Genomic DNA, 144,179 nt, shown 5'->3' with positions numbered 1-144,179 from the left:
GAACAATCTTGGTAGACACTCACTAGAAGATGTTTCATGCCAAATATCTAAGCTCTAGCTCTTTGGGTTTTTTTAGAAGAAGATGTTTAAAGTTTTTTCTTTTGGTTGCCATGGCAACCAGAGTTCTGCATGGATGAAATTCTTTGAACAACTTTGTTAAGGCTTCACACAAGGAACATCTCTGTGAAGTTTCATTATGATCTGCCTTATGGTTTCAGAGGAGATGTCGTTTGAAAAGTGTGAACGGACAACGGACGACGTACGACGGACGACAGACGACGGATGAAGAGTGATCCTAATATCTCACCCTGAGCATTGACCTTTTCGAAAACCTAGCTAAACACCGTTTTCCGGTACGTTACCGTTTTAGCTCTGGGGAATTAAATCAAATGAAGTACATAACACAGTTACGTGATATTTCGATTTTTCTATCATTATTTAACCGTTTAAGGTGAAAAAATTGATGTTTTTGAAAATTATCAATATTCCTTTAATATCTATTCCAAATTATTCAAAAAAAATAAATTGTTTATAATGAAAATCAATAAAATTCAAACAGACGAGTGGAATCTTCCATAATAAATAAGGTTATTTTGTGCGTTAACTTGTGTATTTACTTTATTTTTTGTATGGAATTATTCATACAATGATATCTAATTATTTTCTTATAAAGAAATAATTACTTTATTTCAATTTGATTTTAAAAAAGGCCGAAAACATCGAGTTCGCTATTACACTCCATTGGGTGAATTCCCCAGAGCTATGTACAGAAAGTACCGGAAAACGGCGTTTAGCTAGGTTTTCGAATTCGTGAATATGCGCAGGTGAGCTAAAAAGGCAAGAGATGATAAAAAGGAAGCATATATTAAGTATAATAAACTCATAATTGATGGGAAAATATATACGGATAGAAAAATATGGTAGTGTTGCGTAGCATATTGAGGGGGATGATTTATCATTGTGTGTTGAACTGCAATGGATTAACTAAGTATATAAAATGAACGATAAAGAGTTCTGTAACCTGATTGAAAATTACGATGTCATTTTCTTGCTAGAGACGTGGACTAACCAGGATGGTTACAAAGCTCACAATTTTTATCGCAAATTCCAGCATAAAAAGGCACGTAGATGTAGTGGTGGTATAGTGTTGTACTGTCGAGAATCAATTGCAAAAGGCATAACAGTAGTTCGTAATCACTTTGGCACACTTATTTGTATTAAACTAGACAAAGACTTTTTAGGATAGAAAGTGATATTTTTATTTGTGCAACATACATATGGGGACAAGATTCACCGGCGTATAATTTTGTCAATAGCAACCTATTTGAAATTATTGAAAGTGATACACATCATTATCAGACTTTAGGAACTGTACTGATTGCGGGAGATATGAATAGTAGAGTTGGTAAAAAAGCAGACTATATTTTATACGATAGAATAAATTCAGACATGGATAGACAGGATTATGTTCCGGACATTCCAATTGAACGGTCGGCAATGAAAACATTATTAGTTAATACGAAAGAGTTCGAGTTTTCCCCCAAAACTATGTGTAGTTTATTCGATTCATTTGTAACCTCGATTTTAAATTATTCAGCTGAGGTGTGGGGTTTTACCAAATGTTAAGAGATGGAGCGTATACACTTGAAGTTCTGCAAACGAGTATTAAATGTTAAGATATCCACAAGTAATGCTGGTGTATATGGTGAATTAGGACGATTCCCGCTGTATATCAATCGCTACATTAAAGTGCTTAAATTTTGGAACTAATGATTGTGTTTTAAAAACAGTGTATTCAATTATGCTGGAAAACGTTCAAAAGAATAAAACTAATTGGTTGTCAAATGTAAAATCAATGTTATATACGTTTGGTTATGGGTATGTTTGGGAAAACCCTTTAAATTGTAATGAAGTCACATTCATTATACAATTTAAACAGCGTTTATTAGATTGTTTCACTCAAGAATGGAAAAGTAGCTTAGAGAACAACAGAGTGGTAACTGTATATAAGCATATTAAACATGACTTCAAATATGAGAGTTACCTGAGTTCTGTTAAAAACAAATCCTCTAGACAACTTATTACAAAATTTAGATTATCCGCTCACAAATTACGCACCGAAACAGGAAGGTATGGACAAAATAGAATTGACGTTGTGAAATATGTAATTCTTTTGATATTGAAGATGATTTCCATTTTGTTATTATGTGTCACAAGTATAAATGGATTAGGAAACGTTACATAGACAGTTATTATTATGAACGACCTAGCATGTTTAAATTTATTGAATTAATGTCTTGTGCTTTAAATATCAGATCCAACGAACTACTATAATTTGAAGTTTTGTATAACCTTCACTAGAGACATTTGTTAAAATAAAACAACAACATTAAATACGTTATATTCAGAAATTGCCAGAGTTACTGTGGCGATTTGGACTCATGAATTGCATTAGTTTCTGTTACACATAAAATGTTATTCACAAAGTTTATTTATCTCGTTCTGTATTCATGCTATAATTAATTTGACTTTTGTAATATATGTATTGTATTTATATAGATGAGGAGCGTAGAGCTCAAGTCTACAATTTGTTCTGTTGTTGTTCTGTAAATTTCAGTTATAAAATCGGTGTATTTGTTAATTTCCGATGATAATAAAAAACACTTCCATATCTAAGTTAAACATATTTATTACATACAAACTTCATACAAACAAATTCATGTTGATACAAAAATAAATGTATTTAAAATTAAAAAAAAAAATTTGTGACAAAGTACGGTCAAATTACCCCACCCACGTTATGTTAAAATGTTACCATGTAAGCAGCCATATAAAAGAATACAAAATGACATATTTATGCATGAAGAAATACTTTGTAAATGATGTCAATTATATTCATATGAATCAAAATGGACATACATGCGTATTGTAAATTATGTTTCAGATAAATGTTGAATAATTCAGGTACATTTTTCGTTAGCTAACATTCTAAACATCCAACGCATTTTGAATAGCTTATATGTTTAAAGTAAAAAAAAAAACAACAACAAAAAAAATTAAATATAATTACAATAATTACAAGCGAGTGCCAATTACCAAACTACAAATGAAAGTACTCTTGAGAGATTTTAGCTGGGACATACGTTATCCCAGATTTTAGTATATATAAGTAGTCAAGGGCCGAAGGATAGATCACATTTTTTGAGTAAAATATCGGAACCATTCAAGCGCGGCGTGATTTATCCGCCATTTATGCACTGCTGCGCAAGTTTATTTTTGTATTTAGGTTATGACAGAGTACAGCAGACGACCCATTTTTATCCGCCGATAGTCCGTTAAACTGAATATTATAAATGCGCTGTCGGGCGCAACATCTTTTACCCGTTTATGATATTTAACCCTTTCTCCAATAATTTAATTTCACTTGTGTTGTAGCCACCGATAGATACACATCGAGGCAATAAACCTTATACTGACAGATAAAGAGCAAAACCCATTCATACGGACAAAGGTAAAACTTTATAACATTTTTTCACAATATTACAAAAAGTGACTATCCATTAGCCAATCAAATCACAATACAGTGTATTGGATGTATTTTTCGCCAACTTAACCTCTACCTGCTGGAGAGTCAAAATCGGTTTAACAATTTTTACAACGCTACAGTAGTTTAATGTTATTTATGAGCGTTTAACAGAGCAGACGACAAGTTGTTATAACTGCAAATCGGCTCTTACTCGGCAGTAATTAGTGTAGCCGCTATTTCATGAAGAAACCAGTGCTGATATTGAAAATTGTGATTGGCATATTTTAATTAGCCAGGTCAGGTGTTTCTAAAAAGGCTGATAACACTGTAGCAATGTGAGGATACATTCAAATTTATTACATAGATAATGCACGTGGAGCTCAGCTCGCAGAGACAAATGTGAACACAGAAACATTTTGATATCCTTTAAACTCTATGAAAAATGTCAATTTTTAATTGCTGACTGTTTTATATTTTCTAGAAAAAGTAAGCAAAACATTATTTTGTTTCATATGACAGGAATGAATTGCATTAACAGTCCTAGATATTGTTGAAAACTCATTGTTTTACATGCCAGATTAAGTAATTGGACCCCATCCTTGTTTGTACGTGACTGCTGGGGAAAAATAATGTTATGCTTAATTAAAGAGGTGACACTTTCTATATTTTTATCTGATATCGAGTTGTAAGAGCCGATTTGCAGTTATATGGGTAAGAGTTCGATAAGACTCCCTACGGTCGTCTTAATACGAACTCTTACCCATACATATCAGTGATAAAGGTTTAAGCAAAACAAGCCGGTGTTTACATATTTACATTTATTTACAAACGTTTTTTTCTTTTTTTCATGGTACAATTTATAACATGTAAATACAATTAATAGAGTAATCATTTTTTAGATAGTAAATATTTTACACATAAACTCACAAACACACAAAGTAATGTTAATTTAAGTCCGAAGCTTTCATCCAATAGTAATTATTTTGCACATAAACTGAAAAACGTTAATTTAAGTCCGAAGCTTTTATCCAACTGTTAAATTTAAGCGGGAAACTTTTACATTTGACAAAGAGTTGTTTATTTCGTCCTTTTCCTCGGCTTTTTAATATTTTTTCTATTTTCCATGTTTGATTAGGATCAATGTCCACTTTCTGTAACTCGCTTTCATAAAATGTGCCTTTGATTTCTTCTTGTTGCATGTCTTGAAGACGATAGATAGGCAATGTACCTCTGTAATAACGTTTATACACCTTAAACAATTCGCCCGAAAACGTTTGATGGTACGCCCTAGTAAATATAGTTTTTAGATGACTGATACGCACATAATCTCCTAATTTAAATTTGAAGCGTTTGAGATTTATATTCGATTTGTTGTTTTTAGGGTTTTGAGCCATGTAGGTTGATATTCGTACTTCTTCTTGATTACTGTCTTTGACATCTGCGGGTCTCATTCCAATAGTTCTATGATAGGTATGGTTATAGCTGTCGGCGATGTCCTGTAATATGGATAAAAATGTACTGGTTTCTTTGTACGACAAGTAGCGCATGAGTCTGGTTTTTATACTCAAAATCGCCCTTTCGGATGTACTCGTTTTTGTCTCATTTTGTGTGGGTGAATATATTACGTCATGTTTCTTCATTAGTTCTTGCACCGTCTTGGCTCTAAACTCCTCACCTGAAAACAAACAAAATGTTTAAAATATATTAATACTGTTGTCATTTTTAAAGTACAAATAATATAAATAATAAAAAGTAATAGTTTATAAAGACCTTTGTCATTTATTAATCGTCGAGCTCTCCGGCCAGATTCAACCATGATGTCTTTGAAAGCTTCAGTAACATCTTGTCCAGTTTTCTGTTTGAGTGGTCTCAACCAAACATACTTGGAGAATGTGTCTATCACTAACAAAATGTATTTGAAACCGTTGTTCCATTTAGCAAATTTCACCATATCGATTAAGTCAGCCATCCATAAATCGTCTTTACCCGCACTAACAACATGATTTCGTGTGAATCGTCTCCTAACCGGTTTGTGTAAACTATATGATTCCTGATTATGCAAGAATTTGCGTATTTTGTGCATTCCGATATTAAATTTCCCTTCATTTTTTACAACTTTGTACAGTTTTTGTGGCCCAGCAAATGCGGCTGGGTGTTTTGGGTCAAAATATATTGACTTTAAATACTTCTCCCATGGAGCCATGTTTACTGTTATGTGTCCTGGGTATAAATGAAATGAATATAGCTATATGTACCTATAAATTAGTTTTCAGATTCCTCCTCATCGATGTCACTTTCTTCCTCGTCACTTTCTTCATCATCAGTAATTTCTGTCTCAAATAAATTTTCAAACTCAGTCTTATGTTTTCTCAAGACCTTTGTCACGGCTGAAGTTTTGTTATAACCTTTTGAAATCAATTTATTTATCTGAGCCATAATGTTGCTGTGCAGTTCATTGTTACTAAGTGGTAATATAAAATTGTCAATTAACATTGTATAATTATTGAAAAACGCCTTTTCGTTGTAAGGCTGTATACGTTCTTCTGCCATTTCTTGTGCTTCGTCACTTTCTTCTCCGTCACCAACCAATTTGGTATATATTCTGTCGAATTTTTCATCATTTGATTTCCTGGCTCGCTTCCATAAGTTTACGTAAGCCTCATTATCTTCTAAGGAGTTCTCTTCATGCTCACTATCGCTTATTTCTTCATGCATTCGTTTCTTCTGATCCCTGCTTTCGGGACACCACCCGCTTTTGACATGTCTTTGCACGTCATGAATAGTGTCAAATAATTGACCACAATCGTCACAAGCTTGTCCTTTATTTTCCATGATTATCTCCAAATTATTTTCTAATTTATTATTCTGTATTTTTTCTGACTTATCCTCTATTTTGTCTGGTTCTGAGTATTCCACGATGTTATCCGTATGAATTTCAGCAGCAGAATGATTGACTTCTGGGATATTGTCTTCTTTTATAGGTTCTTGGGGGGTCACGTGACTTATGGATTCTGAATTTTGATTATTTTTTCTGATACATTTTAACCTCTGATCCTCTGGTGTAAATGGTTTTAAATCCACCAATAAATGACCATATGGATACTTGATAGCTTTGGCAAATTGTTTTAAAAGTATATCACTTTGACCAGGATACATTTGTCTAGCCAGTGTCATGACCGATTGTTTGTCTACTGGGTTATTAAACAACACTAAATAATGACAGTTTCTTCTCTGTGTAGGATCTTTAGTACCAAACAAATTCTGATTGATAGAAATCACGGAGAGAGATCTGTGGTGGGAACCCTCCGTAAACAAATCTGTAATGCGTTTATCTTTGCCTGATTCAGAAAACAAATCATCCAAAATCAGTAAATTGTTCATTCTTGGATCAAAGAACTCATCGTCTTCTAGGTCAGCGGGAATCCCTTGAATAAATTCTACTCGAGGTATCACGGTTCTTTCAATGACAGTATATAACGGTTGCCATCGTTTGTATAACCACACGATCCTTTGTATACCAGGTTGAATTTTAGAGCTGTGATACTGTAATAACTCTTTCACCATTGTTGTCTTCCCACAGGCTAAAAAAAAGATGAAATTATTTTAGTACTTTAGTTTAAAATTAACAAAAAAAGCACTATTTTTCATAACAAAAAACCTCAGCATTTTCACCAAGCTTTGCAGAAAAAACATGAACTATATCTATTTTGCACTCCAGTTGTAGTAAAATCTATTAAATAAACACAAAATTTTCAGAGAAAGACTGTATTTAAGTCATAAAAATATTTCAGAGAAAAAAAAATGTTGAAAATAGTTGTAGTTATGTATCCAAACTTGTAATAAACTATGTGTAAGAAAAATGTAAAAAATACCAGAAATATGTATATAATTACCCGTGGGACCTGAAATCATCATAGTAAATGGATGGTGAAACACCATGTTTTCTTTTTGCGGTGATGGTGGTGGTGATGGCGCAGGTATAGTTGCTGTAACATGCGCTCCAGCATGCACACATTTCGCTCCATGCCCTCCTAAATGCCCGCCCAAATGAGCTCCCTGTGTTCATAATTGAGCTCCGTGAGGAGGAGGAGGCACTCCCTGTACCCCCAAATGCGATTCCTGAGGAGGTAGAGGAGGCGCTCCCAAATGCACCCTCTGAGGAGGAGGAGGAGGAGGAGGAGGATACGCTTGACTGGCTCTTTCATGCATTTGTCTCTGGTGTCGTAACATATTGTCTCTTCTCGAAAAATCTTGATGACACTCTGGACACTGTATTTTTTCCATCCTCTCAGTTCAAAAGTCGAACAAGTAATGAGGCAAATAACTATTTTGTCTTAGTTTTCTAATTATATTTCTTTTTGACCAATTGTACATCATCGTTTGCAAAGACCTCAACCAATCACATGGCTTGATTCTTTCAGTTCGTCTATATCATAATAATCAGATTCATTAGTGCTTCATTCTTCTTTGTGTCAGCTAACGGAGAGGTTTTTTAAGACATTTAGTATAGTGTTAACAGTCTAAACACCAAATAAATTGGATTATATTCGTGTTTAAGTAAGTGATTTTCTTGGTCTCGCCCGGCTCATTCTTAGTCTAGCCTTGCTTTTTCTTAGTATCGCCTGACTTTTCTTAGTCTCGCCTGGTTTTTTCTGTGTGTTCTTAATTAAAATTGAAATATTTATAAAATACCTTAATAATCCTATTTTACTTTTTGTAATAAAATTAAGAGAAAAATAATATGTGTGTATATCTTTTTTCAAAGTTTATTATTTAACTCGAGACTAATACTGCATTTTTCATTATCATTTCAGTCGTACAACAATCAACATGGATTATACCTGCGAACAGTGCGAAGCTAGTTTCACTAAGCTAAGTCAGCTGCTCCAGCATAGAAGAACAGAAAATCATTGGCAAAAATTTACATGCCCTAGCTGCAAGAAGACTTTCAATAGAAAACAGAACTTAGATCGTCATATGAAGAAACATGCCGACGAAAATTCTCACCACTGTCCAGAATGTCTTAAAGTGTTTACAAGGAAAGATGCGCTTGATGAACATTTTTCACAACATGAAAATCAAAGTGGTGGTGGAATGAAAAGACCTCATTGTGAAAATGATCATTATAGCTCAGGAAAACGACAAAAATTAGCACAAAAGGATAATGCCACGAAATACTTTAACATTGAGAAAATAAACGAAAGACGAATTGAAAAGTTCAACACCACGGCGTCTTACTATAACATTAAAATCAAGGACTTGGAAGTGAGAGATTTACCAAATATTTTAAAAACACTTAAAGTAATATTTCAGTCTATACTGACAAGAATTACAGAACATATTCCAGCTCATGATTTAGTGAGGGTGTCCATGGATAACCCAGAACTGGACTATCCAATTGTGTTGAGATTTATGCCAAGATCAGCTTTAACTGTTGATAGACTTCTCTCAGAGTTTTACAGTCTTAGGAGCAGTTTGTTGTTGACAAGATATTTGGTATAGAACTAGTTCATATTGCAAACGTTAAAGGCTCAGAATACAGAATGAAACCAACAGTAGCCATTACTCAGATGTTACAGAACAAAAAAGTGTAATACAAATAAAGAATAAGGATGATCTTTGTTGTGGCAGAGCACTAGCTACAGCTATAGCTCGTGTTGAAAAACATCCACAATGGGACAGCATACGAAAAGGCCGTCACATTCAACGATACTTGGCCATAGAACTCCACAAAAAAGCGGACGTGCCAATTGGTAAATGCGGAATAGAAGAGGTGAAGAAATTCCAGGCGTCCATGCTAAACTATTAGATCCACGTAGTATCTAAAGCACACTTCAACGCCATCATTTATCAAGGACTAGAGGGAGGTGCACCTATATACATTTTCAATCATGATGATCATTATGGCGTTATAACGTCAATGACAGGATTTTTAAACAGAAACTTTTTTTGCCAAAAGTGTAAAAAAGGATACGATCACAAAGAACGTCATAAGTGTAATAACCCGTGTCATTACTGCCGTAAGCTTCATGAAGATGTGTCTGAAGATTGGCAATTCTGTGAAACCTGCAACTGTAAATTTGTAAATCAAGCTTGTTTCGATCTACATAGTAAGAAGACGGAGAAGGGAAAATCAACTTGCGAATTGTACTACAGATGTAAACATTGCAGCCAACTTATTAATCGTTCAAAACATAAACATGACCATATCTGTGGTGAAAAGTATTGCGACACATGCAAAGACTTTGTTAGTGAAAATCACTTATGCTACATGCAACCGGTTGAAGATGATGACACTTTAGCAGAAAATGACACAAAGGGAGAAAAACAAACAAAATACATTTTCTTTGATCTCGAATGCACACAAGATAAACGTCTTGAATGTGCTGCTGGTTACCTTCCTGGTGTAAACAATACATGTGTTAATTGTAAAAAGTCCTGGTGCGGATCTATGGAACATAGGGCAAATTTATGTGTAGCACGCAGGGTTTGTAGTACTTGCATGCATCTTAAAGTTACTTCATCTTCAAAGTGTTCGAAATGTGGTCCCAATGAATGGGTGTTTTCAGGTTTAAATACCACGGAGACATTCTGTAAGTGGTTATTCACGGTTGAAAATAAAGGTGCCACAGTTCTTTGCCATAATTTCAAAGGGTATGATAGTTATCCGGTCATGAAATTCTTGTATGACAACGCCATTCTGCCCAAGGTGATCACAACAGGATCAAAATATATGTCCATTATAGTATCTATCTTTCAAATAAGATTTATTGACTCTCTGAATTTTATTCCAATGGCCCTTGCAGACATGCCTAAAGCTTTTGGAGAAACTGAACTGGCAAAAGGGTACTTTCCTCATTTATTCAATGCGACAGAAAATAAATCAGTAGAACTCAATCATCTACCTGACATTAAGTATTATAACCCCGACAGTTTGAAACCAGAATCACGTCAAAGGTTTTTAGAATGGTACGAAAGCAATCGGCACAAACACTTTTCACTGCAGACAGAATTATTACGTTACTGTCAGTCTGATGTTGATATTCTTAGAAAATGCTGTCTAAAATTTAGAACACTGTTCAAAGAACTCACTCAAACGTCGGACAATGATGGAATAGATCCATTTGAGAAATGCATTACAATAGCATCAGCTTGTAATCTTGTTTTTAGGAGCCTTTTCCTGGATCACGAAACTATTGGTATCATTCCATCTCATGGTTACCGACCAGAGGCTAAACAGTCAGTCATGGCTTATCAATGGTTATCCTACCTTGCATTTGAAAGACAAATATATATCCAACATGGCCGAAATAAGGGGGAGAAACAGATAGGACCATATAAAGTTGATGGGTACTATGAGACAGCAGAAGGTCAAAAAGTTGTTCTAGAGTTCCATGGGGATTTCTGGCATGGCTGTCCGAAATGTTTTTCTAAAAACACAATTAATCGGGTCAATGGATTATCCATGTCTGAATTATACACAAACACCCTTGATAAGCAAAAGTATCTTGAATCTGAAGGGTATATTTATGAATGTATATGGGAATGTGATTTCAAACAGAAATTAGAATCGAATCCTATCATGAAAAAGTACATCGAATCTTTGGAAATTGTGTCGCCCTTAGAACCTAGAGATGCATTCCATGGTGGACGTACTGAAGCATTTAAAATGTATGCAGAGTCCACGGCTAATACTCAGATTAAGTACTTCGATGTTACATCTCTTTATCCCTACATCAATAAAACAGGGAAAATACCCTTAGGCCATCCAAATATAATCACTGAACATTTTGAGAACGTAAATAAATATGAAGGGTTAATTAAATGCAAACTTCTACCTCCAAGAAAACTCTACATTCCTGTTCTTCCAACTAAATGCAACGGTAAGCTTATGTTCACTCTATGTCGCACCTGCAGTGAAACATATGAAAATGGAGAATGTCACCATGGCAACGATGAAAGGGCTATTACAGGCACTTGGGTCACTGATGAAGTTAAGATGGCTTTATCACAAGGTTATAGGTTACTTAAAATTTACGAAGTATGGCATTTTAATGAAATAGCTCAATACGACCCTCGTACCAAAACGGGTGGGCTTTTTACAGAATATGTAAATACTTTTTTGAAAGTTAAACAGGAAGCCAGTGGTTGGCCAGACTGGTGTGAAAATGAAAAAGACAAACAATTGTATATTAAGCAGTATTTTGAAAAAGAAGGTATTTTACTGGATTATGATAAGATTGAAGAAAATCCTGGTCTGAGACTTTTAGCTAAAATTATTCTTAACTCTTTCTGGGGGAAATTTGGACAACGTTCCAATCTAACGCAAACAACCTTTATTGACGATCCAGCTCAATTCGTTGATATGATGACATCTGACCAACAAGAAATCAAGAACGTACGTTTTATAAATGATGAAGCAGTCCAATTAGACTGGGCATATAATACTGATTTCATAGAAACTTCAGGTAGAACCAATGTTGTTGTGGCTGCATACACAACGGCTCAAGCCCGTTTAAAATTGTACAGTTATTTACAACCATTAGGTGAAAGAGTTTTGTATTGTGATACGGATTCTGTTGTGTTCACCTCTGCACAAGGTGAATGGGATCTCCCATTGGGTGACTTCCTGGGAGATTTAACGGATGAAGTTCCAAACAATCAAATAACTAGATTCATCACTGGGGGGCCTAAGAACTACGCATATTGTTTAGAAAAACCAAACAAAAAGGTCAATCTTCAATTTGTAAAGTCAGGGGAATAACGTTGAATTTTAAGAACTCAATGGACATTAATTTTGATACACTGAAAGATATGGTAACAGGACAAATGCAAAACCAATGCATTAAAGTTGTGGACAGAAATAAAATCGTTATAAATAGGAAAACTTGCTGCATCATAACAAAGACTGAAATAAAAGACTATAAAATTGTGTTTGACAAGAGAGTGATCTCTGAAAACTACAATTCGTTTCCTTACGGTTATAAGTCATGACTGTATTGAAAATCACATTGTTTAGTTTATTGTAGCCTATTTATTTAAAAGTATACGCATTGTATTTATGTATTTTATATTTGTTTCAATTATCTAAGACTTGCGTAATCTACGTTGTAATAATTGTAAATAAAATGTGTCTAAAGTCACAAAATCTTGTACTGCTTTTATGTTCGTTGTATTTACCACACGGACTGTAGGTTAAAGCATGAAAACATCCCTGCGTGAATTAGTAGCGTTAAACAAACAGACCGTTGTATGAAAATGTACGCTTAGTTTCAGCGTAGTTGCATTTCAAAAGGCCGAGTTAAATTATTTTTCGTCTGATATGAAATTCTGACTTTATTTTAAAGAACCAATCAACATAGCCGCTCATTATATCTTTAATTGGAAAAAGAGCGTCTGCTACAAAAGTTTAAAATACTAGCTTAAATCAAATATTTGTAAAAAGATCAAATTTTGGCAGACAATTTAAAAATATCGTCTGCTAGATATACCAATATGGCGGCGCGCTGTCGTTACGCTTGAATGGTTCCGATTTTTTACTCAAAAAATGTGATCTATCCTTCGGCCCTTGACTGCAAAACCAATGCATTAAAGTTGTGGACAGAAATAAAATCGTTAGAAATAGGAAAACTGGCTGCATCATAACAAAGACTGAAATAAAAGACTATAAAATTGTGTTTGACAAGAGAGTGATCTCTGAAAACTACAATTCGTTTCCTTACGGTTATAAGTCATGACTGTATTGAAAATCACATTGTTTAGTTTATTGTAGCCTATTTATTTAAAAGTATACGCATTGTATTTATGTATTTTATATTTGTTTCAATTATCTAAGACTTGCGTAATCTACGTTGTAATAATTGTAAATAAAATATGTCTAAAGTCACAAAATCTTGTACTGCTTTTATGTTCGTTGTATTTACCACACGGACTGTAGGTTAAAGCATGAAAACATACCTGCGTGAATTAGTAGCGTTAAACAAACAGGCCGTTGTATGAAAATGTACGCTTAGTTTCAGCGTAGTTGCATTTCAAAAGGCCGAGTTAAATTATTTTCGTCTGATATGAAATTCTGACTTTACTTTAAAGAACCAATCAACATAGCCGCTCATTATATCTTTAATTGGAAAAAGAGCGTCTGCTACAAAAGTTTAAAATACTAGCTTAAATCAAATATTTGTGAAAAGATCAAATTTTGGCAGACAATTTAAAAATATCGTCTGCTAGATATACCAATATGGCGGCGCGCTGTCGTTACGCTTGAATGGTTCCGATTTTTTACTCAAAAAATGTGATCTATCCTTCGTCCCTTGACTACTTATATATTTGAGTGTCATTTGTTGAAATTTCACATTACAAACGGAATAAAACTATATGAAGAGCCACCTTTTTTTGGCAAGAACCAATGTATTAATGTAAGGATCGTGTATCTACAGGCTTTTTCATTCATAAGAACTTCATGTTTGTCACATCGATGTGTACAAACAGTTTATTATTACTGGCGACGTCGGTGAGCAGTGTCGTCTCATGGAATGCTTTTTTGGCCAATATGGTAGCAGTTAGTTAATGTCATGCTGTGTTAATTAGTTTTATTCTGATTCGTGAAAATCAATTAAAAATATGTTGTTATATTTGTATTTAATAACTTTTTGTAATAAAGCATGTGCTTTATGATTTTATTTTCAAAAAAATTGCAGGTTAGGTTCTTAGCTTTATTGGCAATACTAAAAGCCGAATTCTGAATATCGTTGTGGTCTACATTTATGCCAATTGTATTCTTTTTCATTTTTTTTGTTATTTATTATAAATATGTCGACATCGGGACCGAGGTTTTCAAGCATTCATTTTGTATTACTTCTTCTTTCTTACATCAAATATATTGCACACGTTTTGCCTACTAAGTTGGCATCAGTGCATTTTATTACCAAATTTCACAGGAAAATTTGAGGAAAATTATTTTCGGGAATCGCTATGAATGATATTTTATCGAAATATCTATTTTTCTTTTTACTAGACTTACATAGTAAGCAGACAAGCTTTTGTTAGACAAAGCCCCTGTGACCTTGACCTTTGACCTCAAAATATATATGGGTCATCAAGTAATTATGGATAACCTCCTTGCCAAATATGGAGACTGTTGGTCACAGGATTCTTAAGTTACTGGGATTTTCTTAGTGATGCCCCCTCTGACCTTTATCATGGTGACCTCAAAATCAATAGGGGTTATCTAATAATCATGGCCAGTTTAAATACCAATTTAAAAACTGTGGGTCAAAGGAATCTTATGTTATTGGGCTGACAAGCTTTATTTAGTCAAGGCCCTGTGACCTTGACCTTTGACCCAGTGACCTCAAAAAAATCAATAGGGGTTATCTAATAATCACGACTAACCTCCATACCAAATATAAAGACAGTGGATCAAAGGATTCTAAAGTTATTTGGCAGACAAGCTTTTTTAATTCAAGGCCCCTGTGACCTCAAAATCAATACAGGTCATCTACTTATCATGACCAATCTATAGACCAAATTTGATGACTGTGGGTCAAAGGGATCTAAAGTTATTGGGCGGACAAGGAAAAACCGACGGCCTCCCCGTCTGGATAGACAAGCTGATTCCAGTATATCCCACTTACAACTTTGGTGTGCGGGGTATAATGATGCAAAGGTATTTTTATTATTGTTCGTAGGTGATGTGCACTGTTATCATATACCTAAACAGTTTACAAGTATAGGTTGTAAGTTCATATATTAGAATTATATATAAATTAAGTGCAAGTGAACAATAACCGGCTTACAGTTCTGCACATCATCACATTATGACGAACGTTTCTGCCAAGTAGTTTCAATTTCCTTTCACCGGTTAAAACAAGAGCTGTCGGTAGGACAGCAACGCTCGACTATTCTTAGTGCTTGAAAGTAAAAAAAAGCCTTGATTAAAAGGTAAAATTTTCTAAGTAAAGAAAAAGGCAAAATTTTTCTTTAAATCCATATTACAGTTATAGGCCTTGGAGAGAGTCCTATTATGCTCTCAAAGAAGAGTATAAAATTTCAACATGTTTCGAAGCCTTTATAATGTCAATGAACTTTGAAAATATTTGAGGTATTACAAAAACTTTTACGTAAATTCTAAGTCGAAAAAGGGACATAATTCTGTCAAAATGCTTGATAGAGTTACCTCCTCCTGTCTACAAGTTGGGGTCATGATGGTGAACAAGTGTGCAAAGTTTCAAAGCCATATGTCAATGGACTTTGAAAATATTTGAACAATTACAAAAACTTTAACGTAAATTCTAAGTCGAAAAAGGGGCATAATTCTGTCAAAATGCTTGATAGAGTTACCTCCTCCTCTGCACAGGTTGGGGTCATGATGGTGAACAAGTGTGCAAAGTTTCAAAGCCATATGTCAATGGACTTTGAAAATATTTGAACTATTACAAAAACTTTTACGTAAATTCTAAGTCGAAAAAAGGGGCATAATTCTGTCAAAATGCTTGATAGAGTTACCTCCTCCTGTCTACAGGTTGGGGTCATGATGGTGAACAAGTGTGCAAAGTTTCAAAGCCATATGTCAATGGACTTTGAAAATATTTGAACTATTACAAAAACTTTAACATAAGTGGTTACGCCGACGCCGAAGCAGTCACGCCGACGCTCGGGTGACTACAAGAGCTCTACTTATTCTTATCGAATAGTCGAGCTAAAAATACAGACCGGACACTAAAACTTCTATATAAGTCTATATAAATCAATATTTATCCCCAGGAAGGGGCCAATTTTTATCTTAGCACCTTCAAACATGTTTTCTGCACACCATCTCAATAGATGAGTAAATTATTTCTGTCAAAATGTTTTAACTTCCTTCTATCAGTTCAAAAGATACAGAGCTGAAACAAAATTTTGATATTGATACAAAATGACTTAGTGTGACCTTGACCTCAGAAAGGTCAAACCTGTGCTTTGTACAAAACCTGATTATGGTTTACATTTTTGCAAAGTAGTTTCAATTTCCTTCCACTGGTTTTAAAGATACAGACCAGACAAGAAAGCCTGCTAACAAGCAGAAGGACAAACAACCAGGTGCATAACAATATACGCCGAAATTCTTTCAGGTGTATAAAAAGTTAAATCAATTGAAACAATTACCCGATTTAATGTTTTATTTTTGATTACATATAATACATACAAATGAATGATTTTAGCAAGTAAGACCACAATTAATCAAGAAGCAGGCAAGCTAAATACATAATAATGAAGCATGATAAATATACATAATAAAGAAACATAATAAACGTAGAATACTTATACCCCCGAAGTCAAAGTGGAATATGTACAAACTTATGCATATTTCAAAGTCAAGTGTTATATTTATACATAGAATATATAATAATATAACAACAGTATTATTGAATAGCTTTTACAAACCTGTAACTGATGAAACACTAGGTCTTGGTTGGACAAGCTTTTAGATGTATTTAAGGCCACAGTGACTTTAACCTTTGACCTTATGACCTCAAAAACAATAGGGTCATCTACTCGTAATGAACAACCTCCTCAACAAATTTAAAAGCTTAAGCCCAAAGGGTTTACCTATATTTTGTAATATAAGCTTTTAAACACCAAAGCTACAGTGACCTTTTATGGTCATGACTTACGTACACACCAAATCTTAGGACTCACAGAAACCTTAAGCATGCTCTGGTAATTTGTCAGACAAGCTTTTAAAGACCAAGGCCTTGACATTTGACCTATAATCAATTGTAGACACTCACTATAAGATGTTTCATGCTAAATATCTAAACTCTAGCTATTTGTTTTTTTTTCAAAAAAGACTTTTTAAGTTTTTGCTATACACATATAAGGAGAATCAATGACCCCTGGGGCGGGCAAATTTTGACCCCAGGGCTCTTATTTGAACAAACTTGGTAGACATCTATTAGAAGATGTTTTATGCTAAATATCTTAGCTCTAGCTCTTTAGGTTCTTTAAAAGAAGATTTTTAAGTTTTTACTATATGCATATAGGGAAAATCAATGACCCCCTGGGGCGGGCAAATTTTGACCCCAGTTCTTTTATTTGAACAAACTTGGTAGACATCCATTAGAACCTGTTTCATGCTAAATATTGTAGCTCTAGCTATTTGGGTTCTTTAAAAGAAGATTTTTAAGTTTTTACTATATTCATATAGGGAAAATCAATGACCCCCTGGGGCAGGGCCAATTTTGACCCCAGGGCTCTTATTTGAACAAACTTGGTAGACATCCATTAGAACATGTTTCATACTAAATATCTTATCTCTAGCTCTTTGGGTTCTTTAAAAGAAGATTTTTAAGTTTTTACTAAATGCATATAGGAAAATTCAATGACCACCTGGGGCGGGCCAATTTTGACCCCAGTGCTTTTATTTGAACAAACTTTGTAGACACTATCTAGAAGATGTTTCATGCCAAATATCTAAGCTCTAGCTCTTTGGGTTTTTTAGAAGAAGATATTTAAAGTTTTTTCCTTTGGTTGCCATGGCAATCAGAGTTCTGCATGGAATTAAATTCTTTGAACAATTTTCAAAGGTGACCACCAGAGGAACATTCCTGTAAAGTTTGGATGAAATTGGCTTAGTGGTTTATGAGGAGATGTCATTTAATGTAAATGTTTACGGACGACGGACGGACGACGGACGCCGGACTAATAGTGATCACAAAAGCTCACCCTGTCACAAAGTGACAGGTGAGCTAAAACTTATTGTATACTTATGGTTTGGCTTTGTATGGCTAAGTCAAGAAATTAGGGATATCAATCTATTTATTTGTCAATTTAAACAAAATATTATTGATTGTAAAACACAAAATTGGATGGAAGAAATTCAGAATTCACCCCGATGTGACACATATTTTTTTCATGAGAAGTTTTTATCTATTGATATGCCATTTTATATAAAAAGATCATTATCGAGATTTAGATGTTCTAGTCATAAATTATATATAGAAACTGGACGACGTTTGGGTATACCAAGATATGAGCGAATTTGCCAACACTGTTTGCAAAATTATAACAATTCTTTTATCAAAGACAAATTTCCAGTATTTTTTATTTGTAACAGATTTTCCCAACAAAGACAATTATAAGGTTAAATATATATCCATGGTACAGTCATGATTATACATGTGCATTCCACAATGTTTGTAATTTGATAAAAACTCAAAATGAAGATAAAATAAGGTTGTCAGTTACAAAATAAAATGTAACTTGTTGTTGTTGTTGTATTTTATCGAAAAATATCATTTTATTATTCTTATTACTAGACTTGCGTTACAAGTAAGCAGACAAAAATTCAGTACATGTACTAATAGATGATCAATTGATACTTTTTACTCCTCCAATATTGAAGAGCAAATGATCAATATTGTTTTCAAAAGTCAAAATCACGATTGTGTATTTGTTCTTCATGCCGTTTTATCAAAACATTATTAATAATGTACTGGCATTTTTATTTTCGTTCGCAGGTGATTGTGCACTGTTTTCATATACCTAAACAGTTTACAAGTATATAACCGACTTTATAGTTCTGCACATCATCTCATTATGGTTATTAAACATTTCTGCCAAGTAGTTTCAATTTCCTGCCACAGAAGATACAGACCTGACGCGAAATATAAGTCTGTATCCCAGGTCGGGGCAGGTTCGAACTTGTTTGCTGCACACAGTCTCAATGTATGTAATATTTCTGCCAAAATGTTTCTGTTCAAAATGTTCAAAAGATACAGAGCGGATACAAAATTTTGATATTGATACAAAATGACTAAGTGTGACCTTGACCTGAGAAAGGTCAAACCTGCGCTCTGCACATGGTCTCATTATGGTTAACACTTCTGCCAAGTACAATTATATAGTTTCGATTTCCTTCCACCTGTTCAAAAGATACAGACCAGACAAGAATGCCTGCTAACATACAGACTGACAAACAACCAGGTGCATAACAATATACGCCGAAATTCTTTCTGGTGTACAAAAAGTTAAATCAATTGAAACAATTACCCGATTTAATGTTTTATTTCAGATTACATATAATACATTTTGTACATACAAATGAATGATTTTAGCAAGTAAGACCACAATTAATCAAGAAGCAGGCAAGCTAAATACATAATAATGAAGCGTGATTAATATACATAAAAAACATAATAAACGTAGAACACTTATACCCCGCTTTATGCAGTCAAAGTGGAATATGTACAAACTTATGCATATTTCAAAGTCAAATGTTATATTAATACATAGAATATATAATAATATAACAACAGTAGTATTGAATAGCTTTTACAAACCTGTAACTGATGAAACACTAGGTCTTGGTTGGACAAGCTTTTAGATGTATTTAAGGCCACAGTGACTTTAACCTTTGACCTTATGACCTCAAAAACAATAGGGTCATCTACTCGTAATGAACAACCTCCTCAACAAATTTAAAAGCTTAAGCCCAAAGGGTTTACCTATATTTTGTAATATAAGCTTTTAAACACCAAAGCTACAGTGACCTTTTATGGTCATGACTTACGTACACACCAAATCTTAGGACTCACAGAAGCCTTAAGCATTCTCTGGTAATTTGTCAGACAAGCTTTTAAAGACCAAGGCCTTGACATTTGACCTATAATCAATTGACATCAGACAAACCTTAATTTGACTTATGTTCATGTCTACTACAATGGTTTCTTACATGTAGTTCTGATTGCCATCGTCCAGGTTTGTTTCGTCTTCATTGTGATTCTGATTTCCAAAGAAAGCTATTTTGGCCATGCAATCAAACCGTTTTTTTTTTCAGATAAGCATAAGATGAAGTATAAAAATCTTGCTGTCTGTGAAAGTAAAACAAATTGTTGATTTATATTAGAAAAAATGTTTAAAGTAATTTGAATTAATCTGGTTTGTTTTGCATGTTTACCTACAGGACAACACCAAGTTTATTCTCTAAATGGTGAAAATTACTTGTGTGTGTTTGGTTTGTTTACCCTCGCCACCGGAATGTACCATATGGGCGAGCACATACTTCATTTAAAACTTTATTTATATAATTACCTACTCAGTATCGGTTTTTCAGCGGTTAAAATGAGAAACCGTATCGCTTTCAAAATTGTAAAAGCTCACATATGATTGGCTGTGTGAAAGATCACGAGAATGTGACAACGTATTGGTGGTTTTCAGATCCTAAAAAAAGGCATAGCTTTAATAAGGAAATGTTTTTGATCAGATTAGACGAACCTTCACATCAATTATTCTTAGAACTGTAGGTTTTAGCGTTCTTTACTTAATATTCCGACATGCTTTTAGTCTATAGATGAAAATTTTGAGCAATTTAGATGTAATTAAAGGATATTTGGCTTTAAAGTATCTTATTTTTTTTTTCGTTCTTCTAAAACGGAGGAATCTGATTCTCAAGCTAAACAAGAGCTACTGCCAGGCGGGGACAATGCTTGACTTTTTAACTTTTTCTACAAGCAAACAAAATAACTGTTTAAACAAACTTTTAATAGAAAATTAAGCAAAACAAGACCTACTGCAGGCGGCGCAATGCTAATTTTTTTACTTTTCCTAAAAGCAAACAAACATACGGTTTAACTGTTTTTAGTCTTAATAGCATGCAGCCAAAGTTTTAAATGTTGTAATAATTTTTAGTTCCAAATTTGTTTGCACAAACCATTCTAAGTTCAAGACCCTTAAATGTTAACACAAACCATTTTTATACAAAGTTCAAGAAGTATTACTGTGTCAAAAATCATCGGAACAAACCAAATTCGAATTTGACTTAAATTTTCTGCTTATTGGGAGATAATGAACAGAAACTGAAAATTTCGTATTTTTATAAAGATAAAGTGGCATAACTCTGCTAAAAATTATCAACCTAAGACCAAATTCAAACTTGAACTGCATAATCCTTTGAAGTATCCATATGTCAAATTTAAGTTGAATGAACTGTTGAAAATTTTCTTTTTCTTTTCAAAGTTAAAGGGGCATATCTGTGTCAAAATTTTTTAACCAATACCAAATTTGTACTTAACCTGCATAATCCTCTGATGTATCAGTATATTAAATTTGGGGAGATAATGAAAGGAAACTGAACATTTCTTTAAGGGGGATAAATCATCAAACCATGACCAAACTCGAACTTGACCTGCATTTTCCTATGAAATATACAGATGTTTATCTTGAGTTGAATGTGTACAACTATTCTGGAGATAATGAACAGAAACTGAAAATTTCTTTTTATTTTCAAAGTTAAAGGGACATAACTCTGCCAAGTATTCATTTAACCATGACCAAATTCAACTAAAATTTGACATGGATGTGTACAACTGTTGGGGAGATCATGAATAGAAACTGATCTTTTTTATCTTTATCAAAGTAAAAGGGGCATTGCTCAGCCAAAATCATCGGACAATGACAAAATACGCACTTTACCTGGGTATCCTTTGACTTATTCATATGTCAAATTTGAGCTGAATGTGTACTTCTGTTGGGGAGATAATGAAAGGCAACTGAAAATTTCTTCAAGGGGCAAACCATAACCAAATTTGACCTTGACATGCATTTTCCTATAGTATATCCAAATTTATATATGAGCCGCGTCACGACAAAACCAACATAATGGGTTTGCGACCAGCATGGATCCAGACCAGGCAGCTCATCCGCGCAGTCTGATCAGGATCCATGCTGTTCCCTATCAGTTTCTCTACTTGTTATAGGGTTTGTAAGCAACCAGCATGGATCCTGATCAGACTGCGCAAATCTGCAGGCTGGTCTGAATCAATGCTGGTCGCAAACCCATTATGTTGGTTTAGTCATGACGCGGCTCATATATGACTTATTTTAGATGAATGTTTGCCACTGTTGCCAAGATAATGAACAGAAACTGATGATGACGGAAGAGGGAAACACTATATGCCCCAGCCATTTTATGGCGGGTGCATAAAAAGATAGAAATAATTTTAAATTTGACTGAAGTTCAGTTGAATTCTATATTTTAAGAATTCAAAAAATTCAGGAATTTAAAAGCTTATGAAAATTTATAAAAAATAAATGAAATAACTAAAACTTTTAGACCAGATATAAGACAATAGCAACAACATTAAACATGATAAAAAATGCTGCTTATTTTCTATATTTAAATCAAGTAAGCCGAGTTGTAACATGTTAACATAGCTACATGCACAATAAAAACATTGTAAACCTTTACATTATAACAAAGCATGAAATTATATGGATAACCTGATATTATATATTCAACAAATATCAACATTTATAAACATAAGTAATTAAAGATGCTGTAACACAATTTTTTTAATGGTTTTATATCATAAAAATGATGCCCAAATTAAGATTTATAAATATTGTAAGTTCCAAAAAGCATTATTTATCAGGATTTTACCAATTTAACATTTCATTTAAATAAAGGGAGGCAATTAGAAATTTATTTTCTATATAGTCTAAGTCAAATTTTTCAATAAGAAATGAATGCATACATGTATATTTAAATGATAACATTTAATGTGTACAAATATTTGCAGTACATATTTAACAATTATTCTTCGATGTTTGAAAATTGTTTTAGAAGCATAATTATATACATATACATGCAAAAATTTCACTTAAGTGTGGTATACAACCTAAATTACAACATACAGGATCTTTAACAGCAAAAGAGCTGTTATTATTCTTACACACTTTCTAACAAACCAAGAAACAAAAAATAAATCATTACTATTATTATTATTACTGTTGAGTTAAAGTGAAGCTTGTAATTAGAAAATGAAAATACTGTACAAACAAGATATGTTTGTAAAACATGTATGCCCCCTATCAGCAGCCAATTAGTCATGTGATAAGGTTATTATGCATGACTTCTGACCCAGTGATCAAACAATTAATAAGGGTTATAAAGTATCTACTGGTCATGACCTTGACCTTTGACCTCTTGACCCAAAACTCAATAGGGGTCATCTGCTGGTCACGACCAATCATCATACAAAGTTTGAAGTTCCTAGGCCTAGGCATTTTTAGTAAATTGATCAGAAACCGTTTTTACCTACAAGGTCAATGTGACCTTGACCTTTGACCCCTTGACCCCAAAATCAATAGGGGTCATCTGCTGGTCATGACCAATCACCATGCCTAGGTTGAAGTTCCTAGGCCTAAGGGTTCTCTTATTATTGATCGGAAACCATTTTAACATACAAGGTCAATGTGACCTTGACCTTTGACCCCAAAATCAATAGGGGTCATCTACTGGTCATGACCAATCACCATGCCAAGTTTGAAGTTCCTAGGCCGAAGCGTTCTTTAGTTATTGATCAGAAACCGTTTTTACTTACAAGGTCATTGTTACCTTGACCTTTGACCCCTTAATCCCAAAATCAATAGGAGTAATCTGCTGGTCATGACAAATCACCATACCAAGTTTGAAGTTCCTAAGCCTAAGTGTTCTTGAGTTATTGATCAGAAACCGTTTTTACTTAAAAGGTCAATGTGACCTTGACCTTTGACCCCTTCACCTAAAACTCAATAGGGGTCATCTGCTGGTCATGACCAATCATCACACAAAGGTTGAAGTTCCTAGGCCTAAATGTTTTTAGTTTATTGATCGGAAACCGTTTTTACCTACAAGGTCAATGTGACCTTGACCTTTGACCCCTTGACCCCAAAATCAATAGGTCATCTGCTGGTCATGACCAATCCCCATACCAAGTTTGAAGTTCCTAGGCCTAAGGGTTCTTTAGTTATTGATCGGAAACCGTTTTTACCTAAGAGGTCAATGTGACCTTGACCTTTGACCCCTTGACCCCAAAATCAATAGGGGTCATCTACTGATCATGACCAATCACCATCTCAAGTTTGAAGTCCCTAGGCCTAAGGGTTCTTTCATTATTGATCGGAAACCGTTTTTACCTACAAGGTCAATGTGACCTTGACCTTTGACCCCTTAACCCCAAAATCAATAGGGGTCATCTGATTGGTCATAACCAATCACCATACCAAGTTTGAAGTTCCTAGGCCTTAAGGTTCTTTAGTTATTGATTGGAAACCGTTTTTACCTACAAGGTCAATGTGACCTTGACCTTTGACCCCTTGACCCCAAAATCAATAGGGGTCATCTACTGATCATGACCAATCACCATACCAAGTTTGAAGTTCCTAGGCCTTAAGGTTCTTTAGTTATTGATCGGAAACCGTTTTTGCTTACAAGGTCAATGTGACCTTGACCTTTGACCCCTTGACCCCACAAATCAATAGGGGTCATCTACTGATCATGACCAATCACCATACCAAGTTTGAAGTTCCTAGGCCTTAAGGTTCTTTAGTTATTGATCGGAAACCGTTTTTGCTTACAAGGTCAATGTGACCTTGACCTTTGACCCCTTGACCCCAAAATCAATAGGGGTCATCTACTGGTCATGACCAATCACCATACCAAGTTTGAAGTTCCTAGGCCTTAAGGTTCTTTAGTTATTGATCGGAAACCGTTTTTGCTTTCAAGGTCAATGTGACCTTGACCTTTGACCCCTTGACCCCAAAATCAATAGGGGTCATCTACTGGTCATGACCAATCACCATACCAAGTTTGAAGTTCCTAGGCCTAAGGGTTCTTTAGTTATCACTCGGAAACCATTTGGTCTACGGACCGACGGACCGACAGACCGACGGACCGACGGACCGACAAGTGCAAAGCAATATACCCCCTTTTCTTCGAAATGGGGGCATAATTATCAGTCTATCAATTATAACTGTACAATAAAAGAAAAACATGTATGTATATATTAGTTAAATAATAAAACCTGGTATCCTACATAATTGAATAATTATCTTTTATATTTGAAAAAATAGTCTTAGTTTGCAAAATAGAGAAAAACGAAATCCTTATAGAATTCCCAAAACAACAATATTGAAAATGTTGCAGTTTTGATTGAGGCCTTGGAGGGTATGCATTGTCAATTACCATCCAGGACCCAAAGCACTGGCTTAAGCAAAATTCTACAAAAGTCAATCAAAAATTAAAATGGTGATATTTTGAATTTAGAAAAATCAGCAGATGTTTTCATATGGGCGGTCATCATGGAACCTGCAATGTTTTTACCTCTGTAGTTTTGAACTACATTGTATTACTTTGTAACTATTACTCTGTAGTTTGTAAATATTACTCTATAGTTATAACTAAAACTACCTTTTTATAACTTTTTCTATGTAATTTTATAACTGTCAGTTGGTAAATGTTACCCTGTAGTTTATCACCATTACCTTTAAGCTTGTTATAAAACTCTTTCTAACTTATAATAACCGTGCAGTTTATAACTTACTACTTTGTAGTTTGTACTATATATTTCTGTAGGTTGTAAAATTTTACTCTGTAGTTTATTACTATTATTACTAAGCTCTGTAGTTTGTAACTATTTGTCTCTAGTTTTTTCTATTATATTTCTCTGTAGGTTGTAAATTTTACTTTGTAGTTAATTACATGTATGTATCAATATGCAGCTTGATACTATTACTCTGTAGTTTATAACTATGAATTTGTACTTTGTAACAGGCTCTTCTATTTTAAAGACCTTGTTTATAACTATGAATTTGTAGTTTATAACAGGCTCTTCTATTTATAAGACCTTGCTTATAACTATGACTTTGTAGTTTATAGCTATAAATTTCTTTTTTACATTATTTCTCCCTGTAGTTTCATTTTATACATACATATTGCTTAACAGACCTATCTCAAATAATTATTTCTTATGAAGAACTCTAGGTTTGAACAAAGCATAAACACCTTTTTTTTCTAATTAACATAACATTTTGTGTAATGTGTAGCAAATTATTTAAAATGCTGTCCTAGGTCCATATTCAATATACATCTTAAGATAATCTTATCACTTAATTGATATAATGATATTGACTTATGACTTACAACCTTTGTTTTTCTCAAACATGTTAATTTAAATGTTAAGCAGTAATAGTATTCAATCAGCAACATCAAATAAAGAGCCATATAATAATACAGCAAAAAAATATTTAACAAAGTAAAATATTTGATGAAATTTGTCAATTAACTTTTTTTCTAATTCAAATAACAACATATACAATAATTTATAAATTTACCAATCTGTCAGAAGAATGACTGCCTTGATGTTATTTAATCTAAGGAAAGTTTTTAGTAATAACAAGAGCGCCATGATGGCCCTGAAGTCGCTCACCTGTACATAGGCCCCCGGATCGGGGCCAGTTTAAACCCCAGGGCTTTTATTTGAACAATCTTGGTAGACACCCATTAGAAGATGTTTCATGCTAAATATCCAAGCTCTAGGTCTTTGAGATTTTTAAAAGAAGATTTTAAATTTTTACTACACACATATAATGAAAAACAATGACACCCAATTTTGACCCCAGGGCTTTTATTTGAACAAACTTTGTAGACACTCACTAGAAGATGTTTTATGCTTAAAATCTAAACTCTAGCTATTTGGGTTTATTCAAAGAAGATTTTAAGTTTTTGCTATACACAAATATGGAATATAAATGTCCCCGGGGAAGGGCAAATTTTGACCCCCAGGGTTTTTATTTGAACAAACTTTGTAGACACTCACTAGAAGATGTTTCATGCTTAATATCTAAACTTTAGCTATTTGGGATTTTTCAAAGAAGATTTTTTAAGTTTTTGCTATACACATATAGGGAAAATCAATGACCCCCGGGGTGGGGCCAAGTTTGATCCCAGGGCTTTTATTTAAACAACCTTGGTAGACACTCACTAGAAAATGTTTCATGCCAAATATCTAAGCTCTAGCTCTTTGGGTTTTTAAAAGAAGATATTTAAAGTGTTTTTTTTTCGGTTGCCATGGCAACCAGAGTTCTGCATGGAATTAAATTCTTTGAACAATTTTTGAAGGTGACCACCAAAGTAACATTCCTGTGAAGTTTGGATGAAATTGGCTGAGTGGTTTATGAGGAGATGTAATTAAAAGTAAAATTTAGGGACAGATGGATGGATAACGGACGGACGCCGGACAAAAAGCAATCACAATAGCTCACCCTGTCACTTTGTGACAGGTGAGCTAAAAACTAGAATAAATTTCCAAGATATGGAGGCTTTGCAGCACCGCCTGACTTAAAAATGAAATATTCTCAGTTGGAAAACAAGCATGTAATTGTTTAGTTAACACTGTTTTTTTTGGTATTTTTTTTATATTTTTTTCTATCTCAAATCCATATATACATTAATACAACAAAATCTGATCATTATGTACACCCAAAACAAAGAATTCTGATCATTATTTACACCCAAAACAAACACACATCATTTATCAAACGCATAAATGAAATATCTTTTCATGTATACGTCTTTTATACGAAACAATACAAGACACCTGGCGAGCCCAAGCTCTAAACAACTTATGATCAAACAAAACAATAAAATCATCACAAAATAAAGAACACAATATGAACTATTTTACAACTTGAAGATACTGTACAAACCACATACATTCAATCAACAATATTAACTTCACAAAATCTAATCAGCATCAGAAAACAACTAAAAATTAAACACCCAATACAAATATCTTCGAAAACAAAGCATCAACTATGATATTCTTGACAAGACAAAACCACTCAATACAAGTCAACCGATATCAACAGAACACAACGCAACAACTAAGAAAACTAATTACAACTAATAAACCCTGACCAATTAAAATCACCACAATTAAATTTAACCAACTTAAACAAATCAACAAAACTCCCTTCAAAACTATAAATTCTTTTCTCAAAAGAATATTAACGCTACACATTACAAGTGTGCCTTCACTTAACTACCAAAACTAGCATATTTGCTAGCTTAACAATTTGACATTTACACAAAGTGCGCACAACAACAGTTTTATAAATAACTGTTCACTGAAACATGACATTTGTACTTCACCACAAACAATGTATCGCGGTAGAGAAAAATTAACCTCTTGTAACAAATATATATACAGATAAACTGTATGATTTTTCTGACACAATCCAGTGTAATTTAGATACATTCTTTTATTTTCAATCTGATATTATACAGCTCATACACTGGCTGTTTGTACAGACCAGAATATCTAGCTCGAGAGTAACTTGCTCTCTTTTCCGCTAAACAGTTACCCAAGAGCTAGATATTCCCCTCTTAAATGACAGCCAATGTTTGATTCTTTTTCTTGCAAATAACATTAATCTTATTTCATAAAGAAATGACGCAAAACTAATATTTTCAAGTAGCACTTGTTTCTTATAGTTGCGTATTATTTACAACTTCATTCATAACAGAAAAATGGCATCAACCTACAAATTTGTTCATTAAAGGCAGCAAGGAATGACATCATTAAAAACACGCAACTTGTCTTACATGGGGGTGAAAGACAGATTTTTCTAGCACTGATGTAAACAGTAGATAATCCTCTCTGATATGCAAAAATTGTTCATCCCTTTCTTTTTATTTTGCAATTCGGATATAATCAGAATAAAAATAACATGTATGACAATGATAAAAAAAAAAAAATTATCTTTTATTCTTTACCTACATTAAGTTTTATTTTGACCTAAAATCATGCTTGATATATTTTAAAATTTAATGATGAATGCCCTTAAATTTGTACATGTAATCTTGTGTTCAACACACTTACCTTAAATAACCTTAACTTGACCTTGACATTTTTATATGAGGGCAAATTTCCAATGGGGTGCAAAAATTGATTCCTGCAAAATGTCCAAAGACATATAAAAATCATTATAATCATCTGAATTAATTAAAGATATTGTTCAGATTTTATTTAAAGAAATATTTTAACCAAAATGTAATGTTTTATCAGAAAATATACCATAAATTTTTAACACCTATCTAAACTTATTTACATCTTGATAATAAAATGAATCTATTCAAAATTAAATTTTCCCTTCATTAAATAAATTTAAATGTTTACAACTACAACATTAAACAAGAGCCATGTCAACATGGCCATCCCCCGCCGAATGTGTTTGCTCATTGGAAGAATGTATATGTAGTAGAGCAGAATAATTCCATTTTAAGAGGTCTTTTGGTAATGAAAACTGATGGCTATAGTGATTACAGATTTGAAACCTATGTGAATACTGATGGCTGAAAATAACAAAGGGCTATAACTGAAAAATAATGCAGGGTAGGTTATCATTCTTGTGTGCTGCATCCCTCCTCAGTAAAATCTATCCACCTATGAAGTTTCAAGTTGATACCTCAAATACTTTTTGAGAAAAAAATTGAATTGAAAAATTAAGTATGAAAATAACAAAGGGCAATAACTCAAAAATTAAAAGGTTAAGTTATCATTCTTGTGCACTGCATACCTCCTGAGTGAGATCTATGCACCTATGAAGTTTCATAATGATATCTCAAAGGCCTTTTGAGTTATGCTCCGGACAAAAATTAATTTTGAAAAATAAAAAAAGGGCAATAACTAAACAATTATGCAGGGTAGAGTTATCGTTCTTGTGCACTGCACTTTTCCTCAATGAGATTCATCCACCTATGGTTTCAAGTTGATACCTCAAATACTTTTGAGATAAGCTTCGGACAAAATAGTATGAAAAAGAACAAAGGGCAATAACTCAAAAATTGTACAGGGCAGAGTTATCATTCTTGTGCACAGCATTCCTCCTCAATAAAATCTATCCACCTATGACATTTCATGTTGACATCTCAAACACTTTTGAGTTATGCTCCACTCGGGTGAAAAATTAGGTATGAAAAATAACAAAGGGCAATAACTCAACAAGAGGGCCATGATGGCCCTGAGGTCGCTCACCTGTATATAGCCCATCCCCCCCCACCCCCCCGGCCAATTTTTACCCAAGGGCTTTTATTTGAACAGACTTGGTAGACACCCATAAGAAGATGTTTCATGCTAAACATCTAAGTTCTAGCTCATTGTGTTTTTTAAAAGAAGATTTTTTAAGTTTTTACTATACACATAGATAAAAACAATGACACCCCTGGGGCAGGGCCAGTTTTGACCCCCGGGCTTTTATTTGAACAAACTTTGTAGATATTTACTTAAAGATGTTTCATGTATAATATCTAAACTCAAGCTATTTGGGTTTTTTCAAAGAAAATTTTAAAGTTTTTGCTATACACATATAAGGAAAATCAATGACCCCCGGGGCGGGCCAGTTTTGACCCCAGGGCTTTTATTTGAACATACTTGGTAGACACCCATTAGAACATGTTTCATGCTAAATATCTTAGCTCTAGCTCTTTGAGTTCTTTAAAAGAAGATTTTTTAAGTTTTTACTATATGCATATAGGGAAAATCAATGACCCCCTGGGGCGGGGCCAATTTTGACCCCAGGGCTTTTATTTGAACAATCTTGGTAGACACTCATTAGAAGATGTTTCATGCAAAATATCTTAGCTCTAGCTCTTTGGGTTCTTTAAAAGAAGATTTTTTAAGTTTTTACTATATGCATATAGGGAATATCTATGACCCCCTGGGACAGGGCCAATTTTGACCCCAGGGCTTTTATTTGAACAAACTTGGTAGACATTCACTAGAAGATGTTTCATGCCAAATATCTAAGCTCTAGCTCTTACGGTTCTTTAAAAGAAGATTTTTTAAGTTTTTACTATATGCATATAGGGAAAATCAATGACCCCCCGGGGCGGGGCCAATTTTGACCCCAGGGCTTTTATTTGAACAAACTTGGTAGACACTCACTAGAAGATATTTCATGTCAAATATCTTAGCTCTAGCTCTTTGGGTTCTTTAAAAGAAGATTTTTTAAGTTTTTACTATATGCATATAGGGAAAATCTATGACCCCCTGGCACTGCACTCCTCCTCAATGAGATCCAACCACCTATGAAGTTTCAAGTTGATACCTCAAATACTTTTTGAGATAAGCTCTGGACAAAATAGCATGAAAAAGAACAAAGGGCAATAACTCAAAAATTGTATAGGGAAGAGTTATCATTCTTGTGCACAACATTCCTCCTCAATAAGATCTATCCAACTATGACAATTCATGTTGATATCTCAAAAACTTTTTAAGTTTTGCTCCACTCAGGTGAAAAATTAAGTATGAAAAATAACAAAGGGCAATAACTCAAAAATTATAAAACGTAGAGTTATCATTATTGTGCACTGCACACCTCCTGAGTGAGATATATGCACCTACGAAGTTTCATGTTGATATCTCATAGGCTTTTGGAGTTATGCTCTGGACAAAATCAATTTTGAAAAATAACAAAGGGCAATAACTAAAAAATTATGCAGGGTAGAGTTATCATTCTTGTGCACTGCACTCCTCCTCAATGAGGTCTATCCACCTATGAAGTTTCAAGTTGATAACTCAAATACTTTTAGAGATATGCTACGGACAAAAATGTCGGACGGAAGGATGGACGGACGGAAGGTTGGACAGACGGAGACTATTTCTATATCCTCCGCCGCCTTTTCGGCGGGGGATAAAAAAGAAACAAAGATAACATCGTATATGAAAAAGAAAAATAACAAAATAGGTTTTGCAGATTCTCCTAACAAGAAAACAAACTGTAACATACATGTACATATAATATGTTGGTGAGAAACTTAACTAAAACTATTTACACTAAATTCAAGGGTTGTCCCAGTACATAATGAAGTTATGAATTTATATCAGAATGTTAATATTAGCTGTGATTATCAATTTTTCATGCCTACTAATAATAATTTCAGTCATTTATACATGCAAAAACAAGAGGGCAATAATTGGCCTAGATTGCTCACCTGAGATTCACTAGCAAGTTGCAGAAATAAAGCATTGTGTCACACTGGAATGGGTTATTTTTGACACCAAGGGACATAATTTATATAACTTTTGCAAACACAATGCAACATAATAAATATTTTTATTCAAGGCCATGTAGTTTCAGTAAAAAAAAAAACACTGCATTTTCCTATATAAGCCTGCATAAACCTAAGTGACCATAACTGCAAGGCTAAATTCACTTGAAGTTGATAATGTCATTTTTAGCCACCAGGAGCCAATTTAAATCATGTGGGTATGCTTTATGTAACTTTTGTAGTCTATATAAAAGTGATGTCACAAAAATGAAAACTCTGGCCATTGCAATGTCGGAGACTAAATTCTCAAAGATCTATTTATTATACAAGTCTATATAAACTTAAAAATATATTAGTCAATGTAACAAAATTACATTTTTTACCCAAATGGCATGATTTTGTTTTAACCTTTGTAGAGGTCCATTTGTTCACCGAAGGATTATTCCTCTATAATTTGGTGAAAATATACAATGTTGTTGAGGAAATGCTGTTTTTAAATGAATGACAAATGAAGGACAGCAGACTAAATGCCATCACAAAAGCTCACCTAAGAGCATTTTGTGCTCAGGTGAGCTAAAATGTAAACCTTAATTCAAATTTAAGTTTTAAATGTGTAAGAACTCTTGTTAATAACTCTTATTAAGTCAATCCTTACAGCTAAAATAACTAAACACTTACATACATTTACTCAATAAAAACAATTTGTGCCGCGTCATGACAAATCCAATATAATACGTTTGCGACCAGCATGGATCCAGCCTAGCCTGTGCATCCACGCAGTCTGATCAGGATCCATGCTGTTCGCTTACAAACCGTATAACAAGAGTAGAGAAACTGATATTGAACAGCATGGATCCTGATCAGACTGTGGGGAGGCGCAGGCTGGTCTGGATCCATGCTGGTCGCAAACCTATTATGTTGGTTTTGTCATTGCGCGGCTCATTTTATAATTCATGAAATATCAAACATTATACATTGTAGTGACAAACACTAATCACTTTTAATCATAATTATTATTGATAGTAACATACATCAAAATAATAATATTAAGCACTAAATTTATACATAAACAGGCAATAAAAGATTGTGTAAAGTGCTTAAAAAAGCAAGCACTTTTAAACTACTATTAAACATAACAGTATATATTATATTACATTATATACATCCAATTTAATTTAGAAATATTGCTTGGACATTTTTTATTTCATTAGATATTATGACTTTAAAGTGACATTATGCTCATTTCAGTTGTCATGCTGAGTTGCCTACATATTTCCAAAAGATTGACTGTTATAATGGTGATTGCCCAGCATTTGACAATGGAAAATGTTAAGGATAAAATATAAATCTGCCGAAATATATAAAAAGACTGCCCCTCTCTTTTTATAAATTGAATGTTATAGGATAAATTTGATGGTTATTGACAGAACTTTCCTTTGGTCACGTGCACCATATGTTGTTCATGCTAAGTAAATCATAAAACTGAAAGTAATTATGGCAAAATGCTAATTCATTTTTTTTTACTTTCCCCTGTTCATATACTATAAATTGTAGGATGGGCATCATGTTAAATGTCTTATCAGAATAAACTTCCACAAATTATCATAAATAAACACCTTTCTCAACTAATTTGAATCTTAATTATAAAATTGCTCAGAATTGAACTTAAACTTTATATCATTATTTTATACTTTTATAAATGGTTATATTAAAAGAACAAAACTTTACAGCAGATAGAAAAACTTACAAATGAACCTGTATACAAAAATAGTTAAAAAATCAACAGTAAACCACATCAAAAAAGTTCTTGACAAAATAATATTGTACTCATGGGCATATTGAATGTTGTACATACTACTGGTTCACATGGTAACATTACAGTACACATTACCTTTCTTAGGTTAACATTATCATGTACAATCACCCTCAAAGGGATTTCATATTTAATATTAATTGATTACAAAAGGTTGCAAGCAAGCATGTCAGAGATTCATGCATTTAATACATCAAAATTTCCTAACAACGTCTTTTTTTCCTAAACATATATATACTGGGACAATCCTCAAAGGGTTATACACATAAACACATTATTCACAATCATATTATAATTAAGGTATTGGTGTACACTATAAAACATTTTACTGGTTCTTTATTTCTATAGTAATCAATTGAAAGGCACAAAAATAAACAAATTGAAATGGAAGAAATAGCACAAATCGAGGATTGACTGCAAAATTGCAGTAACTTCTATGAAATAAAGAAGAAGTTACAACATTTTAGTGATCAACACCCGGGACAGGCAAAAAACCTAAAACCATGACCCTAAAACCATGATTTATATAACTTTTGTAGAGAACCACAAGATGATGCTACATGACAAATATTTAAACTCTGAAAATTGTAGTTTTTGAAATTTGTTCCCTTTACAAATTTTGGTCCACTGTTTATTACGAGGTAAATATACTGCAATGTAGGGCTAAAGTCTTAGGCCATTATTTATTAAGCAGGCCTAGTTTTATTTCCAGCCTATATTTGACATGTATTAATGTCTGTCATACAGTTGTTGATAAATGTAGTAGGATTTTCATTTTTCAAAAATTTAATATTTCTGTCATTAAAACTCCTGTTTCTAGAAGGCCCCTCTCATGTGTGGACACAGAGGTACTTCCTTTTAATGCAAAATAAACTTGCATGAATAAAACTGTTATGTTTTCTTATGCATTTCAGTAAAACTTTGTGTTTTTTAATGTTACTCACAAGTCAGCTCCGTTTTCACTTTTAGATGATAACTAGAACTCCGCGAGTCGGATGTGTCGCCTTGTGAACAATATAGTTTAGGAGAAATGGCCAGGACAAAAATGAAATACGAAAACTAACAAAGGGCAATAACTCAAAAAATAATAAGTGCAGAGCAGCAGTTTCTATGCACTGCACTTCTTATCAATAAGATCTATCATTCTATGAAGTTTCAAGTCCATATCTTTTATAATTTATGAGAAATGGCCTGGACAAAAATAAAGTATGAAAATATACAAAAAGGGTGAAAACTCAAAAATAAGAAATGCAGAGTACCAGTCCTTGTACACTGCAATTATTTTTAATGAGATCTATCATCCTATGAAGTTTCATGTGTATAGCTTTCATACTTGAGGAGAAATGACCTGGACAAAAATAAAGTATGAAAATTAACAAAGGGCAATAACTCAAAAAATAAGAAATGCAGATTATCGGTTCCTGGGCACTGCACTTCTTCTTAACGAGATCTATCATCCTATGAAGTTTCAAGTCCATAGCTTTTATACTTTCGGAGAAATGGTCCGGACAAAAATAAAGCTTGAAAATTAACAAAGGGTAATAACTAAAAAAATAAGAAATGCAGAGTACTTGTTCTTGTGCACTGCACTTCTTCTTAATGAGATCTATCATCCTATGAAGTTTCAAGTCCTTAGCTTTTATACATTAGTAGAAATGGCCCGGACAAAAATAAAGTATGAAAATTAACAAAGGGAAATAACTCAAAAATTAGGAAGTGCAGAGTACCGATTCTTGTGCACTGCACTTCTTCTTAATGAGATCTATCACTGTATGAAGTTTGAAGTCCATAGCTCTTATAGTTGAAGAGAAATGGCCCGGACAAAATTAAAGTATGAAAATTTACAAAGGGCAATAACTCAAAAATTAAGAAGTGCAGAGTACCGGTCTTTGTGCACTACACTTCATGTTATTGAAAGAAGCATGCATACCAAGTTTGAAGTCAATCCAACTTAAAGTGACTGAGTTATGCTCCGGACAAGCTTTAGGGGATGCCAACGCCGACAACGACGCCGCCTACAAAAGTAAACCCTATATGTCACCTTTGCAAGGCGACACAAAAAATATGATGTAACATTTCACTGTTTTTTGCACATGCCACAAATTGGTTGTGTGATGTACTCATAATTAGTTGAAGTCATGGTTAAATTTGCTAAAGTGTATCATATTACTTTTCAATGGGACCTTAAAGCTGCCTTCAGACTTTATTTTTAGTTGGAAAAACCAAATTCTGCATAGTTTCAAACTAATAATTTCAGTAATTTTATCTTGAAAAGTACATCCTATCACTGTTAAGTCTTCTTCAACAAAGCATTCCTAGAGCTTTTTATAACTTGTGAGTGACTTTCATTTCTAAAAATATAAGATCAAGAAACAAATCGTCGGCCTTACTAATTTACATATAGAGAGCGGACTGGTAAATTAGAAGTATCTAGTGGTTTCCATACTGTTTATGTATTCTATTGATGGCAAATTTCATTTTTCACCTAAATTCTTTTGATTTGACAATGATTTTTCTAAAAATAACATAGACCTTTAGTAAAGCTGAAGGCCACTTTAAGGTGATGACATATGCTAAGTATCTACGTTCTGAGCAATAATGTTTCTGAGGAAAAGATTTCTAAGCCAATTCATTTTTTGCTCCTGTGACCTACTTGTACATCAGAATGGAATCACCTATATAAATTTACTTACTAGTACAATACTAATACTAATACATTCTGGAACTTGTTATATAATTTTTTTTAGGTCCACCTAAGGATCATTCATTCTATGAAGTTTGGTCAAAATCTACAATATGGTTTGGAAGATATTGTGTAAAAAGTTGCCAATTATAAATAGTCCATCATGGACTATGCAAGAATGAAATCATGCTATCACAAATAAGTTAAAACTCAATAATTTAAAATTTACTTCTATACATCCATGACCTAATGTTGAGTGAAATGTATGTATTATAGTGTACACCAATACCTTTTACATGCTATATTATTATAATATACAACAAATGAAATCACTATGTATACATTAATCAATATTATACATGAATCATTTTTACTACATGTAAATTGTTTATTTTCCTTTTATTACCTTTTGTCTTACAGTCATATCTTTGGGGTAAACCCCAAATATTGTAACTTATACCTTAGGGCATTCACTGTAATTATACTGTCCTCTGAAATTTAAAATTAAATGTGAGCATTAAATTACTGACTGCATTGTACAAACCTGCAAAGATGAAAAACCTATCAATTGCTTATTTCACATGATGTTAAAAACTTGACCATAATTATGCATGGAACAACAGACCAATTCATATATGCAATGAAAATAAAGATATAATTTTGTGTTTGTTTAAAACATTGCTGGTTTTTATAGGATTTAAGTCACACTGAAAACTTTAAAGGTCTTACAGTAATTTTCCAGCTTTACTGGTGGAGGAAGACATCAGGTGCACCTTCCTGTATTATTTTAGGCACAAGCTGGCACCTGAGTTGAACAATTGATCTAACTGATAGCTTTTCACATTAATGTTGATATGAAAATTAAAGTTTTCTCATATAAAATACAACAGAAAAACAAACCATTCAATAAGCTTTCCACTGCAATGTCCACTTCTCTCTGAGAATAACCCTCAGAAAGAACCATTATCACTTCCTGTGAACCACGGTAGTCTGAAAATAAAATGATTTCAACATGTATTTATGTTCAATATATAATTTATAAGATAAGAAGCTAAAAAAGATTACATCCAGAAAGCATGCTTTACAACATTTTAAAGCTTCATGAGAACTTATGAGGATAAACTTTTAGGCATAATAGGTATATAAAGTATATAAATACCATATTTGGGAATATAGCATTACTTAGAACATAGATCCCAATTTTTAGTGAGTTGTCAAAGTATATATGAGCCGTGTCACAACAAAACCAACATAATGGGTTTGCGACCAGCATGGATCCAGACCAGCCTGCGCATCCGCGCAGTCTGATCAGGATCCATGCTGTTCGCTTACAAACACTATTACAAGTAGAGAAACTGATAGCGAACAGCATGGATCCTAATCAGACTGCGCAGATGCGCAGGCTGGTCTGAATCCATGCTGGTCGCAAACCCACTATGTTGGTTTTGTCGTGACGCGGCTCATATAGTGCACTGTTCCAAGTTCATATATATATATCATCTCAGACTGGTTGTCATATAAGGTGAATACATTCCTTTCCTCATTCAGTGCATTTATTGTGTAGTCACAGTATGCATTTAATCCAACAGGATATAACATTGAGCTTGTTAGAATCATTTATTTGTAAAATTTTGACAGTAAAGAAAGTGTAACATCGCAATGAGCTAGGTATATACATGCTCCCTTACTTGAGTGCATGTAAGTGATAATTATTTGGTCATATTCATCATCTGGAATGGTTCATTGTGATATGTAAATATAAAATGTACTGACGAAATGTTTCATTTACCACCTGTAGAATTTAAATGACTTAATTTTGATGATGGTCTGAAACTTACAGTCTCAAGAATTTTTACAACAACTCCCTTACATTCTGCAAGTTCATTACTTGAAAAAAGTCTACAAAGAATTTTCTACATTTCATATTCATACATGTGAACTTTTTTGATGAACAAGTGGGAGATTTTTCCTTAAAAAGAGGGAAATTTTAGAATTTGCAATAAACAAAGAAGGGAGTTCTGATATTAAAAAGAGGGAGATTTCTTTAATTTGTGAAAATACCCCTTATTTTAAGAAAAATCTTTGAAAATATGGCTGCAGGAAGTGGGAGTCTCCTGCTTAAAGTGGAAGATTTCACATGTATGCATATATAACAGAGCAAAAGATAGATTGCTTGTATTCTTTAGCTAACCTATTGCATCAAAAGTTTGACCAGTCCCAATCAGTTCATTTACATCGGCAGAATCCAAATTAGGGGAATCTTGCAGGGTTCTGGAATTTTCTGTCACTGCAAACATTGTTAAACCAGTGTAAGTTCCACTCTCTTGTATGCCAGTATGCTCAGATTCGCAAGATTGTGCTTGCAGCAACTCACTGTAAATGTTACCTGAAGTGAAAAAATAACATTATTTACAGTTCAGTACCTAGATATTGGATGCAAAATAATTTCAAATAGCTGACAAGCTTAGCCATAATGTATTGTCAGCAATAAGGCAATACAGTTAAAACTGATCTGACAAGGGAGGTAAATGTGTAGCAATTTAACAGTCAATATTTTGGAGTTACTTTTTTGGACTTGTTTTACTTCAGGTATGTAGAGACATATCCAGCTATGGCCAATCATTTGTTTGTTTTTGGTAGCATACATCAATATCATGGCGAGTATGTTCAACATGATCAAATCTCTTAGAAAAAGTAACAACAAGAAGCGCCCCAATGTGACAAAAAACCAGGTTTTCAACGACCAAGTTTTGATGTGAAAATTCTATTGTAAGCAAATGACCTTGACCTTGCTCCCACATATCTAAGTGGCAATCCAAAGCTGCCACAAAGCAAGTTTGGTGTCAAAAGGTCAAAGCAAACTCTTCTTATTACATGAAAACTGAATACATTAACCTTGATCACAGACACCTGGGTAGCAATCCAAAGCTGCCTCTTGATATAAGCTACCCATTTATCAAGTTTGGTGTCAATAGGCCAAAGCAAACTCAAATTATTGAGCAGAAACTGAATTTCTCTTTTAGTAACAGTGACCTTGACCTTGATGACAGACGCCTGGGTAGCAATCCTAAGCTGCTTCCTGATATAAGCTATCCCTACACCAAGTTTGGTGTCAATAGGTCAAAGCAAACTCAAGGTATTGGGCTGAAACTGAATTTCTATTTTTAGTAACAGTGACCTTGACCTTGATCACAGACACCTGGGTATTAATCCCTTGCTGCCTCTTGATATAAGCTACCTACACACCAAATTAGGTGTCAATAGGCCAAAGCAAACTCAAGTTATTGAGCGAAAACTGAATTTCTATTTTTAGTAACAGTGACCTTGACCTTAATCACAGACATCTGGGTAGCAATCCTAAGCTGCCTCTTGATATAAGCTACCTACATACCAAGTTTGGTGTTGATAGGCCAAAGCAAACTCAAATTATTGAGCAGAAACTGGATTTCTCTTTTAGTAACAGTGACCTTGACCTTGATCAAAGACACCTGGATAGCAATCCCAAGCTGCCTCTTGATATAAGCTATCCGTACATCAAGTTTGGTGTCAATAGGCCAAAGCAAACTCAAGTTTTTGAGAGGAAACTGAATTTCTATTTTTAGTAACAGTGACCTTGACCTTGATCACAGACACCTGGGTAGCAATCCCAAGCTGCCTCTTGATATATTTAGCTACCTACACACCAAGTTTGGTGTCAATAGGCCAAAGCAAGTGGAAACTGAATTTCTATTTTAAGTAACAGTGACCTTGACCTTGATCACAGACACCTAGGTAGCAATCCCAAGCTGCCTCTTTATATAAGCTACCTACACACCAAGTTTGGTGTCAATAGGTCAAAGCAAACTCAAGTTATTGACTGCCTGCCCGCCCGCCAACTTGGCATTACAATAACCCCGTTTTCGTTGAAAACCTGGTAAATAATGTCCAAACAGTCCAAGCTCTATTTGTTCTTCAGTAAAGACATGACAATAGAGAATAATGCTGGTGATAGCACAGCCAACTCATATGCAGTCCTGCAACATAGAAACAAGGAAGTTTAACTCTAACAAAATAAATATCTATTCTTACAGTGTTTAAAAAATGACGTTTGAATGCTTTGATATTTTGATGTCAACCAAATCAGCAAGAAATATGTTTTAAAGAATAGATTGCGTTAAAGTAAGTGGAGACAGGTTAAGCTGTTAGCTAATTTTGGAAATCCATATTTTTATGATGGGGTCCCTATTTTCTACAAGTGTGAGTCCAAGGTACTCCCAAATTTTTGACAAAGTGTAAACCCTCGCCAGTGTTAGTCTGAATGAACAGTGTTTAGCCTGAAGTCAGATACCACCATTGTTTTATAGCCAGTGTTAGCCTACATGGCTATGCAAACTTGCACATAATCTGTGCAGTCAGGCCTGGATCTCTACTGTCAGCTTATTTATTTCAGAATTCCAACATATATACTCTTATAGGCCCATTTAGTCAAAAAAATGTTATTCTTAGTTTTAAAAACTTTTTTGTATAAATGTCCTTTTATAGTTTCTTTGGCCATTGGCATGCCTTATTAGTGATTCATCTTATGAGTAACACAGTTATACACAACATTAAGCAAAAGATGTCAGAGAAGCAGTGCTCTCCACTTTTTTCAGTGCTGGATAGTAAACTGCACATTTTCTAATTAAAGGAAAGGTCACATTGACCATGTGTCACCTTTTGACCTAAAATGGATGGTAGCATTCATCAAAGTCAACAACATACAAAGTTTGAAATTTCAAACACTCTGCACTTAAATATAAAGGCCAGTTTCATGTTTTGTTTTTCAAAGGTCCTAGTGACTTGACCTTTGAACTTTTGATTTAACTAGAACTGTGTCCAAAGGACACGGATGCCCCCATGACAACATATATATGGTATATAGTGAAAAAATCAACAAAGGGCCATAATTCTGTTAAATTTGGTCGCAGCAAAAATTCCTTCCTTTACTTCTATCTACACATTAAGGTTGTTCATCCCTGGAAGTTTAAGCAAAATCTGCCATCCAGTTTAAGAGGAGTTGTGTTCACAAAATTTCTATATGGTATATAGTGAAAAAATCAACAAAGGGCCATAATTCTGTTAAATTTGGTCGCAGCAAAAATTCCTTCCTTAACTACCATCTACACATTAAGGTTGTTCATTCCTGGAAGTTTAAGCAAAATCTGCCATCCGGTTTAAGAGGAGTTGCGTTCACAAGATTTCGGGACGTACGGACGGACGAACATTCTTACCAGAGCTACATTATGGGGTTTTCTTTTATTTCTTTTGTTCTTTTTAACCCCACAATGCAGAAAATAACCCAACAAGAGAAACGGAATGAATGACATCAAAGACATCTATTGTTATGAGAACAATAGACCAAACCCCATAATGTAGCTCTGGTTTGTACGGACAGACATACGGACGGACGGACAAGTGGGAGCATAAAAATGTGTTCGGCAGGTGAAACTCATTAAGGTGCATCAAAATTTAAAGTTTCTAGGTTATTGCAATTGGATTTAATAGCCAGTTTTATATTTTCTCATAACATATCCCAGTAGCCTTCACCTTAAGATGGATGTGACAGGTAGAACTCATTTAATGCAAGTTTAATGTTTTAAAATCAATACACTTTAATTGTATGGCCAGGTGTGTTTTTTATTACTACAAGTCCAAGTGACCTTGACCTTTTGACCTAAAAATGAAAGTGGGAGCTACAATTTATCAAGTTGTATTCACATTCAAAGTTTACTGTTGGTACCGTTAAAGTGATTGAATAGCTGACTACTTTCTAGTTTTTACTATATGACAAAATAAATAAATGGCACACCACTCATAGCTTGAATTCTTCCTCACAGAAAAGCTTAAACTTAAGATTCTAAAAACAGCAAAGAGCCTGATCAGACTGCTCTGAAATGCAAGCCTGCATGGCTCAAAACTGGTGGCAAATGTCAATAACTTTAAGTTCTAACAGATTGAGGATAAAGCATATTTTTCAACTTACTATCATCATCGTCACCATGTTCACCATGTGGGAACAAGAATTCAGGATCTTCTCTTTCCTGTCTTTCCTGCAATAAAAGATATAGTGGTAAAAAATAAACCATGAGTTATTATACTCACAATTAACTAATTGTATCATTAAAGTCATATGATCAAGTTTGATATAGGAAGTTTTAAAGATAAAACAAACTGACGTACTAGTGATTAGAAATCACATATTTTCTTCAGATTGTCTGTTTCAGAAAATCACATAACTGATTGTCATTATTTAAGATTGAATTGATGAAAAAAACATAATTCACAGTCAAGAATATACCAAATTAAGATTACAAAATATAGTTAATTACCATGAATATTTTTCACAGAAATATCAATTTTAGCAACAAACACTAATTTCAGAATCTTTTGAATCAGCTAGATAAGTTACATGAAAATAAATAGGCAGATCAATATATTTGCACAATTATTATACAAATTTTAATGAAAGAAATTATTTAAAAATAAAAACAATATAGGATAAACACTCAAGTATAGCATATATGTATTTTACAAATTATATGTTGCTTCTTTTTACACTAAAAGAGTCAGATTGTAAGATCTACATATTAAGTAGCAAGTACAAATTCCTAAATACGATACTGCTCTATAATCTTTTTTATACGTTATATTCACATAAAATGTTATAATTGAGCCACGTCATGACAACACCAACATAGTGCGTTTGCGACCAGCATGGATCCAGACCAGCCTGCGCATCCACGTAGTCTGATCTAGATCCATGCTGTTCGCTTATACCAACTCTATTACAAGTAGAGAAACTGATCATAAGCGAACAGCATGGATCCTGATCAGACTGCGCGGATGCGCAGGCTGGTCTGGATCCATGCTGGTCGCAAACGCACTATGTTGGTTTTGTCGTGGCGCGGCTCATATGCAAAATCTGTATAAGCAAACATCTATATAAACCTATAAGTATTACTTTTCTTCTTTGAACATTCATTGTTAAGACTATAATACTAAATCTATTCCTTATCTACTCAAAGGACTTAAATTGCATCATTACTATATTCTTTTCCAACATTTTATATACTTTGAAGCTAAACACCTCAAAAAAACTGTCATTATAATATAAAGTAGATTAGAATGAGTTTTTGTAAGACAGTACACTTGACTATTTGATAGTTTCCACAAAGCTGTAACTGGATAGGGTAAAAAAAGGTGTTTAAAAACTTTTGTATGCTTTTCAGTAAACTGTGAACTTATATCTTGATAATACGCAGTGAAATTATTAAATGTAATTTTCTCACTTAGCCAGACTTAATACATATAATATTAGAAAGTGGGTGAAAAAGAATATATCATTAAAGGGACTCCACTGAGGTCCAGAAGCCTAAAACCATAAAATTTGAATTTCTTACCTAGATCAGCTGAAGCACTTAAAACAGAAAGATAAGAAAAAGATAATTAAGAAATACACTCAAAAATAAAGTGAAAATTGTATTTTTTGTGTGTTTATTAACCCAATTAGATTGAAAAAGCGTGCAATTCTCTTCAAATTTGGGTAAATTTTCACAATTAGAATTTTGGAAAAAGAAAGTAAGCAAATTGTCAGAAATTTTGCAAACACTTAGTTAATCTCGAAAAAATATTCCCAGTCCCTTCATGTCAAAAAACCTCTGTGGAGTCCCTTTAGTATTTAGAAATATCTTAAGAAATACAGAGATCAACGGTACTTCATGATTTGGAAATGCCTTGAATGAGAGGCATGTCATGCAATAAGCAGCAAATATAATTGTAAAAAAATACTGAAATCAACTTAATTAAATAAATGTTTGTTTTGTATGTGAATTATATATCATTTTGCTTAAGCGGCTTGTGAAAATATTACATCTGGTGTTCACTGTCTGAAATATATTTTAATCTCAATTGCAAAACAAACAAATATTATCTATACATGTATGTATAGACAGACCATTATATCACAGATTAGTGACTAAATATACCTCCAACATCTCTATGACTTAGGCCCATTTATCATTATTTTTTAATGCAAAGTTTGAAGAAGTCAATTAAGATGTAATAAGATGTTATAGTGTGGACAAATATTGTCTGACATTTGACCTTCAAGTATGACCTTGACCTTGAGCTGGTGCAGTGTTGGCATGGGTTCTTAACCTTAACTTGTTCAAGGCTGACATTAAATTTCAGACCTCTAATGAAAATTTGAGCCAAGTATTAAGAAAATCCTTCAAAGGTATAGGATTTATAGATCAGTCACAATCTTGCCTGATGTTTGACATTTATGTGTGACTGTGACCTTGACCCGAAACATCTGCAGCTTCGGTTTTGGACATCATCCTGTTGAGGTAAATATGTATGCACAGTTTGTAGAAAATCCATCATTTAATGGAATAGGAGTTATGGAATAGACACAAAAATGCCTGACATTTGACCATTGACAGTGGCCTTGACCTTATGACAGTACATCAGCCACATTGCTTCTTAGTATCAACTTGTTAAGGTGAACATTTGAGCCAAGTCTGAAAAGGCATAGAGTTATAAAGCGAACAAAATGGAGACAGATGAACATACTTATGTGACAAAGTGATTCTAATGTGTAATTACTAGCCCCTTCCACATCTTATGGAGTATATAATAAGTGATAAGGTAAACAATTAATTTTGTTGAATAAAAGAGCATAATTACGATATATAACAAGAACTGTCGGTAGGACAGCACACTCGACTATTCTAAGTGCTTGATAGTAAAAGAGCCTTGATAATGTTAAATTTTTTAAGTTCATAATTTTTTTTTATAAATTCATGTTATATGCCTTATAGAGTCTAATTATACAGTATTGGCTTGACTATTCGGAAGGAAATGTCACAAGGGTGTTTTATTGAGTATAATAATATTAATTACCTATGAATACATAAATTTGACAGAAAAGGTACAAAGGCTTGTTATTAAGATGTTTTATCAAGTAAATCACTGCTTTATTATCAGGAATGCATAAAACTGTCCCAAAAAAGGCACAAACCCTTCAGTAGTTGTTGATATAACAGCTTACAAGCAAAACTTTACCATGAATTTCTAAGTTGAAAAAAGGGGAGAAAAATCCGCCTAAATGCAAGATAGAATTATGGATCTTTGTCAGTGACCTACAATTATGACCCTAAATCATATGTGAAGTTTTAAATAAATATCTTTAATAGTTATTGAGATATGTAAAACTTGCATGTAAACATTATCCAAGAGATTAAGTAGAAAAGGGGATATGAATCAGCCTTAATGCAAGATAGAGTTATGGAACTTGGTCAGTGACATACAATTATGACCTTCCAATTATGACCCTAAGTGCAGTGTAAAGTTTCAAGTAAATATCTTTGAAAACCTTTAACCTTTAACCAAATTTCTAAGTTTCAAAGGGGCAAATAATTCCGCAAATATTGAAGGCAGAGTTATGTAATTTTGCAAACTGATGTACATTGTTACTATAAAAAAGTTTTTAAATTTCAATTGAATATCTCAAGCAATAATTGAGATATTTGACTTTACAAAAAAACTTTAACCAAAATTCTAAATTCCAAAAGGGGCATAATTTTGTCAATATTGTAGGCAGAGTTATCCAACTTGTCAATCTGATGTACCTTGTTACTATAAATAAGTATTGTAAGTTTCAATTGAATATCTCAAGCAATAATTGAGATATTTGACTTTACAAAAAACTTTAACCAAAATTTCTAAGTTAAAAAGGGGCATAATTCTGTCAATATTGTAGGCAGAGTTATCCAACTTGTCAATCTGATGTACGTTGTTACTATAAATAAGTATTGTAAGTTTCAATTAAATATCTCAAGCAATAATTGAGATATTTGACTTTACAAAAAACTTTAACCAAAATTTCTAAGTTAAAAAGGGGCATAATTCTGTTAATATTGTAGGTAGAGTTATCCAACTTGTCAATCTGATGTACCTTGTTACTATAAATAAGTATTGTAAGTTTCAATTGAATATCTCAAGTAATAATTGAGATATTTGACTTTACAAAAAACTTTAACCAACGCAGACGCCGACGCAGACGCTGACGCCGACGCAAGGGCGACTACAATAGCTCTCATATTCTTCGAATAGTCGAGCTAATACCATATTTACAATGGTGATTTGAAGCATATGCTGCACATAATTTATCCACTTGACAATACAATGTAGTTCAAGGACATTGTGATAAACAATTAGCATTATTTGGAGGCTTAGTTGCTGCTTTAATTAATATTTAACTGCATATTTACATAATTTAACCCTTCATCTGCTAGAATTGTAAATCATTAGCCATAGAGGCACACAAGCTGGCACATCCATGCAGTCTGACCAAGCTCTACACTGTTGGTAAAACAATTTCTGTATTTTGATACTGATATCCTCTTCAACTTTAAATGAACTGTTCTAATATCTAAGCAGGGCAAATCATTATATAATTCAGCATGTTAAGGGTTAATATAGCTTTAAGTCACACAGAAACTGTAAAGGTAACTTATATGGTGACCTTTCCCCTCTGTGCTTTAGTTCAGTCACAAGCCAGCCCTGCGTGGTTACAATTTAAACTAGGTTATCTATCAAAGTTAGTTTGCTATTATTCTGTTATAAATAATAATGTGAGCATTCCTCTAAGGGGATTTTAATGTATAATATAAGTATATTTCTACAGACATTATTTGTAATGCAGACTATATGATCTATATAACATTGTTAGAAGGTGCTCCTTTAACAAATAAAACATGGCCTTTAGGGTAATATGCAAGTTTAAGGACTTGTTGGTCAGACTGAGGAAGGTATATGGCGCGAATCGCAGCTGAGGGACATATACCTTCCGAGGTCTGACCAACCAGTCCATTAACTTTCAATTTGCCGAAAGGCCATGTTTTATTTGTTATTTTATACCAAATCTAAATCATTTCATCCCTTTTGTTGCAAAAACATCCCTTTTGTTGTTAAAAAATAGTCATTTTTACTATAATTTGCTTTCAAATAATAATTCTATTTGCTCAGTGTGTGAAATATCCCAAACCTTAGTCAGATTTTTAAAATTATTTTCAAACAATGCAGCAAAAAATCATGCTCTTCTTTTAATACTCCATACTTGCTGATCAAATTAAATATTCAAGGAATATTTAAGGAAAAATACCCGTACTTTAAAAATTTCACAAAGTGTATAAATAAAATTTTTAATTAAATTAAAGACCAATCATGACTTTTGATCAACATGTAATAAATTTATGTGAAACATAACAATAAATTGAGTAAAAAGAATCATTTAACAACAAAATAAAATAGTACACCAGTCATTTGCATACACCTGTCTATATTTAATATGACGTCATCCAGTCAATATACAAATTTTGGACTGGGTACCGGTCTGTATGCGATTTATGGACTGGATGATGCCATATTTAAATATAGAAGGGTGTATGTAAATGAGGTATAATATTTCTGTATAATCATAATGAAAATTGATAAAAATCATTACAAGGGTGTTCAGTTGTGCAAAACCATATAAAGCAAGATGAAATCATGGTGAGGTTTTACTTTTGTTGGTGGATATATCAAGATTGTTAACATCTATAGTCTTGGATCTTCAATTTAATGTTTTAATGTTATACCTGCTATATATAATCTGTTATCCATGTTCTCTAGGGGGTTACACTCAACCGGAGAGGACTTTTATAGTAGAAATTTAACCAGGTTGCAGGATATTTATATTATGTATATATTATTTATATACATGAAGTAGAGGCAAAAGAGGATAAATAAATGGTAAAATAAATAGGCATCGAGATTAAGGCTTTAGGATTGGCAAAGGCGAGATTTTTTAAGAGTAAGTTTAATATTTATTGAATTAAAGTTGATGCATTTGCATTCCAATCATTTCAAAATTATTGGTCTTTAAATCATTTAGTAAGGAAACCTTGAGGAAAATTATTAATGTATCATATGGAATATTTGTAAGCTCAGTACATGTTACATAATATTATGCAAGAGATGTACCAATTAAAAATGTGCTGTAAAAAAAAAAGAATATTTGAAAATTAAACCCTGTGTTTAAACTTAATTTAAAGCCACTAAATATTTTACCTACTTTAAAGTGCCATTGCATTTTAGTGTAGCCAAAGCATGTACTAACATGCATGTTCTCCATGCCAAAATCAATCTAAACATAGGTTAAGTGTGTGTGACTTTGACTACATGCAAATTATTTTTTAACATACTTAAATTCTAAAATTTAGTAGAAAACAACTATAAAAGCTCTGAAATTTACCATGTATATTTCTTTAAGTACAATGCAAGACAAATAGATGACATATAATCACATGGAAAAGCACTTTAGGCCAACATATATTATATACTTACTTTATAGAAACATTCTTTCAAAAAAAATGAAAACTGTGTCAGGAAAAAGAGTAACTGAATGGTAACAAATCAAAATTTACTTATCAGTATAGTTCAATAGTTCTTATATTGATAGGTCAACATGTAGAGGAGAAGTTATCCATGAAACAAAAAGTTACTTTAGTTTTATTGCTTTACTAGGTGATGATGAGTCTGACAAATGAACTTTAAATGGATTCCACTCTCACAGAATGGGAATAGAAATGTAAGTCTTATGATAGTCAGGACCAAATTTCCCGTCTGTAGATTTTCCACAGTCTTTCTGGAAAAACTCTGGAAAATAACTGATTTTCCATGAATTTCCATGAATTTTCATGGAAACAAGCTTTTTTCCACAGTATTTACAGAGTACTCTGGAACAATTTTCATGGAGAACTCTGGAACATGACTTTTTCATCAAAGAAATAACCATGAAACAGTTCTGGAAACTCTGGAAAGTTAACACTTAGACAATTTTCAAGGAGTTTTACTCTGGAAAACACTTAGTCATTTTTGAGAATGTTTTGGACTTAGGAAATTTTCATTTTATTTTTGCATTTACATATACTTCACTTAATACATTTAACTTTAATATTTTTTTCCTAAGTAGGCATAAATATTTTTTTTAATATAAGACAGTTTTGGTTTTAAGACATAATGAAAATAAAGACAATTTAAAATATGGCATTGACACAATTGTAAATTGTTGAACGAAACAGCAAGAACAAATGAATTTAATTACTTAGCAATGAGATTGGTCATACATGTGTACTCATTGTAATTAAAAGTAGCAGTTAGCAAAATAAACATTTATTGTTAAACAAAATGAAACCTTAATAAGCCCATCAAGAGCTCAACTGTTTCTTTTTTTATTGCAAAAAAAAAGCTAAAAAAAAAAACACATGCAACTCCATTGCCATTCTTTGGCATTGAAAATGCATCAAGGTATTTTTTCATTTAACTCTCATTATTTTCAAGGTATCTCATATCAAGCCTCAGATCTGAGTGGTTCATTATTATATATTACCCTCAGTTAGAAAAAATAAATACACAATTAAAGAGAAACAAGTTAAATTTAAGAACAAATGTAATTGTTATGCACTTATGTTTCTTTATTAATTGATGATAAATTTATTATGTATCTCTATTGAAGTATATATTTTATCTATATATTCATCCTGTGTAGAAGTAACTTATGTATAGTGATTAATTTCTGGAACATTCAAATCAGCATCAGCCACAATGTAAATATTTATGACCCCTCAAGTGGAACCCACTGTTTTCATAAACACCAAAGTTAAACTCACCTATCTGATATAAGAGAATAGAAAGAGGTAAAGCAGGTTTACAACATACTATATTACACTGTAGTTCCCAAGTAACTTAATACCCTTGCAGAACAAATCACAGGTCAGAACACTCCTTCCAGGCGGGTCATTTGAACAGAAAGCATTGAAAGATAATGTTTATTAGTGCCTAACTGCTTAAAAGTTATAACTTGAAAAATTATGTTTGAGCATTGGATATTAGATCAAATGAGTTTAAACTGGACAAATTTACAAAAGTTTTCTGGAAATATGAACTTTTAAACATGTGTATTTCATGATTCAGTTAAAATGGAGGGAACTACATGTATATCATTGTATATATAAACATTTCTAACAGTAAGTACAAATGTATTTTTATTTTTTAACACTTATTATTTTAGTTTTTTCAAATTTTCTTTGCAAGTATACACTGTTTTGGTGATTGTATTTCTACATACATGTAACTTTTCAATATTAATAGTTAAGAAAATCTTTTTCATTTTTGCGACGGACGCGCCCTCAGGCGCGTTCAGAGCTAAGTCATCTACACATGGGATTTTGTTGGCTACACTCGCGCAATGTGTCCTAAACCGATTAACAGCCCAAGAAATAGTACATGAATTTGATCCTTCAAAACTCCCATACTTTGTCTGGATATCTTAATGTCTTCCATATTTAGCCTTTTCAATTTCAAATTAAGTTATCAAAGTTAAAATATGAACGTATATTATTGATAAAAACTTTATAGTCCCGTAGTATTATTGCGCATTATGCAAATTACTGCTGAAACGATTTACCGCTGTCGGAAAAGTAGGACAGCAAATTATACTACAATAAAGGTGTAACCTCTGAGTTCCAAGACATTATTAGTAGGAAATAAATATTTCTACATTATACAAAACATTATTATAAACAAATCAAAAGTTTTTCGTGACTCTAGGATAACTCGCGCATTAATAAAAGAAGAACTATTTTCGTGACTCATACCGCGGGTTTAGCTGAATATTCAGCAGTTATTAATATATTAGATTCAGTACAATAGTTAGTATAAATATCTATTTTTGAAAATGCATGTAAGAAGAGAGTTATTCAACACTTTACCGCCATGTAGTCTTTCATGGTAAGGAAGTTATAATATCAGTTCTACTTCCGATTCTTGTGGTTTGTTTACATATTTTTCTAGGTCATGATATGAATTAACCTTCGCTATTCTAAAAATAGATTCTGCTTTACCTGTTCTGATTTTTGGACAGGCGATAAGGGAGTACACATTATACATGTAATTAATAAACCAGCGGATTACATGCAATACTTTTAGAAATTCTATACAATTGTAAGAAGCAAACAAGTTGAAAATGGAATTTAGTGTGAAATTGAAAAGGACAACTAAACACTGTAGTGCTTAAGTGACATTTAAATTAAAATAAAAACGATGTGCTCTGGCCTCTACATCTTTACCTTGTAAATAAAAAATTCTAAAAAATACACTATTAATTGCTGATGATTTTAACCAAATTTTTTTAATGAGACATATTATCCAAGAGAAATAAAAATACAAATGACTTATATTTTATTGTCTATATGCCCACTATGATATAACACGAAGCAATTCTAAATAGCATTCTCAAATTTATAATGTATTATGTTTGAAGTTTATTTGCCTGGATTTATTTAAGAAATATTTCGTTGACAGTTTTTTTTCTATTTACATATCATTTTTTAGAATAAATCGATAAGGACACTGATTTACAAGTTTGACCAGAGTTTTTAGGCATGAATTTCATTCTGAATTTCATTCTGTTTCTACTTTCTGTAGTGCTTGAAAGTAGAAAATCTGAATTATATCAGTTTGGGACACAAAATATATTGCTCTACAAATCTCGAACTTGTATGGAACAAATTTTCTCTGTTATATATTTTGTGTTTTGTTTTTGTTTAAAAGAAGCCTTAATGTCTCTCCGGTTGCGTGTCCGTCGCATTCAGTGCTGCAGCACTTTGATTAAATAATGGCGGGAAATTTTAAATCAGAGATTATAATTTTCCATTCAAAATATTTGTGATTGAAACAGATTCCATATCAAGCAATGAATTTCCAAATTCACTTTTAATGAAATTCATATGCCTTAATTGTAATTTCTTGTTACTCATGTACATATGTTTATTTTTTCAACATATTAGGTTGCAAACTTTCAAGTCTTGGAGTCACATGAGATGTTTCCTCTCAAAGGATGTCAGATGAGGGAAAAGTGATAAATGTACTGGTGAATACAGAATGCTTACAGAACTATCCTGGTAATAATTTAGTTTGTTTTGTTGAAAAAAGTCTAAGTAACATGTTTTCATATAAATGCATGCTATTTTCCAAACTCTGAACAAAATGTTGTTCTTCATGTTTTATGCATATATTATTGTTATACTGACTCCACTGAACACATCTCTATTCTGACTCCACTGAACACATCTCAAACTTTCATTGGTAATTAAGTACTTGTGAAGATCATTGTGTAATTTAAACTGCCATTACATAAAGTTTTCATTACATAGCTATAGGAAAAGCAGGGAAATAATTGACACAAGTTTATCATAATGTTGATTTTGACCAAAAAAAAATTATTCTCATCAAAGCATGGTATTTACTTTATAACTCTGTGCTGATATTCTGCAAAAATCATTGAATTGAAAGTTTTCCATCTTAACTTTTTTCACCCTTTTGTGTTTTTTATCAATCCTGTTTAAACAATACTAATTATATTGACATTGTGCATATAACACAAGTACATGTATTTATATACAATTAATTCATATTTTTCAGTATCCATCAGAGAGGTCACACCACAAGTCAAGAAGATGTTGCATCATGTGAAGTGAAGGATATATACATGTGTACTAGATGGATGTTAAATTACATTTGTTTGAATAAAACACTCTGACTTAGAAATAATTGTGAAATGTGCAAATTACTATATGTGTTTGAATTCTTGATGACTAGAGTGCTTTTTTGGATTTGCTAATAAAAACATATTAAATGCAAATTAAAAGGTCATTTGATTTTATTATGCAACCATCATTTCAGTAATCCCAAAATGTTCCAGAGTGAATTCCATAGAATTTCCAAAATTATTTCAAGGCTAATGGCATCTTACCCCATATCCTATTTTTAACTGCGGAACTTTTTCCACAGCGGCTCCGGAACATTTTCCAGAGTAATTCCGGAACATTTTCCAGAGTAACTCCGGAACATTTTCCAGAGTAACTCCGGAACATTTTCCAGAGTAACTCTGGAACATTTTTCCGGAGTAGAATGTCATTTTAGCAGAACAATTTCCAGAGTTGCTTTGAAACTCTGGAACATTTTCATGGAAAACTCTGGAAAAGTTTCATGAAAAAAGCTCTGGAAATTCGCGATTTTTTTTTTCAGTTTTCTTTGAACAACTCCGGAAAATTAGTCCAAATTATCCAGAGTTGGCAATTTCCATGAAAATTGCGGAAGTTTTCATGGAAATTCATGGAAAATGTACGGACGGGAAATTAACTTGTGTGCAGAATCCTCTTTTTCTCCCTTTTTTTAAAACTGAATCAGACCGAGAATAGCACAAAAATGATTTTAAATATAATATCGAGGACATAACTCAAAAATGAAAATAAGATATAAAGAGTTTAGCCACATTACAGATGTGAAAGTTCCACAGAAAATGTTCCCATGCTTCTAAAGATTAAGCTATCAATAGAACTTAAATATGACCAGATAGGCACAACAATGAGAACTACCATCAGTTTTTGCTATCATAAACAGCTGGTAAGAGGCAATGACAGATCAATAAAATTTGAATTTGACAGCATGTAGTATCAGTCTGGGTTGACATAAGTGTGAATTTAAAGTAACATTTAAGATAAATATCATAGCTATTTCATACCTCATGTCTTTCTCCTGACATACATGTTATAAGTAAGTAAGTAAGTAAGTAAATGTTTTATTATAGTGACATGTGTATGACAGTTTACAAATAACGAAATTAAATAATTTAACATAACACCCGGCCCAATGGACCAATAAGTCACCTGAAACATATATACATTATAAATAGTTCACATGAAATTATTATACTGTACACATCATCAATATTACAGGATAAATATTTCAACGATTAAATAAGGATTTCTTTCTTTTACAATAAGCATTAACAAGGTATTTAGCTACTTTTCGTGGAAAACTTACAACAAGATATTTCATTTTCATATCATCGTTCATGCTCATAAAATCTTCATTCATAAATTGTTCACTAAAAATGTCTACTCTGATGTTGTTGTAAAAGGGACACTGGACTTATGTTATATGATGAATGTGAGCAATTATATGCAAATATTTAATATATACGATATATGACACAATCATATAATTCATGTCTAGCTTAATTCACTTTTTCTTTGATACATGAAACACAGCATTTTAAACACTTTGAAATTAGTCTAAACAAGATATGTTTGTAAAACATGTATGCCCCCTATCAGCAGCCAATTATTAATGTGATAAGGTTATTATGCATGACTTCTGACCCAGTGATCAAACAATTAATAAGGGTTATCAAGTATCCACTGGTCATGACCTTGACCTTTGACCCCTTGACCCAAAACTCAATAGGGGTTATCTGCTGGTCAAGACCAATCATCATACAAAGTTTGAAGTTCCTAGGCCTAAGCGTTTTTAGTTAATTGATCAGAAACCGTTTTTACCTACAAGGTCAATGTGACCTTGACCTTTGACACCTTGACCCCAAAATCAATAGGGGTCATTTGCTGGTCATGACTAATCACCATGCCAAGTTTGAAGTTCCTAGGCCTAAGGGTTCTTTTATTATTGATCCGAAACCGTTTTAACATACAAGGTCAATGTGACCTTGACCTTTGACCCCAAAATCAATAGGGGTCATCTGCTGGTCATGACCAATCACCATGCCAAGTTTGAAGTTCCTAGGCCGAAGCGTTCTTTAGTTATTGATCAGAAACCGTTTTTACTTACAAGGTCAATGTGACCTTGACCTTTGACCCCTTGATCCCAAAATCAATAGGGGTAATCTGCTGGTCATGAAAAATCACCATACCAAGTTTGAAGTTCCTAGGCCTAAGCGTTCTTAAGTTATTGATCAGAAACCATTTTACTTACAAGGTCAATGTGACCTTGACCTTTGACCCCTTGACCCAAAACTCAATAGGGGTCATCTGCTGGTCACCACCAATCATCATACAAAGTTTGAAGTTCCTAGGCCTAAGCGTTTTTAGTTAATTGATCGGAAACAGTTTTTACCTACAAGGTCAATGTTACCTTGACCTTTGACCCCTTGACCCCAAAATCAATAGGTCATCTGCTGGTCATGACCAAACACCATACCAAGTTTGAAGTTCCTAGGCCTAAGGGTTCTTAAGTTATTGATCGGAAAGCATTTTTACCTAAGAGGTCAATGTGACCTTGACCTTTGACCCCTTAACCCCAAAATCAATAGGGGTCATCTGCTGGTCATGACCAATCACCATACCAAGTTTGAAGTTCCTAGGCCTAAGGGTTCTTTAGTTATTGATCGGAAACTGTTTTTACCTAAGAGGTCAATGTGACCTTGACCTTTGACCCCTTGACCCCAAAATCAATAGGGGTCATCTACTGATCATGACCAATCACCATACCAAGTTTTAAGTCCCTAGGCCTAAGGGTTCTTTCGTTATTGATCGGAAACCGTTTTTACCTACAAGGTCAATGTGACCTTGACCTTTGACCCCTTAACCCCAAAATCAATAGGGGTCATCTGCTGGTCATAACCAATCACCATACCAAGTTTGAAGTTCCTAGGCCTAAGGGTTCTTTTGTTATTGATCGGAAACCGTTTTTACCCAAGAGGTCAATGTGACCTTGACCTTTGACCCCTTGACCCCAAAATCAATAGGGGTCATCTACTGATCATGACCAATCACCATACCAAGTTTGAAGTTCCTAGGCCTTAAGGTTCTTTACTTATTGATCGGAAACCGTTTTTGCTTACAAGGTCAATGTGACCTTGACCTTTGACCCCTTGACCCCAAAATCAATAGGGGTCATCTACTGATCATGACCAATCACCATACCAAGTTTGAAGTTCCTAGGCCTTAAGGTTCTTTAGTTATTGATCGGAAACCGTTTTTGCTTACAAGGTCAATGTGACCTTGACCTTTGACCCCTTGACCCCAAAATCAATAGGGGTCATCTACTTGTCATGACCAATCACCATACCAAGTTTGAAGTTCCTAGGCCTAAGGGTTCTTTAGTTATCACTCGGAAACCATTTGGTCTACGGACCGACGGACCGACGGACCGACGGACCGACAAGTGCAAAGCAATATACCCCCTTTTCTTCGAAATGGGGGCATAATAATTATGATTGTAAATTATCAAAATATTAAAAGATTATGATGAAGCAAAATAACGTCAGGTTTATAAAGAAAAGTCATACATATATCTAAAAAGATAAATTATCTATTATAAATTCTCACTAGAGGGTTAATGCGCTTTTTGTGTATTAACAACTGCAGAGGAACTTGAATACAGGCACTTCCACAAATGTTTATTCACCAGGAAAGGTCCATTAGCTTAATTCTTGAATGAATATATACACCTGATTTGGCTGTTTCTTAATCTCTTTATCACATAACCTTGCCTCCACTCAAGTGGGTGGGGGTTGAAGGTAACTGACAAGTCGGTGAGGGAAGAAGGGGTCCAACACTAGTTCTTTATACTACATAGTTTCAGAGATGTAAATATATTTTCCCCCTGAGTGCAGGGCATGTTTTTACCCAAGGGATGATTACCTGGTAATGATTAATATCAAACAATTGCTACATATTAAATAAGCTTTGGACATTATAGTATATATTACAAGAGGAATTAAATGACAAATGAGCCGCATCACGACAAAACCAACAAAGTGCGTTTGCGACCAGCATGGATCCAGACCAGCCTGCGCATCTGCGCAGGCTGATCAGGATCCATGCTGTTCACTATCAGTTTCTCTACTTGTAATAGGATTGGTAAGCGAACAGCATGGATCCTGATCAGAATGTGGGGATGCGCAGGCTGGTCTGGATCCATGCTGGTAGCAAATATATTATGTTGGTTTTGTCATGGCGCGGCTCAAATGACAAACATCAGCTCTTATAGTCCACTCCTATGTGCTTCAGATTGAAACAATTGATATACTGGTAGTTCTTTCTAGTAAGCCTTTTAGCTTATTCCTGTAAAATGTAATCAAAATCTACATAAGAAATAATGTCAAACAACTGACAAGAAACAACAAATGATGGACATCATTCCATCAGAAAATGTCATATATGAGCCAGAATCTACTGCTACATTAGGGTATATAATATGGGAATTACATGTTTTATAGATAATATAGTTTAGCACTTGTGGCTTACCATTTGTCTGTAGATAGTCCTTCTATGTCCTAAGCCTTGTATGTCATTCTGCTGACCTTAAAATAGAAAAAAGAAAAACCTCTTCTAAAATATGATTAAAATATGTGCTGAAGTTATTCAAGCCAATGTCAGGACAAACAAGTAAATTACAAAAGGTTATAACTAACAAAACAAAAAGAGCTATAGGTTTTAAAAAAAAAAAATTTTACCATTGCACTCGTCCTAAAAAGATCTGACCATTTATATACAGTTAAATGTTAATACCTCATGTACCTCAATTATTCTACTTAGTTACATTCAGAATAAGAAATTATGAGCAACTTTATAATTTTCCTGTTCATTATCCTCAGATATCAATGTGATTTATCCAATTATAAAGTATCATGTTGAGAACTCCTGAAGTTAATGCTATGGCAATATGAAATCTCACAAAGGGCAGTAACTCTAAAATAATGCAAAAGCTGACACTGCACTTAACCTTAATGAGATCTATAATCCGAGAAGTTTCATGCTCATATTTTCTATAATTTGTGAGTTATATACTCCAGACAAAGGTACCTGATGATTATATGGACACACATTCAACTATAATATGTTCTTTGAGGCCATTCCTTTCATTATTTTCTTTTCTTGGTCATGTTAAAATTATGAGTCTATTGTTTGATTGTGGTGGCTTTAACCTAATATAAATTAGTCTTCTAGCTTTCTAGACAGAGACACTAAGACAAGCTGTGTCAAGTATACTCTTCTAAAAAATTGTATTCTGAGGGGTTTAACAAAATATAAGTTAAATAATATACTTCCATTGTACATAAATTACAACAAAATCTCCCTTTGTATTTATACCCCCACTTGCTGCATCTCCTGTGCCAGGCAGGTTACTGTTTCCTGTCCTACCAACTTGACCACTTGCTCCAAACAACTGAAAAAAGAAATTTTTCAAACAATTCACATTTATCCTTGATGCTCTGCTTGGGTTGCTATAGTAACAAGTTTAGGAAGTAAACAAATATCTGAACAAGAACTGTTTGAGGACAGTAATGCTCGACTATTCGAAAAAGTTGTCACAAGGGTGTTCATTGAGTATAATAATGCTTACCTACATGAATACATAAAATTGTCCGAAAAGGTACAAAGGCTTGCTATTAAGATGTTTAACAAGTTAATCACTGTTTTAAGAAAAGGGGCATAATTATGCAAAAAAGCAAGCAGAGTTATGGGATTTGTGCCAATCATGTAAGATTATCACAGATAACAAGTGTGTGAAGTTTCAATCCATTCCCTTCAGTAGTTATGGAAATACCAGTTTACAAGCAAAAACTTAACCAAGAATTTTTAAGTTGAAAAAGGGGCATAATAATGCAAACAAGCAAATTCGTTGAATTTATATCCCCCGCCGAGTACTGGTTATTATTAACACAACAACTGAAGACATAAGGCTTTATTTATATATTAATCATGGCATAAACGGTAATATTCTTTGAACTTGATAAATATTCAGGGCAATAACAGAGCCATAACTTTGTGTTAAATAGTAATATCTGGAAATGCCAATGAGATGTATGCATACTACATAACTAATCAAAAGCCATAAATCTGAGTTATAAGTACAGTCTAACTTGCCCATGCGACCACGTGTATTAAGCGACTTTTGTCTTAAACGACCACTTTAAATTCCCCCCGATCATTTTCTCTCTATATCTTTAATGTATTAAGCGACTTTTGCTCAACGCGACCAGCGACCGCTATTTTGTCACCTAATTGACATCAATCTTTTCATTAAACGACCACTTTTACCTGTCAAGTAATTGTGTTTTTCGAGAACGCCACCTCGTTATGTCACAAGTGTCAATAATAAAAACACAATAAACGTGTGAAAAACTCTATTTCCCATACCGTTTTAGCGTATGCAAATGAAGTAAAGTATACGCGTGACGTGTATTATCCAATAATATCGGATAAACAATGCAACGCTCCGCCCATACTGAGATGGTGTATACCAGAGATCTGCCAAGAATTTGAAAGTACTGGGCCCTGGGCCCACTTGATCTGAAAATGATTTTTACCAAAGTATGGGCCTTGGGAAAATAAGTAAACATTGACCAAAATAACTGTTAAAAAGTTTGTAGATACATGTAATTGAATTTCCCCGGTAATAAAACTTAAATCATATTTTATGACAAGTGGTTCACTTATAATTCAGTACTTTACCAATAATTAAAAATTATGCCTACATGGTAACTTTCTAACTAATATTAATTGCAGGCAAAAATGAAAATATTTTTTTAATGGCTGCTCAAAAATTTGATATGCAAATTTATTCACATAATTGCTGGTTCTTACTTGTAATGTCTTATATTGTGCATTATCCATTTAATTGTTCCTACTTTGCACAAAATGTCCCTTACCAATGTATATTGACGAATTTTATTGCCCCTTGTATGCCTCTGTGTAGACAGCATACATCAAAGACATTTGCCGACAGACCTTTTGATCATGAAAAAAGTCATGCACAATGTTTCTCTGATTGGTTAATCACCCTGTCAAACATTCTGATGACGAAATATACATCTTTTTTTACACTTCATCAGCCAAAACTTGCGTGAACTTGAGCTTAGGGTTGATCAAGTTGAACACCTGTCAGATTATACTGTAACTTACAGCATTTCTTAAAATAGCAACACTTTTTTTTCAGTTACCGATAATCATTTTAAATATTAAGTAGTTGTATAATTTGTTTGTTTGTTTTATTGGATTAAATTTACGGTAGTAGAAATGAGTATCTGTGTGGGAAAGGGATTATGAGAAGAAATGCGGTAAGTAGATAACATGGACAAAAGCTATAGGTGAATGGATAAACTAAAGAATATGCGTAATTACAGAAGCATGTATAACATGTTGCTGTTGGTACCAGTTTTGACTGGATGACTAAATAACCCAGCAGACAGTTTTGTTTTCTTATAAGTCTGGCACAGATTTTAGATGCGCCCATGGCCCTTTGCTGCCGATTTTCCTGCGCCATTCTCATTTTTTTAGCGCCAATGGCGCAAAATCGCGTCCTCGGCAGATCTCTGTGTATACGCTTCGCTTGTTGACATTTAGACTGCATTGAATTGACCTTGAACTTGATCAGCCATTAAATTAATCGTAACAAATAGATGTAGTTTGTTTATTTCAAATGAAAAAATGCACAACAGAAAACATCTTCACTAATAGGGTTTTCGTGTTGGAGACAAGGAAAAACAACGGAGAAGTTAAAAAATTCTGGAAAAAATGTCAAACATGTACGTAATGGATCAAACCTGTTTTGTCAATAAATATCAGAAAGTTATTTTTTACATTTGCATCCATTTAGATTATCGGAGCGTACTTATTATTCAACATTTATATAAAAATGAAGTTGAAAAACAATCCCACCGAATAAAAAAGATGTCATTTATAAATTTTGACTTTTATATCATGCTGACTGTCTTAAGAGACCGTTTCATTAAGCGACCGTTTTGGGTGTTTCCCTTGCCCGGTCGCTTAATACACGTTTGACTGTATCTGACCGGAACAAGACGACTATATGCACATCTCCTCTTAGTATCCCATAAAGTTTCATTGAATTCCAGCCAGTAGTTACAGAGAAGTAGCACGGAAACTATAATTGCTCTTGTTGTATACTGCCTAAGTTATCAAGGGTCATTACTCTAAGTTAAAATGTCTGACCCGAAAAAAGGCGACAATATGCGCATCTCCTCACGGTATTGAAAGTTCCAATAAAGTTTTATTGAATTCCAGCCAGAAGTTGCAGAGAAGTAGCGAGGAAACGAATATTTTTCTATATGGATACTGCGTAACTAATCAAGGGCCATAACTCTGAGTTAAAGTGTCTGACCCCAACAAGGCAATGATATGCGCATCTTCTCTTGGTATTGAAGGTTCCCATAAAGTTTAGTTGAATTCCAGCCATAAGTTGCAGAGAAGTAGCACGGAAACAATTTTTTCTCTATATGCATACTGCATAACTAATCAAGGGCCATAACTCTGAGTTAAAGTGTCTGACAGGAACAAGGCAAAGATATGCGCATCTCCTCTTGGTATTGAAGATTCCCATAAAGTTTCGTTGAATTCCAGCCAGTAGTTGCAGAGAAGTAGCGCGGAAACAATTTTTACTCCATATGCATACTGCATAACTAATCAAGGGCCATAACTCTGAGTTTAAGTGTCTGACTGTAACAAGCGACGATATACGCATCTCCCCTTGGTATTGAAGGTTCCCATAAAGTTTCTTTGAATTCCAGCCAGTAGTTGCAGAGAAGTAGTGCGGAAACAATTTTTACTCTATATGCATACTACATAACTAATCAAGGGCCATAACTCTGAGTAAAAGGGTCTGACCGGAACAAGCTGACGATATGCGCATCTCCTCTTGATATTGATGATTCCCATAAAGTTTCGTTGAATTCCAGCCAGTAGTTGCAGAGAACTACTCCTGAAACGAAATTCGGACGGACGGATGGACGGACGGAAGGACGGATGGACAACGCCAAAACTATATCCCCCTCCCGATTCCATCAGCAGGGGATAAAAAGCTATCAGAGTTATAGGACTTGTGCCAATCATCTTAGATAATCACAGAGAACAAGTATGTGAAGTTTAAATCCATTTCTTTCAGTAGTTATGTAGATACCAGCTTTCACACAAAAACTTAACCAAGAATTTCTAAGCTGAAAAAGGGGCATGATTATGAAATAAAGCAAATCAGAGTTATGGGACTTGTGCCAGGGGGGTGGGGGAGGGAGGCAACGCTTGACTTTTTACTTTTTCTAAAAGCAAACAAAGAAATGTTTGAACAAATCTTAACATCTTAACGTTTCAGGGATGCCGACACTGACAAATGGGTGACTGCATTAGCTCAATTATTCTGCGAATAGTTGAGCTAAAAATGGAAAACAAACCATCACTTGCTTTCACAAGAGTAGTAAAACTCATATACATGTATACCCACTGATCTAATGTAAATAATATAGCCCCTTGATAAATGTAAATGAGATCATATACAGGACACTGTTTATTGATGTATTGATGTCAATGTGACCTTGACCTTTGACCCCTAAAACAACAAGAGGGCAATGATGGCCCTAGATTGCTCACCTGACCCATTGAACTCATTCGAACAATTACCTAGACAAGCATTCTGATCAAGTTTCATGACAGGTGAGTCAAAAATGTGACCACTAGAGTGTTAACAAGGATAATCCATATTTCAGGAGTGTGACATAGTTTTTTACCCAGGTGACCCATATTCGAACTTGACCTAGAATCTCATCAAAACAAACTTTCAGACCAATTTCCAGGATACTTGGATCAAAACAGTAGCCACTAGAGTGTTAACAAGATTTTTCTATTTTTAGCTCTGGTGACCTAGTTTTTCATGTGAGATGACCCATGTTCGAACTCATCCGAGCAATTACCTAGACAAGCATCCTGACCAAGTTTGAGGATAATTGAGTCAAAAATGTGACCACTAGAGTGTTAACAAGGTTTTTCCATATTTTGGCGGTGTGACCTGGTTTTTTATCCGAGATGACCTATGTTCGAACTTGACCTAGATATCATCAAAACAAACTTTCAGACCAATTTACAGGACATTTGGGTCCAAACAGTAGCCACCAAAGTGTTAATAAGATATTTTTATTGTTAGCTCCGGTGACCTAGTTTTTCATCCAAGTTGACCCATGTTCTAACTCATTCTATCTATTACCTAGACAACCATCCTGACCAAGTTTGATGATGATTGAGTAAAAAATGTGACCGCTAGAGTGTTAATAAGGTTTTTCTATTTTTAGCTCCTGTGACCTAGTTTTTCATCTGAGATGCCCCATGTTTAAAATCATCCGAGCTATCACCTAGACAAGCATCCTGACCAAGTTTGATGATGATTGAGGCAAAAATGTGACCACTAGAGTGTTAACAAGGTTTTTCTATTTTTAGCTCCGGTGACCTAGTTTTTCATCCGAGATGACCCATGTTCAAACTCATCCGAGCTATCACCTAGACAAGCATCCTGACCAAGTTTGATGATGATTGAGGCAAAAATGTGACCGCTAGAGTGTTAACAAGGTTTTTCTATTTTTAGCTCCAGTGACCTAGTTTTTCATCTGAGATGACCCATGTTCGAACTCATCCGAGCTATCACCTAGACAAGCATCCTGACCAAGTTTGATGATGATTGAGGCAAAAATGTGACCGCTAGAGTGTTAACAAGGTTTTTCTATTTTTAGCTCCTGTGACCTAGTTTTTCATCCGAGATGACCCATGTTCGAACTCATCCGAGCTATCAACTAGATAAGCATCCTGACAAAGTTTGATGATGATTGAGGCAAAAATGTGACCGCTAGAGTGTTAACAAACAAGTGTGGACGGACGACGGACATTCAACGATCCTAAAAGCTCACCCTGAGCTGGCTCAGGTGAGCTAATAAAGGTCATCTTCCGGGTACTGGCCAAGGCCAATGCACCTATGATGTTTATCCCAATTTAGGGTTCAGTCCATTCATCTATCTGTCACTATGACAAATCACTATCTTGCTAGGCCCAGGCGTTCTAATGTTATTGATTGGAAAGGTTTTGGTCTATGACCAACCAACTGATAAGTGCAAAGCAATAATTACCCCCACTTCTTCAAAGGGGGGCATATTAATAGACTTCTCAACTTTAATATTGGATGAATTACCATGTTCACTTGTTATGTGGAACAGTTTCTTTATTTGTAAACACACAAGGAAAAGTTTAATAAAAATTTTCACACCTCTACTTAAACGTGGCTCTTTCACATTTTGATGATCTGCTTAAATAAGAGCCTTCTACACTTCTGTTGTCCAGCACACAACCAAAACAAAGCTGGAAACGGTAAACAAAGTTTCTAAACATACATTTTTAAAGAATCCGCTTGTTTCTTACATTCTAACATTTTTTTTCATCATTTTGGATGCAATTTCTATAAGTTGCTACAATGTGGAGTGCCATCTTTTATGATTTCACTACCAGAAAGTTAATATCTGCCCATATTTAAACAAACTCTGTGAATCATTCTTTGTGTTGAGCCATAGAAGAGGTTAAGACAATGTTACATGCACCATTAAGTCAACAAAAACTTTATGGTAGAGAAACCACTCAAGATATGTCTTAAGTTGTGAAAAAAAAAAAAGTTAGTATTTGTTAAAATAGTAGCAACATCATTTGGGGGAAGTTTCATTTTGAAAATGCATTAAAAATTAATGCGAAAAAATGTTCTACATGCTAAAGCATTTTTTCGGTTTTCAAAAAACAAGCAAGTTCTTTAAAAAATGGATATTTTTAGAAACTGTGTTTATCTTTTTCAGCTTTATTTTGGTCAAGGGCTCTGCAACATAAGTGTTTAAGGTTCTCATTAAAACAGATCACCAAATTGTTAGAGAGCCAGTATTATAGTAGGGGTGTAACACCTCTTGTTACTAAATGTAAATCTACATTGATTTGAAATTCAGTATTTACCTGTGGATCATTCTGGCAAAGGCTTTGGATGTATCGGCACTCTGGGGACAATCGCCTATGTTCTGTGAAAGGGCTATCGTCTGTAAATAAACTTTTCCTGATTACTTATTTTGACAAGATGAATCAGAGTATTTAAACAATTTTGATGGATGTATACGTACATACAGAGATAAAAAGGTAGATACATAATGCTAAATTCAATAATATGACCCTCTATGGCAAGAATAAATTAAACACATCCACAAATAACAAAACTATGGCAAAAAGTAGAAAAAAAATCAAAGCATTGTTATGTCTAAGTATGACAATAATACATCTATTTATAACAAAGAAAAAGCCAATTATAGCTAATTTCAGCAAAATTAAAGGATTTCAAATATTGACAGTCAAGGTCATTTATTGGTCAAAGTCAAATTTCTTCTTAAATGAATTTAATGCTTAATGAGTCCAAATCAAGTTCAAAACATGAGCCGTGTCATGACAAAACCAACATAATGGGTTTGCGACCAGCATGGATCCAGACCAGCCTGCGCATCCATGCAGTCTGATCAGGATCCATGCTGTTCGCTATCAGTTTCTCTACTTGTAATAGAGTTGGTAAGCGAACAGCATGGATCCTGATCAGACTGCGCAGATGCGCAGGCTGGTCTGGATCCATGCTGGTCGCAAACCCATTATGTTGGTTTTGTCGTGACCTGGCTCACATTATGATTCACGACAAAATACACGCTATTCTCTTTAAAATAAGCTTCGCATGCGTCAGACATCATGTTATTGGTATTCAAGTTTGAGATCTATTTGAATATTTTATCTTACTTTATTGAACTTTTATAGAAATGTTCAGGTTAGATTGTTTCACCCATTTTTTTATTGTATTTATTCATCATATTTGCATTTTTTACAGCTGTGTTATTATTGACGCCATACATTATAAACAAAATCAAAGCACAGAAGGCGCTGAATTTGTTTGGGTCTCAGAATGTCAGAAAGGTGAAGGTTGTGAGATTATAAACCAATTTGTTTTTGTATAGTGCCACCAATGCTTTTCAGCGTTTTAATTGTAGTAAATTGGCTATAAGACTAATTGCAACACTAATATTTAATCCAATGTTTATTTGACTTAAACAATTTGAAAAAAAAAATAATAGGGACCTAACTCTGCCAAAAATCATCAAACCATTGTCCAAATTCAAACTTGACCTGTGCATTCCTTTGACATATCCATATGTCAAATTTGAGTTGAATATGTAGCGCTTACTGTTGGGGAGATAATGAATAGAAACTGAAAATTTCATAATATTTTCAAAGTGAAAGGGGCATTACTCTGCCAAAAATCATTGAACCATGACCAAATTTGATCTTGACCTGTGCATTCCTTTGAAGTATCCATATGTCAAATTTGAGTTGAATGTGTAATACCGTTGGGGAGATAATGAACAGACACTGAAAATTTCATATAAAAAGGGGTATAACTCTGCCAAGAATCATCAAACCATGACCAGATTTAAACTAGACCTGTATTTTCTCATGACATATCCATATGTCAAATTTGGGTTGAATGTGTAATACCGTTATGGAGATAATGAACGGAAACTGAAAATTTCATATTATTTTCAAAGTAAAAAGGGCATAACTCTGCCAAAAATCATCGAACCATGACCAAGTTCAAACTTGACCTGTGCATTCCTTCGACATATCCATATGTCAAATTTGAGTTGAATATGTAACACTTACTGTTGGGGAGATAATGAACAGAAACTGAAAATTTCATATTATTTTCAAAGTGAAAGGGGCATAACTCTGCCAAAAATCATCTAACCATGACCAAAGTTTAATTCAAACTTAATTTCTCAAGACATATCCATATGTCAAATTTGAGTTGAATGTGTAATACCGTTATGGAGATAATGAATGGAAACTGAAAATTTCATATTATTTTCAAAGTAAAAGGGGGCATAACTCTGCCAAAAATCATTGAACCATGACCAAAGTTTAATTCAAACTTGACCTGTATTTTCTCATGACATATCTATATATCAAGTTTGAGTTGAATGTGTAATACGTTTGGAGAGATAATGAACAGAAACTGAAAATTTCATATTATTTTCAAATTAAAAGGGGCATAACTCTGCCAAAAATCATTGAACCATGACCAAATTCAAACTTGACCTGTATTTTCTCATGGCATATCCGTATGCCAAATTTGAGTTGAATGTGTGCAACCATTACTAAGATAATGAACGGAAACTGATGATGATAGAATGACGGAAGGACGCAATGACGGAACAGGGTAACACTATATGCCCAAGCCATTATATGGTGGGGGCATAAAAGTTCAATCTAAATTACTTCTGCACCATTATCTTAGACATTAGTAGCTTGTCTCAGGAAAATGGTGGACTTTGCAGGCATCTTAGCTTGAAACTGATAACAATTGCTGATTGGCTTATCACTGTGACCACTGCCAGCTTGATTGACAGTAGCGTAATGTCAATTGTCAGACATTTGAACTCTAAGTGCAAAATTGACCTTCAGCAAGCATAGCTGTGGCATAGGTTCTGTTCTGCACACTGCTTTGGTGAGATGAACATGTTATCCAAGTTGGAAAAAACCCTTCATGGGGTACAAGATTTATAAAGCAGAAATACAACTGTCTGATCTTTGACCTTCAGGTAACCTTGACCTTGAGACTACACAGTGGCATCTGTGAGTTCTACACATAGCCTTGAAGTGGTATAGGATTTTTAGAACTTAGGACACAATGCTAGATATCTTAACATATTTTTAGAACTTGGACACAATGCTAGATATCTTAGCTCTTGGCACTGCAAGACTGAAACGTGTCTTCTCATACAAGATTATATAAACTTGAGGCGGGGCCAACATTTTCCAAAGGGGCATAATTTAAATATCAGTTTTGTAGAAGCCAACAAGGCAATGCTGTTGTAACATGTCATATATCTTAACTCTATGCATTGTAATTTCACAAAATAAGACTTAAATGTGTTTTCCTTCACCAAAATATATTATCTTAGTGACCACTGGAGCGGGACCAATATTGACCTATGGGGCATGATTAATACCAGTTATTTTGTGGTCCACAAAATGATGTTACAAGCCAAATATCTAAGCTCTGGGCATTGTAATCTCACACAATAAGTCTCCTATAAATGTCTTTATTAATCAAATAACCCCTTGTTAACATTATCAAAACCAAAATATACATTCACCTTATAATGTATGATATTATTTTTTATTTGAAAATAAAATGACGTAGAAGGTTTAAACTCAGAGTTAGTGTTATATTTAATTTTAAAGTAGATAAAACATTTATGTTATACCCTGGGGCGGGGCCAATATTGAACAGAGGGGCATGATTCATATCATTTTTATAAAGGTCATTAAGATAATTCTACATATTAAATATCTAAGCGCTTGGCATTGTAGTTTCACACAGTAAGATTTGGATAAGTGTACCTATAAAAGTTTATATAAATCAAGTGACCCCTAGGGCGGGCGGGCAATATTGAACCAAGGGGAATGATTCGTATCAGTTTTGTAAATGTTAACAAGGCAATGCTGCAATTGCTTAATAACTAAGCTCTTGAAATTGTAGTTACATACATTGAAACTTAAATGTGTTTTCCTAAACAAGTCTATATAAATCAATTTATCCTCTAAATTGAGTGATGCAAAATAATTAAGTGTGACCTTGACCTGAGAAAGGTCAAACCTGCACTCTGCACAGCATCTCATTATTGTTAACATTTCTGCAAAGTAGTTTTTTTTCTTTAACTGGTTCAAAAGATACAGACTGGAAACGAAAACTGCTAATGGACAGACAGAAGAAAAGGTGCATAAAATTACATGCCAAAATTTGTTTGGGCGTATAAAAAATGGAAGCCATAGTTATGTTACTTGCCAAGGTCATGTACTTTGCATTATTAAGTCCGTAAATTATGAAGCCATTGGTAAATGTAGAACTTTAGACATGTTACATCCAACTTGCCTCCTAAACCTCAACCTCGTATGAACAAAAAGACAGATGGCTGAATTACTATATGCCCGGGGCATAAAAAAATCATTTTTGTAACAATTATCTGTCTAAGTAAATGAGGAAGGCATTGTCTGGCAAGGTACTTGTGTTGTGACTGAAATATTTTTCCTTCAATACAAGCACCTCACACAATTACATTGGTATCCCTGCTCAAAAGATTTAGAAATCAGGAATTTCCATACTTCATCTCAAAACTACCTCATGTTAATTGTTAAATTCTTATCTAAACTTGTACAATAAACATGCTATTATAATAATCTAACAACCTATAGATTTAACCTGCTGAATTGGTGTAACTGATATGCCCTGCTTTGAATTTATAACACAAGGGATAAAAAATACAAACATTTGAGCTACCAACAGTATAGAGCCCAGTGCCAGACTCCATATATGTGCTATATATACTGGTGGTATTTAAAGGATAATAAATTCTGCAGGTTAAAGAGTACAAGATAACAAGAGGGCCATGATGGCCCTGAGTCGCTCACCAGAAACAACTGCTAGTGTTGGAAATTATCCATTGTCAATATTTTCTAATATATTAAATTTGAGCACAGAATATCTTTAAACAATAATTTGAAGAAATGCTATGACCTGGGGCATTTAAGCTTTAGCTTAAACAGAGCCAATCAAATTAATATGAGCAAACTTGATTAAAGACTACCTTAGAATGCTACAAAGTTTGGGTGATCATCCATCAATTATTTCAGTAGGAGAGGTTGTTCAAAGGTTTTTTTTGTTTTTTTTTAGCTTTAGCGGCCCCTAAAAGGGACCAATCAAATTAATATGAGCAAACTTGATAAAAGACTACTAAGAATGCTACAAACAAAATTTGGTAATCATCTGTCCATTAGTTCTGTAGGAGACGTTTAAAGGTATTTCTATTTTTAGCTTTAGCGGCCCTTAAAAGGGGCCAATCAAATTAACATGAGCAAACTTGATAAAACACTACCTAAGAATGCTACAGACAAAGTTTTGTGATCATCCATCAATAAATTCTGTAGAAGCAGACATTTAAAGGTTTTTCTATTTTTAACTTTGAGCAGCCCTTAAAAGGGGTCAAACAAATTAATATGAGGAAACTTGTTATAAGACTACCCAAAAATGCTACAGACAAAATTTGGTGATCATCCATCAATTAGTTCTGTAGAAATAGACATTTAAAGGTATTTCTATTTTTAGCTTTAGCAGCCCCTAAAAGGGGCCAATCAAATTAATATGAGCACACTTGATAAAAGACTACCCAAGAATGCTACAGACAAAGTTTGGTGATATGATCCATCAATTAGTTCTGTGAGAAGAAGATGTTTAAAGGCTTTCTATTTTTAGCCCTACAGAGACCCCTAAAAGGGGCTAATCAAATTACCCGGTAATATGGGCAAACATGATAAAAGATTGCCTAAGAATGCTACAGACAAAGTTTGGTCATCATCCATCCATTAGTTCTCTAATAGAAGATGTTTAAAGGTTTTTCTATTTTTTAAGCGCTGTTGACCCCTTAAAGGGGCCAATTGGAATGACATGAGCAAATTTAAGTGTGACTGTCACAAGGATGCTACAGACCTAATTTGATGTAAATCTGCCAAGCAATTTCAGAGAAGAAGATGATTGTTGACGCATGACGACGGATGCCGGAGCATCCCCCTTTGATACTAATAGCTCACCCTGAACCTTCGGTTCTGGTGAGCTAAAAAGCAGAAGCTTGGGACAAATGTTAGACTATAAATCATAAATACATGCAGCAACTAAAACACTGTAATACATGCTGTGCTGAGATGAAAATAGTTAGTAATTGAAACATGAAATGTTAAATGTTAAAAATGTTTCTAATGATCGATACAGCTTTTAAAGTACTACAGGAGATCTTCACAGTTTTATAAAACATATATCTAATACAGTCTGCATGATAAATACTGACAAGCAGGGTTTGAATTAATTAAATGAATTCAAGCGCAAAAGCATGTACATTTTGTAATTATTAATAAAATGATTTTTTTTAAATGAAATTATAATGAGATAACATGTTTATTGATAATACATAATATATAACAGAGGTAAGAGAAATACATAAATCATTTATGCTAAAAGTTGTATATTTTGAAAAAGCAAAGCTTTGCAAATGCAAGAAAAAGTCAAATTCTAGGCCTGGACAATTTTTAAACAAACTTTAATTATTAGATAATTATGATTTACCCACTATTATATCAGTGCAATAACATGCAGTTTACACTCAGATACATGCAGTGAGGTATTTGCATTACTGATTGATTGATTGATTGATTGATTAATTGATTGATTGATGTAGAAAATTAGCATAATTTGTGATTCTAGACCAAATACTTTTCATGTTACAACAAATCTGTCAGGACCTTATGGATTTAAAATGCGAGTTAATATTAAATTGTCGAATTATTTATTTTAAATATCAAACTTTATCACTTAGACATTTTTCTGTATAAGAACAAAAAATCATCACAATGATCACATATGCCCTAAAGTTATGTTAAGGTAGACCATGGGTAATGCATTACCTCCATTTTGAAGAGTATTCAAATAGGCTAAAATCGCTTGCAAACTACATTGAAATTGAGGGGCGTTGGTTCAAACCCCAGAAGGGGTAACTTTTTTTTCTTCCTTTTTTCATTTTAACATTATTCATGTATCACTCTGGTCCCTTATGGAAGAAAAAAGGGTTTGATTTAAATTATATAATTATTGTAGATATTTATTTGCTAAATAATGCCAAAATTTATAGCAAATATGATACCAGATATTTTCAAAGTTTAATAAAATAAAAACTACACGGTAAAAGTATTTTATATTTCGCATGATCATCCAATATACCTTTAAGAAAATTTAGGCAAACTTTGAAAACAGCCCCTCATTATGGTGAATTTTAGGAATATTTTGAATAAGACATTTTAGATAGGGAAATGGTAAAATTAGTGTTTAAAGTGGGTGGGGTAGGGTAACATTTTTATATATATTTAGAACATTTTGTTTAGAAACAAACATTTTGTTTGTGTTATGTGTTACCTGAATGTTATTATTTGTTTCTTAACAATGAGCAATAGAAAAACATTTTTATAATGATGATATTACAGATTACTAATAGAGTTTCCTCATTTCTGAAAATAAGCCCTTCTAATGGCAATTAAAGTCTTAGTTCAGAAATATATCCATAACTCATAAACCACACGGTTAATTGATTTAAATTTTGCATACAGGTGACCTTGAAGACATATAACTATGTTGTCAATTTTACAGTTCCTTATGGTTCCCATTACCCATGGTCTACCTTAAGGACAAGAACATATTTTCTATTCAATTTAAGTGTGACATTGATATTATGAGCTACAAACCTTGTTTTTACACCAGACACAATATGTGCTCAATGTGCCCAACATAACTCAATGTGCCCAACATTAATGTATACATGTAATTATTTCAAAATCCATTCATCAAGGACAATGGCATGGACTGGAAATGACTATATTACGATTTTGAATTTGAATTTGAGCTTGAGATTCTTGCATAAAAACATTGCCATCTAATGTTCAATAAGACTTATTAGTTATTTTAAAATCCATCCAGAAATGACGAATTTTTTTACCTGACAATCCAAATTTATTAAAAATTGATGTTAAGACTTTGACCTTGACCTTTAGGCTGGGACCTGATTCTTGTGCTGATGTGTAACCAATATAAGCCAAGTAATTATAAAATACATCTAGGAATGACAGAATTTTTGTTAGGACATAAATATCAATGCACTTTTATTTTATCATTTATTATTTTCAAGTTAAGCCTGACTTGACCTTTGACCGACATTCAAGGACATGCAACACATTTTCTCAATTAGTCAATATTAAAACCATAACAAGGAACATCGCAATGCGATGCAACCAGGTTTTCAGCAAAATATTTCACAGAAGCTTTGTCATGAAGGGGCATTTGTTTTTAATTGAACTTTTAGGAGGAATTATGGCTTTTTTAATATTCCTCAAACAAAAATGATTGAGAAATTTTATGTTGTCTATTCGCCTTTTTTTCCCAAATATTTTAGAAAGGTAAACAGTACTTTATTTTTGCATTTTTGCGTCTCTTGTCATTTTCTTTTGTCAACAATATTGGCGTGTGGTGTTTTGTGCGATATCAAGAAAAGTATGTTCACAATTTTAAAAAAATACTTGAATGATGTCTTGGAAGAAACATGGGAATTTAGTGAGCGCCAGGGCACGTGATGACAAAGCTTCTGTGAAAGTTTGGTCAAAATCCATTGAGAAATGTAGGAGAATTTGCGCACTGTAGAAATTGTTCACTATATATTCTGTATAAGGAAAAAATATACAAAGGGCCATAATTCGGTCAAATATTATCCAATCACAAAACCTCGACAATATGTGCCAGGCACTTGATAACAAAGCTTCTAAGAAAGTTTGGTCAAAATCCGTTGAGAAATGTAGGAGGAGTTGAGCACAGAAGAAATTGTTCTCTAAATATTCTGTATAAGGAAAAAATATACAAAGGGCCATAATTCGGTCAAATATTATCCAATCACAAAACCCCGACAATATGTGCCAGGCACTTGATAACAAAGCTTCTAAGAAAGTTTGGTCAAAATCCGTTGAGAAATGTAGGAGGAGTTGCGCACAGAAGAAATTGTTCACTATATATTCTATATAAGGAAAAAAAAACAAAGGGCCATAACTAGGTCAAATATATATACCAATTGCAAAACCCTGGCAATATGTGACAGGGCACTTGATGACAAAGCTTCTGAGAAAGTTTGGTCAAAATCCGTTGAGAAATGTAGGAGGAGTTGCGCACAGAAGAAATTGTTCACTATATATTTTATATGAGGAAAAAAACAAAGGGCCATAATTAGGTCAAATATTATCTAATCGCAAAACCCCGACAATATGCGCCAGGGCACTTGATGACAAAGCTTCTGTGAAAGTTTGGTCAAAATCTGTTAAGAAATGTAGGAGGAGTTGCGCACAGAAGAAATTGTTTACGCCCGCCCGCCCGCCCGCCCGCCGACATACCTCAATCTAATAACCAGTTTTTTTCCTTCGGAAAACCTGGTTAAAAAATCTGGAAAAGGGGAAATTCCAAAGAAGCAATGAAATCAACGAATTACATGAAAATTGCAGACTTGGTTTGTTTGAGTATGTTCATGAGGGATAACTGAAAAATGCAACATCCCTTACACCCCCTAGTACCAGCTGAAGTGGGATTCAATTATAAATACGTTATGTGCCAAAATCAATGATCCCATAAGACCAGAAAACTAGAACAACACATGAAGTACAGGGCAACTTTTTACACACAGCACTCAACACCATAAAAATTTAGAAAAAGGGGAGATCACACAGAAACTATACAATTATCAAAATATAAACCACACTTTTGGGACATAAAAACCAGTCATCAAAAACTTACCTCCCTTTATTTTTCAATTGATTCTGTTTGTCTATTACATACTGATTTAAAGTATTATTATCATTTTTTTCTGGGTTGTGTGCGATCTGTAAGGAAATTAATTTTGCAAACTGAACGAGAGTGAATAGTTATGAAAGAAAAGTGGGAAAAAAGGGTCTGAATAATTACATAGGAGTATTCTTCTTTATGGCATGAACTTACCCTTCCTGGATGTCTTATATGACTTATGACCATACTTAGGTGAGAATTCGGATCATTCCTATATCACAATATAAATTTCAAATATCATGTCAAAAATATTTATTTGTTAAAAAAACATATGTATATGTTTATATACTACAAATAAGCTCACAACAATTATATGGTTTTACAAACACATTTTAATGTCAAACCTTGGTATCATCTGTTTATTAAAGATTAGTAAGAGAAACCTCTGGCATATCTATAGAAGACATTTTAAAGACTCTCTACTGATATATTTATATACCCATTTTATTAAGTTCCACCATTGTTTTCTTGTTTAGGTTTCACACATTTTTGTACATGGGCACTTTAAGCTGCTTTACATTGAATGGCACAAATGTGACATACTGAAAACTAATCACAGCTGTTCAAACACATCCACATATTTATTCCACAAAGCTTAGCTGGTGCTAGAGGGCATGGACTGTATCTTGCACTTAACACTACCATCCATAAATAGGCTCAATCAAACATAGAGCCTCCCACATTTTCAATTTTGCTGTTTTGGGCATTTAACTTTTAGTATTCTTGCATATCTACCGTTTACACCTGTGCTAGAAAACCCTGTCTTACCCCATGTAAGACAAGTCGCGTTCTTTAAATGACATGATTGCCTCAAGTATTTTATGAATGAATTGCGTTCTAAGGATGACGTCACTTAACCGTTATGAATGAAGTTGTAAGTTCATACGCTACTATAAGAAAAAGGTGCATAATGAGAATATCGGCAGAGCCTCGTTAACGCTGTAAACAGTCACCCTCGAGCTAAATATTCCGTTCTGTACCAGCAGCCGGTGTAAGATTCATATAATCAGTGTTTTCACTATTTTGTATATTGATAAATTTTATACTTTTACATTTATTACAAATCAATTCAAATATGATACCTATGTATGTCAAAGTATAACTGTGTAATTAAATATGAGAGAGAAAAAACAATTTCATTAATACTCCTACAGCATATTAAGTTTATTTTACTCTTAATTTGAAAAATAATTTGAGACTTTTTGGATAGAAACTGAATCTAGTTTATGTTAAAATTAAGTTTTTCTCCATCTTTTTAACCCTGCCACAAACCTAACATATTACACATGTTGATTTTTTTCTTAATGATGCTTACTATTGACCAATGAAACTTTTTTTTAATCTATAAGAAAAGACTTAAAGATAAAGAGAAATTTGGGATAACTGCTGAAAGCTTGACAAATTAGTAGATTATAGTCAGGCCATCCTCATATAGCAGAAACATTACAATAAAATACACAATCATACATTTAACATACACAGATGTACATTTCAGAATGAAGCTTACACATTACATTGATGGTTAATTTATATCACCTTTGTGCTGAATGACATCTTTTCACTAAAAAACATAAGAACTTAGATATGAAATATATGAAATATAAAGTTAAATGAAATATATGAAATATAAAGTTAAATGAAATATATGAAATATAAAGTTAAATGAAATATATGAAATATAAAGTTGAATGAAATATGAAGTTAAAAGAAATATAAAGTTAAATGAAATATGAAGTTAAATGAAATATGAAGATAAATGAAATATAAAGTTAAATGAAATATGATTCAGAAGTTAAACATGCTGATATTGAGAATATACGGTTTAAGACTTACTTTTATGTAAAAGAAGAAAAAAGATTTCAAATCTCAGTAACTTTAAAGTGGATTAGTCTACTGTGAGTGGGCACATATTAGTAAGTATTTCAAATATTGATAACAAGAGGGCCATGATGGCCCTGAAGTCGCTCACCTGTATATAGGCCCCCCAGAGCGGGGCCAGTTTAAACCCCAGGGCTTTAATTTGAACAAACTTGGTAGACACCCATTATTTCATGCTAAACATCTAAGGTCTAGCTCGTTGAGTTTTTTTGTTTTTTTTTAATTTAAGTTTAAACTATACACATATAGCTAAAAGCAATGACACCCCTAGGGCGGGGCAAGTTTTGACCCCAGGGCTTTTATTTGATCAAACTTTGAAGACACTCACTAGAAGATGTTTCATGCTTAATATCCAAACTCTAGCTATTTGTTTTTTTTTTTAAATAAGATTTTTAAGTTTTTGCTATACACATATAAGGAAAATCAATGTCCCCCTGGGGAGGGCCAATTTTGACCCTAGGGCTTTTATTTGAACAACCTTTGAAGACACTAACTGGAAGATGTTTCGTGTTTAATATCTTAACTCTAGCTATTTGGGTTTTTTCAAAGAAGATTTTTTTAAAGAAGAAAAAAGATTTCAAATCTCAGTAACTTTAATGTGGATTAGTCTACTGTGAGTTGGCACATATTAGTAAGTATTTCAAATATTGATAACAAGAGGGCCATGATGGCCCTGAAGTAGCTCACCTGTATATAGGCCCCCCAGAGCGGGGCCAGTTTAAACCCCAGGGCTTTTATTTGAACAAACTTGGTAGACACCCATTAAAAGATATTTCATGCTAAACATCTAAGGTCTAGCTCGTTGAGTTTTTTAAAAAAAAATTTTTTAAGTTTTAACTATACACATATAGCTAAAAGCAATGACACCCCTAGGGCGGGGCAAGTTTTGACCCCAGGGCTTTTATTTGATCAAACTTTGAAGACACTCACTAGAAGATGTTTCATGCTTAATATCCAAACTCTAGCTATTTATTTATTTTTTTTTAAATGAGATTTTTAAGTTTTTGCTATACACATATAAGGAAAATCAATGTCCCCCTGGGGAGGGCCAATTTTGACCCTAGGGCTTTTATTTGAACAACCTTTGAAGACACTAACTGGAAGATGTTTCATGCTAAATATCTTAACTCTAGCTATTTGGGTTTTTTCAAAGAAGATTTTTTTAAGCTTTTGCTATACACATAAATAAAATCAATGACCCCTGGGGCAGGGCCAATTTTGACCTAAGGGCTTTTATATGAACAAACTTTGTAGACACTCACTAGAAGATGTTTCATGCTTAGTATCTAAACTCTAGCTATTTGTTTGTTTTCAAAGAAGGTTTTTTTTAAAGATTTTGCTTTACACATATAAGGAAAATCAATGACCCCCGGGGCAGGGCAAATTTTGACCCCAGGCCTCTTATTTGAACAAATTTGGTAGACACCCATTAGAACATCTTTAATGCTAAATATCTTAGCTCTAGCTCTTTGGGTTCTTTAAAAGAAGATTTTATAAGTTTTTACTATATGCATATAGGGAAAATCAATGAACCCTGGGGCCGGGCTAATTTTGACCCTAGGGCTTTTATTTGAACAAACTTGATAGACACTCATAAGAAATGTTTCATGCTAAATATCTTAGATCTAGCTCTTTAATGGGTTCTTTTAAAGAAGATTTTATAAGTTTTTACTATATGCATATAGGGAAAATCAATGACCCCCTGGGGCCCGGCCAATTTTGACCCCAGGGCTTTTATTTGAACAAACTTGGTAGACACCCATTAGAAGATGTTTCATGCTAAATATCTTAGCTCTAGCTCTTTGGGTTCTTTCAAAGAAGATTTTTTAAGTTTTTACTATATGCATATAGGGAAAATCAATGACCCCTGAGGCGGGGCCAATTTTGACCCCAGGGCTTTTATTTGAACAAATAACACTCACTAGAAGATGTTTCATGCCAAATATCTAAGCTCTACCTCTTTGGGTTTTTTAAAAGAAGATATTTTAAGTTTTTCTATCGGTTGCCATGGCAACCAGAGTTCTACATTGAATTAAATTCTTTGAACAATTTTTAAAGGTGACCACCAAAGGAACATTCCTGTGAAGTTTGGATGAAATTGGCTCAGCAGTTTATGAGGAGATGTCATTTAAAGTAAAAGTTTACGGACGGCGGACGCTGGCGGACAGACAGAGGACGCCAGACGGACGGACGCCGGACGAAAAGTGATCACGAAAGCTCACCCTGTCACTTTGTGCCAGGTGAGCTAAAAATACAGAAATAATCTAACTGAAGTAATATGTAGACTTACACATAGTTACATGTGTATGATAAATAATAGTAGAATTTTAGCAAACCCTTAATGAAAATTACTTTGAAAATCAAACATCTATGATATTAGTCAATAAATAAAGGAGATAGATAAGACACAATAGTAAGTTTGGATGAAGCGTGAATGAGCAGTCTAAAAATAATTGTGAGCTCATAAATACATTAACTAGAAATGTGTCCATAGGACACGGATGCCCCCACACGCCACTGTTCTGTCAATCTTATGACTCTAGGTCAAATATTTTTTGGACTACATGTGCCACAAGTTGAAAACTAAAAATCAACAAAGGGCCATAATTCTGTTAAATTTGGTCACAGCAATAATTCCTTACTTTAAAACCATCTACACATTAAGGTTGTTCATCCCTGTAAGTTTAAGCAAAATCTGCCATTTGGTTTAAGAGGAGTTGCATTCACAAAATTTCTACATAGTATATAGTGAAAAAATCAACAAAGGGCCATAATTCTGTAAAATTTGGTCGCAGCGAAAATTCCTTCCTTTACTACCATCTACACCTTAAGATTGTTCATCCCTGTAAGTTAAAGCAAAATCTGCCACCCGGTTTAAGAGGAGTTGCGTTCACAAAATTTCTACATAGTATATAGTGAAAAATCAACAAAGGGCCATAATTCTGTAAAATTTGGTCGCATCAAAAATTCCTTCCTTTACTACCATCTACACCTTAAGGTTATTCATCCCTGTAAGTTTAAGCAAAATCTGCCATCCGGTTTAAGAGGAGTTGCGGTCACAAAATTTCTACATAGTATATAGTGAAAAAATCAACAAAGGGCCATAATTCTGTTAAATTTGGTCGCAGCAAAAATTCCTTCCTTTACTACCATCTACACATTAAGGTTGTTCATCCCTGTAAGTTAAAGCAAAATCTGTCATCCGGTTTAAGAGGAGTTGCGTTCACAAAATTTCTATATCGTATCTAGTAAAAAAATCAACAAAGGGCCATAATTCTCTTAAATTTGGTCACAGCAAAAATTCCTTCCTTTACTACCATCTACATATTAAGGTTGTTCATCCCTGTAAGTTTAAGCAAAATCTGCCATCCGGTTTAAGAGGAGTTGCGTTCACAAGATTTCGGGACATACGGACGGACGGACTGACGGACGGACAGACGGACAAGTGCAACGCTATATGCACCCACATTGTGGGGGCATAAAAATTTGCATTCCTCGATATGATAATTGCAAAGCAGAGAGTAACTGCCACAATGCTGATTATGTTTAATACAAAACAACAAAAATATATAATGGTGATAATTTGTGCAAAGTTTTTTTTAAAAAAAATTCAAACATGAAATGCAGACTAAAATTGTTACATTTGACCTTAAATAGTGAATTTGACCTTGTGGGGTAGAGCCTAGTTTTTGCACACCTTCACTTTGGCAGTAGCAACTTTTTTATTTGGCTCTGCACATCTCATAATGGTGACTATTTGTGCTAAGTTATTTTCAAACTTGTTATTAGTTTAAAAGTTATAAAGGACACAAAATGCTGACTTACTATATTTTTTAAAATGGACCTTTAAACAAACTAAAACATAAGTCAACATCAACCAGTGGGTCATGACAAAAGCTCAACTTTATTTTATTTTTTTTCTCCAAAAAAGCAGAGCTAAAAATAGCATCATGGTTACTGTGCAGTTAGAAATTTGCTAAGATAAAAAAACTAAGCATAAGCATGAGGCAAAAGTGCAAATACATTATCAATATATATATAAACCTAAGAATGCTTGAACAAAATTTAAGAAGCCAAACCTGGGAGTGCACATATGTGAAATCAGACCAGGTTTTATACTGTTGGCTGATCATCTCTATTTATATTATTCCCCTCATCAAACAGATTGGACAGTCAAGTATAACATAGCACAATATAATATGCATATGCTCACACTTTATGATATAAGATATGATGTCAATAAGCCAAATGACCCGAGAATATTACTTCTCCACACAATGTAGTCTTAACATACATTATTTTTATTATTTATCTTTTTTAATAAGTATGTTAGAATGAAAAAAAAAATATTGCCTTGTAGCATAATATCATGCACAGTTTATCAATGAAATGCTTTGCAATTAATAATTCAGGCCTATCAGCCTTCATGATTATATTCCTGAGCATTTGAACTCAAACAGTGCATTATTCAAGAAAAAGTTGATTTTCATTCAAAAAAAGATAATGAACAGTGCTAAAAGTATAACCTATAAGATAAGTGCATTCAGAGTAATAAGCATATTTTGTGGGCAAAATCGCCAAATAAATTCTGGAAAGAAGCTCTTAACAAATAAATATCTCAGCTGCTTTCAGCAAAAAATTACAAAAAATAGCTCAACAGACATACATTATAGGCACTCAGTAAAAAGCTTTATGAGGTAACAAAACCACCGTCCACCTTTCAAAAACAGAAAGATTATAGTAATAGTAAAGAGTTGCATTACTTAACTGTGACAATTTTGCCATCCATTTTAGTATTTGGTCACAAACAAATTTCCTTTGAGTGGCTTTGTCATTTTTTTTATTCCTCAAGTAACTTTTGGTTAAGGGCTTTATTAAAATTCTGCTCAGGTAACCTGACATCTTCATTTACTTGACAAAAAATCATGGAAAGTAAAATGAAGACAGTGACAGAGTCTTCATTTAATCCTTTCAATATATGAAAATATATGCAAAAATATTACCTGTCTCCCATTTGCCCAAACCAATGTCACAATCAAAACATCTGGTCATGTCTTCTTCTCCTATTAAAAACAAAACATAAAAAGACTTCTTAAAATGATTACAATATTCACATTTCTAATCCCATAAGCTCTAGACTGTTCAATTCTCGTTTGGCAGGCAAAACTGTGAGTTTTACAATGTAAAATATGAATTCTAAATTTTCTAATATCTAAAAAGTTTTCTTGGTCTTCTGACATTTGCTAGAAACTATTTTACATTCTGAATATCAAAATTCTTTATTCTGAAATGCATTTGTAAGTGTTAGTAAAATTTGGGGTAATTTTAATCTCACTTAGCTACTGCCAATACTGACAAATGATCACACGTCCTGCAAGCTAACCAAGAATTTGTAACAGAGTTTCCAACGCCCCAGCCTCTGAGAAGTTTTATATGAAGCATAAAAATGTGGTATTTCAAAAGATTGAGGTATGGAGCTAAGGACTTTCTGTTCAAAATTATGATCAATGTTAGATCTGCAAATGCAACAATAAATTTATTAAAGAAATAAAATAAAACATTGAATTTAAAAATCTATCATGTAAAGCTTTAACCTCTAAGTGTGACCTTGGAGGTAGTGGTGCAGGTGCTGTGCATGACATATCGTCTTATTATTGTAACTATTTGTACCAAGTATTTTCAAAATCCCTTTAACTATGAAGAAGTTATAGATGGGACACAAAATATACCCTCTAACAGAATATGTTAATCTTTGACCTCTTAGTGTGACCTTGGAGGTAGGGACCCATGTTTTGCGCCTGACATATCGTCTTATTATTGTGATTATTTGTGCAAAGTATTTTTAAAATCCCTTGATCTATGAAAAAGTTATAAACTGGACACAAAATATACCCTATAACAGATTATGTAAACCTTTGACCTCTACATGTGACCTTGACCTTGGAGGTAGGGACAATGGTGTTACGCATGACATATCATCTTATCATTGTGACTATTTGTGGGAAGTATTTTCAAAATCCCTTGATCTATGAAGAAATTATCGACGGAACACAAAATATATCATATAACAGACCCTGTTAACTTTTGACCTCTAAGTGTGACCTTGACCTTGGAGGTAGGGGTGCAGTGTTGTACTTGACAAATCGTCTTATTATTCTGACTATGTGTGCCAAGTTATTTTAAAATCCCTTGAACTATGAAGAAGTTCTAGATCGGACACAATATATACCCTTTAACAGACTATGTTTATCTTTGACCTCCAAATGTGACCTTGACCTTGGAGGAAGGGATGCAGGTGTTGCGCATGACACATCATCTTATTATAGTAACTATTTGTGCCAAGTATTATCAAAACCCTTATATATATGAAAAAGTTAATCTTTGACCTCCAAGTGTGACCTTTACCTTGGAGGTAGGTGACCGATTGTTGCACATGACACATCGTCTCCTTATTGTGAACAATTGTGGCAAGTATTTACAAAATCCCTTCAAAGATAAGAAAGTTATAGACCGGACACAACATATACCCTCAAATAGACAATGTTGACCTTGAATGAGCAATTGCGACCTTGACCCTGGAGGTAGGGGTCTGGTTATTGAAATATACCCTGTAACACTGACTATGTTAATCTTTGATCTCCAAGTGTGACCTTGACCTTGAAAGTAGGTGACCGGTTGCAAGCTCATGATAAATCTTCTCATTATTGTGAGCAATTGTGGCAAGTATTTACAAAATCCCTTCAAAGATAAAAATGTTATGGACCGGACACTACAATTCCGGGGTGTAGATTTTCCGAGGTTTATGAAAAAAACCATGGAAACTGCTTCAAATACCTTGGAAATAAACCAGTTTCACAAGGGTTTTTTTTAATTCCGAGGATTTTTTTAAAACCTTGGAAACTTTATCCAAGGTTTTTGTATAAAAATCCTTGGAAATAAAGAAAACCTTGGAAACTACCTCGGAATTAAACACTCTGCCAAAAATCAGCTCGGAAAAAGCTTGGAAATAAGAACTTTGTCATTTTTTTGCTTGGAAAAGAACTTAGAAAATTTACGTAAAATTTGTTGGAAACACTTTGCCAATATTTAGCTTGGAAATGACCTCGGATAATTGAACTTAACTAAATTTCATCTCGGAAAATGTTAAGACATAATCATGATTTAACTTATAATGGGCATCAAAAGCAATAATCAACAGTTAAAGCAAACTAAGATAACAACCCGACTGTAGATTGCCAATGGATATTTTTTAATCCATGGTCAGAGCAAACAATTGTCCAACAGCATGGAAAGGAGAGATTTGGTCCAGGGAATCAATTTTTAGTATGGACATTGTCAATGGCCAACTTCCTTTTCAATAAATTTGTACTTTAATCTTCTGAAGCCATTTTTTGGGGAGGAATCAATTAAAAAAATTTAAGTGTGAAAACATGGAAAAGTTAAATACAATGTAAATTCCTTGTTGCCATAAAATACCTTTTATTAATGGCTATAAAGGTATTGTAACTTATCAAAATAAGATAAAGATTATTCAAATAACTGATGATCAGAAAGACTTGAAAATTTTATTTTTTTTATTTTCATATTTTTTTTTATTATTTATAATTATTGTTACTAGATATCTTCTCCATTTTTAAGAATAGATAAAAGAGCAAAACTTATAATTATAGAAAAAGAAACAATCAGTGTTTATGTCTATTAGTTTCCAAATGCATCAGTATTTTTCCTGCAGTTTCTTTCTATATATAGACTTAACTTAGGGTTTCTTGACAGCCTGTAAGCAACACTGAAATAAGAATGCTATTAATCTTTAATATATGTTTTATGCCATATAAAATAGTATATTCTACTAAGCAAGTCTGTGACATACATTCAGATTACAATTTACTCTGCCATTAATTATGTGTACAATAAACATAAATAGTCATTAATTGTCCTTTAAATATAATTATGTACAATTGAATGTCTGAAATATAATAACCAGTATGCTTGTTAATTTCTTATAATTAGGATAAATAAATACTGCATCCACTAAGATTTCACACACAGAATAATTAACACACTGATCAGATAAAACTAATGGCACCCCAGGTGGTTCCCTTTATCTATGCATGATCAATCTTCTCATTGAGCATTCTGGGATAGACCAGATTGTTCCATGTGATTGTTCAGGGGGAGTCTGGGTTTTTATACAATCCAAAACAGTCTAAAATGACACTGCAACTGTGATTCTCTTTCAAGAACTTATTATAATTTTCAAGTTTTACTTTTATTTATCATTTGATATATTTGTACCTTTAATAAATGTCAAAAAAAAATGATGATGGCTTTGATATTTTGGGATCACCCCTGTTTCACATTATGATTGCCCCTTCAGTTATACTGTTGAAAAATTTGAATCTCAGACATTAATGGGTCAAGTGGTTATAGTTGGAAATTGTGCAAACCTGGATTTATTTAAAGCAATTATGGAGATATCTTGTTTTATTAATGTTAGGGAGCATATTTTGGAATTTTCAAAGAAAACATTTATCTAAGTGTGACAAGATTCAGGAAATGTTTGGTTGTTGTATATTGAACCTAAAGATCAATGACCTGGGACAGGAAGATAAACAAAAGAAACAAGATAGTTAAAATGTTCAGGTAAATAATTTTAGATACATTTATGCATAAAATCTGTTGTTTTTTTTTTCAAATAAGTATTAAATACAAACTATTTTAGATCTATATTTTTAACCTAAATGTAAGCTAGTTTAAATACAATGGTTTAGAGGATATTTTATGAGTATAAATGCTATGTTTGTATATGATTGTTTTGAACAAGATGAGTGCATTAAACTATGATGACATTATTTATAAACTTTCATCTTTCATCTATTATTTGAATCTACAAATTTTTAATTGCAGAGTCAGCTTGTAAGCAAGTTTGCAGGACTGTTCCAAACTATCCAGCTTTGCTGTGTTTTATCATAGTATAAAGCAGAGGAATATACTGGAATGTCATTGGCATTGGCACCTTCAAAGTCAAGTGATTAAGGAAGCCAACTGAAGACCTGAGGAAAGGCTTCAAGGAATATACTACAGTATGTTTTTGTTTTAAAACTAGGTTTTGAAAGTTTCAATTTGAAATTTGAATGAATGAAGGTTTCTGGAACTGATATTTAACCAGGTTTTCCGAAGGAAAAAAACTGGTTATTAGATTGAGGTATGTCGGCGGGCGGGGCGGGCGGTATGGCGGACGGGCGGGCGTAAACAATTTCTTCTGTGCGCAACTCCTCCTACATTTCTCAACGGATTTTGACCAAACTTTCACAGAAGCTTTGTCATCAAGTGCCCTGGCGCATATTGTCGGGGTTTTGTGATTAGATAATATTTGACCTAATTATGGCCCTTTGTTTTTTTTCCTTATATAAAATATATAGTGAACAATTTCTTCTGTGCGCAACTCCTCCTACATTTCTCAACGGATTTTGACCAAACTTTTCTCAGAAGCTTTGTCATCAAGTGCCCTGACACATATTGCCAGGGTTTTGCAATTGGTATATATTTGACCTAATTATGCCCTTTGTTATTTTTCCTTATATAGAATATATAGTGAACAATTTCTTCTGTGCGCAACTCCTCCTACATTTCTCAACGGATTTTGACCAAACTTTCTTAGAAGCTTTGTTATCAAGTGCCTGGCACATATTGTCGGGGTTTTATGATTGGATAATATTTGACCGCATTATGGCCCTTTGTATATTTTTCCTTATACAGAATATATAGAGAACAATTTCTTCTGTGCTCAACTCCTCCTACATTTCTCAACGGATTTTGACCAAACTTTCTTAGAAGCTTTGTTATCAAGTGCTTGGCACATATTGTCCGGGTTTTGTGATTGGATAATATTTGACCGAATTATGGCCCTTTGTATATTTTTTCCTTATACAGAATATATAGTGAACAATTTCTACATTGCGCAACTTCTCCTACATTTCTCAATGGATTTTGACCAAACTTTCACAGAAGCTTTGTCATCAAGTGCCCTGGCGCTCACTAAATTCCCATGTTTCTTCCAAGACATCATTCAAGTATTTTTTTAAAATTGTGAACATACTTTTCTTGATATCGCACAAAACACCACACGCCAATATTGTTGACAAAAGAAAATGACAAGAGACGCAAAAATGCAAAAATTAAGCAAAAATAAAAGTACTGTTTACCTTTCTAAAACATTTGGGGAAAAAAAGGCGAATAGACAACATAAAATTTCTCAATTATTTTTGTTTGAGGAATATTAAAAAAGCCATAATTCCTCCTAAAAGTTCAATTAAAAACAAATGCCCCTTCATGACAAAGCTTCTGTGAAATATTTTGCTGAAAACCTGGTTGCATCGCATTGCGATGTTCCTTGTTTTATTGATACTTTGTTGGAAATGCTATTAATGTATCATGATGACTCTCCAGCTTTATTGATGCAGATGTCACTTTGAGCAGACAGATACAATTAGTTTAGGCAATCGGAATCACCTTATGAAAAGCGTTATTTTTTGCAATATTTTTGGAGTGCTTTAGGTTGTAACATCCAGTATGACATAATCTAAAATAATAGTAACAGACATCGTTTCTTTTCTTAACATCGCAGAATTGTCACACTGCTTACCAAAGTTTTCTTGAAATCCTAACACTTAAAGTACTGATGAAGAAAAAATAGAAATCAACATGAAAAAAATTAAATTCACTATTTCAAAACAGTAGACAAACATTTAAAAGTAACTACAGAAAAGGTCATTTGAAAATATTAAAGCCTTCATTTTAAGCAAAGGTCTTAAACAACTTGTCATTCAAGTAGTTTTGGATCACTCAAAAGATGTATTTCTTTTCACAAAAGTGCTGATTTTTTAAAACAATATATATCAACAGTGAACTGATATTTTTGTCTATGGAAACGATTAAGGAACGTATCATTTTTTTTATTGATTAATAAAAAAGAAATTAAATGATGTAATTCTGATTGCCTACACATACTGAACTGTCCTGAGTATAACCACAGGTGTTCCTTAATCCTGGGCTGGATAGCTCCCTCAGAGGGAAGAAGCCCATCCTGGCTTCAGGAGTCAAAAATACAATGTTGTAAGGCAAGTAGTTTGAAGTCTTTGATCCTGACCACATGGAGAGGGAAGCGCCCAGTGGTGATTTTATATAATTGTTTTTCTAACTTCTTTCAATGGCTGTACTTTATTAAATATTTACTTTATTTATTTCAGAAATTGTATCCTGGAGCATTTTCCACATGTGACCCCTGTGATGGTGAGGGAAAAACTAAGGGACACTTTAAAATCATGGAGAGTGAACAGGAATTCAAAAGATAGATATTTGAATACATTAAAATATAGCCGGATACCAAAAAATTATAACTGAACATTGATTGTAATATTTACCATTAAAGACTATAACTAACTTAACTTTTCATTTGTAGTGCATTACTATTTACTTCACACTGACATTAAATGTTTCAGTGAGTTATGTGATCATTTTTTGCTCTGTATTATTATAAAGAATTTTCTTAATTCCTTAAAAGGACAATATAATAATTATTGCTCTTTTCAGAATATTTCATTGGATGTTATATTTTCTTATTTTCCATGGATATTCTAGAAATTTCCAAGGTTTTTGCTCAAATAAACCTTGGAAAATTCTCTGATGCCCTTAAGTAAGAATCCTCGAAAATATAACAGTATTCCCAGTTGTGAGAAACTTTCCGAGGTTTTCATTTAAAAACCTTGGAAAAAAAACCACGGAAACACTTTAAAAATCCTTGGAAATCGTTCCAATACTCCGAGGTCACTCATTTTCCAAGGTTTTCTAAAAAAAATTATTTTACGAGGTTTTTATTCTGAAATCCTTGGAAATCGTTCCAATACTCCGAGGTCATACTTTTTACGAGGTTTTTTTTAATAAAAACTCGGAAATTTTTTACAAGGTTTTTCACCCTCTCCCTATTTTTCCAAGGTTTTTTTAATAGCAAAGTTTTGCATTTTCTTGTTCCAATACTCCGAGGTTTTTTTCCAAGGTTTTTGAGCCAAAAACCTTGGAAAATCTACACCCGGGATATACCCTCAAATAGAAAAATGTTGACCTTGAATGAGCAAGTGCGACCTTGACCCTGGAGGAAGGGGTCTGGTTATTGCACATGACACATTGTCTTATTATAACAAACATTTGTGCCAAGTTATTTCAGATTCCTTTAATAAATGACAAAGTTATGGACCGGACATGAAAGTGGTTATTGAACATGACACATCGTCTTATTATAACAAACATTTGTGCCAAGTTATTTCAGATTCCTTTAATAAATGACAAAGTTATGGACCGGACATGAAAGTGTGACGGACAGACAGATGTTCTCACAGGACAGTAATTATGTGGCTACTCTATTGTTCTCTCTATTGTTCTTTTTAGCCACACAAAAGAAAATAGCCACATAAAAGCATTACGGAATGAATGACATCAAAGGGAAAGAACAGTTACCTATTGTCCCTCTAGCCACATAATTACTGTCCTGTGAGTGCGGACGGACAGACGGACAGAGCCTTTTTCTATATCCCCCTTTTTTCTTCGAAAAGGCGGGGGACAACAAAAGTGCCCTTCCTGTTAGAACCCCACAAGAAGTATGTCATCAACATTTTTAAGGACCATGGCCTTTTAATTCTGTTATTTTGGAAGGTATGAATGACCTTGACAGTCTATGTCATTTAAAGGTCAAGGTCATTTTCTTATTTTTCAAATTCTGTCAAAATGTTTCATTTCTTCAAAAAATGTATCATATTTGTCAATAGAAACAAAGTTATGACATCTTTTGCTAAATTTAATAACATTTGACTTTTATGGTTGAGGTTATATAAAGGTCAAGGTCATTGTTAACAAAATGCGTTGTAGTTTCCAGAATGACCTTTACTGACCAACAGTCATATATTTATGTAAGCAACAAAAACAATGTAAAGTCGGAAGTGACGTTAACATAAGCGCAGAAAGTCACGCTATGTAAGGCACTATAAAATTAATGATGTTATCAATTCTCGAAAGTTTGTTTGTTTGGTTGTTTCATTTTACGCCTTTTCCCAAGAGTATTTCAGTTGAATAATTAATTGTCACATGAGCTATGTTGTCCAAGTATAAATAAAATATGTGAATATAAAACAAAGTTATTATTATTTAGGCATATTTCAACATGTTGACTTTAACTATCAAGGTCAATTAAGGGTCAAGGTCATAAAAGAATAATTTAACATGTCAGTTTTGTCATTTGTGTTCCTTTGTCAAAGTATAAATCATATCTGTAAATAAATAATCAAGCTTTAACAAATTTAGCAAATGTAAATAATTTGACCAATTTTAGCAAAATCAAGCAAAATTCAACTAGAACTGCCTCTGTTATGATGGCTTGAATACCAGCATACCACTTTGTCCGAATCAAAAGTGGTCATTCAGAGCTCAAGGACAACCTCCCAGCCAAATCTGAGGGTAGAAAGCAAGATAATGCATTGATAAGTTATGTATTCTATATGATTTTAGCGGCAAAGATCAAAGTGACCTTTACCTTTGACCTACTGACCTCAAAACTGGAACTGCCGCTGCATGACTTGAATACACCCTCCCACCCCATTCACGTGGCTTTGCCTGTGGGTGTTTTATGATTAATATATGGGAACATAATTATATGCTTTAAATGTGAAAATGTCAAAATCAATACACTGTGAACAGGCATTCTTAAGCATTTGAGCAGACAAGCTTATTGTAGGCTTCCTTCTCGGTTTCCTTTGACGCAACCTGCGCATCAGCAATGAACAGGTCAAGAGCACAGCCTACATGTCACTCATGCTACCAGGCCTTCAATATTGCTCCACCGTCTGGAACCCTTATACCAAGGACAATACACGCAAGCTCGAGATGGTCCAGAGGAAAGCTGCGATATATGTGACGAACCGTTACCGCAATACCAGCAGCTTATACTCCATGATCCAACACTTGGGGTGGGAGACATTAGAATCATGACGGACCAAAGCCCAGCTGACCATGATGTTCAAGATCACCAACGACCTTGTGGACATACCAGTCAGCGATTATCTCACCCCTGCCCCGAGAAGCACTAGAAGTGACCACTCCAAGAAGTTCCATCTACCATCCACATCTACATCGTACTACAAGAACTCCTTCTTCCTGCGTACAGCCACAACCTGGAACAGCCTACCTGCCTCGGTTGCAGAGGCCCCTGACTTGGTATCCTCCAAGCAGGGGCTATCATCCCTCACATTCTAATCTGCCATTAGAGGCCCAGCTACAAGTACCCACTAGTGATATCCAAGGCTGTGCTGGCCGCGTCAACCGTAACTGGAGAGGTTTGGGTTGAAGAGGCGAAATGTAGCTACTGAGACTTTTTGTCTATATCTCTTTTTTTGACCTATCCAACCTCTTCTAACTTCCTATCATTTCTTTTACATTTCTTTTTCTTGACCTAGCACCACCCGTCGCGTTATAATCAAGTGTAATTGCATCGACGTACGATGTAGATGTAGTAAAAGCCCATGTGACCTTGACCTTTGACACAGTCACGTAAAAATAAATAGGGGTCATCTACTAATCATGACTAACCTCCATGCCAAATATGAAGACTGTGGGTCAAAGGATTCTTAAGTTATTGGGCGGACAAGCTTTTTTTAGCCAAGGCCCATGTGACTTTAAACTTTGACCTGGTGACCTCAAAATCAAAAGGGGTCATCTACCAATCATGACAAACCTACATGCCAAATATGACTGTGAGTCAAAGAATTCTTAAGTTATTGTATGGACAAGCTTTTCTTAGTCAAGGCCCCTGTGACATTGACCTTTGACCTGCAGACCTCAAAATCAATAGGGGTCATCTACTAATCATGACTAACCTCCATGCCAAATATGAAGACTGCGGGTCAAAGGAATCTTAAGTTATTGGACATACAAGTGTTGTAAAGTTGGATTCAAACTACAACAGGTTTTGTAATCATTACATAATATTGTAGGAGTAAATCATGTATGATCTTCATACATATTTTTCAAGAAATATTAAGGGTTTAAACTTTAACTTACATTTAAGTTTATTTTAAAGTTTAATCATATTGATACTGTACACTCTTTTACAGTTACTTAGCATGGCCTAAGACTCTTACATACAATATATAGAGAATGGTTCTACTTTTATTTACACTGGCTTTAAACTCATAGAGATACATATTGTTAATTTAGCATTTATATATGTTTGTAAATATGCTTAGTTGATATTAGTTACTAGTTTTATTGTTACAAATATTTTGCAAAACTTTATTATTTTTATAATCATGGTCAATTGATACTGTTGCAAAATTTTCCATGAATCATAAGCTATTTTTAGAATAGTTATGTAAAGCCTTAATGAGCTATGATTGGCTAAAATGCATTGAGCAATCAGAGCAGTTCTGCATTTTACTGGTTCCACACAAAGTTCTGGTTCCCAGTAGTGTGCATAAATACAGGCACTTTACCCAATTTTGTCATTCTGCTGCTAATTTTTGGAAAAGTAACATCTCTAAAAGCGCTCTAAGGTTAATTAAATAATTAAATAAATTATTAAGGCACTTTGGCATATAAATAACCTTAGAGATTATCTAAAATCACTGAAATATTTTTGATACATTTGTAAGTAATTTTTGTAAGATCTTTTTACAGAATTAATTAAGATTAATTAATATTTTTTCTTTGTTTTAAGTGGCAGCCATCTTGAATTATTAGGTATTTATTTTTTGTTCATATAGATTAAAACAGGGCTTGCTACTATTTAGGTTTATTAGTTTAACAGCACAGAATCATTAAGGTTATTTTTCATACTTTCAGATATTACATTTTTTTTTATATTTTTTTTTAACTTTCAACTGGTTTAAATCTTTTAAACTTGAAACTTGAAAACTTGATTTAACGCCTATTTCTACATATAGAATACATATTCAATGGCGTTGTACAGCTATATACCTTATATGTGCTACTCCCAGTGCTACCATACACATACTCCAGCAGTGCGACCGGTCACAGGTGATTGGGTCAATCCCCACCAAGTACATGTAACAAATCTTACCCACCCCTGCACCCCTGAAACATGATAACACATGGCTAGACTTTACTTATATTATTACATTGAAAATGAATAAAACACTTTAGAATAGGACAAACATGCACAAAACAATTAGGACAGACAATGCCTTTCAGCGTCACTTAAAAAGTGCAAAAAAGTCCTGGAAGTAAAATGATTTCAGTTGTCTTTGTGAAAATTTCAACAGATTCACATTTTCTCATATTAATAGGTAGTTCATTCCACCAATTTTGTCCTATCGTGCTAAAAAAGCTCTGTCAGAAAAAGTCCTCTTCTGTTATTAAAAGGAACAACATAACACCAACTGAGATTCAGATGATTCTTAAGGGTTTCGTTTGACACTTGATGAGACAAAAGCTCTATTAAATGATGAGGGTGCGTTCCTACCGACCATTATACATGTATGTCAGTATCTTGAAACTGATTCGTGCTAATGCGGAAGCCAGTGCAGATCGATAATGCCTGTTTAGAACTATTCATACTGGAACGACCTTAACACCAGTTTGGCACACATATTTTGAATACGTTGAAGTTTGCTAATCATTTGGAGATTCATGCCGTTTTATAGAATGATGTTGCAATAATTCTAAATGGATATTACTAAAGATATTTAAAACAATGTTCAGCGGCTTCCTTTGCAGATACTTCGAATGCTCTATCTTTGAGAATAGAATTTAACATAAGCAGTTCTACACTTTTCTTTTAATGTGATCTTTGAAATTTAGAGGGACTCATCCAAAAAGCACAAGATTACCGTATACAAATGTTGGATTCATATAACATTACCACAATATTGATTTCTTTGGTGTTACACTATTCACTGTGGACGACTTCCGAAAAAAGAATAAACTCTGTCTTTGAATTGGTCATTTTTAACTTTGTGCTGTTTTCATTCCACTCATTTATATGCACTGCACAGTCCTGGAGTCCGAATTGCGCTTGCTTCTGCGGTAGTAGGGATGTTTTTAAAACGTTTATTCGCAACGTGAGGTCGTCGGCAAATCCGTGCACGGAAAGGGACGAGGTACAATGTCAAAGATAGTTCCTGCTACGGTCAAGTAGAGCCAAGGCCCAAACAGTCTTCCTGGGACACTACAGTCAAGTTTCCCGTTCTGTGACACATTCGAGTTAACACTCACTCGACAGCTACGCGGCCCAAATATGAATCCATCCATTCCAGCGCAGATCCAAAGACGCCATATGACTTTCAAAAAACATTTACAGTATGTTATGGTCAACAGTATCAAAAGCATCACTTAAATCTAGAGCTGATCAGTGCTCAGTGACCTCTTTGATGCTCCATTGCATCAAGAATGTCGTTTACGAGTCTAAGAAGGGCGGACTTCACAGGAGTGAAACTGACGATAGGCCGACTGATTCGTCTGAAGGAGATCGTTTCCATTTACATGTTTGTTTAGTCGATGAGAGGCGGCTTTTTCAATCAATTTGGACAAGAATGACAAGTTGCTGACGGGTCGATAGTTGGCAAATGTGAGTCTCAAGACAGATTTTTTCAAACAGAGGCCTGACTATTGCCTTTTTCCATTTAGCTTGGGAGAAAAACACCTTGCGTCAGAGAAAGATTCACAAGCTGCGTAACCATCATAGGCAAAAGTTCATTGAGAAATGATTTCAATACTTTGGTTGGCAGAATGTTCGAGCTCACAAGATTGAGTTTGTAACTGACTATGAGCATTTTAATCTCATCCTCTGAAAGACTTCGAAAGATCCAAACGGTGGGTACGTCTTTGACCAAATGGTTTATAGTTTTCAAAAATCTTTCAGAGACTCGCGTATCTTCTTGATCTTGTCCATAAAATGGTCTGCGAATTTATCCGCAAGGGTGTTTTCATCTTCCACGGGTGGCATTGGTTTTCTGACTTGCTTCCGGTAAGATCTTTCACAAACTGATAAAGCTTTTTAGAGTTACCTTTTGATTCAATTACCTTCTGACTAAGTTGTTAATTGTTTCACATTTTCTAAGTTAATAGTGATATTTGTGAAGTTGCGGACTTATAAATTTCATAGTCCTTGGGTTGCCTGATGTTTTTGCGCCAAAAGTCTCTCTGATCGACGATCACTCGTTTCAGGGACATAATACTTTCACTGAACCAGGGCTTCGGTGCTCTACATATTTGAATTTTCTCTTTCATTAGGTGCATGTGTATTAAGGAGTTTCTCGATCTCAGTCTCAAACTGGTCAACCAAAATTTTCCACAGAATCAGTACATATTGTCATTTGATTAAAGGTCGTTACGCGAAACCCTCGTTTGTCCATATCTTTAAAGTGCCGGAAAGAACATAGATTTGCTCACAATGTTCTCCTTTTTACCCTCGTGACTACTTTAAACAGCACAGTGGTCTGACAAAAAACGGACCTGGTTCACATGAAGAGTAAATCAAACGCCCATTTGCGAGTTCGTGATCACTAGATCAAGACTATGGCCGTGCACATGTGTTGGAAAGTCAACATTTTTGTAGCAAACCGAGAGCAAAATAGGGAATTATTGAACTCTGAAACAGCGCTACTGTCATCATGAATGTGTAAGTTAAAATCTCCCATAATCATTAGATTTAAATACTTCGGAACCTATGTTCTTCTAGGAACTGAAAGAATTCTGTCACAAATTGATTGGTTGTTGCCAAAGATGGAGGTCTATATATACCAACACAGTGAATTGTAATGGCTTTTGAAGATTTAATTGCCACACTCCGTACTCAAAAGCTTGATTTTGCACCGGAAAGCCAGTCTACGCATGTTAACACCAACTACGACACGTAAGGGCAAACACCACCGCCAATTTCTGTTTTGACGGTTTTGAAACACTGATTTTGGCTAACCATTTTGGTTCAGATCCGAGGGTCTTCAAATTGATATTAGTTTTTTCATTCAGAATACCAGGTTTCGGGTCAGAATGGCAAAGTCAACTTTTCTGTTCACGAAGCAGTTGTCCAACCCAAGTACATCTTTTTCTGACTAATGATCGCAATTACAGTCAAGCAGGTAACATTCTCTGTAAAATTGCCTTTAGAGTATTAACCCCATCGTTTTGGATATATTAAGATTTGAGAGAATTTACACAAGTTTTTTGCTTTTTAATTTCTTCTGTGTCCATTGTGTGTTTAATCCCTGCTCGCGCTCTTTCTTAAGTTTAATATTCCTAGATATTTAATATTTGACAATTACTTCTTGATTTTAGGTATAATCCATTGCCTAGGGAAAGTGAAACGAAATCTCATCATTCACTTGCACTATATTGATCGTCCTAATCGTGCCCTCCGGGAATAATCCATGGTATATACTGAGATGGTGTTCACCCAGTTACAACACACTACTTTGTTGTATTCGAATTGTTTCAAACACAGACAATCCAAAAAGTAATAAATATCCAAATAATTAAGATCATATCTATGATTAGTAAATCTTTTACTTTGCTAGTTAAGTCTGATAATCACATTTTTGGTTTAATAATTAACAGTTTATATTACAGCACTTATTGTAAACTTGTTTAGTTTTAAAGAACATTTAGTTTAGTGTAAATAAAAACTTAGTTTATTAAAAATTTGGTTAATTTAAATTCATTCAAATTTGTGTTTTATTTCCCTTTGCATTCAAAGGGTGGTGTCATCCTGATGATTAAAATTTCCCCTATTAAAGAGTACTCCTGAGCAAACTAAGAACATTAAAAAGTAAATATTAGGTAATAGGTAACTAAATTCTGTTGATAAAAATAGCTTTTAATGGTGTCTGATAATGATAAAATTACTCAGTCAGGTGTAATTCATACTTCATTTAGTGATCATAGCTTAATATTTTGTACAAGAAAAGTCAGTAAAATTCCTATTTGTTTTCATAACAATGTCACTTTAAGATCTTTGAAAAATTATAACAAAGATGACTTTCAAGCTAGTCTTCTAGATACTGACTGGTCTCCTGTTTTGCTAAGTGATAATGTAAATGATGCCTGCAATATATTTAAACAGTTATTTTTATCTGTGATAGACAATATAGCACCTGTGAAACAGACCAGAATTAAACAGAGAACAGAACCATGGATTGACTCAGACATTCTTAGTGTAATTAATGAAAGGGATATAAAGCTTTTAATAAATATAAATGTGATAGAAACTGTGATAATTATGATTCATTTAAGACTCTCAAGAACAAAGTTCAGTATCTTGTTGCCAAAGCAAAAAAGGAATATTTTACTAATACACTGGATGAGAACAAAAATGACTCAACCTCTTTATGGAAAACTGTTAAAAATCTTGGTTTGCCTTCCAAGAAGGGTTCATCTTCAACCAGTTACAAATATTTGTTTTAAATATTGATGATAATGTGTGTTTTGAAAAGAAACTTATTGCTGAATCATTTAACAAATTTTATACAACAGTTGCATGTAAACTTGTTGAAAAGTTGCCAGAAAGTATGCATAAATTTGGTACGAATTTTGTTAATACTTTTTATGCAAACAAGGGTGTTTTTGCAAACAGTTTTTCTTTTTCCATTGTTTCTGAAAGTAAAGTTCTTAAATACTTAACTTCATTAGGTGTCAAAAAAAGCTACTGGCTTAGATGGTATACCCTCACGTTTTATCAGAGATGGATCCCCAGTTATTGCTAGTCCATTAGCTCATATCATAAACTATCCCTTATCCAAGGTCAAGTCCCTGATGATCTTAAATCTGCAAGAGTTGTTCCCTCTATAAAAAAGAACGACAAATTGTCTGTTGGTAATTACCGGCCTGTGTCCATTTTAAATGTTGTATCTAAAATCCTTGAAAAGGAGGTTTATGACCAGGTTGAAGCTTATTTTAAGGATAAAGATCTGCTGTATAAATTTCAATCAGATTTCAGGAGTGGCTTCTCTACTGATACTTGTCTGATTCACCTTACAGACTTTATCAGGTATGAAAATGATAAAGGTAATGTTGTTGGTATGGTGCTGCTGGATTTGCAGAAAGCGTTTGACACAGTGGACCATTCCATTCTTTTAATGAAACTGCAAGCATCAGGTCTTAGTATTGACGTCCTAAATTGGTTCAAATCATATTTATCAGATAGACAGCAGCTTGTAGATGTCTCTGGTACTTATTCTTCCGATTCCAAAATAACATGTGGTGTTCCTCAGGGCTCAATCCTTGGACCCCTTCTCTTTTTAATTTATGTAAATGATATGTCAGCTGTGGTCAAAAATAAATTGCTTTTGTATGCTGATGATTCTGGTATCCTTGTATCTGGTAAAAGTTTATCTGTTGTTGAAAAGGCATTGACAGATGATATGGAATTGGTCAGCCAATGGTTAGTGGACAATAAGTTGTCATTGCACTTGGGTAAAACCGAGTCAATATTATTTGGGTCCAGGCAAAAGCTTAGGTTACAATCTAACCTGCATATAACCTGTTCTGGTACATCCATTGAATCAACTTCATCTATCAAGTATCTTGGGATTACTATAGACCAAAATCTGTCATTTTGCGCCATGGCCGAGTCTGTTCTTAAGAAGGCCAACTCTCGGTTAAAATTTCTTAAAATTACCGCAAGAAATTTATTCTTACTCAGCATACCAAGAAACTTCTGGTTATGTCTCTTATTCAGTGTCACTATGATAACCAGGCCTCGACATTAGCGGTGGTCCGTTGGTCCGAGACCACCTGATTTTGGCAAGGACCACCTTATTTTAAAAGCCACTGGTCCGTCGGACCACTTGCATTTTCTGGTTTATGCAGGCTTATTTGGGATACAATTTTGCGATTTGGTCAAAATATGTTATTTCCATTTTGTTTAAAATCATTTGTCCGATGTACATTGTATATGGTTCACTAATCTCTGACTAGTTAAAGAAGTTGAGTCATCAATAACATTCATTTTAAGTCGCTAAAATTGTGTTTATACAAGGTAAAAGAGTTAAGAATTTGTGCTATTAATTTAGGTACAAATTCATTCAAATGATGCTAGTAATTATGCATCGTCGTATACCCACGGTGGGACCATTGACATTTATGTTAGGTTGCATGTTAATCAACCGTGGGTATCCGACGATGGTAATTACGATATTGTATGGGATATCGGATAAACTTAAATTTCAGACACTCAAATAATGGCAGCATGCAAACGACAGGAACTGGAAAAAATGCATCTAGTAATTCTTTGCTACTTATGTTTAACGATAAGAGATCCATTTCTTCCAGAGTTAAAATTACTTTAAACGGTTAAAAATACTCAATGTCAAAAATATATATCAATTAATCAACAAACAACAGGGAGGTAAAAATACTTTATTCATTATAAATCAGTGAGAAAAATAAGCTAAACTATAGTTATATTATTTTTTTATCCTTAAGATATTTCCTTGTTTTCAAAGTCAAGAATAAGATAATGTATTAGTTTTATTTAAAATGTTAATTTATAAGATATCATGATTATTAGACGTACCACGTATCAGCAATAAATATTTAAATAACAGTTAAAAAATTACAGGCACAAATGGTTTCAATATTACCTAACTTGAGTTGAGGGAGAAATCACTTCAATATAAAAGTTAACATAAATAATTTATTTACTAAATAAGTTAAGAGCTATGACGTGTATTTTGAATGAGATAAAAAAACAAATAACTGAACGAAAGAAAACACCTACTGACTTGTTCTCCTTAAATTCTGATTTAAAAAAGATATATATCTAAAATATCTGTTTTCTTTAAAGGTTAATAATACACATTGTCGTCAATTCTAAGCATTTTTTTTCTAAATTTGCAGTAAAATGATATAATAATAGTAATTGACCACCTGACTTCTGGAAGGACCACTTAAATTTCAATTCTAAATTGAAACCAATTTCACTTTAGAATTTATTCTAAAAAAAATAAAACCACTTATTACATAATTTTTTATCACCACAACACAAGGAAAAACGGACAGACGCCCTGATTCCAGTATACCCCCTTATAACTTTATAATAATTTGACATTCAATATCAAGTTGAGTGATAAGTTAAGGTCATACTTAATTTGGTCTACTTTAAGGTCTTGTCCAAAGGATTGTTCTTTCAAGTATGGAGACAGTCCATTCTTAAATAACAAAGTGACATAGCCAATTATGGTAAAAATCAAGAAAAAATATTTAATTTGACCTTGATGGTCAAGGTTAATTTTTGAGTCAATGTCAGGTTTAAGTTGTATCCAAGTACAAAGGCAATCCTTTAGTATAGCAAATTTTAGCAAAAATAAGGAAAATTAAAACATTTGACCTTGTAATTTATGACTCAAGGTCAAGTTCATTCTGTTCCTCTACAAAAAGATTGCTGTGTCCAAGTATGAAGACAATCCATTCAGAAATAAAAAAGCAATGGCCAATGTTGAAGTTCCTGGATGACAGCGGAATAGCAACAACAACCTGTTGAAATACTTGAAAATTTTCTTCGAAAAAGACAATCTAAAAATAGCTTAAGGGTTTTATGGAAAAGTGCTAATTTGGGGGGAGAATATTTGAGAGGGGCTCCTATTTGGTGTGGAGCAAAAATGTCTTCTAATCAAATGTACTTCAGCTCCATACAATTTCAATTGATGACTATGGAAAGTAATAAATCATTATATTAAGCCTGCCTAGGCTTAAGGTTCCAAGCTCCCTCTGTTCCCTCTGTTTTACCTCCTTTAAAAAGTTTAAAATGAAGAGCTTAATGTTAAGACTTTATTACATCCAAACTGTAAGATTCATATTGTTGACAATTAAAACTTATCCAGCAGACAATCTATTCATAAAATTATAATAATTTTATAAAACATTAATTGGAATATATGATAAAGGCTAAATCATAAAAGACATCATGAATCAAGTATAAACTGAGCTTCATTTATGTTTCTGGAACTTACCAGTGAAAAAGAATCCGGCCCTGGCCATATCACCAGGGTTCAAATGACGGTGTGGCCATCTGTCATTAAACGTTCTTGCACGAGCTAGTTCATTACTCATCCGTTCCTCCCCAAACACCATATCATCACTGATTTGTTGAGAAGGTTGTTCTGAGACACTGTTGGAGAGATGACTTGCATATTCTGATATTCTTTCCAGGCTATATGTGCCAATTGTTGGTATGTTTCTACCTCTCAAGTTGGTGGTTGCAGACGATGGACTTCCTGGAACAAAAAATATATGTGAGATATTTTTTCTATCCTTTTTTCTTTCTTTCAATGAACATCTAGCCTCTTATTTGTATATTTTGTAAATAAACTGAAGTCTTTAAGATACTGTGGGTTATGAAATTTCAAGCAAATAACTTAATACTCTACATGCTTGAATTCAACACTAGCTTCCTGGTTACCATTCAGTAGTAGACTAAAATTCCTAAAATCTTAAATATTTAATAAAACTGGTTTGGTCTTTGATATGCTAACACCTTTTCAATAATTACAAAACTGCTGTGAAATCATAAAACAATTGAGTTTAAGATTGGTAAATATCTATAATGCTTTAAATCAGTATATATTAGCGTAAAAACTCATTAATTTGAGTAAACTGCATTCTTAAATTAAGTCTAATCATTGAAAAATAAACAAACCATCTGCAGATTGCCTGCTTTCCCTTATATTTGTGAAAATATTCCTCACTGGAGCCTGTGTCTCCTGCAAAAAATAAAGAGAAAATAATACATTCAATACAGTGTATAAGTCAACAGTTTTATCTATCTGAACGTTTTAGGTAACTTAGGTTGCTTCCAACATAGTAGAGTTAACCAGTGAGTGGATTAGTTAATGTTTAATTTTAATGGTACTGAATGTTTTGAGCAGAAGGGTCCAGTTGATAATTCTATTCTATATTCACACGGAATGAACGAGGTCATGTGAGCTAAAAACAAAACTAAGATGAAGTACTGGGAAACTTTGTAGAACTGTCTCACAGCACTTAATATTGCAATTGTGATTGTAAGAAGTCCCATCAATCTAATTAACAAATATTTGAAGAAATTTGGTATTCTGAACCTTACCTTCCTATTTGTGCTGCCCTCATCTAAGTTCAGCTGGTTAGGAACAGGGAGTCCTGGTACATCATTTATTCGTGTGCATCTTTGAACTTGTTGTGAATCAGTTTCACCTTCTCTAACAGTGGCTGTCATTGGTAAACTTGAAATACTGATGAACTCTGAACATCTCTGCAGTTCATCATTGCTTTGATGACCTCCACTGCTTGTACCAGTATGCTGTATAGACTGAGAGCTGTCCACTCTGGGCTGTGACCTGTCCATGCTTCCAGAATTAGTTGTATTTTGATCATATGGCCTCAAATTAATTCCTAATGTATTAGCTAATTGAACAGTACTTCTTGGAAGATCAGGCTCTGGCAGAAACATTGCCATTGCTACGGATGTCAAGTTATTTTCAAGAACTGCAAAAACATTGTATTCCTGGTTACCAATGTAAAAGTCTTGAATCATATCCTCAAGTAAATATGCACTGATGGTATTTTTAGGGATGGAAAACTGTGGATCATATTGCTGATACATCATGGTGCATATGAAGATTGTCTGCAGACAAATGTTCTTTGTATATCCTTTGCTGAACTTGTATGCAACCTTTACATAGTAAAAACTAATGACTTTGAAAATCTTTATTTTGTCACTTGTTACAGTAGTACTTGTAATGACAGAAGCATTTTTGCTTTCAACACCTTTTTTTCCCTCTACCTCATCAATTTCGTCACTTTGACAGCTAGCATTAAAATTGCCCACCTCATATTTTCTGTCTGCTTCACCTTTCTTTCCCTCAGATTTGCAGTCTTTCTCATCAAACTTGCCATCAATTTTCTTTTCACACACAATTTGGTTTGTTATTTCTCCACTTTCATTCTCCTGCAATGGTATTACTGAACTGGCCAATTCATCTTCTGATGCAACCTTTTCATTGTCTATACAGTCAGATCCATTTCCAGACTTTCCTCTCTGACAACCAGCAGTACATGTATTTGATAATTCATCTTTATCAGGGATACCTGTGTAGCCTTCTGAGGACTGATTTATGTTTTTTGGAAGCTCCTCATCAGACCCTTCACATCTCTCAGCACACTCCACTGTTTCACTGCTATTGTCACCTTCAGAGTCATTATCAGTTATTCCATCACTAGCATTAACAAGATTGCCGGCAATTTTTTTATCTAGTTCAGTTTCTGTGGCAAGCTTATCAATGTCTCCCCTTTGACAGCTAGCATTAAAATTGCCAGCCTCATATTTTCTGTCTGCTTCACCTTTCTTTCCCTCAGATTTGCAGTCTATCTCATCAAACTTGTCGTCAATTTTCTTTTCACACACAATTTGGTTTGCTATTTCGTCACTTTCATTCTCCTCCAATGGTATTACTGAACTGGACAATTCATCTTCTGATGCAACCTTTTCATTGTCTATACAGTCAGATCCATTTCCAGAGTTTCCTCTCTCACAACCAACAGTACATGTATTTGATAATTCATCTTTATCAGGGTTACCTGTGTAGCCTTCTAAAGACAGATTTACGTTCTTTGGAAGCTCCTCATCAGACCCTTTACATCTCTCAGCACACTCCACTGTTTCACTGTTATTGTCACCTTCAGATTCATTATCAGTTATTGCATCACTTGCATTAACAAGATTTCCAGCACTTTTTTTACCCAATTCAGTTTCTGTGGTAAGCTCAAGGCTATTAGAAAAAGACAGATCATTTTTGGGCACCTTTACAACTTTTTTATCCTGAATAGTATCAGTATAATATATAATGTCTGTGGGTCCTTCCTGCTCTTTTATTACTTGTATAGCATTTTGACCTCCTGCAAACTGTTTCTTCAGGTCAACATTTGGCATTTCACTGTTGAGGTTATTTTCAATTCCTCTTATGGGGTTCGACTGTTCTATGGGCACTAACAGTGAGTTTTTGTCCTTTTTAATTGTAGCTGTGTCATTAAATGTCTGAGATTGTGTCCCCTGTGGTTCTTCAGTTGGCTTATTAACACTACTAGTTGCCATGAATGACTTGTTTTATGTCAAAACTGAAAAAAATCAACAGAAATCACTAATTTAACAAGAGACATCACCAGACTGGGACCTAGCTCACTTGACTTTTCCTTATTTCTAACATAATGTCTTAACGCCCTCATATAGACGTCTTTTGACAGCTTTTTGTCCCCCCCCCCTTTTGGTGGTCTCAAACAGTGAAAAAATGCCCTATTTAGGCCCCAAACACAGTTTTTTGTTCCAGAAATGCTGTTAAAAGAAGTGAAAATTTTTTCGGCGCAGCCCCCATCAAAATGATACATCAGGGGGTTGCCAGACGGAGGATGCGCAGTTGGAACTTGTAACAGGAGGCTTTTCAATGAAAACGGCCAATTTTCACAATATGCTCATGGGCAAAAAAGTATTACAAATTAAAATTCAAATAAAATATTTGACCTTGACAGTCAATAACCACAATTGCCAGTTTTGTAATAAGTGTTATTTTGTCAAAGACTAAACCAAATCCTTAAATAAATAATAAAGTTAAATTCTAACAATATAAGAAAATTTCAATTATTTAACTAAGTTGATAATTTTCATATAATTAATGTCAATTAAAGTTCAAGGACAAATCAGAATAATTCAACATGTCAGTTTTGTCATATAATTATGTTCTTTTGTCAAAAAATATGATAAACAAGATCAACAAGGAAAGGCGGCGTTCAATGAAGCATAAATCAAATCTGTAACAAAATTTCAAAGTTAAATTTCAGCAAATTTCAATAACTTGACAATCACATAAATATGGCAAATTGTTGTGAACTTCACAAATTTGACCTTTAGAACCTTTCAATTCAGGTCAAGGTCAAAATCAATTAAATCTGTTTGTCTCATAGATTTTTGTGCCCAAATATGAAGACAATCCACTTATTACTTCCGTAGTAATAGCCAATTATGTAAAAAAAAGTAAAAATGTGTCATGCCACAGTCTGATGTTCCCCTCCCCTAGCAGCAAAAATTCAAATGTTATAATAATATTTAGTTCCAAATTTGTTTGCACAAACCATTTTTTTTTCATTAAAAGTTCAAGGTCCTTAAACTATTTGATGTTAACACAAACCATGTTTATACAAAGTTCAAGACCCAGAAACTATTCAGACGTGTTAACCTTTTGCAAATTGCATATTTGTAGCCAAGATAATGATTGGAAATTGTGAATTTTCAAATATTTTCCAAGTTCAAGGGGAATAACTGTGAAAACAATCTGACCATCACCAAATTTGAAATTGACCTGTATTTTCTGATAAAATACCAGCACATGCAATGTCAAACTCTGACATAGTTTAAGAGGGATAACTCTGTCAAAAATCATCGAACCATGACCAAAATCCAAACTTGTATTGGGTATTATACTTGGGTATTTTTGCATGACATATCCATATGTTAAAATTGAGTTGAACGAACTAAAAATTTCTTCTTTTTTTTCCAAAGCTCAAGAGGGATAACTGTCAAAAATTATCAAACCATGACCAAACTTGATCTACTAATCCCTATGACATATTGGTATCTTAAATTTGAATTGAATGTGTACAACTTTTAGGGAGATAGTGAACCGAAACTGAATTTTTTTTCTTCAAAACTCTTGAGAATGAAAGTGACGAAATAGCAAACCAAATTGTGTGTGAAAAGAAAATTGATGACAAGGGTTAACAATAAAAAAATCATCAAACCATGACCAAATTCGAACTTGACCTGTGCATTCCTTTGTTGTATTCAAATGTCAAATTTAAGTTGAATGTGTACAACTGTTGGGGAGATAATGAATGAAAACTAAAAATTACTTCAAGGGGCATAACTCTTGTCAAAATCATAGGACCATGACCAGATTCAAACTTGACCTGCATTTTCTGATGATATATCCATATGTCAAATACGTGTTGAATGTGTGCAACTATTGCGAGGATAATGAATGGAAACTGATGATAACAGAATGACAGCGGGGCGGAATGACGAAACATAGTAACACTATATGCCTGGTAAAAAAATTGAAATTGCATTAATTTGACACTTCAAGGTCAAGGTCATTTACAAGTCAATATCAAATTGTGTTTAATCATTTTTTAGTCTGAATGGTTAATGTTCTTCAGTAAGAAGATATTTCATTCATGAACTAGAAGGGGTTTTTCGCAACAAAAACATATCTCACAATAAAGTATGGTACTGATCACTCCTGTGAAGTTTCATTGAAATCCCACCAGCAGTTTGACTTGTGAAAGAAGAACAAGCTTTTTCTTTTCATGCACAACTAGTGATGGTACTGCATGATCACTCCTGTGAAGACTGGCAAAAATAATCACAGGAGTTTGATCTGTGAAAGCTGGACAAGCCTAAACAAGAGCCACCTCCGAGCGGGGGCATTACGATTCGATTTTTTACTTTTTCTAAAAGCAAACAAAGAAACGTTTGAACAAATCTTAATTTTTCCTTCTTATAACTTTAATAGGTCTGTCTTGCCACTCTAGTTTTGTCAAAGTATGAATCCTTTCCATATATAAATGACAAATAAAAGAAAATATCATCAAAATTAAGAAGAAAAAAAATTAGATATATAGATCTATATATATTTTAATGTATCACAGAAAAATAAAATATATATACATATATATAGTCAATTAATTAATACATAAATCAGTGAAAATTCAATAGTTTAACCTTCAAGGTCAATGTCATAAAAGAGTCAAGGTCAAATTTGACTTTGATATGAAGGTCTTGTCCTTAAGAGTGTTCTTTTATAATATGAAGTCAATCCATACAATAATAGCAAAGTTACAACCAGTAACAGGGAAAAAAAATGAAAATTTTCAATAATTTGACCTTCAAAGTCAAGGTCATTTATGAGTGAAGGTCAATGTCTGTCTGGTTAATTTAAAGGGCTATCCTTGAAGATTATTATTTTCAAGTTTGAAGACAATCCTTTCAAAAAATAACAAAGTTATAGCCAATAATACCAAGAACAAGCAAAATTTGGGCATTTGACCTTGAAGATCAAGGTCATTTAAGGATGAAGGTCAAGATATGTCTGGTCTACTGAAAGGTCTTGTCCAAAGAAATGTTGTGGCCAAGTATGAATACAATACATCAAGAACTAAAAAAAGTTATGATCAAGGTACATTTAGTTTGCGGACAGCTACGGCAACACCGTCATGACTATAACAATACCTCTACATTTAAAAAAAAAAGTCGAGCTTAAAAGGTACAGACAACGTTCAAGTTTGCGGAGGGCAAGCAGCAACACAAATTGATTGAAAATTTTAAGTTTTTGAATTAATGGCTTAATTTTCATTGAATCATATTAGGATTTTTGTAGTATTTTATTGTATATAATTATAGATTTGGTTAAAATCTGTTCAGTTTTTAGAGAAAGTGGTATATAATGCATAGACTCCTTAAATTATTCCATTCAAAGGATTCAAAGGGTATGAAATGATAACTAATGGAGAACCAGAGGGCATTATGTTAAGCTATGTATAAAACTCATACAAACAAGATTTTGTAACAGAGTTATGATTGTGTCCCCTATCTTATGAAGCAAAACATTGTGCTATTTCAAAAGATTGAGGTATGGATCTGGACTTTCAGTGCAAAATTTTGATCAATGCTAGATCTGCACATGCAAGTAACAATAAATTCATAAAAAAAAAAATATAATGAAAATTAAACTCTAGTGCATGTGTCAACAGAAATACATTTGTATAACACAACAAGAGCACCGCTAGGCGGAGCATTATATGCCCGAAAGTGTTTTTTTTTTTTTAGTAAGGATGAAGCATTAGTAAGACATGGGAATTCGCTGTTCATCCTATAAAATTTTACAGCTGTAGGTTGATTAATACTTAAGTTATTAATAATGACCTTAACCTTTGACCTTGTGACCCCAAAATCAATAGGGGTCTTCTACCTTATATGGACAATCATCCTAAGAAGTTTGAATATTGTGGGCCAATTGGAACTTTAATTATGCTCTAGAAACTGTTTTCAGTATTAAGGTAAAAGTGACTTTGACCTTGTGACCCCAAAATCAATAGGGGTCTTCTACCTAATATGGACAATCATCCTATGAAGTTTGAACATTGTGGGCCAATTAGAACTTTAGTTATGCTCTGGAAACTGTTTTCAGTACCAAAGTAATAGTGACCTTGACCTTTGACCTTGTGACCCAAAAATCAATAGGGGTCTTCTACCCAATATGGACAATCATCCTATGAAGTTTGAACACTGTGGGCCAAATGGACCTTAAGTTATGCTCCGGAAACTGTTTTCAGTTTTAAGGTCATAGTGACCTTGACCTTTGACCTTGTGACCCCAAAATCAGGGGTCTTCTACCCAATATGGACAATCATCCTATGAAGCTTGAACACTGTGGGCCAAATGGAACTTAAGTTATGCTCCGGAAACTGTTTTCAGTTTTAAGGTCATAGTGACCTTGACCTTTGCCCTCGTGACCCCAAAATCAATAGGGGTCTTCTACCCAATATGGAAAATCATCCTATGAAGTTTGAATGTTGTGGGCCAAATGGAACTTAAGATATGCTCCAGAAACCAAATTGCTAACAGACGGACAGACGCCAGGGGGTATAACATAATATGCGCGAAATTCTTTCGGGCATATAAAAATACAAACATAATTAAAAGGGGTCTTCTACCTAATATGGACAATCATCCTATGAAGTTTGAACATTGTGGGCCAATTGGAACTTAAGTTATGCTCCGGAAACTGTTTTTGGTTTTAAGGTAATTGTGACCTTGACCTTTGACCTTGTAACCCCAAAATCAATAGGGGTTTTTTCCCCAATATGGACAATCATCCTATGAAGTTTGAATATTGTGGGCCAAATGGAACTTAAGTTATGCTCCGGAAACTGTTTTCAGGTTTAAGGATATAGTGACCTTGACCCTTGACCTTTTGACCCTAAAATCAATAGGGGTCTTCTACCCAATATGGACAATCATCCTATGAAGTTTGAACATTGTGGGCCAAATGGAACTTAAGTTATGCTCCGGAAACTGTTTTCAGTATCAATGTAATGGTGACCTTGACCTTTGACCTTGTGACCCCAAAATCAATAGGGGTCTTCTACCTAATATGGACAATCATCCTATGAAATTTGAACATTGTGGGCCAATTGGAACTTAAGTTATGTTCCGGAAACTGTTTTCAGTGTCAAGGTAATAGTGACCTTGACCTTTGACCTTGTGACCCCAAAATCAATACGGGTCTTCTACCTAATATGGACAATCATCCTATGAAGTGTGAACATTGTGGGTCAAATGGAACTTAAGTTATGCTCTGGAAACTGTTTTCAGTTTTAAGGTCATAGTGACCTTGACCTTTGACCTTGTGACCCCAAAATCAATAAGGGTCTTTTTACCTAATATGGACAATCATTCTATGAAGTTTGAACATTGTGGGCCAAATGGAACTTAAGTTATGCTCTGGAAACCAAATTGCTAACAGACGGACGGACGGACGTTCTCACAGGACAGTAATTATGTGGCTACTCTATTGTCCTCTCTATTGTTCTTTTTAGCCACACAAAAGAAAATAGCCACATAAAAGCATTACGGAATGAATGACATCAAAGAGAAAGAACAGTTACCTATTGTCCCTCTAGCCACATAATTACTGTCCTGGGAGTGCGGACAGACAGACAGACGGACGCCAGGGGGTATAACATAATATGCCCTTTCGGGCATATAAAAATCAATACACGATATGGTCTGTTACAGAGTATGTTTCATCTTCTTATTGTGAACATTTGTGTCAATTTATTTGTAAATCCCTTGATGGATAATAAAGTTATGAACTGGGAACAAAACACACCCTACAACATCATCTTGTTATTGTAAACATTGTACTAAGTAATTTCAAGATCCCTTGATCTATGAAGAAGTTATGTGAACATTTGTGGCAAGTATTTTCAAAATCCCTTCATGGGTGACAACATCTACCCTCAAATAGACAATGTTGACCTTTAAACACCAAGTGTGACCTTGACCTTGAGGATAGGGTTGGGGTTGTTGCGCATGACACATAATCTTAATATAACAAACAATTGTGCCAAGTGAATTCAAATTTCTTTGATAAATGACATAGTTATGGACCAGACATGAAATTGTGATGGACAGGTGGACGTCCTCAAGGTTTGGTATTTAAGTGGCTACTCTTTTGTTCTTTCTATTGTTCTTTTAGCCACTTAAGAGAAAAAATAGCCACATAAGAGATTACTGAATGAATAGCATCAATGGAAATTTACTGTTACCTATTGTTCCCATAGCCACCTCAAAGTATCTATACGTTTGTACTATAATTTTTTTTCTATATCCCCCTTTAATTATCCAAACAGCAGGGAACAAGAGCCAGTTGAACCGGGTGATGCTCCCCGAAAAGGTTTTGGACACAGAAAGGTATACCTCTTGTAGTGTCAGAGTTATGTCACAGACAAAGTTCAAAGTGTAAGAACAACCCAAATGTTGTGCGACACATTGTCTCAATATGGTAATCATTTCTGTGAAATAGTCTGTAAAAATCTGACTTCAAATAACAAAGTTATGGGCAGACACGATTTTGCTGCAAGGTCATGCTGTGACCTTGACCTTCAAGGTAGCCACCCAAATGTTGCTTCAATATGGTGATCATCTTTGTGAAATAGTTGTTAAATCTGACTTAAAGTAATGAAGTTATGGGCCTGACATGATGTTGCTGCAAGGTCAAGCTGTGACCTTGACCTTCAAGGTAGCGACCCAAATAATGTGTGGGACACATTGTCTCAATATGGTGATCATTTCTGTGAAAAAGTTATAAAATCTAACTTCAAATAACAAAGTTATGGGCCGGACACGATTTTGCTGCAAGGTCATGCTGTGACCTTGACTTTCAAGGTAGCGACCAAAATGTTGCACGAGACACATTGTCTCAATATGGTGATCATTTCTGTGAAATTTTTTTAAAATCCTACTTCAAATAATGAAGTTATGGACCGGACAAGATTTTGCTGCAAGGTCAAGCTGTGACCTTGACCTTCAAGGTAGCGACCCAAATGTTGCGTGCAACATGTCGTCTTAGTATGGTGATCATTTCTGTGAAATAGTTGTAAAATCTGACTTCAAATAATGAAGTTATTGACCAGACACGATTTTACTACAAGGTCATACTGTGACCTTGACCTTCAAAGTGGCGACCCAAATGTTCTGCGCGACATGTTGTCTCAATATGGTGATCATTTCTGTAAAATAGTTGTAAAATCTGACTACAAATAACGAAGTAATTGATCGGACACAATTTTGCTTCAAGGTCATGCTGTGACCTTGATCTTCAAGGTAGTGACAAAAATGTTGCGCGTGACAAGTCGTCTCAATATGGTGATCATTTCTGTGAAAAAGTTGTAAAATCGGACATCAAATAACAAAGTTATGGGCCGGACAGAAATTCGGGACATATGTACGGACGGACAGACAGAGGGACGACCCGACGACTATATGCTCCCCCGAAATTTTTTGGGGAGCATAACGATAAAACTTTCAGCATAAGTCGTACAATTTACTAGGAAATTGGTAACATTAAATTTTGTATGCTTATTACATAAATGTTCTTACACTGTGCGCTTAATTAGTGCTTTACAAACTGGACATTTTCTCAAATACATCAGCACAATCAGCAGAGGTTACTACATGCCCACATGGCAAAAACCAATACAAAATGTGTTGTCAAAACAGACTTTACGTATTATGTTTGCTCCTTCAAACCCTTATTCTATCACATACTCATGTCGGTTTTAAAATCAGACTTCAAATTACGAAGTTATGGGTCGGATACGATTTTGCTGCAAGGTCATGCTGTGACCTTGGCCTTCAAGGTAGCAACCCAAATGTTGTGAGCACCACATCGTCTCAATATGGTGATCATTTCTGTGAAATAGTTATAAAATCAGACTTCAAATTAAGAAGTTATGGGTCGGACACGATTTTGCTGCAAGGTCATGCTGTGACCTTGACCTTTAAGGTAGCGACCCAAATGTTGTGCGTGATAGTCGTCTCAATATGGTGATCATTTCTGTGAAATAGTTGTAAAATCTGACTTCAAATAACAAAGTTATGGGCCGCACACGATTTTGCTTCAAGGTCATGCTGTTACCTTGACCTTCAAGACAGCCATCCAAATGTTGCGCGCAACATGACATCTCAATATGGTGATCAATTCTGTGAAACAGTTGTAAAATCCGACTTCAAATAACGAAGTTATCGGCCGGACACGATATTGCTTCAAGGTCATTCTGTGACCTTGACCTTCAAGGTAGCAACCAAAATGTTGCGCGTGACATGTAGTCTCAATATGGTGATGATTTCTGTGAAATTGTTGTAAAATCCTACTTCAAATAACAAAAGTTATGGGCCAGACATGAATTAAGGACGTACATACGGATGGATGGACTATAATTTATAATGCTCCCCTGAAATTTTTCAGGGAGCATAATATAAACTGATGCTGTAAAACAGGGATTGAGTTTAATTTAAAGATTATTAAAAACAAGAGGGCCATGATGGCCCTGAGGTCGCTCACCTGTATATAGCACCCCCCCCCCCCCGGGGGCCTATTTTTACCCAAGGGCTTTTATTTGAACAGACTTGGTAGACACCCATAAGAAGATGTTTCATGCTAAACATCTAAGTTCTAGCTCATTGGGTTTTTTAAAAGAAGATTTTTAAGTTTTTACTATACACATATAGTTAAAAACAATGACACCCCTGGGGCAGGGCCAGTTTTGACCCCAGGGCTTTTATTTGAACAAACTTTGTAGATATTTACTTAAAGATGTTTCATGTATAATATCTAAACTCAAGCTATTTGGGTTTTTTCAAAGAAGATTTTTAAGTTTTTGCTATACACATATAAGGAAAATCAATGACCCCCGGGGCAGGGCCAGTTTTGACCCCAGGGCTTTTATTTGAACATACTTGGTAGACACCCATAAGAACATGTTTCATGCTAAATATCTTAGCTCTAGCTCTTTGAGTTCTTTAAAAGAAGATTTTTTAAGTTTTTACTATATGCATATAGGGAAAATCAATGACCCCCTGGGGCGGGGCCAATTTTGACCCCCAGGGCTTTTATTTGAACAAACTTGGTAGACACTCATTAGAAGATGTTTCATGCTAAATATCTTAGCTCTAGCTCTTTGGGTTCTTTAAAAGAAGATTTTTTAAGTTTTTACTATATGCATAAAGGGAAAATCTATGACCCCCTGTGACGGGGCCAATTTTGACCCCAGGGCTTTTATTTGAACAAACTTGGTAGACATTCACTAGAAGATGTTTCATGCCAAATATCTAAGCTCTAGCTCTTACGGTTCTTTAAAAGAAGATTTTTTAAGTTTTTACTATATGCATATAGGGAAAATCAATGACCCCCTTGGCGGGGCCAATTTTGACCCCAGGGCTTTTATTTGAACAAACTTGGTAGACACTCACTAGAAGATATTTCATGTCAAATATCTTAGCTCTAGCTCTTTGGGTTCTTTAAAAGAAGATTTTTTAAGTTTTTACTATATGCACCCAGCCACAAATGAAGCACATGCTTCAGGTAAGTCCCCCAGCTTTAAGTATACCTGAAATGTACTTCAGATATACTTACAGATAATAAGACCTGCTTCACCTGAAGTCCTACAGACTTCAATGATACACAACAACCATACTTCAAATGAAGCCCCTGGAACTTCAAGTATACTCTTCCTAACACATACCTGCTTCAGTAGAAGCCCAGGGAACTTCTGCTGGAAGTGCCAGAGACTTTGTTGATGCTTTGTAAACATTAATAAATAGATAAGAACAGTAATGGGGCTTCAATGATGCCTTAAACACTTAAATGAAAATATAAAGCATATTTCTAGGGACTTCATATGTACTTTTGAGAATTGAGTAAAATTTAACTCACAAACACAAGTGATTGTAACATGATATAAACCATGTGTAATTGGTCATTGAGGGGTCAAGAGTTTCTCCTTGCTGTTTTCATAATAGCCTGTGTTAAAACGGCCTATCTTATATAAAAGAAAGTGTTAGATAAGTGGGGTTTACAACATGTAATCTAATATCCTGAACAAATCTGGCTCTCAGAAAATTCAAATATTACTCAGGAAGTTTCTTTGGATCTCAGTGCTTATAATTTATAAAGATGCTTAGGACTAAAGTTAAACATGTGTCTAAAGTGTCATTTAGATGAAACAACTTTATAATGTGAACTTTAATGAAATTATAATGGGACATTAAATGAGTTCTTCAATCAGATGGAAATGGAAATTTACTATTGTTCAATGAAATAATGGTAAGATATTTAGACTATTTTGTTACAACAGCCTTTTCAAATTTACCTTAAATTAACACTTATATTTTTAGTCATAAATTTTACATATGTCCTAATTTAAATCTTTTTCACTGAGTGTTTTGAGGGGGAAATTTTAAATCTGCCCTTTTCTTTACATTATGTACCAGTAAATTACATGCCTGTGCAGGTCATGATTTTTTCATAACATTTACATTCTGAGGGCAAGGGGACCCTTCTGTTATAGTAAATTATGGGCTATATTAACAGTACAATCAATCATATAAAAATGGAACCAATATTATTTTACCGTTGATAAGAGTTTATTAAAAATACTTCATAAGATATAGATTTATACCCTTTAACCATTTAAAACGTTATATATGTAATTTATGATGCTTTAAATATACTTCTTCAATGATGCTTTAAATGTACTTCTTCAATGATGCTTAAAATGAACTTCAACTTGATGCTTAAATTGTACTTCTTAAGATATATAGTGTTTGATGCTTTAAATATACTTCAATAAATGATCATGCTTTAAATGAACTTCTTTATGTTGTGCTTCAAATGTACTTCATTATTAATTTCAAGCTGATGTTTAAAAGGGCTCCAAGTGATGCTTCTATTGTACTTCTGGTAAAGCTTTAAAGGTACTTCCTAAATTGATACTTAAAATGTACTTCCCTGAGCCTACCATGCTGAGCTTGTAGGTACTACCTGACTGATGCTTTATATATGCTTTCTTAAAAGAAGTATCTTTGAAGCATAATTTAAATATTTTAGACGGAGCTTTAAGTGTACTTCCCCCTGTTCGAGTGAATGTTAAATTTTGCTCCATAAGATAAAGTACACTAGAAGCAGGTACTTAAGTGATACCATATTGATACTACATTGTGGGGCTTTAAAGGTACTTCTATTGTACCTAAAACGTACTGTATTTGTGGCTGGGCATATAGGGAAAATCTATGACCCCCTGGGGCAGGGCCAATTTTGACCTCAGGGCTTTTATTTGAACAAACTTGGTAGACACTCATTAGAAGATGTTTCATGCTAAATATCTTAGCTCTAGCTCTTTGGGTTCTTTAAAAGAAGATTTTTTAAGTTTTTACTATATGTATATAGGGAAAATCAATGACCCCCTGGGGCGGGGCCAATTTTGACCCCAGGGCTTTTATTTGAACAAACTTGGTAGACATTCACTAGAAGATGTTTCATGCCAAATATCTAAGCTCTAGCTTTTACAGTTCTTTAAAAGAAGATTTTTTAAGTTTTTACTATATGCATATAGGGAAAATCAATGACCCCCCGGGCCGGGGCCAATTTTGACCCCAGGGCTTTTATTTGAACAAACTTGGTAGACACTCACTAGAAGATGTTTCATGCCAAATATCTTAGCTCTAGCTCTTTGGGTTCTTTAAAAGAAGATCTTTTAAGTTTTTACTATATGCATATAGGGAAAATCAATGACCCCCTGGGGCGGGGCCAATTTTGACCCTAGGGCTTTTATTTGAACAAACTTGGTAGACACTCATTAGAAGATGTTTCATGCCAAATATCTAAGCTCTAGCTCTTACGGTTCTTTAAAAGAAGATATTTAAAGATTTTTCTTTCTGTTGCCATGGCAACCAGAGTTCTGCATGAAATGGAATTCTTTGAACAATCTTGATAGAGCTTCATACAAAGAGTATTCCTGCCAAGTTTCATTAACATTGGCCTTGCGGTATCATAGAAGATGTCCTTAGAATATTTAAAATGTGGACGGACGACAGACGACGGACGCCATTTGGTTGGCCATCCTAAAAGCTCACCTGCACTTTGTGCAAGGTGAGCTAAAAAGGGAAAATGTTGTTTAATACCTATTTCTGTAAATGTGTTGGTCTGACAGATTTTGTTGGTCTGACAAAATTCAAGGGTTTGTCAGACCGAATGTCTGACACTTTTTTTCAGACTTTCAGGAAGTCTGGACCTAACCAAACAACTTCCAAAATGCAACTGGTGTGCGTGTAAGTACACAAACTGTTAGAAACAGGTTGCATGATGCTCGGTTGAGGTAACGGAGGCCAGCAATTTACATTCCTTTGACACAACGCCATTTTCAAAAGCGTTTGCAATGGGCCCAGACTCATGTCACAAGGACAGTTAATGATTGGACCCTGGTCCTCTTCACTGATGGGTCAAGGTTTTGTGTGGACAGACGAGCTAGGGTTTGGAGATGTCCAAATGAACATTTAGCTCCAGCATGCTTTGCAGAACAAGACTGTTTTGGCGGGGGTTCAGTCATGGTGTTGACGAAAATAAGGGCTCAGGAAAAACAGACCTACAATCATTGAAAACAGTACAGTAAATCTTAGATGTCCGTGTACGCATGTACGCTGGCGCAGTCAACCCTGATTTCATTCTTATGGATGACAACGCCCATGCACACAGAGCCCACATCACAAACCGATAACTTGAGGAGGCAACTATAGTCAGCATGGATTGGCCAGCGAGGTCCCCTGATTTAAATCGAATTGATCATGCTTGGGATATTAAGCTATTCCTTCACGCCACGTCCAACCAGCAACAGTTCAGGAGCTTAGTTTGAAGACATGCAATCATAGAGGAATGGGCTCAGATTCCTCATCACAAGGTCCCCTAAGGCTCATTAGCTGATTTGCAAGATTTTTTTTATTCCACTATGTGATCTCCAAAATGTTGATTTTCGTCCAGGATACTCTTTCCGCAACAGGCACAAGTCAAGGAACACTTCCATTGTCATTATTTTCATTAAATTAATTCCTAACTAATTATATTTATTCCTTTTAATCAATTTTCACATTTATTACAAATACACAAAAGAAACGCACTGTAAAAAAGTGATTTTTAGCAAATTTTGGGTAATATATATCTTGAAATGTCAAGCCTGGTCCATTTCTGGCCGTCACTCAACACATCTAGCAGAAACCGTTGACATGCCATAGACATCAGTAAGAATCACCTGGACTGAACCAAAGCTCATTCACCATTCCCTAGCAATTCTTTGCAGGTCTTGCCTTCTGTCGCACATGACAAGATCATGCAGAGCTTCGGCAGTTTCATAGTTGGTGGCCTCTTTTGGCCACCCAGGCCGCTCAGAATCTCCAATGCTCTCCCTGTCGCTCTTAAATTCAGCAGCCCATTTTTTCACAGTTCTATAGGAAGGGGACTCATTCCCAAGTGTATTCATGAAGTCTTCATGGATTTCCTAGGGGGACATCCCTTTCTAACAGAGGTACTTAATGACGGCTCTGATTTCAACTTTCTCCATTTGGTCAAAATGACACATCCCTCTACTGATCAAAGTGTGTTTTACATTACTTTATCTGTGTAAAACTGCATGTAACTCGTTCAGTAATTTTTAATAAGATATCATATTGACGTATCTTGTGTAAATGTCTGTGTAGTGGCAAAAAGTATATCAGGCTGAGAACTTTTTTAATCATACTTGTATGGTATTTTTTATTTCACTTTGTCAGTTTTTCCACATTATAATGTTTTTTTCATCTCGTTGCAATGGTTTAAATTTAGTCTAGCAAGATTAAGTGCCAAACCTTTCATAAGCAGGTATTTCTGGGAGCAGGACATTATAATCATCTGGTTTCTTGTAAATATATGACTCTGTGGTGTAATTATATCTTTTGATGACACTATTTTCAGAAAGATTTAAACCATCAAGAGTGCAGGAGCATGGTTTTAAATCAAATCAACTTCACTTCTTAGGCATTAGGAATAATCCAAAACTCTGCATATTTGTCAATATATTTCAATGCACAACAAGAGTAACTGCTGGGCTGGAGCAATGCTCAACTTTTTCTAAAAGCAACAAATCTTTAAAAACTAGAAATGTGTCATCATGCCACGGATGCCCCCGCATGCAGCCAAAATTTCAGATGGTGCATTAATTATTTTTTTCATTTTAAGTTCAAAGGCCTTAAAACTTTTCAATGTCAACACAAACCATTTTCATACAATGTTCAAGGTACTGAAATTATTCAGTCTTAACCTTTTAAAAATAGCATATTGCATATTTGTAGCCAAAATAATGGCTAACAGTAGGTGTGCTGAAACTGAAAGTTAAAATTTTTTCCAACATTCAGGAGAGATAAGTTTGTCTAAAATCATTGAACCACGACCAAATTCAAACTTAAACTGCTTATTCCTTAGATGTATCTATATTATTTTCAAAGTGAAAGGGACATAACTCTGTCAAAAAATCATCAAACCATGACCAAATTCCAACTTGACCTGCCCATTCCTTTGACATATCCATATGTCAATTTGAGTTGAATATGTAACACTGTTGGGTAGATAATGAACAGAAACTGTAAATTTCATATTATTTTCAAAGTGAAAGGGGCATTATTCTGCCAAAAATCATTGAACCATGACCAAATTCGAACTTGGCCTGGGCATTCCAAAAACATATCCATATGTCAAATTTGAGTTGAATGTGTTGTACCATTTGGGAGATTATAAACGGAAACTGAAAATTTCATATTACTTTCAAAGTGAAAGGGGCATAACTCTGCCAAAAATCATTGAACCATGACCAAACTTGAACTTGACCTGCGCATTCCTTTGATGCATCCATATGTCAAGTTTGAGTTGAATGTGTTGTACCTTTGGGGAGATAATGAACGGAAACTGAAAATTTCACATTATTTTCAAAGTAAAAGGGGCATAACTCTGCCAAAAGTCATTGAACCATGACCAAATTCGAACTTGACCTGTATTTTCTCATGACGTATCCATATGTCAAGTTTGAGTTGAATGTGTTGTACCGTTGGGGAGATAATGAACAGAAACTGAAAATTTCATATTATTTTCAAAGTAAAAGGGGCATAACTCTGCCAAAAATCATCGAACCATGACCAAATTCGAACTTGACCTGTATTTTCTCATGACATATCCATATGTCAAGTTTGAGTTGAATGTGTTGTACCGTTGGGGAGATAATGAACGGAAACTGAAATTTCATATTATTTTTTAAAGTAAAAGGGGCATAACTCTGCCAAAAATCATCGAACCATGACCAAATTCGAACTTGACCTGTATTTTCTCATGACATATCCATATGTCAAATTTGAGTTGAATGTGTGCAACCGTTCTTAAGATAATGAACGGAAACTGATGATGACGGAATGACAGAATGAGGGAAGGACGGAAGGATGGAAGGACGGAATGACGGAACAGGGTAACACTATATGCCCCGGCCATTACATGGCGGGGGCATAAAAATCAAGAAAAAAAATCAGTTTTTCCTTTTTTTCAAATTTTAACAGGTAGGTCTAGTCACACTTGTTGTTTTGTCAAATTATGAATCATTTCCATAATGTTAAATGTTCACTTTTACATCTTAATCTAAATTTCATAGCCGTACATCAAAGGACAAAAAAGTAGGTCACTTCATCAAAATCTATACCAGCTGATATCAAAGTTCAAGCTGTGCACATGATCAAAATTTCATAGCTGTATACATCAAAGGACCAGAAAGTATGTAACTTCCTCAAATTATCTAGGTCAGGACAATCCGTTCAAAAATTAACAAAGTTATAGCTACTAATAGCAACAAGCAACCTGGATATAACTTTGGGGTAGCAACCTGGATGTTGTGCTCTGCAGATTGTGACATTTGTTCTAAGTAATTTTAAAATCTTTGAATTGTCAATAAGTTATAGAGCGGACATGAAAAATAGATATTTTAAAATTGGAGTTTTAAGTGTGACCCTGACCTTGACAGTAGTGACTTGATTGTTGTGCTCTGCACATCGTCTCATAATAATGGTGATTATTTCTTCAAAAAAAAATTCAGCGGTTTAAAAGTTATGGAACACAAACAAAATGTAGACTTATTACCACTTGGTTATTAAGTGGGACCTTGACCTTGGTGGTAGCAATCCAATTATTGTGCTCTGCACATGGTCTCATAATGGTGATTACTTGTTTGTTTAGGTTTTACGTCACACAGGTGATTACTTGTGCCAAGTTATTTAAAAAAAATTCTGCGGTTACAAAGTTATGTAGCAGACTCAAAATGTAGACTATTAACCCTTGACCTTTAAGTGTGACCTTAATCTTGGGGGTAGCAACCCAATCATTGCGCTCTGCACATCGTCTCATAATGGTGATCTGACTTGTACCAGGTTATTTTTAAAAAATTTCAGCAGTTTAAAAGTAAGGTGCTGACACGAAAGTGTTACAGACGGACAAAGGTCATCCCTATAATCTCCTCCCTGCTTTGCAGTAGAGGATTAAAAAGACTTTGGGAAAATAAACAATTTGGGCTAAAAAACTGCTAACTTTAAAGAAATAAAACTGGATGTCAGACAAACAACAGATTAATAGTTTAGTGTAGACAGTAGTTACCAGTCTAGACACTTGTTAACAACTAAACACTCCATGAATTTTGCACAAAGTCCTAGTGATACCCAAGGATTCTTAAATAGTAACATCTTGGCTATTGTATACTGCTGAGACAGGTGAAACTTATTAAAATTTGTGCTTACAGCCAAAAAAAAAACGATGAGGGCCCAAAAACCAAACTTAACAAAAAAAAAATTCTTTCTTTAGAAAAATTTATTTAATTTTTTAAGTAAAACATAAAGCAAGAGGTAAATTTGACCAATTTTAAGAGCTTTTAATTATTGCTCTGATTTTACCAAAGACCACTATCCTACATACAAACCTCAATCCTCGGCATCATGGAGGTAAAATTCTATTTTTAGTAACAAACTGGTTTTTCAAACACTAAGTATAAACTTTTTTATATTTAGCATTTGGAAAAACCAAAATTAACAATTGGTTTCCCTTCTTAATAATTCCTAAAATCATGACAATATTATTTTCCTGATAACCAATGTTTGAAAGCTTTTTTGCCGACCTTGAGGTTAATTAACATTGGCTACAAATATTTGTGAAAACTTTCTGAGCACTGTTGAACTACTGAATGTTTGTTGAAAAAATGTCAGCTGCCAAAAATACATATTTGTAATCCCAAACTTAATCTTTGCATTATATGTACACTCAAAAACATCACTCTGCTTATTACAAAATTTGTGAATACTTTCTGTACGAGAGTTGACTTTATCATCTTCATGACGATGATTTTATTTTGTAACTTGGCAAAATTAAGCAAGTATATTTCAAAACATAAAAATATCTTCTTACAAATTTAAATTTTATTATTTGTCTTTGATAAATTAGTTAATACAAATATGTTTCAAACTAATGCCAGCCAGTGAGCCAAGTTATGCAGTAATTTTGGCTGCTTAAGACAAGTTGCTGATAAACAGAGGGTCAAGCTGGTGGCTGACAAATCGCGGGTCAAATTGGTGGCTGACAAATCAAGGGTCAAGTTATCATAAAAATATATTCCTTATTTATGTAAAGCTAACACTAATATACTATGCTTGTGATCTTATATACATAATCATTATAAAATACAGTAATGTTTTTTATTTGTTTGCTTCCCTAAAATCCTTTGCTTGAAAAAGCTCTACTTCTTCATTACTGTAGTAGGTCATATGGTCACATTGGTTCACAGCCATTTTACCAATAAGACCATGATTCATGGAGAATGCAATTCTACAATCTAAGCTCTAGGTCAAATAGTTTCACACAATATTCTTATATTTAAAGTCTGTACAAGTTTTGACCTGGGAGTATGTTTGTTTGTTTGTTTCATTTTACGCCTTTTCCCAACAGTATTTTAGTCATATAGGCGGGTAGTTTCCTAACCATCGTTCCTGGAGAGTTACACCAGTACTAGACTACCTTCCTCCACGCTATACTACCAAAGCATCTCCCGGGATCGAACCCACGCCAGAGAGGTAACTGGATTAGAAGTCATCGACTCTAACCCCTCGACCACGGAGGCGGTTTGTATGAATTATATCTCTTGTTGAAAGCCTCACCATGCACAATATCAATGCTCCAGGCAATGTAAGCAGATTTTTACAGTAACCAAGTTCTTACACAAGTCCATATAGCAAAAGTGATCCCGGGTGAGACCATTTTTTACCAAATTACCATGATTCATTCCAGTTTTGTAGAGGTCCACTATTTAGCATTAGTTATTGGTCATTTACATAGAGGATATTTGTTTGTTTGTTTTGCATGTTAGATTTAGGAAATAGATATCAATTCTGAGTGCATTGTTGTAGAATAATGCATGGTTTGAGTTCAAATGTGTAGTTATATAATCACGAAGGCCGATATGAGTGATTAATTACAAAGCATTTGAACTTAAAATGTGCATTATTATACAATAATGCACGAAGAATTAATATCTATTTCCATTCTACACGTCAAGAAAAAATATAATAATTATTATAAAGTTGGACTTCATGTTTGGTGGTTAAATTTGTTTCGCCTAAGAGTTTCCAATAGAAACGTTCTTTAAAGGCTGTTCCAGTGGGTTGATAAAAACTGTCGCTAAATCTACCAATGAGTTTCATTTGAGTCAAATTTCAATTGGTATGTATAAATTATACATGTCATTTTATTGTTTTTACTATTTCATAAGTTTTACTCTATTCATTTAATGGGCCACTAGATTGAATTATCAAATATTGAATATAAATGCAGATACTGTACTTGGAATGTTCATTCATTCATTTTGAAATAATTAAATAATTTAAAGGTTAAATGACTGTTATATTTGCTATTGGATATGAGATATATATGTTTTATTACATGCTTTTCGGTGGTTTATAGAAATATATCAGTGATATAAAACTGGTAATTTCACTGTTTGAAACAGTGAAATTACCACTTTGATAATTTCACTGTTTTGAATTTAAGCCCCTTACGTTGTTTCAGTGAAATACCAGCGTGCACAGTACTGGGTACCAAATTAATGATGTGACGTCGTAAATGACATCACGTTGTATTATAATTTGGCGCGCTTTTCATTCAGTATTAGGTTAAAACGTTTCTTTGCATGTAAACACCAAAAGTTCATATTTCACTCGTGGCTGCGCCACTCGTGAAATATACCTTTTGGTGCTCACTTGGTGAAATATATTCCTATCTTACACTGAACTAAACAAATATCCTCTATATAATCATGCTATGACTTAAATTGTATATATTGTGAGGTGTTAATGATCTCAGTATGTACATGTATTTAGTATTGTTATATTTGTTAAATGTTTCAGCACTTGATAGAATTATATGTGAGGACTCATTTATGTATATACACAATCATATTACTTTCATTTGTGTTTGGAAGCTTCATAATTGATTGGAGTTTATCAAAAAGCTATGCTGGCTGATTTAGTACGCTTTTCTGTGTTTAGTTGGCTCAAGCGACAAAGGGCTTAACGGCGCATTATGATCGCACTGTTGTCTTGTTGGCTAGCTACAACACGTCAAAGCGCCAAATGGCACTTTGTGGTACTGTTGTCTTGTCGTCCTGTCTCTAGTGCGGCATGCCAAACAGTGTGTTGTCGTGCAGCGCATTGTCCCGATGTCGCCCTGTCGCTTGGCTTATAAGCCAATCCTTCAATTTGAAGCAGGCGACAATGTGACATAGCAACAACATGCCACATGACAACGCGCCATTTGGCGTGCCACGCCAGAGACAGGACGACAAAACAACAGAGTGAGAACGCACCATTTGGCGCTTTGTCGTGTTGTCTCTTGAGCCAACAAGACGCACAAAAGCGTACAAAATCAGCCACCATAGCAAGTACATGATGTGACCATAACCTCATGGGTTAAATATTTGATATTTATCACACATCCGTGCCGATTTTGTGACTCCGTAAATATGGTATTGCACGGCCGTGCATATATTTTGATGTGACCTCATTAGCGTAATACAAAAATAGTGTAAAGACGCGCTAAATGTTAGCGTTATACTATAGGCGCGTCAATGAAAAATGACTCTTATTTCACTTTAAATGGTCTTTATTTTGGGTATGTGATAAATAGAATATCAAACTCGTGTAAGTTCATTACTGAATTTATTGCACTCGTTGAATAAAATAATATTATGCTCGCCAGAGGCTCGCATAATATAATTTTATTAAACTCGTGCAATAAATTCAGTATTGAACTTACACTCATTCAATATCCTCTACTTATATTTATACTAAGATCATAAACTGATGACATTTCAGTTAAAAGTTATTGAAGGAACTCAGCCTTCTTTATAATTTATACCTTTACATCATAAAGGGCATAATTTAAGCAAAGGTAACATTACCATTTATTTCTTTTCCAAATCTTTTAGTTTGGTTTAAAGTGTACAATGTCTGTTTTAAAAAAAGTTTACAGCCATAATTATAGCCATATGATCATTTTCAATTTGCATTGGTCTATATGAAAATTTGATGGGCAAAGCTGTGATTGAAATTTAGACTCAAGATAAAAGACCCTGTTCTACAATACTAATTAGACTGAAAAAATATAGCTCTGCCCTCTCAACTTTATCACATTGTCAAATGCAAACACTAACTTACAACCATATATTAACATTAAAGTGCTCACCTGAGAACAGAATGGTGTAATGTTCCCTACTGTTATATCACTCTAAATGCTGGCACTTTCACATGTTGGTGATCTGTTTATATGAGAGCCATCGACAATTCTGTTTCTAGAGCCATTGGCCAAAAACAAAGCTGAAAAACATAAAGGCAAACACAGTTAATCTAAAAAAATCCTTATTTAAAAGATATGCCTGTTTTTAAAAAATCAAAGAATGCTATGTCACGAAGAACATATTTCTCATAATTTTGGATGCCATTTCAATATGAACTTCGTCAAAATAATGTTGCATGTTGCTAGAACTTTTACCCAATAGTCCATAAAAAATTATATTAAATAATTTATTCACATAACAAAAAAACTAGAACTCTGCAAGTCGGATGTGTCACCTTGTAAACAGTATAGTTGTCACTTAGGCATAATCTTCTTAAATATAGGTTATTTATAATATATCTTATATATATATCTTATAATGTACATGTACCATGAACTTTAGTGTAATTTGAATTGATTGTAACAATATGTTACATCAGGATTAATGTAGCTTGAATAGCTTTTATTGTATAGGAGTTGTATAGTGGCCTAGACAGAAATAAAGTATAATAATTAACAAAGAGCAATAACTATAAAATCATGAAGTACAGAATACTGGTTCTTGAGTACTGCTCTTCTTCTCAATAAGATATATAATCCTATGAAGTTTCAAGTCGGCTTAGGTGAAATGTCTGGGACAAAAATAAAGTATTATAATCAACGAAGGGCAAAAACTCTAAAATTATGAAGAACTGAGTGCTAGTTTTACTGCACTTCTTCTCAATAAGTTATACCATCCTGTGAAGTTTCATGTCCATATCTTTTATAGTTTAGAAGTAATGGCCTGGCCAAGAATGAAATATGAAAATTAACAAAAGGCAATAACTCAAACAAGAGGGCCATGATGGCCCTGAAATCGCTCACCTGTATATAGGCCCCCGGGGCTGGGCCAATTTTAACCCAGGGGATTTTATTTGAACAAACTTGGTAAACATCCATTTGAAGATGTTTCATGATAAATATCCATGCTCTAAGATTTTTTAAACAAAGCAATTATAGGGAAAAACAATGACCCCCCCCCCCCTCTGGGCGGGGCCAATTTTGTCCCCAGAGCTTTTATTTGAACAAACTTGGTAGACACTCACTAGAAGATAATTCATGCTTAATATCTTAAATCTAGCTATTTGGGTTTTTTAAAAGAAGATTTTTTAAGTTTTTACTATATACAAATAAGGAACATCAATGACCGCCCCCCAGGTGTTCCTATTTTGATCCCAGGGCATTTATTTGAACAAACTTGGTAGACACTGAATAGATGATGTTTTATGCCAAATATTTAAGCTCTAGCTCTAACGGTTTTCTAAAAGAAGATATTTTAAGGTTTTTCTTTCTGTTGCCATGGCAACCAGAGTTCTGCTTGGAATTAAATTCTTTGATTTTTTAAAGTTTGGGTGAAATTGGCTTAGTGGTTTATGAGGAGATGTCGTTTAAAGTAAAAGTTTACGGATGGACGGATGGATGGCCGGTCTAAAAGCGATCACAATAGCTTACCATGTCACCTTGTGACAGTTGAGCTAAAAGAAAGGAGTGCAGAGTACCACTTTTTGTGCACTGCACTTCTTCGCCATAAGATCTATCATCCTATAAAGTTTCAAGTCAAAATCATTTTTAGTTAAGGAGAAATGGCCCCGACAAAAATATAGCAAGAAAATTAACAAAGGTCAATAACTAAAAAAATAAGAAGTGCTGCACACTGCACTTCTTATTAATCCTATAGACTTTCAAGTCCATAGCTTTTAAAGTTTAACCCTTTCCCCCATAAGCATATTGTGAAAAATGGCCGTTTTCACTGAAAAGCCTCCTGTTACAAGTTCAAACTGCTATGAAACTATGAAAAATGCTTCAATACTAATCAGACTTGGCACAAATGTTGACTGGACCATTGCCTTTGTAACAACATGCTTAGTCTTAAATTTCCCGTTACCATGGCAACGAGGGGACATCTCAAAATTGCCAAAAATCACTATTTTGCCTCGATTTTTTCCATCAAAATTTATTTCAAAGTGCTGCAACTTCTCAAGGGATTAAGATAGAGTCAAAGGCTTTTCAGCGTTGGTTACACGTTACCTTATGATCGACCTGGGGTCATTTTTAGCCTCTCACAAGTCCAAAATTTTCTTGGCCCCCCTTCAAACCCCCCAAACAGAAGGGGGCACATCCCCCTTCTGGCAACCCCCTGATGTATCTTTTGGATGGGGGGCAGCGCCGAAAAAATGCTCATTTTTTTTAGCAACATTTCTCAAACGAAAACATGTGCTTGGGGCCCCAATAGGACATTTTTCACTATTTTAGACCTATAAAGGGGGGGGGGGGGTGTTGAAAGTGCGTTGTTTCGCGTATATATGAGGTAAAGGGTTAAGAGAAATGGCCGGGACAATAATAAAGTATGAAAATTAACAAAGGGCAATAACTCAAAAAATAAGAAGCGCAGAATAAAGACTCTTCTGCACTGCATGTCGGATCATTGAAAAAAGTATGCATACCAAGTTTGGAGAAAATCCGATTTTGTTTGTTTGTTAATGTTTCATTTTACGCCTTTTCCCAACAGTATTTCAGTCATATAGGCGGGTTACAGTTTCCTAACCATCGTTCCTGGAGAGTTACACCAGTACTAGACTACCTTCCTCCGCGCTAAACTACCAAAGCATCTCCTGGGGGGGATCAAACCCACGCCAGAGAGGTAACTGGATTAGAAGTCATCGACTCTAATCCCTCGACCATGTAGGCGGTATAGGAGAAAATCCGACTCAAAGTGACCAAGTTATGCTCCTGACAAGGCTTAGGGGACGCCGACAACGACACCAGCCAACAAAAGTAACCCCTATATGTCCCCTTTTTCAAGGCGACACAAAAAGCAAATCAGAGTCATGGGACTTGTGCCAATTATGTAAGATACTAACCACAGAGAACAAAGTGTGTGAAATTTAATCAAATACCCTTCAGTAAGTTATGGATCAGATACCAGCTAAATAATACAAGCAAAAACTTAACCAAGAATTTCTAAGTCAAAAAAGTTATGGGACTTGTGCCAATCATGTTAGAAAATCACAGAAAACAGGTGTGTGGACTTTCAATCCATTCCTTTCAGTAGTTATGGAAATAATTACCAGCTTACACATAAAAACTTAACCACAGGGATGCCTACGTCAACACCAACAAATGGGTGACTGTATTAGCTGGAGTATTCTTCCAATAGTCGAGCTAAAAATGCAAATTTAACTTAAATTTATGCCAGAAACAGAGTCAACCTTTTACATTTAAAGACAAATACTTTAGCATCTTTCAATTAACATTTTTTTATTTAATGAAAGTTTCTCAGTACCCGAGAATTATGGTCAATTGTCAAAAGATCAAAGTGGCATACCTACAAGAGCATAATGCTTTTATGTTCCCGATAAATTCTTTGTTATATAAGAGGTTCAGAAGCTGAACAAAACACCATTTTATGAGAACTTATTATAATGACTCTAATGACTATTTTTAGATTTTGGAATACCAGCTGCAGAATTATTTTTAGAGAAAAATGGGTTTATCCCAATCTATAAATGGATATTTTTAAGAGGATTTCCCTAATTTCTTACAATGTTATATATAATATGCATGGGTCATTAAAAAGTATGCCAAATGGATATATCAAAAATTTCTGAAAATGCAAGTTCCATCTGATTACCATCCCCCCAATTTCTATCACCCTTCAGAATCGATTACCAGGTTCTTGGTAACATTCTTACCCTGTCTAATCTTGACCAATTCAAACAAGCCCTGGTTCTTAAGTTGACGGTAATAATATGTATACTGTATGCATTTGACTCCACCTACATCTAATTACATGTATAATGACGATCTTAATTATGATGTGTATGTAAACCTTGTTCTCTCTTATACCATTATAGCCTGTATATTTATTAAACTCACAGGTTAGATGAAAATGTGTGTTTTCACAGTAATATTATTAAAGCCCATAGAGATCCTTGACAATTTGTATTTTTACTTTAAATCATTTCTTCACACTAACTCTAATATGAGGGATGATACAAAATAATCGAAAATTAATTTTGCTGTAAAAAATTAGTTTGTTAAATCATAATAATAAGTCAGAACAATTGTAATCAATTAAAGAATGTAAAATACAATTAATTTATATCATCTACTCTATTACAATGGTAGGTATAAATATATGCTGCAGACACAGTATTTGCAGCATGTTTTAGTTGTATTTGTTTTTATTAAGCATATGAAATATGTGAAAAGCACCACTACAAAGACTAGCACACTGACAGTCCAGTAAGCAAAACCAAAATAGATAATTATGAAATATACTGGTTAGTAAATGAGGTTGCAAATTTAAAATAAATCCAACTTGCAGAAATATCTTTACCATAACAGGTTCTATTTTAAAAGTAATAAGACATTAAATAAGTGGGCAAAAATGAATGTCACATAGACTAACAGTTACGTAACTTGCCAAGATCATATACATGTACCGTATAAGTACTTATTTCTGTGGGCTTAATATTCTGATTTTTGTTAAAATATTAGGGTGTTAAAATTTCTGCGTATCTTATTTCTGTGGTGTCATCTTTCTCGCATTGATGCCTTTTATTTCTGCATCATTTTAATTAAGATATTTGTACAAAATTTTAACCAATTAGAACAGACATCATTTCAAGATTTGTTGATACTTCATTACTTCCCATTAAAGATGCAGAGGACAGATAATGTGTTTCGTCGTAATCATTTATGTTGGTATATATAAACAAGAAAAAAAAAGAACTTGCAATGACAATAATTACACCACTGTATAGTCTGATTTTATTGACCTGTCAATTATGCATACATTATAGAACTCATTTAAATATTCGATCCCACTTCGGTTTGGTCTGTGTAGTTTACGAGAATTAATGTGGAGTATATTAGTCATGGATTGAAAGTCACGCTAGCTTAATGTGAAGGTTTTCGTTAATTCACAATAGTACAGTCGGTTAAGAGAATGCCTGATAATTTAGAGGTCTGTGGTTCGATCCTTGCTGTTGCCATTGTTTTAGTACTCTTTCTTTATTTTTGCCGTATATTTTAATGGAACAGTTTGTAGTGTGTTTTACAGCATTGAAAAGACATTTATTGATTTAAATCCGTTTTAATTTTAAACATGAATTCTTAAAACATGTTATTTAAAAAGAATATAGATATAACAAAATTAAGTAAAACATAATAAAACAAAACGAACAACATAAAATAATCATATATAGCTCCAATATTGTTGAAAGTATTAATAAGAAAATAAAAACATAGACCTACGCGGTCTCGAACTTAAAACACGTGTGGCACTTAGAGTATAAGCTCGTGCTTTACCCTATTGCGCTATAACGCTGTGTACACTTTGTTGAGAGATACAAATTAAATTAAATTCCATCGTACAGCGTACATCTCACGGAACTTACCGAAAATCTACCGAAGATTAATATACTGTGTGCATCGACCGTGTAATCAGTATGTAATTGACAGGTTAATAAAACCAAACAATATGTGTATAAATATGGAGTGTGAAAAAAAAACAATGGCAAAATCGCACATAGACAAGATATTGTACAAATACAAATTAAAGAGCATGTTTATAGCAGGTTCTAATAACAATAACAAACAAAGGTCATTTTTTATCATGTCTTTGATTATGATCTCTTTAAATATAATTATTCTAAAATAAGGAAACTAAAACAGTGGTAAAAACCAGACATAAATTTAGGAATTTAATTGCAATGATTATCAAAATAAACGTTTCTTTCAACAACAGCCAATACAATACAACTGTCAAACTATAATACCAAACAAACCAAAACCTGTAGCTGGAATATATGGACATTAACATGGGAAAAGACTTAATTTTTCTGTGGATTTTAAATCTGCGGTGCTGTTATGAACCGCAGAAATAGCAGAAATAAAGTTCCTGCAGAAAAATGTACTTATACCAGGGGCGTAGCTAGGCCGAAATCGATATTACGCACGCTCAGGCAGGGGGTTAAGGGGGCCGCTTTAGGCTCCCTTGCAGGTCCAGGGCAGAGCCCTGGTAGGGGTCCAGGGGGCGAAGCCCCCGGAAGCTCATTGATTTTCACCATTTAGAGATGTTAAAATTATGCATTTTCATGCCCATTGAGGTCCATAAAATTACAAATTGAAGTCAGAAGGAATTTAATATTATCATTATAATAACATTTTATGTAATGATATGAGTTGTGTTAATATGTGACGTGATTTAGAAAACGTCTTAGATATAATTGCTAGATCGTATAATAATATTTCAAGGTATTTGATAAACGTTATATAAGGATATACATTGAATAGTTATATAAGGATATACATTGAATAAACAGACGCAAACAAATGACGTGTACGCTTTTACTAGTCAGCAAATAAAAGTGACAAACACAAATTTATGTACAACAACGTCAGCCTAGATCACCCTGTCTCTATGGATCTGCAAAAGTCCTAAGCCAGAGAGATGACCAGTGGTCATCGTTGAGCGCTAGAAAGTCTTTAGCCTTTTCCAGCTGATGAATGAACGATCAGCACTGGCATTGCTGGAAGGAAATGCACACTTGTTAACATTTGGATAAAGCTCTGTCGGTATATCAGACAGCACAGATTATATAATAAACGGAGACTGCAACAATGAAATCTCGCACCGTGTTATAGATTTACAGAAAATAATGTGGTTTCTTCATTTTTAGATTGTTTTTCCTCAATTGAAATATCGTTACTAACTAAAATCTTAAAATGTTATCAGTTACTACGTAGCGATGAGTATTATCTTAAATTACTTTTGTCTGCTCAATGTTCGCGTAGCAATCCTGGTATCATCTCCGTTTCTCGTGCTTTGATGAAAAAGGTCGTTCATGGCTGTCATTTACTTATACGGCACACAGCAAGAAAACTGATTTCTTTTTGGGCTAATATGCTATTTATCACACTGAAAAGTGTCCTCCGCATTTGTGAAAATATTGCAATTTTTCATTTCTCAGTGTGATATCTAGCATACTCATTTATATATATACAGTAAATTTTTGTTATTTGTTTGTTGTTTTTTTTCCCTTTTTTTTAATTTATAAGAGAGGTGACATACATAATGCCATTACAATAAAACGCATAGAAAATTATTTTATTATTACAGATACTATGATATATACATGTATAGGATCTCACATGAGTTGTCATTGATGTAAAAATATGATGTAAAACGATTAAAGAAAAAGTTACAAACCTTTGAAGAGAGTTCAAGAATTTTTTAAGTAATGCCAACTAATACATGTAAGTTTCATTTTTATTACACAACAAATCGCATTCAAATTTGTATAAATAAATACAGTTAATTAAATAAAAGTTATATCGCCTTTTTCAAAGAGTTCAATCAAATTAAATAATGATCACACACAAATACATCTTTCAGATATATTCGTGTTGGATTATATAATTTGCCAACAAGAAGCGCCGCAATGCGACGAAAACCAGGTTTTCAACGACCAAGTTTTGATGTGGCAACAATCAATAGGTCAAAGTGCACTGAAGTTATTGAGTAGATACTGAAAATTCTATTGTAAGCAAATTACCTTGACCTTGTACCCAGATATCTAAGTGGCAATCCAAAGCTGCCACTCAGCAAGTTCAGTGTCAAAAGGTCAAAGCAAACTCAAGTTATAACATGAAAACTAAATGCATTAACCTTGATCACAGACACCTGGGTAGCAATCCCAAGCTGCCTCTTGATATAAGCTACCCATTCATCAAGTTTGGTGTCAATAGGGCAAAGCAATCTCAAGTTATTGAGCAGAAACTGAATTTCTATTTTTAGTAACAGTGACCTTGACCTTGATCACAGGCACCTGGGTAGCAATCCCAAGCTGCCTCTTGATATAACCTATCCATACACCAAGTTTGGTGTCAATAGGCCAAAGCAATCTCAAGTTATTGAGCGGAAACTGAATTTCTATTTTTAGTAACAGTGACATTGACCTAGATCACAGACACCTGGGTACCAATCCCAAGCTGCCTCTTGATATAAGCTATCCATACACCAAGTTTGGTGTCAATAGGCCAAAGCAAACTCAAGTTATTGAGCGGAAACTGAATTTCTATTTTTAGTAACAGTGACCTTGACCTAGATCACAGACACCTGGGTAGCAATCCCAAGCTGCCTCTTGATATAAGCTATCCATACACCAAGTTTGGTGTCAATAGGCCAAAGCAAACTCAAGTTATTGAGCGGAAACTGAATTTCTATTTTTAGTAACAGTGACATTGACCTAGATCACAGACACCTGGGTACCAATCCCAAGCTGCCTCTTGATATAAGCTATCCATACACCAAGTTTGGTGTGAATAGGCCAAAGCAAACTCAAGTTATTGAGCGGAAACTGAATTTCTATTTTTAGTAACAGTGACCTTGACCTTGATCACAGACACCTGGGTAGCAATGCCAAGCTGCCTCTTGATATAAGCTACCTACACACCAAGTTTGGTGTCAATAGGCCAAAGCAAACTTAAGTTATTGAGCGGAAACCAAAAGTTGACAACTGCCCGCCCGCCCGCCGACTTCGGCATTACAATAACCCGGTTTTCGTTGAAAACCTGGTTGATAAGTAACTGATGAAAGAAATTATGAAAGTAAAAAAATGCCTTTCAGACATAAAAATAAAAGAATTCTATGGCATACTGGGCCTTTTGAGGTTATACTTTAGGAGCGCCACTGAAAAAGAAAACAACGACAACAAACACAAGAAAAACGTTTTTACTGTTATATAGGTACATATTTTTCTTCTTGTGCATTTTTTGCGATTACTACAGTTAAAGGGATTTAGTATTTTGTACGGAAGTCAAAATACTACTTTGTTTACATTTTGCTACTTTTATGACAAATAATTTCACATTAAGCGCTACCTTCGTCATGTTAGAAGCATTTAACAAGCTCTGAAACTATTATTTAAATGTTTTAAAGCAGCACACCTCCAGATTCATGCTAATTTTCATGAAAATTTGAAAATGTATTTAACGGTTTAATATTGTAAAGTTACCAAAATAATGCAATTTAGACATTATCAATGCCACTTACAACCTATGTAAATTACTATGAAGAGGTCAAAATATGCAAAAATAGCCCTTACTGCGTTCGTAACGCAATAACATTTAGTTATACATACTGAAAAATTCGGTCATTAATAGCACATTACATGTAAAGTTTTACTAGAATTTTGAATCTTTACTGTATACCTTTCCTAAAATCTTACTACACTTTTCTCAGGTTTGATTTTATCGAAATAGTTTTGCTCATTTGGAGGCGTGCAGCTTTAAAACTTGATCTCGATCATGTTTCTCCTTTTTAAAGAAGTAATAATATATTCATTTCTGAGGCATAATTGTCCGTTTTCTCGACAGAATAAAACGTGGTTATAACAAGCGACGTCGTGTGATTTATCTTTCTGGCACCCCCAATGCAAACGTTTAAACGAACACATTAATGGACAATGAAACTCTATAAAGTTTATCTGTTCCTGAGAACATTAGCTATTTGCTCGATGGGCGCCGCATCATTGGCCTCGTCGGCGATACAGCCAAAGAATGGAACGGCGTTGCAGGTCTCCACAATTGTTTTGCTGTTAATCTCGCCACATACAGTAACTCGTTCTGTATGTCGGGCGCGTTAAAACAGTATTATGCTTCATATAGTTCTTTATGGATTAATACTCTTTACGTTATATTATTATTGGAACTTATTAGATCTACCTAAATACTTCTATATTAGAATCAATGATATAATTAGAGCTAGATCTATATAAATGTTGGAACCATGCCTCAAAACACTCCAACACCTACCACGCCTATACCCTTTAGTTTTCTCACCGTTTTTAGTATATTTGAGTTTTCCTGGATCAATGTTACGCACGTGCGTAGGTGCGTAACGCTAGCTACGCCCCTGTATACGGTACTTAGTATTGATAAGAGTGTGCAGTATGAAGCCATTGGTACAGATAAAACTTAAGATATATCCAACTTCCCAGAATAGCTTAATCATACCTACTTTCAAAGTGCAACAAGAGCACCGCTAGGCGGAGCATTATATGCCCGAAAGTATTTTTTTTTTTTTAGTAAGGATGACCTTAACAGTTGACCTTTTGACCCCAAAATCAATAGGGGTCTTCTACCCAATATGGACAATCATCCTATGAAGTTTGAACATTGTGGGCCAAATGGAACTTAACATATGCTCCGGCAACTGTTTTCAGTATCAAGGTAATAGTGACCTTCACCTTTGACCTTTTGACCCCAAAATCAACAGGGGTCTTCTACCCAATATGGACAATCATCCTATGAAGTTTGAACATTGTGGGTCAAATGGAACTTAAGTTATGCGTGGAAACATATTTTTCAGTATCAATGTAATAGTGACCTTCACCTTTGACCTTGTGACCCCAAAATCAATAGGGGTCTTCTACCCAATATGGACAATCATCCTATGAAGTTTGAACATTGTGGGTCGAATGGAACTTAAGTTATGCTCTGGAAACTGTTTTCATTTATAAGGTAATAGTGACCTTGACCTTTGACCTTTTGACCCTAAAATCAATAGGGGTCTTCTACCCAATATGGACAATCATCCTATGTAGTTTGAACATTGTGGGCCAATTGGAACTTAAGTTATGCTCCGGAAACTGTTTTCAGTATCAAGGTCATAGTGACCTTGACCTTTGACTTTGTGACCCCAAAATCAATAGGGGTCTTCTTCCCAATATGGACAATCATCCTATGAAGTTTGAACATTGTGGGTCGAATGGAACTTAAGTTATGCTCTGGAAACTGTTTTCAGTTTTAAGGTAATAGTGACCTTGACCTTTTGACCCCAAAATCAATAGGGGTCTTCTACCCAATATGGACAATCATCCTATGAAGTTTGAACATTGTGGGCCAATTGGAACTTAAGTTATGCTCCGAAAACTGTTTTCAGTATCAAGGTCATAGTGACCTTGACTTGACCTTGTGACCCCAAAATCAATAGGGGTCTTCTTCCCAATATGGACAATCATCCTATGAAGTTTGAACATTGTGGGTCGAATGGAACTTAAGTTATGCTCCGGAAACCGTTTTCAGTTTTAAGGTAATAGTGACTTTGACCTTTTGACCCCAAAATCAATAGGGGTCTTCTACCCAATATGGACAATCATCCTATGAAGTTTGAACATTGTGGGCCAATTGGAACTTAAGTTATGCTCCGGAAACTGTTTTCAGTATCAAGGTAATAGTGACCTTGACCTTTAACCTTGTGACCCCAAAATCAATAGGGGTCTTCTACCCAATATGGACAATCATCCTATGAAGTTTGAACATTGTGGGTCGAATGGAAGTTAAGTTATGCTCCGGAAACTGTTTTCAGTTTTAAGGTAATAATGACCTTGACCTTTGACCTTTTGACCCCAAAATCAATAGGGGTCTTCTTCCCAATATGGACAATCATCCTATGAAGTTTGAACATTGTGGGTCAATTGGAACTTAAGTTATGCTCCGGAAACTGTTTTCAGTATCAAGGTCATAGTGACCTTGACCTTTGACCTTGTGACCCCAAAATCAATAGGGGTCTTCTTCCCAATATGGACAATCATCCTATGAAGTTTGAACATTGTGGGTCGAATGGAACTTAAGTTATGCTCCGGAAACCGTTTTCAGTTTTAAGGTAATAGTGACCTTGACCTTTGACCTTTTGACCCCAAAATCAATAGGGGTCTTCTACCCAATATGGACAATCATCCTATGAAGTTTTAACATTGTGGGCCAAATGGAACTTAAGTTATGCTCCGGAAACCAAATTGCTAACGGACGGACGTACGTACGTACGGACGGACGGACAGACAGACGGACGCCAGGGGGTATAACATAATATGCCCTTTCGGGCATATAAAAAGGGGAAATAACTGGTTAAAATAGGAAGCCACAGATTCATATGCAACTTGCCAAGATAATGGAGTTTATATTGGTAAATAAGTGTATAAATTATGAAGGCATCGGTGTAGATATATCAAACTTGTTGACTGCATGAGGTTAACATATATATTGACAGAAAGACAGAATGATGGTTCAATAACTAAATATGCCAATTTGACTGTATCTTCTTAGACTCAGGTTAAATTAAAATGTTATTCAACATACATGAACTCTTCAATTATATATGGGTGAATATCAATCTACAGTGTGTTACTGAGTTTTAAGTTATTCCTATACTAAAGGTAGTATCAAATAACACTGATAATTCTCATTCTGATTTGATGTTATTGCAGAAGGGCTCACGGTGTGGAAAATTGGAAATCGAATTGTCCATGGAGCAGTGAAATCTGAACCAGTAGAAAAAACAAAATACTGTATTTCTATCCCTTATCAATGGGGAACATTTATTCTAGTAATTTAATTATGATTAAATTTGTTTTTTATTCCATCGGAGAACTTTTGTAGGAAGGTCATCTGAGTGCATGCTCTCTGATACATATATAGGTGATATGGAGGCAACCACTCTGTTAAAATAACATACACAGTTAGTTACATTTTGGCTCAAATTTCTACAAAAAAATGCACACACTGACTTTGTTTGTAGATCTGGCTAAATTTCTTTTTCTTTAGCTGTGCGAGATCGTCCCACAAAAAAGTAGCAAAAGGATGAATGACCTTACATGATTCTTTGTAAAATGTTTCCTCAAACTAAGGGTGTAACGATACGCTCACCTCATGATATGCTGGTAGACAGACGTTTCACTATTGAGACGGTTCACACCAAGACATTTCACTCCCTTTTTATAACAAAGTTATTTTGATACTTATGATATACTAAAATAGACCTAAAATATTGAATTGAATTGAACTAAAATAGATCTTAAATTTAATAAAAATAAATTAAAAAGGGGAATTTCACTTTTTTGTCAATGGCTTAAAACTCGGTACTTTAAGTTCTATCATTTCAAATCTTTTGTAAACATGGACTCCATAGGCAATTTTAATTTAAAGCATCATAAACAATCTTGTGACAACAATGTAAGGTGATAACTATTTTGGATATAAAATTACTCAAGTTTAATAAAATAATTTAAAGTGTTCAACATTTAGATGTACTGGATGAGACAATTTGCGGACTACATGTAATAATGTGCATAAGCTGAACACAAAAATTATTTTACTTACTCACTTATAGCACATTCATAACGGTTATAATGTAGTTACTAACAGTTACATATATCTTGACGGAAAAGAGTCAACTCGGCCCTATACCAACTCGGCACGGGTCAACTCGGCCCACATTACAAAAATATATAGGCCTATAACGTATTTACTTTGCTTTGCATGTTGTTAAGGTAAATGAATAATAAGAAATATCTTATTATTTTTATATATAAATTATACATTGTACCTCTGCTGAAATAAAGTATATTTAGAAAAAAAAGTTATTTATTTGTCTTGCAGATTCGATAAAATTAATATAGACACAGGCACGATTATCGAACCTGGGAAGAAAAAATATGAACAGATTGATAAAATAACTTCATATTTTTTCTTCCCAGGTCCGATACTTGTGCCTGTGAATATAGATATAATAAAAATGTGTTTCCTTAGATGCATTTTGTTTGTAAAGTAATTTTCAAAAAAATATGAAACAAAAACGTGTTTACTTAATAGCATAAGCTTCTAATTAATTGCAGGTGGTCACTAATCAAATTTGAATGAATGAGTCAATCATAATTATCACCTAATTAATCGGTATCTTTAACATACACATTGATTGATAATAATAGCCCGTGACAATAGGAGTCCTTTGATGTCCTTTACCCATTTTTAAAAGTGGGCCGAGTTGACCCGTGCCGAGTTGGAATAGGGCCGAGCTGACTCGGGGGCTGAGTATGTTTTAGGGCCGAGCTGACCCGGATTCATCTTGACAATGAGGAACGGTATGGAAAATATCCAACAAAATAGCGTAGCCTTTACTCTATACAACTAGCCATCTATTGCAGTGTTAACAGTTTTGACAATATTTTGGATTCAACAATGTAGGGTTTATTTGCATAAGTGTCAAGATATTGTATTATCATTTATTCACAAATTTCAGCTTGCCAAAAAGTCACAGTTTCCCAAAAAGGCAGTTTCAGCTGATGGTCAGTTCTTACAAAAATAACAATGTCAGAAAGATAAATTCAGCACATTGAAAAAGCAGTCAAAGAAGACATTTTCCCCGATAATTTTTTCACCTTAAATCCAAAATGCTTCTATATTTTGACTAAAAAGACACTGACCCTGATTTACATTCATCTTCTGCAATTCTCATGATACCGGTGGCTCCATAGTACCAGTGTATTCACATATCTCGCAATAAAATCATCAACATCAACTGCCGATTCTTAATATTGACATGCTCTAGTAATGTTAGTCCAATTATATATCAGACGTCACAGGTTTCTTAATTATAGTTTATGTTGGTCAAGCCTTGCCAAGAAACAAAAATATCTCAAAGCGTCATCATATTTAAAGGACTATAGTAATGTTTCCTATTTCATACGTTTTAAACATTTTGGTGAAGTTTCTGATGATAATATTTCACATATCCTATAGTGATCTTTCTCACTTAATTGGGAAGAAACCATAGCCGCTTGATTTTGCTAAATTTCGCTAAAATTGCTATAATGTGGAAAGTAAAACAGCAGGTTTAAGTTCTGATCTTTGTGAAAACTGCATGATTAAGGAAAATTTGAATTGGGAAGAAGCCTTTTACCGGAGTCTGTTATATAAGCAGGAAATCACTGTCCTACAAAACTATCGTCATTCATTACAGCATAAGGCCAGTTAGTGTTAAGTTGAGCCCAAAGACATTGTCATTAAAAAAAAAACATTCCGTGAGTCTTATGGATTTCATTTCAGATAATAACTATTTGTCTGATTAGATGTAAATTGAAAGTTTGTACCTGTTATGTGCCCTGAAAATTATTCAGATTTCCTTTCAATTTTCCGAAAATCTCTACTGGTTTCCCCAAGTGAAAGTGAAAGTACAAAAACAATGAAATAATTTCAAATAATTATCCCATATTTTAGTCTCGTCACTTATATCACTTCAAACTTTTATCAGGTAAAAAGATAGTCTTCAACTTTCACTATTCTAAATAATTTTCACATATTTTACTTAAAAATAAGAGAGACCCTAAAAATACCGTGGGAAATCCCAAACCCGCGGTCTCGCAACTACTCGGCATTTTCCGTCAACCGTCGAATAATATGTCGAGGTGTTCGGGGCGCAGTCTAAAACGCGGACGCCTTAAGCGGACAATATAAACATATAGGGAAAACGCTGACGATATACACAAAGAGGAAAAAAGCGGACGATATAGATATATAGTGTAAAATGACTGAGCATAGTTAAATTCATATTAAAGGCTAATAATTGGCTTTTATAAAGTAATATCTGAAAGATGTATTTATTATAATAATTAAAAAAGACTTTAGTTTATTTATTTGTTCAAATTCTTAAATTTAGAGCATAGTTAAATTCATATTAAAGGCTAATAATTGGCTTTTATAAAGTAATATCTGAAAGGTGTAATTATTATAATAATTAAAAAGACTTTAGTTTATTTATTTGTTCAAGTTCTTAAATTTATGTTTTTTATTTGTTCATGTTAATTGACTTAATAACTTTTAATTAAACAGTACAAAACATGCAACAGTCACGTGCGGAAAACTGAATAAGGGCACAAGAATTAGTTTGAATATATTTGAACAGTTTGCATACGCAATTCGCGGACATGATAAACATATAGGGAAAACGCTGACAATATAGACATAGAGGAAAAAAGCGGACGATATAGATATATAGTGTAGATTGACATTCTTTTCAAAATATACAATTTACTATGATTTGTAATTTACTTTTGTTTCTATATTGCACATTAATTGACATATTAGCCGAATCTTCTTTTGTGTACATATATAATTATGAAATAGTGGGCGAATGAGTAATTTTTTTGAAAATTATCGTTTACCGGTGAAAATACACGTGTTGCAAATTAACTTAAAGCATTACAATTAAGTGTGAATGACTTTGTCACATTATTAAAATTGTCGGCTCTTTAGATATTGAGCAATTAAGACATAAATTTCAAAGAACAATATAGAAAAAAACAACATTGGGACCAATCATGAAATTAATTTCAGTCGTTATGTTTTTGATCTTTTGTATTTTTTTTCACAACTTTGCAATTGCAACTTATTTAATGGTAAAACTGTTAATGGTAAGGTATATATACAGTCAATTTTTGTGCACATCCCTCATTTCCAAAAAAAAAAAGTTACATGCTTTGAATTCATTCCATTGCTTACAAAGTGTTAATTTGAATTGGATTATTAAATTATTGTGTTCTTTAACTTTTAAAGTGTAATTGTGTAAAATATTGTATAAAGTGTTTTCACTAAGGCATTGTTAAAATGGCATTCGTTGTAGGACACAGTCAAGTAAAATATATGAGTGATTATTTGTGTCAACATTCGTACAGTGTGTTTTCCTATCCTGGATATAAAACACGCCAGTTTTGTTTCGAAGAGGACATTTTTGAAGTTGCTCCATATTTTTCGGTAAGTTCATATCAATGATATTCCCCTTTGTAATCTTTATCAACCTGAATAAGATATGAACAATCTGTCGAATCATGTTATGTTCTACCAGACAATAAAACAGTAAGAAATGTATAAATTATATATTTATGTATATACTGATTCCATTTTTTTTATTTAAATAAAGTGTCCACGTGTCACTTGTATATTTGATATAATCCTGCACGTGTTTAATTTAATCATACACATGATACTTTATACCATATTTCTTCAAGTCGAAATAAAAAAACGCGGACAATATAGACATATAGTGAAAAAGCGGACGATATAGAACAGAACAGAACAGAACAAATATTTTATTTGACTTAAGCATTACAAGCCCATCGTCGTTAACAATGAAAAAAGGAACATATACATATTGGTATGACATGGAAGATTTTACATATAATACATGAATTATTATTTCCTTAAACATATATATCGTGAGAATGTAACAAGGAAAAAATATATTTATAAATACTCAAAAGTTACATGGAAAAAAAATTAACAAAAAAAGGAATGATTTCAGATTGAGTACGAAATTTATATAATTACAATAGTGAATCCCTTAATTTGAAAGCTTTAAAACAATATAGAGCCAAATTTTTTATGATCTTCTTATTACTACTTTGCATTAATGATATATACTTAATTATATTTGTGTGGGTATAATAATACCTGGGTATATAGAGCCTTCTTAAATCGACATAAGCTGTACATTTTAAAATAAAGTGAAATTCGTCCTCTAAGTCGTTTAAATTACATAGTGTACATTTTCGTTCATCGCGCGGAATATTGTAGTGTCGGCCGACTTCAATGTTAAGTTTATGCGAAGAGAGACGTAATTTAGCCAGTGCGTTTCTAAATTTTGTATTTTCTAATAGTCTAATATAATTTGACTGCTCAAACGTATCTTTTATCTCCCGGAAAATATTTAAGGAACTTGACATCTGCAACCCCGTTCTCCAATTACTTATGTATATATCTCTAAGCCTACAACGTAAGACTGGAACAAATACATTTATTTTAACAGATTCAGGATATAACCAGACTTCACTTAGACCAGAAGACTGAAGGATATCGCGTATATATGAGACCCAATTTTTTATTGATTCGTTTAGCTCTAGACTTTTGATTTGATCTTGTAAAACCGCCTTAAGTATGCAATTTTCAGACTTGACGGTATTTATCATCAAAAAATATTTAACCATTTTAACATGTCTTTCTATATAGAGTGGAAATCTACCTAACTCACTATAGAGAGCTAGAGTATGTGTAGATTGCTTAACATTTAGTATCCATTTACAAAATTTCTTATGTACTCTTTCTACAACCTCTGGATTTATATAACCCCATACCTCTGCGCCATAATTTAAAACAGAAAGTACATACGAGTCAAAAAGATTAAACAATATATTTATTGGAACTTTCATACTACGAACAATAGCCCACAAAGAATGTAGAGATCGCAACCCTTTCCCGGCTAATGTGTTTGCTGCTTGCATAAAAGACCCTCCACTGGAGAATACAACCCCTAGGTAATTAAAAGACTTGACTATTTCAATTTCATGATTATTATAATACCATTTGTCGTTTCTTCTTAACTTCCCCCCTTTCCTAAACACTACAACTTTAGTTTTTTCTATGTTAACTGTAAGGTTCCATTTACAACAATAAGAGTATAAACTATCTAGTGATTTCTGTAACCCAGTACTTGTTTCAGAGACAATTACCGCGTCATCAGCGAATAGGAGCAAATATATCGCAATTTGATCAATATTTATGCCAGCGTCAATATTTTCCTGTAATTGCATTTCTATATCATTTAAAAATAAAGAGAAGCAAATCGGCGAAGTTATTTCTCCTTGGAACAAACCTAAATTACTATTGAAAAAGTCAGATAGGCTCCCTAAATGTTTTATACAAAGTTTCACTTCGCTGTACATTGATCTTAATACCGACAGGAATTTACCATTTATTCCTAGTTTTATAAATTTGTACCATAGCCTACTTCTCTCGATAGAGTCATAAGCTTTTTTATAATCTACAAAACAACAGTACAGTTTATTTTTGTTCAGAAGTTGCTTTTGAATTAATGCATTTAAAATAAAAAACAGGATCTACAGTACTATATTTATTCCTGAAGCCAAATTGGGCATCAGTTAAAACGTTGTTCATTTCTACCCATGTTTTTAATCTTTCATTAAGTAAAACAGTAAATAGTTTTGCAAAACAACTGGTAATAGCGATGCCCCTGTAGTTATTTTGATCAGACTGGTTCCCTTTTTTATATATAGGTATAATTACTCCAGTGGACCAAGCACGAGGGAACTTGCCAGAATTTAAAATTTGATTAAAAAATAAATTCAGAGGATAAACTAAAAGAGGGGCAGCTACCTTAAAATACTCATATAAAATATTATCAATTGAAGGTGATTTATTTGACCCTAACTTCTTTATTGCTT

General features: G+C 34.0%; 1 protein-coding gene and 3 long non-coding RNA genes across 5 annotated transcripts; 2 read left to right on the top strand and 2 right to left on the bottom strand.

Annotated features, from left to right (window-relative positions):
* Nucleotides 1-19,551: 19,551 nt before the first annotated feature.
* Nucleotides 19,552-23,340, bottom strand: LOC132753531 (uncharacterized). Its single transcript, XR_009628976.1, has 2 exons — nt 20,780-23,340; nt 19,552-20,675 (listed from the first exon to the last, which is right to left on the bottom strand). It is a non-coding gene; the product is annotated as an uncharacterized LOC132753531 (long non-coding RNA).
* Nucleotides 23,341-34,973: 11,633 nt separating this feature from the next.
* LOC132753530 (uncharacterized) lies at nt 34,974-140,310 on the bottom strand. 2 transcript variants are annotated; one of them, XM_060744008.1, is made up of 13 exons: nt 140,037-140,309; nt 124,972-125,102; nt 102,111-104,137; nt 101,685-101,748; nt 100,999-101,262; nt 81,994-82,053; nt 65,563-65,642; nt 58,888-58,963; nt 58,042-58,097; nt 42,873-42,939; nt 39,063-39,257; nt 37,772-37,861; nt 34,974-37,362 (listed from the first exon to the last, which is right to left on the bottom strand). In XM_060744008.1, exons 3-13 carry the CDS (start codon nt 104,112-104,114, stop codon nt 37,292-37,294), a joined length of 3,027 nt encoding a protein of 1,008 aa, XP_060599991.1. In that variant the 5' UTR covers nt 104,115-104,137; nt 124,972-125,102; nt 140,037-140,309; the 3' UTR covers nt 34,974-37,291. The 2 variants fall into 2 exon arrangements, 1 of the variants encoding a protein (XP_060599991.1); XR_009628975.1 differs by lacking the exons at nt 34,974-37,362; nt 37,772-37,861; nt 39,063-39,257; nt 42,873-42,939; nt 58,042-58,097 and adding an exon at nt 76,649-76,673 and having other exon boundaries at nt 58,935-58,963; nt 140,037-140,310.
* LOC132753528 (uncharacterized) lies at nt 50,226-54,535 on the top strand. Its single transcript, XR_009628974.1, has 3 exons — nt 50,226-50,961; nt 52,783-52,896; nt 53,417-54,535. It is a non-coding gene; the product is annotated as an uncharacterized LOC132753528 (long non-coding RNA).
* LOC132753527 (uncharacterized) lies at nt 83,897-89,085 on the top strand. Its single transcript, XR_009628973.1, has 3 exons — nt 83,897-85,633; nt 85,898-86,073; nt 88,240-89,085. It is a non-coding gene; the product is annotated as an uncharacterized LOC132753527 (long non-coding RNA).
* Nucleotides 140,311-144,179: the final 3,869 nt, after the last annotated feature.

This window comes from Ruditapes philippinarum, unplaced genomic scaffold (genome assembly GCF_026571515.1).
Source record: "Ruditapes philippinarum isolate M1 unplaced genomic scaffold, ASM2657151v2 ctg2314_1_1_1_1, whole genome shotgun sequence".
NCBI lineage: Eukaryota > Metazoa > Mollusca > Bivalvia > Venerida > Veneridae > Ruditapes > Ruditapes philippinarum.
This window is presented reverse-complemented; position numbering and strand designations above follow the sequence as displayed.

What these genes read in the sequence shown, in the direction of transcription:
- LOC132753530 (XM_060744008.1), bottom strand. Translation starts at nt 104,114, where the DNA reads ATGGCAACTAGTAGTGTTAATAAGCCAACTGAAGAACCACAGGGGACA. An exon ending in AAGCAGGCAATCTGCAGATG is followed by an intron (nt 101,263 to 101,684) that starts GTTTGTTTATTT and finishes TTTTTGTTCCAG; the next exon opens with GAAGTCCATCGTCTGCAACC. An exon ending in TCAAACTTTTGATGCAATAG is followed by an intron (nt 37,862 to 39,062) that starts GTTAGCTAAAGA and finishes TTTTATTTTCAG; the next exon opens with ACTACCGTGGTTCACAGGAA.